The sequence below is a fragment of the Actinia tenebrosa genome, unplaced genomic scaffold (genome assembly GCF_029948245.1).
Source record: "Actinia tenebrosa isolate PJP-AT-01 unplaced genomic scaffold, QUT_ActTen_1.0 PGA_scaffold11__36_contigs__length_13525064, whole genome shotgun sequence".
NCBI classification, from domain to species: Eukaryota; Metazoa; Cnidaria; class Anthozoa; order Actiniaria; family Actiniidae; genus Actinia; species Actinia tenebrosa.
This window is the reverse complement of record NW_028292571.1, coordinates 3010884-3126324: the sequence shown is the minus strand read 5'-3', so window position 1 is coordinate 3126324 and position 115441 is coordinate 3010884. Positions and strand designations below refer to the sequence as shown.

At 38.4% G+C, this 115441-nt stretch overlaps 5 protein-coding genes and 1 long non-coding RNA gene across 7 annotated transcripts; 2 read left to right on the top strand and 4 right to left on the bottom strand.

Annotated features, from left to right (window-relative positions):
- The first annotated feature begins 778 nt into the window (after window positions 1-778).
- Window positions 779-52333, top strand: LOC116301179 (uncharacterized). The gene is made up of 68 exons (XM_031710198.2): window positions 779-1010; window positions 6727-6752; window positions 7648-7686; window positions 8996-9049; window positions 9148-9234; window positions 9675-9737; window positions 10798-10842; window positions 11004-11057; window positions 11159-11212; window positions 11940-11993; window positions 12573-12626; window positions 12710-12763; window positions 14316-14360; window positions 14528-14626; window positions 15029-15226; window positions 16204-16257; window positions 17017-17061; window positions 17145-17198; window positions 25651-25704; window positions 26203-26256; window positions 26913-26966; window positions 27212-27265; window positions 27656-27700; window positions 28140-28193; window positions 28269-28313; window positions 28644-28697; window positions 29423-29476; window positions 29941-29994; window positions 30232-30285; window positions 30848-30901; window positions 31522-31566; window positions 31675-31719; window positions 32341-32394; window positions 32907-32960; window positions 33568-33621; window positions 33739-33792; window positions 34021-34074; window positions 34196-34249; window positions 34336-34389; window positions 35153-35260; window positions 35659-35712; window positions 35791-35844; window positions 36467-36520; window positions 37057-37110; window positions 37905-37958; window positions 38041-38094; window positions 38630-38683; window positions 39271-39324; window positions 40439-40492; window positions 40668-40721; window positions 41480-41587; window positions 42251-42304; window positions 43633-43686; window positions 44255-44308; window positions 45956-46009; window positions 46094-46147; window positions 46896-46931; window positions 47381-47398; window positions 47916-47933; window positions 48142-48177; window positions 48715-48744; window positions 48889-48948; window positions 49331-49372; window positions 49955-50084; window positions 50284-50387; window positions 50856-50912; window positions 51011-51214; window positions 51620-52333. The coding sequence occupies exons 1-68, from the start codon at window positions 947-949 to the stop codon at window positions 51764-51766; spliced, it is 4149 nt and encodes a 1382-aa protein (XP_031566058.2). The 5' UTR covers window positions 779-946; the 3' UTR covers window positions 51767-52333.
- On the bottom strand, window positions 17395-19763 carry LOC148912354 (uncharacterized). Its single transcript, XM_089027525.1, has 2 exons — window positions 18901-19763; window positions 17395-18722 (listed from the first exon to the last, which is right to left on the bottom strand). The coding sequence occupies exons 1-2, from the start codon at window positions 19560-19562 to the stop codon at window positions 18716-18718; spliced, it is 669 nt and encodes a 222-aa protein (XP_088883651.1). The 5' UTR covers window positions 19563-19763; the 3' UTR covers window positions 17395-18715.
- Window positions 19772-22447, bottom strand: LOC148912353 (uncharacterized; the record flags this gene model as incomplete). Its single annotated transcript, XM_089027540.1, has 3 exons — window positions 22293-22447; window positions 20929-21948; window positions 19772-20854 (listed from the first exon to the last, which is right to left on the bottom strand). Coding segments are annotated over exons 1-3 (2172 nt in total), but the record flags the coding sequence as incomplete, so codon positions are not given.
- A 1797-nt stretch (window positions 52334-54130) lies between the features above and the next one.
- Window positions 54131-82040, top strand: LOC116301186 (uncharacterized). Of its 2 annotated transcripts, XR_004197703.2 has the most exons (5): window positions 54131-54533; window positions 55078-55160; window positions 55634-55785; window positions 57185-57416; window positions 81954-82040. XR_004197703.2 is itself a non-coding variant. In XM_031710208.2 (4 exons), exons 1-4 carry the CDS (start codon window positions 54238-54240, stop codon window positions 57218-57220), a joined length of 567 nt encoding a protein of 188 aa, XP_031566068.2. In that variant the 5' UTR covers window positions 54131-54237; the 3' UTR covers window positions 57221-57813. The 2 variants fall into 2 exon arrangements, 1 of the variants encoding a protein (XP_031566068.2); XM_031710208.2 differs by lacking the exon at window positions 81954-82040 and having other exon boundaries at window positions 57185-57813.
- On the bottom strand, window positions 57326-59467 carry LOC116301188 (uncharacterized). Its single transcript, XR_004197704.2, has 3 exons — window positions 59369-59467; window positions 59100-59270; window positions 57326-58813 (listed from the first exon to the last, which is right to left on the bottom strand). It is a non-coding gene; the product is annotated as an uncharacterized LOC116301188 (long non-coding RNA).
- A 2658-nt stretch (window positions 82041-84698) lies between the features above and the next one.
- LOC116301185 (uncharacterized) lies at window positions 84699-93225 on the bottom strand. Its single transcript, XM_089027784.1, has 10 exons — window positions 92740-93225; window positions 89084-89306; window positions 88744-88961; window positions 88520-88657; window positions 88256-88437; window positions 88079-88190; window positions 87582-87623; window positions 86578-86751; window positions 86309-86479; window positions 84699-86018 (listed from the first exon to the last, which is right to left on the bottom strand). The coding sequence occupies exons 1-10, from the start codon at window positions 93194-93196 to the stop codon at window positions 85954-85956; spliced, it is 1782 nt and encodes a 593-aa protein (XP_088883910.1). The 5' UTR covers window positions 93197-93225; the 3' UTR covers window positions 84699-85953.
- Between the last annotated feature and the right edge of the window lie 22216 nt (window positions 93226-115441).

The window sequence follows — 115441 nt, the reverse complement described above, 5'->3', positions numbered from 1 at the left end:
GCGTGGTTTCCAACTTTAGCCTCAACAGGATTGAATCTCGGGCTGCACGCAGGCCGTGATTTTCTTCAAGATGTATTGGGCTCAATCGTAGCGTGACAGTAGAAATGTGCCCTTTTGACCTCATCTCTTACTCCAGAGTGTAATTTTATCCAATGAAGCCAATGGACAACGCTGTCCTTTGTTAGATTTCACCAACAGATGACGTGTCTTCGATGACCTCCTTGTCATTCTATCTACTAGACAAACTCGTCAATAATCAACAGTGAATGGGCATTCACAATAGACCTATCACCATAAACGACTAGGTCAGTTAGCGTTTCGTAGACTTTCAAGACTTTCCTTTTAACTCATACTTATTAAAAATATAATTGATGATTTGAATATTTTAACATTAAAAAATTCTACAATTGATATATAAAAGTTCAAAATAGAGAGAGAGATTGAATAGATTTTAGGTTGGGACTGAGGCTCATTGTGTTATTATTGTAAGAGCTAATATCGCATTGCAACCGAATTACAGCCAATATTCCATTGAAAAAGAAGGAATTTTCAGTGCAACGATTCGGCCATTGTGCGTGCGACCATTTTCACAAAACATACTATGGACCAAAGTCCTTGAAGAACATGAGATCAAAAGCTGGACTAGAGTATAATGCAGTCCTTTTCCTGACACATAGCTCTTGTCTAGCCTATCGTCTGAATGCACTACATTCACTTTCACGCAATACAATGGTGACCATATCATATTGCACTTCTTGAATAACATCTCCTACCCTAAAGACTATTAAGAGCTGTCTGGCCGCGCCTCGGAGCTACCACCGTACACTGCAAACGAAGTAAAGTTGGATCTTGCTTCGAGAGGCGGTCGGCAATTTGGTCCAGTATCTTGGTGAGTAGTGCGTAAGCATTTCCACCAGTTTGGACCTCTGACGAGGCAATCCCTAGCATGATGGCTTTCCGTACAAGCATTTTTCTTTTAGGATTTCTATTCGTGGCTGTCGTTGCACAAGGTAAGGACTCGCACTTCTTCACCTTCGCATTCCATTTGTATTCCATTGAAAATCGACCTCAAACTTTACATATGTATTAGCAGAAAGCACCACAAATCACTGTACCACACACACGACTTAAAAACGAGCGTGACTTTTAATGTTTAAAGCATAGAGACGCGAAAATAGCAAGCAAAATAGCGGTAGAACCGCATCAGAGAATCTCAAGAGGTCAGCGAAGAATCTACCCATAACGCGATTCTTTCCTCCTCACTTGCTTCTACTAATTACAACGGCAGCATGAACTTGGTTCTTGCTTCCACCCTATTTGACTTGAATGGATTGTGTTAAATGCAGCTATTGCAGTCACATTCAAAATTCGGTGGTGCCGACTCGTGCAAAGGCTTCATTGATGATAGGATCAGCTTTCATCTTTTCAGGTCGAATTGTTTCGGGTTTCTTCTCCAATACCTTCACATGTTCTCGTCGTCTAGAGCTTTCTCCACTAAATACATTAACTATTGAGACCCAGAAGTTTTCTTTACCCTCTGCACAACTTACAATGGCTACAGAGATGGCAACTGCATGTAAACTTCTTTTAATATTTGTGGTACAAAGCCCTAAACATTTGCATTTACCCAAATTCCTCCAAAGAATTCCAAATTCGTAAACTTTGATAAAAATATATGATTATTGGGTAGAATCTGCTATTTATTCCCCATTTTGTTTACAATTGCTTCCAATCTAGAGAGAAAAATGCTACAAAGGTCTATTACTTAAGCACTAACAACGGTCTTTTGTTCGGGTCAACTGATTATCAATCATTAACTCGCATCAGGACGGATATTTCTATCCAAAGAATTACCATTCACGCGATCAAATACCGGCAAATCTACTGAATTATGAATCATAGGTGAAAATAATTGATAAAAATATGGAGCCAAAATTAAAACCTTTGCGCTACATAAAATATTTTAAAAGAACACGCGATATGGAAAAGTTTCTCGAAGCTTACTAGACGACTTCAAAAAAATCTCTTTGTATGCAGTTTTGAGATATTTTTTATTTTACAATTTTTTGGGATGAATCTAGAGAAAAAGTTGAAATACTTTATATACAAAAGAGGATTGTATCAGCCTAGTTGTGAAGCTTTACACGGGGTGTACAGCCAGTCTTATTCAGTCTGGACGTAATGTGATACCACTGAAAATCCTTGTGAGAAATTATCAGTTAAAAAACTAGTCAAATCACCCAATAATTCAATTTAATTAAAATCATTGAGCTCCAAAAATATCTGTTTTTTGATTCGTATGTATTATCTTATATGAGATGCTGTTTTTGCAAATAGAAATTTTGGATATAGACGCGAGTATTGGATTTCAAGATGGCCGACTGAAATACTGTGATAGAGTTCATTGATAATACTTATAATGGCGCGGCTAGTACTAAAAATTATTTTTTGAACACAAATTTTAAAAAAATGAAAAATAAAAAAGGTCAAACATTTCTGTAATTTCTGTGCATGTTGTGCAAAAGTAACACCATTGATTCATTTGTCTTATATATGTTTATTCCAAAAAAATATTTTTCTGAAAGTTGTTGCTTCCAATACTATTTTAAAGGAAACATTTCGTATCGAAAACTCTTCGTTACTCGAAACGTCACATACTTTTACCGTCTTGTTGCGCATGCGTTGAGCAATATAGGGCACCGAGCATGACCAACATCACGCTATTTTACGATGTAGACATCATTTTCTACATTGATTGAGAAATAGGTCTTTGACGCTCCATTATATCGATTCGTCTTGGCTGTTGAAGTATCGAGCTATTTTTAACTTTTATTCCAAAAATACCGAACCGTGTCCCCACTTTCTTCGATCCACCTTGCTGCCGCGCTAGCTCTAACGTGGATGGGTGACAAAAACATACAAAGAAAAGATCGGATCCCCGTCCCAGACCGCACGTGTTTGTATCATTGACTTTTCACAACTAAAGTGACATTTACGGCGCATGCGTGAGAGTCTGGGAACATGGCTATTGAAGTTTGTTCAGTTACTGAAGCTAAAGTGGCTTCCAGTCTTTTCTTCGCTGGAAAAAAAGAATTGAAAAACGATTGGATCATGACTCGAAAAAGGTAAGGAGTGTTCCATACGACTAGAAATTATTCGTTAATGGGCATTGCTTGCTGCTTAAAAGCTTTTTACTGTAAACGACTGTTTTAAACATCTAGGCTGTGCAAAGTTGTAATTGTAGCTGTTTACTTAACTCATCTCAGTCAATTCTAATGCTCAATCCTTATTCACTTTCTAAATATAACCAAGAAAAAATGAACTAAGAGAAGGAATCTCTGGTATTTATGCTTGTAATCATCATAGGCCTCTTTTTGATGCTAATTTTAGAATCGGATCTGCCATCGTTTGTTTTTCTGCGCGCGCTCTAAATTCTAGAAATAGCATCAAAGAGTGCTCATGATGGGGATTCCATCTCTTAGTTCATTTTCTCTTGATATAACTCTTTCATGCATGTGACTTCAATCATTGTTTACTGACTTAATTTACTACGATAACGTTTGGAATATAGTCTTGATTACCTCCAGTATTATCCTAGCTTTTCTTTCTGCATGTTTAAGCAGTTAACGCCTGTATTAGTTGAATTATATTGAATTATTTGGTTGTGTATCACGTTATCTGGGCCGTCATCTGTCGGTATTCAGTAAAAAATTACAGCCTGGTCGAAAATGAAGTTTTTTTTTGTCTTGTGCAATGAAGTTAAGTTTATTTTATTTCAGTTCTCACAGTTTTTTTTCGAGAGTTGTCAAACAAGTGTGAGAATTCAATGCTAACTACGTCCTTTTGTATCTTATTCTAATATTCGTCAATAATTAATTCAAAGTTCAGTATTAATTTTTATGTGTCCATGGCATTGAGTATTTGGTGTTTTTGTGCAAATCTATAGGCCTTGTTGTGTGTATTTGATAAAATATTTACCTGAAACATAGAGGACTTTTTGTGTCCATGGCAACATGTTGTTTGTGTCCATAACATGTTCTTGTTTGTGTCCATGACAACATGTTCTTGTTTGTGTCTATGGCAACATGTTCTTGTTTGTGTCCATGACAACCTATCTTGGTTTGTGTCCATGGCAACATTTTGTTTGTATCTATGACAACATGTTCTTGTTTGTGTCCATGACAACATGTTCTTGTTTGTGTCCATGATAACATGTTCTTTCTTGTATCTATGGCAACATGTTCTAGTTTGTGTCCATGACAACATGTTTTTGCTTGTATCTATGGCAACATGTTCTTGTTTGTGTCCATGGCAACATGTTCTTGCTTGTGTCCATGGAAATGCCTTGTTTGTATCTATGGTAACGAATTTTTGCTATCTTTCAAAATCTTTCATAGTTCTTGTTTACCTTGATATTATTTTAGGTGTTTGTATTGTATTACTAGTTATTTATTTTGCTCTTTCGATTTTTCCTTTATTTCGTGTTAATTGTCCAAGAAAATATTAATTTTTAATGTTCTTCAAACCAAGATAAAGTAGCCATTTTCCCAGGCTTCCCACATTGTTTTGAAAATTAAAAATGACTTAGTACAAGAATTCACGTGACAGAAACTGATTGGCAGTTGACTGACAGATGACATGGTCCAAATATCGTGTGTGTGTGTCAAAACAAGGTAGCCTAAGTTTCATCAAGTGAGTGTTAAGGCATATATTTGTACCTAGCTTGGGCATATCCGAGGTTTTCCCATTTCAGAGCAGTTGTCATTCTCTTGAGAATAAGATTCTTTGATTGAGTTTCATCCAAATTCATGTCTCTTCTCATGTGCAACCATTAAACGAAGAAATGATACTCTAGGGAATGGCACGTGGTCTGAAATTGGAAAACATTACACCCAAGCTAAAAGGACTTATTGTTCAAAATTGGTGAAGATAAATACACTGCAACCTCGTTTTGATGCAAAGGCTTGTTTACCTTGTTTAATTTAAGCGGGATAATAAATTGTTACGTCATTGTATGAGTACGTTGTCAGGTGGTTTCTCTCGTGAGTGATATCAAGCCGTGTTGGTTTCTTGTGCTAAAAAAGCAAACTTGGCAGCCATGTCTATTTCTTGTTTCTTTTTTATGAGTTGGAATGATCGTAAGCTAACCATTTTCAGTCTTGTCGATTGATTTTGAAGTTCATAATCAAATTCAAATCGCTTTTGTCTTTTGCTTCATAGTTCCTTGTCGCCAGGTCAAACCAGCAGAATGTAAGAACATGGTTCAGAGCGAGTGCACCGTTAGTGCCGACTGCCCTGGTCGAGCCATCTGTTGTTATGATGGCTGTAGGTCTAAATGCGTCCCTATTACACGTGAGTGATCAGTTCCCACCTCCTGCCGATCAAATGGAGCTAAGAAGTCCTGGGTACCAAAATGGAAATCAAATAGGCTAGATAATTGGGACCATCTTCAGCAACTGGAAATGGCGGGAAATGATACATGTCTATACTCGATGCGTAAAATAAATTTCTTTCAGCAATATAGAGTGCGGGAGGTCGTGGTTCGAGTCCCTGCTGGACCAACACTCATAATCTTAAAATAACGAAGGAGAAGGTGCGGCCTTTGTTATTACATCTGCAAATGGTTAGAACTTCACGTGGCTCAAATGGCCACTCAAATGGCGGTCCCGTCCCTAGTCAACTAGAATGTAGTTATTGTTAACTGTATGTAGTTATTGTTTTTATACTTTTTTTAACTGTTCTCGAATACCTGTTTTTCCTCTTGTCACGATGAATGCTCATTCATGCGTGACTCACATGGCGTGACCTATTGTTATGTCACGCATTGGGTTTATTGGTTATACAACTTGAATGTAACGACAAAACCGACGGGTATCAATATGCATACCAGGCATTATAAATAAATTTGACGCCGACAGGCTTGAAGTTGTGTATTGTATTGAAAAAAAAAAAGTTTATTAATTAGTTGATTTTTCAAATTACGTTTGTTCCCTTTTTACTGTGAACAAAGGCTTTCCTATTTCTAACTCGTGGGGACAGGGGTTACTTAATGTCCATTCACTCGAGTGTTACTGGCAAAGAAAGAAATATTCTCAAGGGAATGGCACCTGTCTTAAAATAGGGAAACGCTGGTCATACATTTTGGTATTTGATAGACATTACAAACGAAGCAAACATACCATATATATATATATATATATGCATCCACATTTAGAATTTGCTGGAATGATATATCTAAATATATCTGTAGAACCACTCGTCGAAGCTTGTTAGATAGTGTATACTCATTACTGCGGTTTTCTATATTCCGTAAACTCAGACATTTTAACGGCTTTTGGTGAAATTGTTTTTTCACTGCCGCCAGTCAACAACATAAAAGGTACCGACTGAATATTTTTGATTAACGGACGGTAGCGAAAAATACAAATTTCATCAAGCAGCTCGCAACAATCAAGCTTACGCTTTGCATCACACAGTTCAACCTCACCCCCCAACCCCCCATCCCATCCCAATCCCGTATCACTTCTTGACTATATATACACACACACACACACACACACATATATATATACATACCAACTTAGCACTTAAGAGTAGCCCTGAAAGGGTCTTTTACCTAACAGCAATGGACCTTATGTAACCTATCTTTGCACAAAACCTTTTATAGTATGCCTCTTCATATATGTATGATTTAATGGATCGTTCTGTTCTTTTTTTATCTTTCAGTCCTACCCCCAACATACGCACCCTTAGTAAGTATTGTTTATTATCATTGTTACGATTTAGTGTTTTTGTTATAACTTGTTATAAACCCATCTTGGATTTAAGGCCAACATCGTCAAAATACAAAATGGAATTTTTGACATTTTTGTGTATTCTCCTGTTAGCATCGCATCCAAATTGATTTTGAGAGTAATCTGTTGTTATTATTGCTGTTTGTTTGTTTGTTTGTCGTCGTTGCTGTCGCGTCTGTTGTTTCCTTTATTACTGTTGTTGTTTTTTATTCGAAACCTTTTTTATCACAAATTGTACGTTAATCCCTCGCGCGCTGATTGTCTATTTTTTATGATCAGTAAGAGGACAGACAAATACGCTGACGTCAACGAGCTCGCACTCTTTCCGTTGGTTGTTTTGATCACTAAAAACGTCGAAAAAACCGGCGTGTTAAAGAATTTTTTGTGGTAAAAAAAAAAAAAAAAAATCGAGGTCCCTCTTCTATGGTCTGTAAATCTTATCGAACATGGAATGGCGTCGGCATATAATCCTCCCTGCGCTCGTGGTTCCACTTGAGTTTGGATAGAAAAGGTGTTTTGTTTTCCCATTTTGCAAAGACGTGATGCTCTAGCCTCTCTTGGCTTATAGAAACTTACCTCTAGTTTGAGCTGGGGCGTTACGAGGTCTTGGTCATAGGGGAAGCGTGACCCACCTGCTCATGTATTACAAAAGTGTGTGTGTTGTATTTCTAGCGTAGTGGAGTCAAAATGTACCATTTTCTCGTGTACGAGTTTCCCGCCATAATAATATCTATATTGAACCTAGATAAGCACTCACCAGGCATAGAACCATTGCTGGTGCCCTGATTAACTGTATAATGTTTTGTTTTTACTGCTCTACTTGATTTCTAACTTTTCGTTTTTCACCTTACAGAGAGGGCGAAAAGGAGCAGTTGGCCCACCTGGAGAAGTGGTAAGAGACGAGCTTAAAAAATCAATGGTTTTAAATATAATTCATTAAAAAATAACAGGAAAAGTATAACAAAAAATGAATGGAAAAATTAATAAAATGTTTAGCTCATTTATCAAAATTTATTATATAGTTAGGATACATGGTCCGGTAGGGTTTTTGCGTAAGCAGGGATACAGATAAAATATAGCGCGGGATCCGGGAAACGAGAAAAAAAGCTTACGCCATTCGGATCAAGATCAGTTTTGGCGGTTGGGAAAAAATATACCTCTTTACCCTGGGCGTCATGTTTTCCCCGAGTTCAGATCACATGTCATTCTCCAGAGTATGATTTCTTTGTGAAACGGTTGTGCATAAGAAGACACATGAATATGGATACAAGTCAAACAAAGGAATCATATTCTCAAGAGAATGACACGTGGTCTGAAAAGGTGAAAAATTCTCTTCGCTGCGTTAAAATGTTCATATGTAATTAATGGACGGAAGCCAAAGTCAATTCGTGTAAGGGGATGTTTACATGATACCGGAATGAGTTCGTTCCGGAACGATAATTGAATGTCATACCGCGTTTTACATGAGAAAAATCATGTTGGTACCATTTAACAAAAGATTTCTCATTAGCATCCATTGTTAACGGTAGCACAATGGCCGCCATTTTTTTCTCTTTTAACTCTCTTGCAAATGCTTGCAACGCATCAATATCGTACCCAGAGCGTGCGTTTCTTCTGGCCTGTGGCGAAGAACGATTGCTCTGGCATAATCCATTTTTGGGACCAGGATTTCTTGCACTTCCGATATGAGAGCGCATGCGTTTAAAGACTTGTCAAAAATAAAAATAAAAATGTTCCTGATTCCTAATTCTTATTTTGTTCGTAAGTAAACACAAAACTCTGTTTGAAAGCATGATTTTCATTGATTATATTTTACTTCTGGAAAATTGCGCATGCGCCAAAAAAATGGATTGTGCCAGAGCTCTCTTTCTTCCCCACAGGCCAGAAGAAACACAGGCTCTGGGTACGAGATTGAGAGTGTTTTCATTCTGGAATGAGTGTTCGTACCACGTTCACATGGTACCGGTATGGAATATCACCCCCGGAACGAGCGTTTCGTTCCGGAACGAAAAGCGGAATGAACTCTCATTTAGGAATGACTCGTTCCGATATCAAATTTTGCTCATGTATCATGTAAACAAATACGAAGAAATAAAAGAAATAAACGCGTTCCTGAAAGACACACATTTCGGTATCATGTAAACGACCCCTAAGTTGCCTGAGAACCGTTCTTAACAGCTGACTGCATCATTCTGTCTTAGGGAGATCCAGGACCGGACGGAGATAGTGGTCCCGGTGGACCACCGGGGTATCCGGTAAGTTCAAAAAATCCCCCTTCGTGCTCTTATTAAATCAACAGTAATCACTTTCAAACCCAGCTTAACCAATTATTATTATTATGTAACTTTCTTAGGGTGTTTTAGGACCTCCTGGAGAAACAGGTGATCCAGGACAACAAGGACTACAAGGCCCACAAGGTTTACCCGGTGGGGCATCACCGGTAAGTCAGTATGACACTAAAGAACACGAATTCAGTATTATGTGGAGTGAGGATCGTAAATATTTCCCCGTTTACATTACTGATGTAATGTCTAGGTAGTGTTTGATTTTGAGAACGAATATTAGACATATGAATAAACGTTGAATAAGTGGTGATAGAGAAAGAACTCAGAAAAAAATCTGAGGTTTCAGATGGGAATTGAACCCACCACCTTCAGTAATTTAGTCGAATGCTCTATAATTACTGAGTCACTTCGAGTCAACTCGAATGATGAGTTACGGTCGTTTTTTGTTGTTGTTGTTGTTTTGTTTGTTTGTTTGTTTTGTTTTGTTTTTGTTGTTTTTTGTTTGTTTGTTTGTTTTTTGTTTTGTTTTTTCCCCAGGTATGAACTGCAATCCAGTGTTTTAAATTTGTTTTGAATTTGGTATTTGTTTTTACAGGGTGGCCAAAAAGGACCAGATCCAAATGACTCTGGTAACATCAAAGGAGAGCCTGGAGCTCCTGTAAGTTTATTGAAAGGGTGTTTGTTAGTTGGCGGAGTTGTATTTACGGCGTTTGGTAGTTTTTTTTCAATGTGTGTTTTTAGCGATTGAATGCATGTATTTATATTAGGACGATTGGTAGTCGTTTTTCAATGTGTGTTTTTAGCGATTGAATACATGTATTTATATTAGGACGATTGGTAGTCGTTTTTCAATGTGTGTTTTTAGCGATTGAATGCATGTATTTATATTAGGACGATTGGTAGTCGTTTTTCAATGTGTGTTTTTAGCGATTGAATGCATGTATTTATATTAGGACGATTGGTAGTCGTTTTTCAATGTGTGTTTTTAGCGATTGAATGCATGTATTTATATTAGGGCGTTTGGTAGTTGTTTTTTGTGTGTTTTTAGTGAGTGAATGCATGTATTTATATTAGGGCGTTTGATAGTTGTTTTTCAATGTGTGTTTTTAGCCAGTGAATGCATGTATTTATATTAGGGCGTTTGATAGTTGTTTTTCAATGTGTGTTTTTAGCCAGTGAATGCATGTATTTATATTAGGGCGTTTGATAGTTGTTTTTCAATGGGTGTTTTTAGCGAGTGAATGCATATATTTATATTAGGGCGTTTGATAGTTGTTTTTAAATGTGTGGTTTAGCACGTGATGGCGCTGATGAACATTTCAACTTTTGGCTTAACATACTTTGACACACATACCACACAAAACCATATTAGAACATTACATCACAGAACCTGTTTGACACAACACAATCCAGACACATACATACACACCGCAAAACCCGTAGGAGAACAATACTTTACACTACTCCATCACCACTATACTAGACGACCGACAGCTTTGATACAACACAAACCATGGTAAAAATAAACGCCTCAAAACCATTCCAGATAAATACATCTCTCTAATACTTCACATCCTAACACATTGGTTCAGCACATATGAGCACACATACCCATTACAATATCATACAAAACCAGAACGACACACTAGATTTTATGTACCAATTAGTGTACCTGCCATGTACTATTTCTGGCGTTAACTTTTATTTCTTTTAATTAGGGACCAGCTGGCCCACCTGGTCTTCCTGGAAAACGTGGCAACGACGTGAGTTTATTTTTCTTAAAAAGTAGCTTACATAATACCAATACGTGAACATTAGAAGGTATCCAGCGCTTGCAAAAGTCTGCTGCTCAACCATACGGAGAGGAAGAAAAAATAACCTATGCTTACAGGCGGACAACTCAATTTGTATGTGTTTTCCATAGGGTAAACGAGGAGAACCTGGTCCAGCCGGGCTTCAAGGAAACGTGGGACCAACGGTAAGCATCATTCGTGCTTCAATCATTTTAGATATGTTCTTTTTTTTTTCCAGTGGATTTCTTAACAACCTAATGTATGTCGTGTTTTCCGTTCATTTCAGGGAAGACCCGGGTTAGCGGGACCACCAGGTGCACCCGGTCTTAATGGAAACGATGTAAGTACATAGAACGTTAAGGTACTTATTATTGCTTGCTGTACAAGGGCGGATGCAAAGTGGGGCTGTATCCCCCCACCCCCTCCCCCTCCCTTTCAGAACGTTGGTTATGCTTTTTGAAGAGGAATAAAAAGCCTGTAGTGCCATTCGCAAAATTTGGTCAAGCCCCCTTAAATTGTTTTGAATCAGTTGTTCCACCCCTGTTGTAGCCGTTCTATGACACGTGCTTTACTTAATGCAGTGGCTTTTTAGCAATTAAGACATACGATGCAGTTGTTGCGCTGAACTTCGCTAGAAACATAATCTTTGAGACATGCTATATTATGCTTGCATGTTTTCCCACACATCACAGAATGTTACAACCGCCCAGTGCAATCACGTTTGATGCGTTTCCGCTTGTATAATCTTTTTGCAGCATTCTGCTTTGATTATACACCTATTTCAAAAAAGTTGTCATCGTCAAAGGCGATAGACAATAGCTAGGCGATAGGCGTAAAGCGATAGCAGATAGGTAATTCCAACAAGATCCAAGAATAGCTTGAACGACTTGTGTTTCTGCGTCTTATTCTCGTCAAGAACATGGGCCTCTTGACATTGACACTGATTCAATGTCCTTTGTAGTCGACGAAACCCTTTTTTGTATACACGTGCCATGGCTTTTGATATATAATCTATTTTATTATGAGCGCACCAGAAAATAACTGGTTTACTTTGTTACTGTTGTCAGGGAAGAGCAGGAGAAGCTGGCCCGAAGGGAGATGTTGGAAGAGATGGCCCTCCAGTAAGTTCAAACTTCGTCTGTAAAAAGTAACAGTGCCGATAGGACATAGCGTATTGGCCTTCCATCCCCACCCATCCAATAAATACGCCACTTGAAAATGCAACTTTTTAAAAACGCTTCCCAAAGTAGAAGTTTTTAAAAACGCCCTTTTCATTTTGTCGTGTTGACGTTTGAAAACGGAACTTTTCAAAAACGCTGGCGTAGCAATCTCTTTTCTTAGCTAAAAGTCCGTTTGAACCTCCAACGGCCCGCGCACAAGAAAAAGTGAATGTATTGTTTTGAAATTACGAATTACTTGCTTTTTATTTGACTTTGGGAAAATTTGTGAAGATATTTTAGGCGAGAAAGATTCTACAAGATTATGTGGGTTTAAAGCCAAGAAAAGCTTAAAATGTGCATTTCACATTGAATGAATATAAAACAAAACGATTCTGTTTAATTTGATTTTCACATTCCTTCGTGCTTTTGTAATGCCATGGCGACCAAACTCATCAGAGGATTTCACAAAACTTTAATACAAATAATAAAGTTCTTTTCCAATGAAAAAAAAAAAAGACTAATTAAATTGTTCCTTTGCAGGGAGCGGCTGGATTGCCTGGTATGCCAGGAGAAGTTGGTTTCAAAGGAGAACGCGTACGTTGAGATCTGTTTTCTTATTTTACTGAATTTCCCTGGTTTATGTCGTCTTGAAAATGTTAACCTTTATTTTCTTGTAGGGTCCAGGCGGAGTTAAAGGAAGAAAGGGAGACGAGGGAACTCGTGGAGAGAGAGTAAGTAATTCACAATAATGATAATAATAATGATAATAATAATAATAATAATAATAATAATAATAATAATAATGATAATGATAATAATGATAATAATAATAATGATAATAATGATAATAATGATAATAATGATAATAATGATAATAATGATAATAATGATAATAATGATAATAATGATAATAATGATAATAATGATAATAATGATAATAATGATAATAATAATAATAATAATAATAATAATGAGATGGAGCCTGAGATGAAGAATATCTTTGGAGCAAGATACAAAGATGTATTACTTAGAATGCAGAAAGCGGTGTTAAGCTGCACAGTGAACATTGCAAGAACATTTAAATTAATCACATCTTAAGGACATTTCAAACATTCTAAGTATTTAAACTGCATCTTAAGAACATTAATAATTGGTTTTAAGTGATTGTATATATTATTAGTCCTGTCATGCTGGTAGGTTACGAAATTACGCCCTATCTAGCTTACCTAATTAGCATTCAAACGTGTTTACTGATGATAATAATATAGATATAAATAACAATAATAAAATAGTAATAGTAATAATGATATTAATAATGATTTTAACATAATTATGATAATATTGAAAATAAGAACGTCAAGGGAAAATAGTAATAATAATAATAATAATAATAATAATGGACACTAATGTAACTAATTCCATTGTTTTCTTTTGTTTTACTGGCTTTGACTGTTATTAAAGTGCTACTACGACGAAAATCGCTCAAACTTGGATTCAGCTGAAACTTCCTAAGAATACTCTTTAAAGGTCCAATAATCACTGTATAAAGTGTTTTCTCGATATTCAGGACGAAAGTATGACATTTTTACGATTATTTTTTGGAGTCTGTGACGTCATACACTCAACATCAAACATTGCTACATATATTTCTTTGTATATAAATCCTTAATTGATTTTATTCCTATGAAGCCCAAATGGTGGCTAATGTGCTTATTTCACATTACTTGTGACTATAATTTATATTTTGGGGTGTTTGGGTATTTCTTTCTCCCTTTATATACTGATATTTTGATCATAAACTACGAAGAAATGTATGGAGCGATGTTCGAAGTTGAGTGTATGACGTCACAGACTCCAAAAAATAATCGTAAAAATATCACACTTTCGTCCTGAATATCGAGAAAACACTTCATACAGTGATTATTGGACCTTTAAAGAGTATTCTTAGGAAGTTTCAGCTGAATCCAAGTTTGAGCGATTTTCGTCGTAGTAGCACTTTAACTAATTATATAAACAACTTTTTTTTACGCTTGTCAAATAAAATCACTTTAAAATGAAATAAATTGTTAAAAGCAAGTTTAGTTAAAAAGCATATATATAAATGAAAAGAGTAGCTGAGACACGAAAATACATTTGTGATAAACACAAGGGTTAAGAGCGTTCGCTTGCATAATGCTCCACAAGGGAGGAGGGGCCCGGGATGGCTACCCTTTAACCGCCACTCAAGTGTGTAGTGAAAGACGTTGAATAATTCTTTTGAATTTTCCTTCATTTACTGCATAGGGAACTGTTGGAACTCCTGGAGCACCTGGTTTTGACGGACTTAACGTAAGTACACAACCTTTCTGACTAACAACTTTTCGCCCATCTATTTGCAATAAACACTGCTCTAAATTGAAGAATAATGAAGAAGAAGAGCTGGAGTTTACTGGTTTTTGTTTTAAAAAAAATAACTTTGTGGAAGTAAATGAAGTTTTGTTTCTTTTTTGTTGCAGGGAGATCCAGGACAACAGGGATTAAAGGGCAAACCTGGTGTACCTGGCCTTGATGGTCCACGAGGACCTGTCGGAAGCCCTGGAGAAACAGGACTGCCGGTAAGTCAGAATATAAACATGATGCCCTGTTCTTGTCTACCACTCTTTTCATTGCTATATCGAGACAACAGTCGCCACTTAGAAATCGTGCAATAATTAAGCCAGTTTATACTTTGAGGATCGTTTTCGGTGCGCATGCGATTTTATCCCGAATTTCTCACCTTTTTATTTGTTTAAACCTTCTTATGTTGTTAATTAAACAAAAGAAGGTGAGAAATTCGGAATAAAATCGCATGCGCACTGAAAACGAGTCTTAAAGTATGAACTGGCTTATACGCTGCCGTCAATCAGAGTATGTATATGTACCGAACAATTAATTTGATTGACGTTAGTATATTGCCTGTTTTGTCTGTCTGTCCGTTTGTTTTGCGCGTCTGACTAAATTATCTCATTTACACCTAGGGTGCCGTTGGCCCCAACGGTGCACCAGGTCTTCCTGGAACACCAGGAGTAAAAGGAAATCAAGGTGCAACCGGATCCCGGGGTCTTCCTGGAGAAACTGGACAACCGGGTGTTGTTGGCCCAACAGGACCTAAGGGCCAAAGAGGCGCGAATGGACGAGATGGTGAATCTGGTCTGCCTGGTGATAAAGGAAGCAGGGTAAGGTGAAAGTCGTGTAAGAACATGATGTTCACGTGGATTCAATGGTCGCGAAAGAGTTCTACGTCTAAGACTTTTGGGGACTTTATCTTTCAGTTTTAGGCCCTTGCTTAACGAGGAAACATGTTAACTGCTCGAATGTTTCCCCAATGTTTCCCAGTTTAGCCACATGCGAAATATTGCTGGGCACAAATTTTGCTTTCAAATTGCAATCATTTTTGTTCTTTACCCCAGAAAGATTTCATGTCTTCAAGACGCATGGAAACAATATTTCACGATGTTTTTTCGTTTACTCACGAAAGTCAACATTCTAAAAGTCGTTACTAGCAACGCTCGCTCTATCTTGTCAAAACAAGATGACGGACGAGGAGTTGAAAGTGCGCATACGGTAACCGATATTGAGTAAACCTGACTTTTTTGCCACCTTTGGCAACATTTAATGAAAAATGTTTCTGGAAACATGTTTTATCGTTAGCCAGGGCCTTAGACGGTTTATGTTGCTTAGCTTTTGATCCACTCTTTATCCCTCTTTTGAGCGCTCCTTACAGCGTGGCTATTCATAATAGCAATGCTAGTTTTCCATCATCTCTACCGTTCTCAAATATCTGGTTTATCTAGAGGATGTCATGCTGGAAGCACTTTTCCTTTAATCATCGTCGTCGTTTTTTCTGACAGCTAATGCTGCTTTTGCAATGCTTATAGCACGTTGGAATGCAGCTCAATTTGGAAAACATAAGAACAGGTTTCAAATCCTCATCGTATTGAAATTCTTTCGTTTTGCCCTCCAGATTGACTCTGCATTGACGTCTCATGCAATTGGTCTATTTGTTTTGTTGCAAGCTTCTTTAATTGTGTTTGTGCGCGGAGATATCCTTAATAACCTTGTATATACAAGAAAGATAGTCCCACAGTGACATCCAAGTTAATGTAACTCACGTAGAATGCTACATTCTAAACATTGCATTTTTTTTAAACAGGGACCCCCTGGAATCATCGGTAAACCTGGATTACGAGGACCACTAGGTGCTCCGGTAAGTCTTTCCTATGCAACCACCTATGGACCTTGTTTGAAATCAGCCAATAAAATGGAGACAGATGTTTAAATACCAAAGGAAGATCTCTTTCAGCACGAAATATTTAAAATTTGGATTTCCTTAACTTATACTACCCTCCCTTTTTCGTTTTCAATTCGTATTTCATGACCTTTTATTAGAGGAATTCCATATCTCTCTCTTGGGAATTGTAACTACGAAATTTCAAAACCTGTATAAAAGCAGATAATATCCCCACGACGTGGAATTACCTCGGATGTCTCAGATGACCACTTTAAATTGCGGTACCGTCTTTCCAGACTTCTTCATTGCTAACCAATACCGGAGGGAGGTAAAAGAACATCTGAGGATGTAAAGAAACCCTGGCAGTGACCATCCTCAGTGCCTACGCCTCGTGCTAACCATTTCTTATGATTGTAAATTGCATAAAAAAGCAATATGACATTCACAGTACCGTCTCTCCACACTTCATCATTACTAACCAATACCGGAGGGACGTAAAAGAACCACTGAGGACGTAATGAAACCCTGGCAGTGACCATTCTCACTGCCTACACCTCGTGCTAACCATCTCTTATGATTGTAAATTGCATTAGAAAATGCAATATGACATTCACAGCTCAATGTAAATCGCTTTCGATTATATCTATATAGAAAAACGAATTATTAAACATTATCATTACCTACATTCGTATTTTACTAGTAGAAGGGATTTTAAAATCTTGCTTTATGTAACAGGGTGTTCCTGGTAATCCTGGTGCAGCTGGTCCTAATGGAGACAGGGTAAGTCTGATATAAAGAGTTCTATTTCAAATGATTACAATAGATTATCAACTATTATTAATGCTATTGGTTTGTCTTGACAGGGACAACCTGGAAAACCTGGTGCCCCAGGACACAAGGGAGAGAAAGGCTCACAGGTAAGAGAGACCAGACCTATTTTAGTTTACAATTTTTCAACAAAACAATCGCACATCAATGTTGTCGGACCCTAAAGGAAACAATGAACTGATTAGTCGAAGTTAGCTAGCACATGACACAGATTGTGGTCTCACAGTTTGAATTCTTATAAAAACTTTCTTTTTTTCACGAGGGTAACACTTAATAGCCAGTGGCTAACAAACCTGTGGCCCTTATTCCGTGATCGAATTGGAATTTAGGAGTTGATTTTTGAGGAGGAGGGAGGAAAACCGGAGAACCCGGAGAACCCTTGAAGCACAGGAGAGAACCAACAAACAACTCTACACACATACAACACCGAACTTGATTCTGATTAGACAAGATAAGTACGATTAAGAGTGCATGTCAGCAAAAATCAAACAAATTCGATATTTCGCGGCCGCGGTTGAAAAATCGATTTTGCTCAAATTTTGTCCAGATGTACTTTATTATATCACAAAATGCACTGCATAGTTTTTTAAGGAAAATATATTTTTATTTTTGAGAAAATGCCGTTTTAAAAAGTCCTCCCGAAATCGCCATTTTAGTGGCCAAAATTTGCGTTGAGTTTACCGAGCGAGTTCAGTACAAAAATCGATTCTGATCAACTTAAAACCCCTAAGACCGTGTTCTATGCTATCTAAATATCCGGTTACGTGACTTACAGGAAATTTGAGTTACTTTTTGTGACATAAATAATCTTAGTTTTAAGACTCGTGATTCTAGGTGATTGACGATATCCCCAAAACAAAATCGATTTTCACCATGCGATAAAGCTCCAAACCCAACGAGTTTCCGAGGGTTAGTTCTTTAAGAAACGAGCTTTCAATTGATGTAAACATTTCTTTGGGCAAACAAATATTCGTTACGCGACGGGTCATTCAAATCTTCAATTTTTGACCTTTCGAAGTCATACGCCATAACTTCCCATCACTCACAAAATCAAAAAATCTCGCCTGGCTAATCTCTTATTCTTACTATTTTACCCTTACAGGCCAAAAAATACACTTGTTATAGCATTTCTTACCTTTTTAAGGCGAAAATCTGGTCTATTAACCTCGGTATTCGTTATAATGGTATCACAAGTCTTGACCATTATCTGTCAGTTGATAACTTCCGTTTACTATCCAATATGTCAACCGTCCAGCGCTTACTAAACGGCGTTTAAAACCCTTGTCGAACAGTCAAGATTGTTTTCCTTTTTATCTGAAGTTCTACGATATCATAATATATCAATATGATTTCAAAATTTATGGTACAGCTGAATTTCCGTATCGAATTTAGAGTACGTAAACAAATGGCCTGGGATTATATGCTAATCAGGTAGACTACGACTTTCTAGGGTAGGGACGGTATGTCCCATTTGCCTTTCTCTGACATCCCAGCGCTTACTAAAAGTTATTTAAAGCCTCTGATTAACTGTTAGATCAGTCGATGTTGTTAATATGCTTTTCGAAGAACGAGTTGGGTGTTCGGCTTATATCGTCAAAGTCATAGTTCATGATCTGCAAAATAATATAATTTGAATTAGTTACAGGAACTGTGTACACAGGAAGCCCAATTGGCGGCGGGGAAGGAATTGGGGAGGGGAGGGGGGGAGGTTAAGCTATGAAATGATGATGATTATTATTATTATTATTATTATCATAAACAAACAATAAGACAGGTTGAATAAATAATTACCTTTTACAGCTGCAATTGCCAATTAACTCCATAAGCAAATCAACATATTGCTGTTTTCTTGTTCCCTTGATTGAAGAGGTATCCTGCTCATAAAAAGTGCATATTTCTTGCAGCATTGCTATGGAGAACTTTGAAAGCTTCGAGCTTGTAGCTAGTTCGCATAGATTGTGAGCTTCAAACATGATGGGATGACCGAGTCCGATTTCCTTAATTATGTTGTGTGCAAGCTCTTCAAACTCTTCCTCGTCGAGCCTTGCCTCCTCATCTTCCTCCATCTCGTCTTCTAAGTCCACGTCATCCACTTTAACCTCCCTTCTTTTCTTAGCAAGACGTGAGAAAAAACTTTTTATCTGCTTTGGTGTGAGGTACTCATTTGAATTAAACATAAAAGAACCATCAAGGTTTCTTGCCTTTCTCATAGAATTAGATACGGTATTAGCATCCACTTTGTGCCCTGTCTGCTCTCCAAGATCGAACATCTTGGTAAGATAGTCCTTTTGAGCTTTGTTCAAGCGTTTCCTTTGGACAGTGGATGACTTCAATGCCCAGCCTTTTGATAGAGCATCGCCATATGCCAATGTGCGGGAAGTACTTGGTTCTTCAAGTGGCTGGTTCTCCAATGACGCATTTCCTTGGTCAAGTTTTACGGCGTATGACAGCATCGCCTTGTCTAGAAGTGTTTCGCGTTCCAGTACATATTTATGCTTACCGACGTCAAGATGGCGTTGAAGAGATGAAAAAAGCTGGAACGATTTAATGCAGCCGTCGTCGGGACATGGAAACAGCTTTGTCGTTTGCTCTTCATCTTCTGAGCTGGAGCTTTCAGCATCCGTATGCGTAGGCTGGGTCTCGATACTTTTAGATTTCGCCGCTGGTCTCTTTCTTGCAGTACCTCTGTAAAAGTGGCTTTAGGGGGAGTAGCTTCTTTAATGACGTTTAGTTTTGGCAAAAGAATACTTTTTGGCAGGCTAAATGCACTCCATTTCAAGGTCTTACCCTCGCCAATGCCATACTCTCTCCATACTTTCATGCCATTCTTATTGTAGGAGATGTTGTTGATGAAGCTAACTCCATCCCATTTCAAAGGCACTAAATTTGGGACTGAAGGCGGGTCGCATAGCATAGCTCTTACTCCATTGACACCACTCAATGATTCGATGGCTATTTTCATCTGTTCTGCAGTTTCGACATCTTTTCCAGAGTTTAAGTATGCCTTGATGTGGTTCTTTATGGTGGCAGCTTTTCGGTCACATGACCCTTTACCGCCCTGAGGGTCTGAAAAATCGACCCTTAATTTAACTTTGTGTTTTTTGACTATTTCTTTCATGGACAGTAAGTTGAATGCGCTGTGGTAACAGCCGGCATTGTCCTGCCTTAGAAATACTTCCTCGAGCTCAGGCCTTTCAGTTTTCAGTTGCCCCACAACATCATCAATGATAGCCATTACTGAATAGCTGTCCTGGGTACAGCTTTTGAAAACATGTACGAATGTCAACATTTCCAACTGACCTTCTCTTTTTGTTGTAGCTACTGCAATGTGCCAAGAAATACCTTTCTTTCCATACCAATCAGATTGGCTTTCACGGCACTTCCTCGGGAGAAACTTCATAGCCCAGTCTAATACTACAAGCACTGAGGTTGGACCCAGACTCTGCAGAACGTTCAACCGGGCTTCATCTTGATTGATAGCACGCAGCAGGTGGGCTTTCCAGGCTTGGATATTTTTCTTTGATTGGGTGATGACATACATCATCTCTTTCTTCTCTTCATTGTCAATGGCCAGATCCTCCAAAGCCGAATGAACTTCATCAAACACAGATGGAATCAGCTCACACCGGTCACATTTTAGGTCGTGCTGATGGTCACATTTAGTGGTGAAATCCAAATCACTTTCATGATTGAGAGCGTGCGCTCTACAGTGGTCGGGGACTCGTGAGCTTTTTGACACATGAACCTGCAAATATCAAAGATTTGATGTTGTCGTTTTAACGTCAACCAAAATCCTGGACCCGCCTATGATTTACATACCTTGTAATCACTTTTCAAATAGCGCTTTGCAATTTTCAATTTATTGATTTGATTCTTTGCCCAGGAATGACCTTTTCCGTACTCATCTCCAAGCTTTTGGACTACTTCCTCCATTTCATCAAAGGCTTGAGCACCATCGGCAGAAAAATAGTCAAGCCCTTGTAGTGACTTCCTTACGGAAGCACTACATACACCCAACACTCTACATAAACTGCTACGGCTCATTGGTTCAAAACAGGTTTCTTGACAATAGGTAGTGTATTGCTGCACCACCTGTTCAGGTATTAATGTCCTTACAACATTTGGGACTGTGATCTTTGTATTGCTAGATAACTTCAATGTCTTTTCTCCAAACGGCAAATCTTGGATCACTTGACCACTTGTGATAAAAGTCAAAAAGTGGTCAAGTTTCTCAGTTGACACATAAATACGCGGGCTCTTTGTAATGGTAACGGGAGTACCTCTTCCATGAAGCAATGCGTGGTGGCGGGCCACATTAAACCTGTATCTGGAGAGACCGGGAATCCAGTTTTTCAACGCTGAATAGGGCATCTTATCTGCCATTATCGACAAGATCTGCCTTCTTGTGCTCCAATGACTTGCGTTATTGAAACATTCAACAAGAGCATCCATCAGTGATTTATCAACGTTCTCATCCTTTTGCCCAGATGACTGTAATACACTGAACAACATTTCTGAGCTTTCAGGCGCAATTTCTTCTAAAGCTGCAAAGACAACCTGCTTTGCTTTACGCGAATAGCGTCGCTTAGTTCTTTGCGAAGCTTCATCCCATGGTGTAGTCAGCTGGTTTCTAATAGGACTTATGTCCCTTGCGGCTAAAAATGAATTTAGCAGTTCTCTTGACATTGGTTCTGAGTTGTCTTTGTCCTCCGTTTCTGTTAATAGCGAGCGTTCTGAGGGTTCATAGGCTGTGCATGGTGTTTCAGGTATAGTAGTATTTGGTGGGCTCTGAAAAGCTGGACTTTGTGCGCTGGCTTTAAAGGTTACCTCATCGTCTTCCTGTAAATTAAATGTTCTAAATGTTAAAGTTTGTGTGAGTAGGAGGGGATTGATGTTTTAAAATTTGTGTAGCTTTTCTTGTCGTTTGGGTGGGCTTCCTGTGCCATGCCATCAGATTCATAAGATGAATAAGAAAAATTCTAAATAGCTAAGGCGTAAGTACCTGCATATGAAATATATCTTAAGCGTGTAGTCTTGGTACTGATAAACTAATGTGAAGAATGACGACTGACCCGTAAAATACCGCACTTGTAAATAATTACTTCAAGCACCTTCAAATGGCCTCACTTCTTTACCTGGCAGTATGTACGTGTAAATGATAATCGCATGACAAATTGTCTTACCAAGGTCAACTCTTTTATCTGTTCACCCATAGCTATGACATCCGACTTTGAGGAATCTTTACTTTCCATTGTTTTAATGAGATATCGGCATTTCTTGCAAATACCTGAAGTAATATCGATGTATATATTAACGTAAAGAGACAGTACTGAGTAACTTATAAACAGTCACTAGTTATATATGTTCTTTGAAAAAAACTTACCTGATCCAGGAGCGACAAACACGCCAGTATTGCGTAATATAATAGATGATTCTTGCTTGCCTAAACCTCGATCACCTTTAGGCCAGGTTCCTTTACCCTTTCCATGGTCTGAAATCTCCTGCGGAACTCTACATCTTGTACCTCCTCCTCTGGTCCAGCTTATCCCAAGCGTCGCGCGATGATAAGGGCAGATGGTCATCGATTTGATGCTCTCCTTCGACTTATCATACAATGCTACTCTAGACAATATCAGATCTACCTCATTTTCAGGACCTGAAAAACTCAGGGTGGACAAGTGCCTTGCGGTATCTTTTGTACAGGACATCAATGGTACAATTTGGGTTTGGCGCTTTCGATCTTTGGCATCAAAACCACAAGAAGTACCGACGATAGACCTAAACGAACAACACGCAGCTTCCATTTTCTTTACAACATCTGCACTAAACCATCGCTAATTAATAACTGCGGTTTTCGATAGTCAATGAACACAAGCTGGAATTTGTTTTTTTTTTCTCTGCTGCCTTCAATCAAAAAAAGTCAGGCGGTACCTTTTATGTTCTTCACTGACGGCAGTAAAAAGCAATTTCACAAGCTGTTGAAATGTTTGAGTTCGTAGATTATCTAAAACTGATTTCATCTTTGTTTATCTTTCGATCGCGATATGTAATACCCAACTCAATTGTAAATGCATGTCACATCATTAATCGATCTTTTTGTCGTTGTTTGTTTACTGTTTGTATATTATTTCATTTCTTTTTCCTCGTGTTTGTTGTCTACATCAAACTGACACAAAACATGACTAAAGCCTAACTAGGAAACTATATGGTTTATTTAGGCTCCAGGCATTTCCTCTCATTACAAACTATATTTAGCTTTGTTTATTTGACCAAATAAGTATTTTCTTTTCAATGATCTAAATACATAATTTAATGTAATGTAACATAAGAGGAAATGTGAATAAAGACGTATTGTATCGTATTGTATTGTAAAAGCACTTGATTCCCAGCGAATCGGGCTCCCTGTGTAGTACAGAAACGCAAATTATATTATTTTACAGTTCCTGATGATGACGATATCCAGCAAACGATATATATCATTGGGGTATATTAACAACATCGACTGATCTAACAGTTAATCAGAGGCTTTAAATAACTTTTAGTAAGCGCTGGGATGTCAGAGAAAGGCAAATGGGACATACCGTCCCTACCCTAGAAAGTCGTAGTCTACCTGATTAGCATATAATCCCAGGCCATTTGTTTACGTACTCTAAATTCGATACGGAAATTCAGCTGTACCATAAATTTTGAAATCATATTGATATATTATGATATCGTAGAACTTCAGATAAAAAGGAAAACAATCTTGACTGTTCGACAAGGGTTTTAAACGCCGTTTAGTAAGCGCTGGACGGTTGACATATTGGATAGTAAACGGAAGTTATCAACTGACAGATAATGGTCAAGACTTGTGATACCATTATAACGAATACCGAGGTTAATAGACCAGATTTTCGCCTTAAAAAGGTAAGAAATGCTATAACAAGTGTATTTTTTGGCCTGTAAGGGTAAAATAGTAAGAATAAGAGATTAGCCAGGCGAGATTTTTTGATTTTGTGAGTGATGGGAAGTTATGGCGTATGACTTCGAAAGGTCAAAAATTGAAGATTTGAATGACCCGTCGCGTAACGAATATTTGTTTGCCCAAAGAAATGTTTACATCAATTGAAAGCTTGTTTCTTAAAGAACTAACCCTCGGAAACTTGTTGGGTTTGGAGCTTTATCGCATGGTGAAAATCGATTTTGTTTTGGGGATATCGTCAATCACCTAGAATCACGAGTCTTAAAACTAAGATTATTTATGTCACAAAAAGTAACTCAAATTTCCTGTAAGTCACGTAACCGGATATTTAGATAGCATAGAACACGGTCTTAGGGGTTTTAAGTTGATCAGAATCGATTTTTGTACTGAACTCGCTCGGTAAACTCAACGCAAATTTTGGCCACTAAAATGGCGATTTCGGGAGGACTTTTTAAAACGGCATTTTCTCAAAAATAAAAATATATTTTCCTTAAAAAACTATGCAGTGCATTTTGTGATATAATAAAGTACATCTGGACAAAATTTGAGCAAAATCGATTTTTCAACCGTGGCCGCTTCTTGTTCGATTTTTACTGACATGCCCTCTTAAATCCCAAATTGTACTCTGTAGAGTCCCAATTAAGTTTCTCAATTTTGTTAAGTGTATTATAAACAAAACAATCGCATGATCTTCTGGTACAATTCGTAAACTTTCAAAACAACACTCGTGCCTATAATTCCCAAATTTTACTCGATATCGTGCAATGCTGCAAACAAAAAACGAATTTTTGGTCCAAATCAATAATTACTTCTACAGACATTTTTCTATATTCATTTTCTTTGTAGCAGGACTTTCTATTCATATATCTAATTGTTGAAGGTAGAGAATAAATCCTGGCAATAAGATTTTAGAGATATTTTGTGTGACTTGACCCGGAAATACGCCGCAGCTTAAGAGCCCTATACCAATTTATCTTGTTGGGTCCGTTGTGAAGGGAAGAGAAAATCCCCGAATCCACACAGAGAGAGATCCAACATACGGCCTTTACTCACATGTCACGTCGGGTTCTGAAAGTGAAAATGTGACCCAAGAAGTGCGGAGCAAATACAGTACACCTACACCAATCTTGATTCTTTACTTTTTTTTTTTTTTTTTTTTTTTTCGTCAGATCATTCTTTTTTTTAATACAATTTTTTTAATCAAACATTTTTTTACAATACAGCACAATATTAATATTAATAAACTTACAAAAGAAAGAAAAAAACCCCGATTAAACAAGAAGAACAGAAAAACACAACTAGGAATATTGGGGCAGCAGATATTTACTATTAATTCAGTCGGATTGAATTATGTGCAGGAGTTTTTCCCATTTATTATATGAAAGTATAATTTGTTTTTATTTTTAGCTGTTCTTAACTCAATTGTCGATAATGAACAATTGGTAAAAACAACAAGTGGTGTACAGTGTATCAAATTATAATGTCAACCAGCTAACCAATCAGAGGAAGCGTTCGATAATTTTTATCTTGTATATATATATTTATCACAATTAATGTTGAATTTGATTTCTTCCCTTCAGGGTATAGCCGGATCAGCTGGACCTTTAGGCGCTCCCGGACCCAATGGCAAGCGAGTAAGTTTACTAGGTTTTTTATTTCTATGACTTTATGTTCTTTTGTAACTCGCTTTTTATGAAAAACAATTGATTCAACAACTGATAGGAATTGCCCAATTCAAAATAAGTCTTTTCTCTTTTTTTCTTGCTTGATGGCGCAGCGTTTAGGAGGTATTACGGAGTGACATGAGGTGAAGTGTGAATATGCGTTATGTAGTATGGGAGGGGGGAGGGGGACGGAGGAGAGGAGGGAAGTAGGCGGGTAGGGAGAGGAGTGAGACGGACGGAGAGTGTGGCTTGGACGGTGCTTTTGTATTGCGTAACGTTGTACTTTAGTCTTCGCTGTGCAGTGTCTTTCCTTTTTCGTCTTCCTTCTTCTTATTTTTTCCTTCTTTCCCTTCTTCCTTCTTTCTTCTTTCCTTCTTTCCTTCTTTCCTTCTTTCCTTCTTTCCTTCTTTCCTTCTTTTTTTTTTTGATGATCTAAAGTTAAACATATTTTGGTCTGTCTTGTTTTAGGGCAAAACTGGATTGCCTGGACAACCTGGTTCTCAGGGACCCATCGGACCACGAGTAAGCAACTAACCATTGTCATCTAATTAACTTATGTTGAAAAGTGTTGATGATATTCACTATCAGCGTAGAAGATCGATACTTCGAAACTAAAAGGCAAATTTTTCCAAAAAACTGAAAGGCAAATTTTTCCAAAGAAGTTTGTAAGGCGCCTTACCCGCCACATTGTGAACCTGCTCTCGAGCAGTTCATATATAATAATTTAAGTGATCAAATGGATCAGATTAATTCAGTACAAAACTCCCCAATTACTTCAATTCCACGGAACCGCCAACATTTATAAATCTGTTTAGTGCGCCCGCTTCTGGTAAAGAATATAATTGAAGGGTAAGTGTCATTGTGTCCATGCCAACCAAGGCACGGATCACCCTGGCAACTGTCACAATTCCTAGAATAGTATTTTGATATTTCCCGGTGCACCAAGTAAGGGGGTTGGGATAAAGAGAGCTGTAAGACTAACTAACGTACTACTAGCACTAGTGATCTAGCAAACCAAGCAAGCCTTACAAACAACAAATTCCTTGAGCAACGACGAGGGAAAAGAAAATACAAGAATGCACATGATGTGATTTAAAACCGCTGACAATCACTCTCTCCCTGTTAACTTTGATTGATTGATAATCAAATCAATTGATTCAAGTTGTTATTCTTTTTAGGGGCACTCTGGACCACGTGGTCTTCCCGGAGCCGACGGAGCGCCCGGACGAAAGGTATGGTAACTAACTCGCGTGCTTCCATCCTAAACTTTGATTGGATGTTAAAGTGTCATCCAACAGGCTAAAAGAATGATGATAAAGACATTGTATTTTATGCGACTGCTGGAGACTAGATTCCCGACCAAAACCAAGACAGAAGCGCTCTAACGCTGGAAATGCGCCAAATTTGAAGAAAATGATGATGATTCTATCCAATGCTTGGCAATGAAGTAATTGTTTTTTTTTTGTTTGTGTTATAGGGGGCAGTTGGAGCCAATGGAAACCCCGGATATCCTGGCGCCAAGGGAGACAAGGTACACGACTTTCGTCATATCTACTTAACACATATGAATCTTGACAGCTTTGAGCAGAGTGGAGAATATCAAGAAAAATGTCATTCCTCAGGGATACTTAAGCCAACGTCACCGTACGAGAGTATACATGGGGGGAGGGTCTTCGTAACATTGAACAGCAAAAAAATAAATGCGTATTTCTCTCAGGGTGCCTTACATGGGTCTTTAGGTCCCTTTTCATAACCCGACCCTTTTGTGCCCTTCACGTTCTTTTCTTTTCATTATTGTTAGTATTTTTTAGTATTTAATTATTAGTTAGGGCTGTATTTACTTTTTGTAACCTTCACAAGCTCACCAGCCTATTCAAGTAACATCGCCTTTTAAAAGTAGCTTCTTGTTATTCGTTTGTAGGGTTCTAGTGGTAAGAACGGAGAACCTGGTCGCCCAGGAGGAAGAGTAAGTTTCTATTTGAAATAAATCATTATAATTCTAGAAAACCAAAGTTTTTAATTGTCTGGCCTTCACCAACGAGCCAAATCCCTCCTTTAAGCTCAGATGATGGGGGTTTCAGCATTTGTTTGTTGCGCACGAGGCCATTGGTTTATTCCTAGGCCACTACATAGGCCTGCTCGGACTTGAACAGGATGCATTGTGGTCTAGCTTGGGTACAAACAACACTGTGTATGGCATGATGAACAAAAGATATTCACTATCTTAGAAAAGTCTTGTAAATTGACCATAAAGTGAGTGAGAAGAAGCAGTTTGTAGACTTCTGCAAATCGTTAGACCTTCAGGTTTTGTTTGATACGGGCGTTAAACTCTTTGCATTGCTCTGAGTTTGTTATACTGGGAAATCATGAATATGTCATTAATGTTGTTCATTTGTTTTGTGTAGGGACCACCTGGTCAGCCTGGACAAGTCGGCCGTGAAGGAAAGATGGGAGCACCGGTAAAGATTTCATTTGTCTTAACTTAGTAAATTGCACTTTGCTTAAGTTGACTTTTTATTATTATTTTGTTTCAGGGAGATGATGGTGTTGATGGTAAACCGGGAGTTATTGGAGAACAGGTAAGACAGGGATTGGAATCAAATAGATTGGAATAAATGGATGGATGGATGGACGGACGGACGGACGGACGGATGGATGGATGAATGGATGGATGGATGAATTGATGGATGGATGAATGAATGGACGGATGGATGGATGGATGGATGAATGAATGAATGAATAAGGTGGCAAGTGAATGAATGAAGTAATGAATGACTCATGAATTAGAGAATAAATCAATAGCTATATTACCACTGAAACAAACATAAATCGCATATAATATGCTGTATATCAGTGATTAATATATTATTGTTAATTATATTTATTGATTTTCTTTATTAATTACTCAGGGTATCGCCGGTACCCCAGGACCCCCAGGTGTGTCTGGAGCCAAGGGAGCCACTGTAAGTACATCATATTAGCATACCTCTTAGCCTCTACCTTAAAGGACCATTAAATCAAATGCTGAAATACTTGAAAAAGCAAAAGTGGCATTTCACTTCCCTATCAAAGATATTTTGATGCAGGCAAAAAAACAGCCAGTCAGAAATTTGATAATTGTCAAACTTTAAGAGTAGGTAGGCTTGTTCTACTTCTTGAAACTTCCTGAATTTGAAATCTATTTTTCAAATCAAAGATCTGTAAAACCCAAGGGCACTTGAAAAGCCCTCGAAAAATGGTCTGCGGCAATTTAAATGTCAGTTAATAACAAGACTAGGCTGTATCACTTCAAAATTTTGGAATATACCTTTTTAGCTTCGTACGCAGGTTGCCCATTCCAGATCGCATGACATTCCCTTGAGAATTGTTCTTTTATGACAAGCATGTTAAAAATTTACACATGAAAGAATCAACTCTCAAGAGTGGCATCACATGGTCTGAAATGTGCACAACAAAAAACAACAACACGGTAAAAAGGTCTATTGCTCATGCTTTTGAAGGTTTGAAGAATCTGGTATCATTTTGTATAGAACTGTAACTGTACTGTTACCTAGAAAGTCATCACATAGCGTTCTTTTTAGGTCAGCTTATCCTATATTCTTATTGTTTTTCAACTCCAAGGAGAGGGACCCCCACCCCTCTGAAAAGTCATACGAAAATCTCACTATTTTAAATTGTTTTTCTATAGGGCGAGCCTGGTAAAGATGGAGACCGAGGCCCTACTGGACCAGAGGGATCAAAGGTGTGTTGCATAGGGAGGGGAGGGAGGGGAGTAAAGTCCCCTTCTTTAATAATTCATTTTTTCATTTAATGGATATTGGTTGAAAATGTGAGAGAAAATAAAATTCACTCTAAGATAGCACTGTTTTCATTGCCACGCATTGATTGAGTCGCGAGAGGGAAATCAGTCAATAGGCTCGCCGTCAATCACATGCATTGCTCGGTACCTTTGTATTCTCTGATTGACAGCAGTGTATTGCCCGATTTCCCGGTTGCAGCTGTTGTCTCGATCAGCACGTAGCAATGAAAACAGTGGTAAGTCGATTGTGTTGATGACTTAGTGATGGAGTTCTGGTCGATATGAGGGGATATCGAGCCATAAAGTGCTTTTCCCCATACTATCCAATACCTCTTGCGTCACGACAACTAATATCCAATCACTTGTCATATTTTATTCTCATTTTAAGAATGTTCATTGCTTTGTAGGGAGAGGCTGGTCAACCTGGTAGCCGTGGTCTTCCTGGCATTGCTGGAAAAGATGTAAGGAATTTTGACGTCTTTTTTTCCCGGTTTATATTTGTTTGGTTGTTTGTTTAATCAAATGGTTAATTATCGATTTTTTTATTCTGCATATTGTTGAGTAATTTATTCGTTTGCTATTACAATATCAATTTATTTCCATTAGTAAATACAGAGTAAAAAAATGTTACTGTTGGTATATATATTTTTTGGAAATGCAAGATGTAAGTCAAATAAACTGTGATAATTTATTTGAAGGGATCTCCTGGAGAACGAGGAGAGCGTGGACCAGCAGGACCTCAGGGACCACAGGTAACCCATTATGAAGTTTTTGCAACATAACTAATACAGTGGCGTATCCAGAATGATTTCAAGGGGGATGGCTGGTACTAGAAACGCATTACATAGCATCCTTTTTAGGTTTTGTATCATCCTTTATTCTTGTTATTTTCAACCCCAAAGGAGGGTGGCTAGCCAACCAATCCACCTCCCTAGATCCGCCCTTGTAATAGGTTCAACGTCCCTTGGTTACCGTTGCTATGTCCCACAACCTCAACGCAATAACTAGAATATCTTAGAATTTAAGATAATTTATCTGTTCGCGTAAAATAAATCATAATTTTTTTCAATTATTTCATAAGCTGCAAAAACAAAGCAAAATTGCCTTGTAATCCTCGTAGTACTCTTTAAAACAGATGCTGTGTAGTTGTTTGTGGGACAAGATTTTAATTCCACTGAGAAAACTTCTGTAATCGTGTTTGGTTCGCTGTTGTCTGAGTCGCCACGAATTATTGATATGACGAACGTCTCGACCATATAGGCAACATTATGTTTTTTTATCATGTATCACAGTTTACTTTGTTTTATTCTCAAGGGCTCAGCTGGATCAGCAGGATCACCCGGACAATCGGGTAAACCCGGAGAAGCAGTAAGTATTAAGTACCACACTATATAATATAATGCATGCTGTTAAAGTATACTTGGATCACTAAGCTGTTCGATTTCAGTAACTATTTCCATGATATAAATAAGTTAACATTTTTTGACTTTTTGCGGAAGGAAGTAGAGAAAATGATCCTATGACAAACAATCGATTTGTGTTCGGCCGTGAATCGATTCCAGGTCGTATTGATGTAAGTGAGTGCTATTAGCAGTGATAGTAGATGATCGAACGAATGAACGAATGTACTTTATTTCAAGAGGGTAACACACTACAGTTACAATTAAAAAAAAAAATCATACTGTTAACCCAGTGGCCCTCAAATTATGATGATGATGATGTCACATTTTGATTACTGCAGCGTTGTGTGGGGAAATTGTGGCAAAACCCTGGCCCGCCAAATTACAAAAGCTACAAAATTGTGCGGCCCGGATTTTAACGTTTTCCAGCTATGACACTTATGCAGATGATCTCTTTGAATTACAATCGATTGATGTTCGGCCGAGAATCGATACCAGGTCGTATCGATGTAAATGAGCGCTAGTATCGGTGACATTACCAAGTATACTATTCCACCGCATAATTTCTTTCTATTTTTTTCCTTCCAGGGACCTCGTGGCGAGAGAGGTACTGATGGAAAACCTGGTGCCAGGGTAAGAAAAAAAAATTTTATCGAGAAGAAACGTTAAATCACGTAAACTTTCTCAGTGAATAAACTCTAGCTAGTAATACTAATCCTACCATAATGTTCGTCTTTTTAGGGATCCCCTGGAGCAGTCGGTGAAATGGGAGCTTCTGGTTTAGCGGTGAGTTGCGCTGATCTTTTACACCTAAAATATACAATAATTGATATAAAAGACACTTGTACGTAATTTCGTATTAGTGGTAAAAAATATTCTATAATATTGTGTTTGTTAATGGTGATTCACATGAAAACAATATAAGCCATTGCATTGTTACGGCCAACGGTGCACTGTATGTGCTAGAAGTACCGCACATTTTGTAGTAGTCATTAGACATTAGGTAAGGGATCGAAGGTACAATTTTTATTGGAGGGAAAGGGCTTGAGGATTCGCATTAAACTTTTGAAAATGGTCGTAGCCCTCCCTCTTTTACTCAGTAAGAAATTCGTGGCCTTCCTATTAAGTTAACAAGGAAACAGCCTTCTTCGAAATAAAAGGTTTTTTAATAACTCTCCCCTCTGAAGTCCCAACCCGCCCCTCCCCTCCCCTCTCAAATATGAAATGTTCCTTCCCGAAAGATTATTCAAGTCCCAATTTTATTGATTCCCATATTCACGAAAACAGATAAAGAACAGCATTATGTCTGACTTGTAAACGTGGCCTAAAGGCAGAACAGTAGGATCAATATTCAAACAAATCCTTTCTTCAAATTCTTTCTTAAATATTTTCTTTTTTTACTAACAGGGATTACCCGGAATCGATGGCGAGCGTGGAGCGGCTGGAGCAGATGGTGCACCCGTACGTTTTTATATACTATTATTCCACTCTTATTCTTGATCACCAAAGTCATTTTCTTAGCACAACTGAGGAGGATTCTAAGTACAGGCGCACTCGCACATTCTTCGCCTGCAGAGTGTGGCTTAAGATCGGGGCGGATTTTTTGTATGAGTCGTTCGTTTCTCCTTGTATGGCTGACGTAGTACATGATGTTCATGCAAGGATACTTACCTATTACATGCCTTGTAAACGTAGTCCATTTTGTACAGAACGGATAGAAAAGAAAGAGATGACTATTTCGAGATTGACATCATAATAAGTAGTATTCTAAACGTGTCCAGGGTCGTCCTCAGGATTTTTGTCTCATTTTCTTTTGGACACGCAAGAATTACGTACACTACATTTACACCATGTGCAAGGGCGAGTTCCTTAATACCTGGCCAAAATTCCCCCTGCTAAAACAAGATTGTTTCTTCTTATTTTTAATCCCCCAATATTTTATAATGAGTCTAATGTATCTTTTTACTATTTAGGGTGAACGCGGACCAGAAGGTCCTGCCGGACCACCAGGAATTCCCGGTCTTCAGGTAAGTAAAAACAAAATTAGAGTTCCTTCAGATCTGGTGGAAAATTTCCCCTCAGGACGGGCGCGTTCATTGTCAATTATAAAATAACTGATATAAATCTCGCAATCTGATTGGTTGGGAGTACGTGCTTCATGATAACACACATCGCGCGTGCGCACCTTCTTATGTGTTATCAATCCAAAATAACAGTGATTTGTATTTTATAAGAATTAAAATATTGCTTTCTGTGCTGTGCGTGTTCCATGAGAACATATAGCACGAGTTCGCACCTTATTTATTACCAATCCAAAAGAACTTTTATCATGCTTTGCATTTTACAAAACAATCAAAATGTTGTTCTGTGCTGTGTGCTGCTATGAAGTACTAGGGAACTGAAAGAACACTCGAGAAGTATTGAAAAGGACACCGCTATGCATTGTGCTTCTCCTAACACTTCTCTCGTGTTCTGCCAACTCCCGCGTGCTCTGTTAATGCACACAGCACGCGCGCGCGTTTTCTATTTGTTCGTCATCGTACCTTTAACTCAAAGATCCTGTTCAGAGTTTCTTGTATTGAGAGAGTGATTAACAATAAACATTTAAGCGTTTTATTTTTCATTCTGTAATAGGGAGCTACTGGAGCAGTAGGACATCGAGGACCAGCAGGAGCGAAAGGATCTAGGGTAATTACAACAAACGACGAGATACTACATTGAAGCATTTCCCCCCCCGATGTTTGTCAACATTGAAGATTTTCAGTTTATTTTGCATTGATTTGTTTTTACTGATGTTACTGACAGGGTGAACGTGGAAGAGTAGGGCCTCCAGGTATCGATGGAAAAGATGGAGAACCAGTGAGTTGCACTTTGTTTCACGAAAATTGTTATTCAAGTCTTGCCTTGGTTTCCTTTCTTTCTTTCCCCCTACTTTCATTCCTTTCTTGTGTTCTTGGTGCCTTCCTAAGGCTGCCTTCATTTGCCTGCCTAATTTTTTCCCTTCTTTCTCTGTCTCCAACTTATTCTTCTTCTCTCCTATCTAACATGCTACGTTAAATGTTAAATGTTTGTTCCTTTGCATTTTAGGGTCCTGATGGCCAACCTGGCTCCTTGGGACCACAGGGACCAGCGGGAGAAAAGGTTTGTTGTAACTCAACTGGCTTTGTATTCAAATTCTAGTCGTATTTTATAATTATTTCTCGTTAGTTGCTTAAAGTTCTGTAATACGCTAACAAACGTCCTGGGTTTTTTTGTCGTTAAGGGAGAAGCTGGAACACCAGGAACCAATGGTGTGCCTGGAACCAACGGAGATCAGGTACGACGTGAACGTACAGTGTTTTGTTGTGCTTTCTACTAGACGAGAATGATGCTAATGTTAGGAATTCAATTGTGGATCGATAGGGACCACGTGGAATGCCCGGTAACCCTGGTACACCCGGACAGCCTGGACCAATGGTAAGTGTTTCTTCGTTGGATATATGTCGTTTGGTATCTTATGATGAGTCATTTGAATTTACTAATCATTTTAATTTCTGCATGTTCCGGCCATTACCATCACATTAATTAACACTTACTAATAGCCTGATTGTCATCCATCAACAGCATCATCATTATCATCATCATCATCATCATCAGTGTATTATCAGTACCATATTTGACAGAATTATTACCATCAAATTAATCATTCATTTGTTAATAGTTTGATTGTCATTCATCATCATTATCATCATTATCATTGTAACATCAGTATATCAGTAACATCACATTGGCAAAGTAATTAGCATCATCTATTAGTCATCACTTATTATTGATAGCATGATTGTCATCCATCAACACCATCATCATTATCATCATTATCATTGTAACATCAGTATATCAGTAACATCACATTGTCAAAGTAATTAGCATCATCTATTAGTCATCACTTATTGATAGCATGATTGTCATCCGTCAACACCATCATCATTATCATCATCATAGTGTATCATCATCAGTGCATCAATAACATCACATTGACAAAGCTATTACCATCGTCTATTAGTTACACAGTACACTTATCGATAGAATGATTATCACCACCATTATCGTCTGCATAAGAAGCAGTAGTCCGAACGCCATCAGCATAAAGATTATCATCATCCTCTATGCACGCATTCTCAAATGTTACCCTTATCAAGAAGTTTGGTCTGTTGTTTTTGATACCTTGTCTTATCATTAGGGATCCGCTGGACCGATCGGTCCTCCTGGGCCCAGAGGACCTACTGGTGTCAAAGGAGGTAAAGGTGCAAGAGGTGGCATTGGGAAACCAGGTGTCACTGGAACATTAGTAAGTATTCTTTACTATCGATAGGCGTCACCCCCGGTAATAGACCTTTACCACGACGTTCTTGCTAGGAACCGCACAAACTGGGTCGAATTAGCATTCCAGTGCATCGGGTCTATTTCGTCCTCTAAATCCACCCCAGAATGCACTGCAATGCCAACTTCCCGACCCTGTTTTTTCCTCAAACTCGGAATGGCTGATATTTTTTGCAGAATTCTCCTCGAAGATTTAAACTCTTAATCATAGATAAATAATGCAAAATAGTATAAAATACTAAAAAATTCGTGGTCCTCAGCGGCCTAACTTTCAATGAAACCTGGCATAGAAATTAAAATCATGAACCATTAATATATCTTTGATAATTTTGAGATATTAATGAATAGTTTTTCTTGGTATAACAGGGCCAACGCGGATTGTCTGGATCCAAGGGTACAGATGGATCACCGGGAAGACAGGTAACCCATAAACACGTTATGGAGTGAATCTGCTGAAGTTAATCATTGTTGATTGGTTGATATTTTCTATTTTTGCAGGGCTTACCCGGCCAACCTGGAAATCCAGGCTCGCCAGGAACACCAGGACAACCTGTAAATAATTAATTGTTCGTTTTTGTCTGATTATATTTGACTGTCTGTCTATTTGTTTGTCTGTCTTTCTATCTGCCTGCCTTTTTGTCCATCTACCCTACCTTGTTCTCATTGGTTTCTTTTGTCTTATTCTCATTATATAAACACTCCTTTCTACCACCTCTTTCTCTTTTACTCCGACGGACTAGCGTCCGAAATATCAGTACGTTTTTTCATCTTTTCACGGTGTATAATTTACCTTTTTATCATTACTGTTTCATTAGAGACACCGACGCAGCTCACACTAGTTTTTAGCTAGTTATCTCTTCTTTTTGACCATCTGTTTAGTTTTCGATCCATCTGGATTTCGGTCTTGTCTCTATATGTCTGTCTTTTTGACCATTTGTCTGTCTGTCTGTCTGTTTGTCAATCTACCTGTCTGTCTGTCTATTTACCTGCCTGTCTGTCTGTCTGTTTGTCCATCTGTCTGGTCTTTGATCTGCCTGTACCAATGTTGGTCAGGTCTGTGCATTTTTCTTCTTGTCTGTTTGTCTGTCTGTCTATCCACCCCCAATCTGAATAATTGTAATCACTTTTTCAATAATATTATTCATGTTCTAATGTTGTTTTATTTACTTTATAGGGTCCATCTGGCCCTGCAGGTGCTCCAGGACTTGATGGTATCAACGGAGCCAAGGTAAGTGCATTCATCAAGTCTTTCAGTATCTTCTGTAAGAATGTCCCATAAAAGATGAAAATACACGACACGACGAGCATGCTTTCGAATCGACGAAGAAGGATGTCACTGGGACATCTACTGTTCTATACCAGCAACATGGCCGTATTTGCGTAGCGTAAGAGTCAACTTACATTATGTTTGTACGACCTCAAAAACTACCAAAAATGTTTTGTTTCTTTAGCTTTCGTTAATAGAGCTTTTGCACCATGATCACGTGACGGCAGCCATGTTAGATGGCAGGAACCATACGATCGTTTTAAATGAGAAAGAATTCAATTCCCGAGAGCAAAGGGATTTTATTGTTCTGCCATCTAACCACAGGTAGCCCAAGCTGAATTATAACCTGCACCTGATGTTGTAAAACCAGTGTTTAAAACTTTAGGGCTACAAAAGCTCAGACTATTGTAAATTTGATGGACTCAGAGAACACGACAGGGGTATACGAGATTTTAGATTTTTTTCTTGTTAACGATTTATTACGTGTTCCTTTATAGGGCTCAACTGGTGAACCAGGACGACCAGGACGTGATGGAGAACCAGGACAGCCTGTAAGAAAATAACAATTATACATACATTCTTCCTTGTACCCGCCTACGCGCAGATGTTCTTAGTGTCTGTCACGCAACATTTCCCTCCCCAAGCAGGGAGAGAAACGTTGCGTGACAGACACTAAGGACGTCTGCTTAGGACGCTATGTTCAGTGAGGATAGAAAATAATGGTGAAATATTAATGCAACTATACTGTAACCTGGGCCACTTACACCAGTTAGACAAAATTAGACAAAAGAACCAATTAAAATGTAGAATGAAAACAATACGTTCCAAATTTGGGTAGTGGAGCCAATCAGAAACCTAGACTGCACGAGAATTGTACTTTGAAACTGACAGCCATCGTCATTTTCGCGTGGGAATAAAAGGATATGTTGAAACGCTTTTGTTTTCTGCTGCTTTCTGATTGGCTCCATTACTCAAAGTTGGAATTGTTTTAATTCTACGATTTGATTGGTTCTCGCTGCTAAGTGGCCCCGGTTATAGTAGCTGCACTGTAATAACACATGCATTGTTCTGTGAATATAGAAAATAGTTATAAAATTTGTAAAATCAATAGAACTGTGAGCGAGAAAATACGGCAAATTCGTTATCGTAGCCGTAACTACGTGTTGCCCGTGATTGGATGATTCACAATAGGAAACATGTTGTTACATGCTGTACTGCGTGTACGCTTTATACATGATCCCCTTGTTCAAGAGAATTGGGCAACCCTCCCATTAAGATATTCCTGATCGAGGCATAATTGCAATTTCATGTTTTATTAACCTAAGTAATTCATGAATTGTTTTAGGGAACTCCAGGCCAAGATGGAGAGCCAGGATTGCCTGGCCCCGAGGGACCAGTGGTAAGTTCATCACTTTTGATCGAGTCTTCTTGTTTACCTTGGTTACACCTTGCAGTAACGAATGTTTGTGCCTTATAACTAGGGACAAGTAGGACTGTCTGGTCTGTCTGGAATTAAGGGAGAGAAGGGACCAGCTGTAAGTACTAATAATCATCAATAATGATTTAATAATTATAATAGATTGCTTCTTTAGGCTTCAGGTAATGCTGGCTTATAGGCATCCTCAAGAGGACGTAGCCGCCATGTTGGCGGACATACTTAACACAAAATCGTGGCTATCTCATGATAACACATTAAACCTTAATTGACTACTTCGAGGAATTAAACGACGGGCGATCTTGGATCGCAAGGCATTATGGGGCGACCAGGTGGCAAATAAAGCTTTGTTGCAGTAATGACGTCGATCTCAAGAAAATACAACAAAAGATAAATCAAGACGGCACATCCCTTCCCTTTACCCATATAAGAAAGACAAACTTACAATACCCTGTATATTTTCCGTCATCTTTGTTTTGTTTTGCCCCCTCCCCCGTCTTCCCCCCGGCAACATAGACACCGTATCGTCGAAGTAGTCCATTAAACGACATCAAGTCGAAGCGTCTTGTGTTTTTGAAGATTCTTCTTCAAAAACGCAAGACACTTCGTTGATTTTATTACCATGCGTCATTTAGGGCACCCCTGGCCGAACCGGAAACCGAGGACCTGCCGGCGCCCCAGGCATCAAGGTAAACCATAATAAAGACAATAAGGGACAGAGCATTAGATAACTTAAACGGGACTTGTGTAAATCCCCAAAAGTATGTAGAGCAAGCACCGAAAAAAATATCGTGCACCATGAATTCCTTCATCCTCCCCCTCAATTATCTAATGGCCCATCCCCAAGCTATTATTGTATATAACATTGTCTTTAATCTTTATCAGACATTTCAATCCAATTAAGATATTCCTGTAATTTGAAGTAGGTTTTAATTAATCATTTGCGTTTTTTTACGTTGTTTAGATATCACACGCTAGTCCTTCGACAAAAATCCACTATTTTATTAACTTACTTTAACCAAAGAAAAATAAGAATATAGTTTGATTTTTAATTATTTCCGTAATTTGTAATAGATTTTAATTAATTATTTGCGTCTATACTTTTACCTTGTTTAAGTTTCACACGCTAGTCTTAATTCGACAAAAAAAATTCCATTATCTTATTCACTCGATCGAAGAGCCGCTACTACAGACAAAAATAAGAAGATAGAATGAAATAGGACTAATAGTATTATTTGTGTTTCTTTGTAAGTTTTATTCATGTTTTTCTCTTTAGGGTGAACGAGGACCAGCTGGTAAAGATGGGCGCAATGGAGAACCTGGTCCTGTTGTAAGTACTCAAACTTCTACTTCTACTTCTTCTTCAAGATACAGCACTCCAGCTGAGTTGACCTTCAGAACGAACTCGAGGTCAACCAATCAGGATTGAGTATTCGGCATTGTATTTTGATTAGTATTTTCCTTGATTCTGCCAAGAGAACCCATGAAATATGAATTCTTCATCCTTTAAATCAATCGTAAATGCTAGTCGAACTCATGGCGGGATTCCCTTTCAATCGTCAAGAGAAATCTGCATTGTACTAAATTGTCTCTGATAGGAAAATGCTAACCGAAAATAGTTGACCCTTAATTCCTTTCGGGGAATGCGGCAGCCCACTCAGCTGGTCAAAAAAAAGTCTGTGAAAGTTGTTACCTGTTGTATGTCAAGCCCGAAATGCACTATGGGCGATGTGAATGCAATCAGCGAAAGGTCACAACGATATGATAATTTTCAAAACTTTGTCTGCACGTTTTTCCGGAATAGCTGACATTATATACAAAAAATAACTGTTCTAAGTCTCGCGTTCTGATTGGTTGGGAGCGCGTGCTTTGTGAGACACACAGCACGCGCGCGCACTTTCAGTTTCGTCATTCATGTAATTTGTATTTTATAAAAGAAATAAAAAACTTGCTTGCTGTGCCGTGTGAAGCTATATAGCACTTGGGGATTGGCAGATTACACGTTCGTCGTGCTTCTCCTAACGCTTCTCTCGTGTTCTTCCCGGCAACCCCGGCGTGCTTCATAACTGTACACAGCACGCGCGCGCATTTTCTATTTCTTCAATAAATACTAGTAAGCAACATGCAACAAAACCTTCACCAAACGTTTTTTGAAATAGCTGTATACGTCGGGGTATGTGGTTTCCATTATCAAAAAAGATATAGAATTACCTACTCGACTGTTGTAAGCATTATGGACGGAAGCCAAGATTGGCAAGGGAAAATCCACCAACACCCTAGTGCTCTATCACCGTTTGAATGATGATGTATTTAAGGAAAGCAGCAGCAACCATGCAAAATGTTGAGTCTCATTTGAGTCGCAATTTCGTCCCAATTATTGCTAGTATTACCATTATTTATTCTTTCCTTTACAAATTGAAATTTAATTATTTGAAATGTTTTAGGGACCAAGAGGACAACTTGGACGTGCCGGTGAACCTGGCAGCCCCGGCGAAAATGTAAGACATTAAGAATTTACTTTATTTAGAAAAAATTAATAAATAATGAAATAAAAGATTTAAAAAATAATTTATTTTACGAAAAAAAAAAAAAAAAAAACATTGAAGGAAGATGATCAGAAAAATTACCGAAAAAGGTAAAGAACTGAATTGCCATGATTTGTTTTTCTTTTAGGGCCAAAACGGTACTAAAGGTACTCCCGGAACAGCTGCTTCTAATGGGCTTAAGGTAAGCCACTTTTCATCATTTGAATGAAGTGAGTGTTGTATGATTAGCAGATCTAGACAGAAAGACAGTGGCAGATCCAATGGTGATTCAATAGGTTCCATGGAACCCCTCTTTGTGAGATTTTGTGAAGGCGATCATGTTTTTCTTTATGCGCAGGAAAATGACAATGGAACCCCCCTCCCACCCCACCCCCCATTGTGAAGCCGATCACACAAGCGTTTTCTGCTTGGCCGCCATTTTGGAACTCCCCTTTTTTAAAATCCTGGATACGCCTGTTAGAGCAACTTACTCATTAGTCCTTGTTGACAGAATTATATTTTACATTGTTCGATTATGAAACCTTTAAAGCTGTCGAAGCCCAGAAGCAACCTCTAGATTGATCAAACTCACGGCATGGTTAACTCACAGATCGAATTGGAATTTAGATTGTTAGTTTTTAATTGAACCCGGAGAAAAACCCTCAAATCCAGGAAAAACATCAACAAACTCCATTCTTATGTGATGCTAAGTCTGGGAATCGAACCGAGCAGTTGAAATAAAATTAAACCCATTCTGCTATTGTAGTAGAGTGTTCGGCGGTACGTCCCAATGCTTTGAATGACAATCGCAAAGTGAAAACTACGGAAAGCATTGCGCCTGAAATAGATAAGATATTTGTCTTGATTGGAGCTGAGTGGTACTAATATCTAGTTAGAAATGACTTCAATTAGCAAATTATGTTTTGTTTTCGAATGATAATCTTTGTATTTGGTTGGTAGGGAGAACAAGGTGCGCCTGGAGAGCCAGGTCTAGCAGGAGCGCCTGGAGTTGTTGGTCCTTCTGGACCCGAAGGACCTGTTGGACCTACTGGTTTGATGGGACCAAAGGTAAACGATTATTTAGCCTGATGTTTAATAGAGAGCAAAAGATGTTGCAAAAAGATCTGCGAGAAACTGAATGAAAGCACTTGTTTCGACTGAAAAATATTGGATCGGGTTTATGACTATACTATGACTTCTCTTTCATTCAGATGACGTCAAAATACTTTATGTTGTTCATGACGTCACATTCCTTGGATTCATGACGTCAAAATAATATCATGTTATGACGTCACTTTCATCATCATATGACACCAAAATAGTTTGTTGTTCATGGCGTCACATTCATTGGATTCAGATGACGTCAAAATAATATCATGTTATGACGTCACTTTCATCATCATATGACATCAAAATAGTTTGTTGTTCATGACGTCACATTCATTGGACTCAGATGACTTCAAAATAAAATAATGCCATGACGTCACTTTCATTATCATATGACGTCAAAATATGGTAGGAATTGAAGCGCGCCCATGGTGTCAGTTTTGAATGCATCAAAGACAGCAAATCTATGTAAAGAAATAAAAGAATATTTTACCTTCTTTTTTCATTTATATTTTATTATTATTTATTTTTACCTTCTTCATTAGCAAAGAATTCTAATGAGTTTGTTTGTTTTAGTTTTCTTGTCATTTATTCATGAATTGATTGGCTTTAATGGGTCTTTAGGGAGAACGTGGATTGGACGGCAAGGATGGTGCGCCAGGACGAAGAGGGCCACAGGTATCGTATTTCGTAGAACTAAATAATCCCTACCTTTTTTTTGGTGAAAACTTTATTTGAATGAGATGGTTAAATTAAAAACATGATTGTATCCTTTCGTAATTGGAGAGCAATCTTTTCTTAGTCTTGTACGAAATCACGAAATCGTTTGGTAACCGGATGCATTAATTTTATGATGTCATTATTGATATACGGCGAAACACTAAACACTTAGTTACATACTGCAGTTTTAAGTTCTCTGTTGCTCAGCTGGTTAGCCTCGACTTTGAGTAGAATATTCATGTGTTTCAGTGAAGGTCTGTGGACTTTTAATTTCAAAGCGTTCGTATTGTGGAATAGACTATTTCACAGATCCCGCGGCTCAACCTCAGCCTCGTCAGCGTGTAATATATTCTTTAGAAATTGCCTACAACCTGTGAAATTTTTAAGTGATTCAATTGTTTGTTGATGTGTAAATTCCTTTCATTACTGCGGGCTGTAGTCAAATCCTAAAGTTAAACTCATCGTTAATGATGAGCTTGGCGTTAGGTGCTTATTCGGTGGGATGGGCGGAGCCAGGCACAAATTAGCGGTAACCATGGTAACCCTGTCACCACCCACTGAACACCTGTCACATTGACCGCGATCAGTCAATGGAATACTTACCTCTACTTACCTGTACCAGTGGTAGGGATGGCGGGCGGGAAAATTAAACTCGTGTTGTAGCGTAATAGCGTCGTATAGCGAGTGCTAGCGATAGCGATGGCGAGTAAAGGTTCGCGTGGTTGGCATTAAGCTAGCGTGATCACGTGTGTAGCGTCTTATCGTATTTCTTAATGATAGCTATGATCCATATCTCAGACAGGTCACAGAGATCGACTAGAATAGATTGCGACATGCTATAAACAACTTGCTAGCTGAGTCGATCAACGATAGCGTGAGGTAATAAATGCGTTGACAGCGGAAGATAGCGGTATGCGTCAGGACAACGTTACTGCGAGATGTCATTGACCTCGAGTCTAACTTTGCCTAGATTACGTTTAACCACATAATAATTACATCCTGACGAGGCTGAGGTTGAGTAACGGGATCCGTGAAATGGCCTATTGTGCTTTTTTTTTTTTTTTTACTTTGTACCGTTGGTATTGAAATGAGATTATTTATAAAAATAGCAACACAGGGAACTAAAAAATTGTCTATTCATGATGAATGAGGTGGGTTTTCTTTAGGTCAAAACCCTGAAGGAAAATTAGGCAACAGAGTTTCATGACTGACTCAATTTATTCTTGTGCTTGTAGAGAAAAGACTGCATTGTTCCTTTATTTGTTTGCTTATTTGTTTTTCAACAGGGTTTACCAGGTAGTACTGGTGCTAAGGGAGAACGTGGATTTCAAGGAGAAAAGGTAACAGCTTGATTATGCTTATGGTATATTAATAACCATTATTATGAACCATTATTATGAACCATTATTATGAACCATTATTGTCAACCATTATTATGAACCATTATTATCAACCATTATTATAAACCATTATTATGAATCATTATTATGAACCATTATTGTCACCCATTATTATGAACCATTATTATTGAACATTATTATAAACCATTATTATGAACCATTATTATGAACCATTATTATTGAGCTTACAAGATAAAAGAAAAATATCTACAAAAAATATATATATAGAATATAATGGGAAAATTGATGTATATAGTATGTGCCTTGTACAATTATATAAAACTACAAGATATATGTATATATATAATATAAAACTAATGATGACTAAAGCGATAGAATATATTGATTAGCAATTAAATGCACCTTTGAACAAGTGTGTTTTTAGTAGAGATTTAAACTTATCAACAGACTCTGCATTTTTAATATGCTGCGGAAGTTTGTTCCACAGTTTAGGAGCAGCGATTGTAAAAGCTTTATACTAATGATTATCCTCTTGGTTCTTGTACAGGGTGACAAGGGCTTTACTGGTAGAGAGGGCGACCCTGGAGCCCCAGGTTCAATGGTAAATACTTTAATGCATATGAACTCTCTGTGTCAGGCAATACGATACGCGTTCACTCCTCCAACTCATAGATCCATTATCTATTTTCCACGGATATGACACGAGGATGTCATGAAAACGCGCTGATCGAAGGTGTGGAATAGTTAGCAGTCTTTACACCGACGAACAACCAACGTCCCAAACGTCGGTACAGTTTAACTTTTTTTTACACGGTGTTGACCTTTCCTTCTAACTTATTCACTAGTTATATTCAAAACACCAAAACAGTTCCAACTAGTAACCACTAGTCATTCTTATTCACTTGTTATATTCAAAACACCAAAACAGTTCCAACTAGTAACCACTAGTCATTCTTATTCACTTGTTGTATTCAAAACACCAAAACAGTTCCAACTAGTAACCACTAGTCATTCTTATTCACTTGTTATATTCAAAACACCAAAACAGTTCCAACTAGTAACCACTAGTCATTCTTATTCACTTGTTGTATTCAACACACCAACACAGTCCCAACTAGTAACCACTAGTCATTCTTATTCACATATTGTATTCAACACACCAACACAGTCCCAACTAGTGAACACTAGTCATTCTTATTCACTTGTTGTATTCAACACGCCAACGCAGTCCCAACTAGTAACCACTAGTCATTCTTATTCACTTGTTGTATTCAACACACCAAAACAGTTCCAACTAGTAACCACTAGTCATTCTTATTCACTTGTTGTATTCAACACACCAAAACAGTTCCAACTAGTAACCACTAGTCATTCTTATTCACTTGTTGTATTCAACACACCAACACAGTCCCAACTAGTGAACACTAGTCATTCTTATTCACTTGTTGTATTCAACACAGTCCCAACTAGTAACCACTAGTCATTCTTATTCACTTGTTGTATTCAACACAACAACACAGTTCCAACTAGTAACCACTAGTTATTCTTATTCACTTGTTGTATTCAACACACCAACACAGTCCCAACTAGTAACCACTAGTTATTCTTATTCACTTGTTGTATTCAACACGCCAACACAGTCCCAACTAGTAACCACTAGTCATTCTTATTCACTTGTTGTATTCAACACACCAACACAGTCCCAACTAGTGAACACTAGTCATTCTTATTCACTTGTTGTATTCGACACAACAGCACAATCCCAACTAGTAACCACTGGTCATTCTTATTCACTTGTTGTGTTGTAATGGAGACGACTAGTCGGGGAAGCTGGTACCCAGTAGTCCTTACCAGTTATAATGTGTCATCTGAAGTAAATGAGAGCGATCAATCGTTATAATATGTTACCTCCAATCATGGATTACTTCCAGCTGATCTGAAATAGTGACGTAGAAATGACATCACTGCAAAACTGTGGTGTCATGAAGCCTGCGAAAATTGACCAGTAAGAAATAAAAACATGCCCGTCATTGCAATAAAAATATATAACTTATTAGTTATTGTGTCACTGTTATCATCCTCTTATAATTAGCAACTTTTTTTTTTTATTTGGTTGCCTGGAAATCCATAATTTCAAGAGACAAGTGACACCTCAGTTTTGCAACTTTTCTGGATTTTGATTGGCTAACATTTTGTTATACATCAGCTGTTGTCTTCAACTTATATAATTACCTCTCCTGTATTTTAGGGTCCCAAAGGACCTCCAGGAATCTCAGGAACAGATGGCTCTCCTGGACCACGAGTAAGTAAAACTACAACCGTTTTTCTGTCAATTGTTGATTAGTGATTTTAATGATTAAATAACGAAATTCTTTTTCCATGTCAGGGTGGTCCTGGTTCACGAGGACCGCCAGGTGCTCCAGGACCTAACGGTCTGCCTGTAAGTATCACCTTCAATGTATTATTTTAAACAGCAGCTTTTAAAATACGATCTTGAGGGCTTAACTCCTAAGGGAGAAGGTAATGGAAGGGCCCCATTTTTTCCATATTGCACACTAGTATCTTCAATTTTTCTGTTTTGTATACTAGTCTCTTTTATATTTTACAATCTTAGCCCGCTCTGCCAATTTTTAAGGTTAGGTTACGCGTTCCCTGCAGTAAAAAGTAGGGTGGAGTAACAAGCCTTGCAAATCTTCCCATATTCTTAGAAATGTTGCAACTGCTCCAGAAAACTACTTGGTATTTTATAGAAGGAAGTGTGGTTGGGTCTTTCTCGGTGTTGCAATATGTATTCACGGTATTCCTGTAATGCCGTTCTTCGTATTGCAGGATATTGCTTAGCCCCAAACGCATTGCAACCTACGCAGTGTAACCTACAGCGCAATTTGAAAAAATATTGTGAGACAAGTTGAAGCATTCGTTCCTAAAAGTATAGAATTGGTTTCTACTTTTGGCAACGATTACGTCTCCATTGCACCCTGCAAACACTGTTTCAACGCTGTTGCGAGACAAATTGCAGAGGAAATTGCTCTGTGTAATTGCGCCTTTATCCTTCCCCCTGTTGGAAAACCAGAAGCTGCTTTTGTGCACAGAACTGGTCAAATTTGCGCACCTTTGGCTTACTGAACACTGATAAACAAAGATGCTTTATATCTTTAGCCACTCACATCGATGTCTTTGCATTTTAGGGTGAACCTGGACCAATTGGACCACTGGGAGAGCGCGTAAGTACGACAGTTTAGTTTAATAGAAGTTGTGAACTTAACAAAAGGGTGGGAAAAAACCTTTATTGTAGTATGGGTTATCTCATAAAATAAATAAATCACTTTTATTTAAGTGTCTAGTCGTTCTAGCGCTTTCGCACCAATTGGGGACACTTTTCGCTCACACGCACTACCACTACATACAATATTCTATGCACACAGCGCTCAACTCATGTCCGTTATTTTTCGGACAAAATACTTAAAATCTCATTCAATTTGCGATTCATGCAAAAAAAAATCCTTGAAAATATAATAGGTATAACAAGGTGAAATTGTAAAGCCATTCTCCAGAAAGAATGCACTAAACATGCTCCCTTCCTCCCCCCTTCCCCCCCCCCCCCCCCCTTAAAACAAGAAATATGGTTGACTTTTCTTTATTCTAATATCTTCTTATCTCTCTTTCACCACAGGGTTTACGTGGACGACCGGTGAGTAGAATATTTGTTACTTAAATAGGACTCTGTTGCAAATTGTAACAAAATTGCACTGTTATATGCGGCAATGCAGAATAACTTCTAGCTAGAGCTGAATCATGTAATCATGGCGGCTCAAGAATGTTTCGGAAAATAGAGGATTTTAGAAAGAAAAACTAAAAGGATTACAGTTTCTTCGTCAAGTGTGTTTAACGAGATATTTATTTATTTATTTATTCATGGGCAATATTTAAGCAGAGATGCCCAGTTTAGCATAGCTGGTTTAAAAATATTTTAAAATATATATAGAAAAATATATAAACATTTACATATATTACAAGCATAATATAGGGATATTTATGAATTTATAATGGCGAGGATGTCTGAGCCACGGGGCTTAAAACTAGAGACACCACGCACAGGTCAACTAGTAATTCGTCAAATGATAAACCATTTAGCGAGTTAGCTTTATTTCTACTCACTTTTTTCTCTCTTATTTTTACTCACTTTTTCTCATTTTCTTCCTCTTTAGGGACGAGATGGCCGAGATGTAAGTTATTATACATTATTAGTACTTTATTAATTATTAGTACTTTTGTTTAGAATGACACCTTTTAATGCAACTCCCAAATAGGGTCGCAAAAACTCCCCTTCCCGGGAGCTTTCACATTGTGAACAATAGACCTGGCCTCATCTTTGATTTTGAGTAAATTATCCTAACTTTATTGTTTATGAGATTTTTTCTTTGTCTTTAACAGGGAGCTCCAGGTCCACCAGGACCCCCTGGACCAAGAGTGAGTATAATAATAATATATAATAATATATATAACTTGTATTTAAAAATGGGGTGGTTTAGTGGTGAGAATGGTCGCTTCTAACCACTGCTCCCCGGTTCTATTCCGATACGCCTTGTGGCCCTCTTGATGTCTCTAAATGACATAGGACGTGGTTATCTGAGACGCTACGTAGGTATACACTTATTTCAATAAAGTTAGTCGCCTGAAAAGCTACAAAGCTGAGACCAACAAGGATTATGGGTAGTTACATTTTACATGTTTCAACGGCTTTAATAACTGTTGATGGATTTTAGATCCTTTTTTTTTACCAATTACAGTCTCACCTCTCCTGAGCATAAAGCTGCAAATTGTATCAAAAGCTTTACTTGTTTGATATTAAAAGTTTCCCTTGATCCTCAGTGATCTCAGCTTTCTAGGTTTTTTGGTGACTAACTTTATTGAAATAAGTGTATACCACTGACCAATTCTTTTAGAGCAACGACAACACGTTCTGTTTGTTGGGATATTGAAGATATTTGTATTATTTGATTGTAGGGTTATCCTGGACAATCACCAATTGCAGGGGTAAGTCATCGATCAATTATTAATTAACAGATATTAGAGTTGCACTCTACTCATATAATGTATGTCTTATCATTGCTGACAAAATATTATCGCTGTGTTGTTATAATTATTCATTCATTCGCTTATTCATTTTAATTATTTCAGTATCTCAGCGTCGGAGCTGTTGAAAAAGGACCCGCTTACCGACTTTACACAGGAGAACAGGTAGGTACCTAACTATACTGAAACATATCATTACTCCTAGGTAATGAGAGTTATATATATACTCATCTTGGTAACGCCCCTGTGAAAATATTAAAAAACAATATTTAGCCCTTCGTTCGCTTGTCGTAGAAAGTACCTTGGTGCCTAAGTGACCAAATCTTCATATTGATTTATTATTATTATTATCATTATTATTATTATTATTATGGTTATCGTTAGTATTATTCCTTCTTATTTTTATTTTTCACTTTCATGTTATCTTAATTTTTAATCATTATTTTCGTAGCTCTAGGTATTTTATGATCAAAGTTATTTTATATCTTTTTGTAAAAGTCGTATTGCTTTAATAAAGTTGTCATTATTTTTATCGTTCCTTACACAGTCAAAAAGGAAAGCCAAACCCGAAGGCATGGAGGCTCCTAGTGTGAGTATCTTATCTTTATGTGCCATAGTAGCGATCAAAGTTCTGCTAATCTCATCTCAATCTCAATTAAATCTCATGCGAATTTCATAATTCATTCACTGTATTAATATTTGTTGTGACTGGTCGAACAAATGTTAGTCATTCAATCTATATTCAAAGTAGTTAACACAAATTTGAATGATTGTACTTCGGAATTACCTTGCAGTTTTGTTAAAATGGTTCGTCTTTGATGAGTGAGTTAATCATATCCCGCCCCACCCCACCCCACCTATTTCCCCTTTTGCTCAAAATTTTTCTCCTCTTAAGATCCATTTGCTTAAGAAACTTGTTACTGATGCCTGTATTATCTCATGTACTCTTTTGCTGGCTGGAACTCGTTTACTTTGTTCAGTCTTGTTATTAGCTAGCCGAGGTTGAGGGAAAACTTTTAGTTTTAGGAGACGAAATGGAAGCATTCTTGGAAATATGTCCTCTAAAAAAAACCCAAAAATGCACTACAATGCTAACTTCCTCAACCTCGGAGTGGCTAATTATTCTAGCCTATGTTCTTATATGTATATAATTGCTCTCTTTCACATGCAGGGCTTTTTTTACGAACTTGAAAAACTGAACGACATGTTTGATAACCTTAATAAACCAACTGGTAAGAGCAATGAGTTCCCTGGTGTCACATGTAAAGATATCAAGCTCGATCATCCAACATTCAAAAATGGTGAGTATATGGCTCTAACAAGATCCCTGTATATCACTTCCTTCCTTCCTTCCTTCCTTCCTTCCTTCCTTCCTTCCTTCCTTCCTTCCTTCCTTCCTTCCTTCCTTCCTTCCTTCCTTCCTTCCTTCCTCGTTCCCTCTTTTCTTTCTTCATTTCTTTTGTATCCTAAGCTAGATTTTTATCCATTGCTTTGTCTCAGGCTGGTACTGGATCGACCCCAATGGTGGATCAAAGAACGACGCAATCCAAGTCTACTGTAATTTCACATCAAATTCCTCGTGTATTTCTCCCAGTAAATCCAAGGTGCGTATTTACAAAGCGGTACGGTTCGTATATTTGGTCAGGGGTTGCTTACCAAATACCCAAAAAACCCGGAAATTTCGGTTGAAAAACAAATGGTGTGTATCATTCCGATCGGAAAGTTCCGGAAAACTCGGTCTTCCGATTGAGGTAATCCACTTTTCCCGCTCTTTTCGGTTCTTTCGGCGGTAGACGCTTATACATGTACCATTTTTCGAAATCAAAGTTTCCCGCTCTTTTCTTACCATTAGCGAATGAATTTCCTACCGAATGGATTGGTTTAAATAGTAAACACCCCTGTTCTGAGTTTGGTTTAGGGACGCGCTATAAATGCTCATATTTCCAATAAAAACCACGAGATTCTTTTGTCCTTATTCACAAAAAGGACCAATTGTATACCATAAATATATTATCTTCCGACAGAGGACAAAACAGACTACCTATTTATATAATTTTCTTTTATCAATTTAGCCTATTAAGATGGAATTCAAGAATAAATGGATGAGTGAGCTGTTAAAACTAGAAGAGGTAACGCGACACCGCTATACTTGATTCCGTCCTTTACTCCTTGACACCTCTCCCACGGGGAATAATAGGCCAGCTACTAAACTTTTTCCCTCATACAGATCGAATACAGTGCCCATAAGAGTCAAATAAATTACCTACGTGCCCACAGCAAGAAAGCTGAACAGAACGTCACCTATCACTGTCTTAACTCCAAGGCATGGACTCTTCAGAAGTCCATTAAATTACGTGGCGACAATGATATGGAATTCCATTCACGAAGTCCTTCCAAGTTCAGACCGACTCTCGTTAAGGATGGCTGTTCGGTAAGTGAAGCTTGCCCAGGCCTGACTTTTAAGGTTCATGTCACTACTTCACATCACATGAGCCGAACCTAATGACACCAAAGAAGACCGCCTCGTTATCCATTATTTCAATTAGGTTCGGCTCATGTGAAGTTCGACGTTTGATCTGAGCCTTAGAGGAACAACAGAGACATTGGTGGGTCAAGAGGTCGACAAAATTGGCTTTAGATGCAAAAAGGATAGAAGCAGAATGATAAAAGCGTCTAAGACCACTAATTGTGCATCCTGTTTTAGATTGGGTACGAACTTTTTCTTTTGTTTCATTTTCCATTTTCCTTCTTATGATGATCACTCATGAATCCCATTGGTATCGTAAACATTAACTATCACGCTATTCACCTGCTTTTTTCTCCGGTATCTCTTCAGAGCAAAGACAACAAATGGCATGAAACTGTCCTCATCATAGACACAGCACAAAAACACAGGCTTCCCATCGTAGATGTGTCAGTATTTGACATCGAAAAACCCAACCAGCAAGCCAAAATAGAAATTGGACCAGTATGCTTTGCGTAACGAACGTTCGATGTCGATATCACGCTGAAAAAAACAACCTCTGTTCTTGTACAATATCAAAATAAAATGTATCGCCTCCATAGCAAGATGAAAGCGGAAAGTACTTTTATATAGTTTTGTATGTAATTCTTTTCTTTGGATTATGTTAGTTCTTTATTAAAATACAGATCATGTGAGTAGTCAAGAAATATGGTGCATAATTTGAAGCTGTGATTCTACAATAAATTCAGTGACTTAGAATTAAGAGGCAATGTAAATCGTTGCTCTGTGCTATACTCTTTTGATTTTTTAAGATGTGTGCGTATGTATACCTTCTTTTTTTATAATTCACAAATTTCTGGACTCATGGTTCATACCTCAATACCCCAGTGCTCTGTCTCGTATGTTTGGGTCTGTACCAGATTGGAAATAAAAACCACGACAAATAGGTTTTAAAAATTATTAAGAGCTTAAATTTTTATTAATGATTCACTGAGTATTGAGTTTATCAGAACATTTATCGTGTATGACAATTGTGCAAAGTCGTTTCGAATGATTAATTATTAAAACAACTTGTATCCATTAAAATACATCTTTTTTTTTTTCATTTTACAATGAAAGCATTTGTGACTATTTTCAAACCTATTTCCAAACCCATACGGTACTGCTTTCATCGGTTTAGCGTTAATTGTCCAAGAACATATGTAATATACTACATATACGAGAGATTGCCCGGGGGGATAGTTCTCTTTTGGGGGGGGGGACTTCAATTGGGGGTCTTAAGAATTTTTTTGTAATTTAAAGATTTCACCTGCCCCCCTCTGCCACATATTATGAACGCAGCCTTTACAAAACGACTTTCTTTCTTGAGGATTTCGCCAGTTATACTTTTCACATCGCTTGTTGATGGTTCGTTAAAGTGCCTATATCACCTAACTCGATATTTTCAGTATTGGTTCTACATAAAGTAAATATTTGAATGCTGAAATATCTTTATGTGATTTGAGTGATGTGTATCTTGCAGATATTATCAAGGTTTATACTTCCAATATGTTAATGATGTGATATCATTATAGGAATTTGAGTTTTGTCATCATTTATAAATAAAACACTGATTATTATGAGAAAACAAATTTGCAATAACCTTTCTACAAACCCTGAGTAAGACGTTGATGTTGTATGCAGTATATTTTACTGCCCTAGAAAAGTTTTGTATATTTAATCATGCCTATAATGACATCGTATTCATTAACATATTGGAAGTATAAACCTTGATATCCTCAAGATGCGCCACTCAAATCATATGAAAATTCTTTTACCATTCAACTAATTCACTTATGTAGAATCAATACTGAAAATATCGAGTTAGTTGGATGACTAATGAGGTGTTTAAAAAAACTTGATGTATAGGATAATAAAAAAACGGAATAAACATTTTTTTATTATTTAGGCACATCTCTCTTACAGTAGTTATATTACATCCTACATTCAATTCTTGAGGTGAAGCTTACCCGTGCTTTGAAGAACTCGGTGAGCGATTTCCCTTCACGCGCAATCCCAAGAAAAGATTGCTTTGAGGAGAAGTCATATTTTTATGTGGTAAGTTGTCAATACGAAGAGCTTGTTTAAGTGATTGCTTAAATGTTTTTAAAGTTACTATAACAAATCGAAGTGGCTTTTCTCTCATGATCGGCTGCAATCTTTATATCGAACATACTGAACATAGGCGTCGGCAGCCATAAAAGCGCCTCGTCCGCGAACAGGAGCGCATTTAGTGGTTTCACTACGAATCGAAGTTTGGATCACTTTTTTGACGACATTTTAAGTTCGATAGAGTACAGACCTTAGAAAAGTCACTTTGTTTCTTTCCAAAACATTAAAATTATCATCGATATTGGGTTCTCGCTATTTTTTTTTAGACTCTTTGCCGGATGCTGTGAAAGCGATGGCACGGGAGTTGATGAATGCGAATGAACGATAGAAAGGAAAGACTGAATGGATGGATGAGAGCCGTGCACATACATAACTTACTAGAGTACAAACACTAGAAGTGTGCAACAATTTGCACTATTTATTAGTAAATAGTGCTAATTTATAAACAATAGAAAACAATAGAGTGACCAGAGTAAATTCGTGAAACTTTAGTAATACTAAATAACACAATTGTATGCAAATTCCATTGTTTTATAGTGTTTCACGGATTTACTGTGGTCACTCTAGGATTAGCATAATTTAGCAGTATTTAGTGGTATTTATGTTGCACAATTATAGTGTTTGTACTCTGTAATTCAAAAATCATAATTTATAAAAACACCCAATAAAACAAACAAACAAAAAGGTTATATGAGCTCGCCATTCCTTTGCGGCCAGCAGTATCTCCCTGAAACTAACATCAATGGCGGATAAAACCAGACGCGGATTTAATTTGATCGAACGATTCTCACAAACAAAATATCTCTAATTCTCTAATTGATGAAACCTGAAAAGCACAAATGGATACTAATGAAGAATGGAGTGTTCCGAACAGTGACGACGAAAGGGACGAAGAGCTACTTGGTTTAACACAAAATGGCTGCCACGATGTGCCTGTGAAAATCCTGAAATACTACGAGGACATTGAAAAGAATAAAGTATTAGAACTGAACGTGAAAGAGTTTAGAAAGCCTTTTAAGCAAGATATTGTTGATGGTGATAAAGATAGTTGTCAGAAGGAACTTCAGGAGGAGAGAAAAGACGACGAAGAGAGTTCAACTTGTGCAGACGAAGAGAAGGAAACACATCTAGAAAAGTAAGACAGTTTATTTTGCAACTTCATGATATTGTACAATACATTATTTTTGCATTAGTTTACTATTTACACGTGAAATATTAGAGGAAGTAAGGTTTAGAATTTGAATTGTTGTGCAGTTAAAATGCATGCAGGGATTGGTATATTAATTGTGAAAAAGGACAAGCATGACTGTTGAGAGAAGAGCAGTGTACTACCAAGACTGCATGTTGCTTCCGATTCCAAAAGTTTTGGACCATATCATCTTTGATTGCAATAAAATTATCGGGAGAAGGGGGAGGGAGAGGGTCACCCCTTTCCTCACTCACTAAGCTACTGGTACTAATTAAGGGACCAATAGTTTATTGTATGTTATGTCATAGGGAAAACAAATTTTACTTATTCCCCCCCCCCCCCCCCCCCAACACACACACACCCCAAATTGTCTTTAATTAGTGCTAAATATCACTATCATACAATAGAAGGAATTACAGAAGCTAAAGAGACTTTTGGAGTAGTTTTATCAAGTTTTTTTACAGCTTTTTTTAAATAACTTTTTTAATAGATCAAATGAACCTTCAGAGTTTGATTATCTGGAAGAACCAGATGGATGTCAAGGACAGCTTACAAGAAGAACTCCCAAAACTGGTAAGATTGAGAATTTGAATTCCACATTTGTGAGTTAGCTGTGCCCTGACATTGATAGGCCCAGAGGCTGTTTAAGGGTTCAATCTGTAAGTTAGCCATGCCCTGACTGATCAACCCAGATGCTGTTTCAGGGTATCATTAAAACTGGAGGCTTTTTTCCTGCAAAATCACTGCTTCTTACCCCGGTGTTCCTGGTTTTCACCATTATGCGTTTTAGGGAATCATGGGTGGCATACCAATGAGAGCACTTGCCTTAAACTAATGCGACCTGGATTTGAGTCCCGCCGGGCTTGATGTTGAATGTGAGTAGAGTTGATTGTTGGTTTTCTCCTGTGCATGTTTTAGGGTCTTTCTCCTGGTTCTCCAGTTTTCCTTCTCCACAAATATCAACTATATATCAATTTTAACAAAATATATTGATTTTAACAAAGATGTACTGTAGTGTTAAAACCATCACTTTAATTGCATTTTAGGAAGACTACCGAAGAAAAGAGTTGGGACCCTAAAGAATGTTATCTCCAACTTAAAACGTTACAAACAACTTGATAGTTCTACTAGTGAAGACCCAAAGCTAACTACTGCAGAAAACAAATCTGATTTTGAAAGCAAAAACGATGTTAGTGAGGTAAAGGAGCTTCTTCAAAGAAATGTTCAAAATAAAATAAAATTACTGCACTGTGCCTGGGGGAAGGGGGGGAGGGTACTATCTCCCCAACTTGAGTAGGGGTGTGCTGCCAGGACCTCAAAACCCTGACCCTATCTCAGACCTAAAATTTTGATTTTACATACCCTACCCCAGACTAAAACTAAGAATTGTACACCCTATCCCAGACTAAGCCCGATTAGTCAATAGATTGCAATAAATATTTGCTAACGTTTTTATTGTTTTTGTGCCGTCAGAAAGTGTAGTCTATTTGCCAGACAAAAACGACCAAATCGTTAACCCTATCCCAGACTAAAACGACCAAATCGTAACCCTATCCCAGTCAAAAAGGGCACCCTATCCAAGACAAAATGCCAAAAAATGATACCCTACCCCAGACCCAAAAGCCGAAAAACCATAACCGTATAGCAAATAGTACCCCCCCCCCCCCCCCCGGGCACTGTGGAGTTATAAAGCATTTGGGGATTGGCAGAACACAAGAGAAAAACAAAGTTTAGCAGTTCTTAACACTAATCTTGAGTGTTCTTCAAATCCCTAGTAGCTTTTGTCATAACTGCAGCACAGCAAACAAGTTTTTTATTTACATTTTATAAAATATGAATTAGAATAATAACTAGTATTTTAGATATGGTTCGCTGTTTACTTTTATGAATTAGGTGACCAGTGGCGGATCCAGGGGGGTTCGAAGGGTTCAACGGAACCCCCCTTGAAGGGTTTGATCTTTTAGGTAATAGAAATATGTCTTATATAAATTTTGCTTAAAATTATTCACAAGGATAATGTTGAAAACGAAATGGTAAATATTTGCTGTTATAATGTTTAATTTACCTTTAAGTTCCATTACTAGATAGTAAATTAGGTGATTAGAGCCAATTTTTTTGTCAGACATCAACTAAACAAAAGAGAATTATACACAATTTAAGAAACGGAACCCCCCTTTGAAAAATCCTGGATCCGCCACTGGTGACCCAACCAATCAGGGAATGGGGTTCATAATAGGGGATATAGCTTGTGGTAATCCACTCGCTTCTCCTCTCTGAGGTCACTGGTTTGATTTCTGGACTCTGCATCAAATGTGAGTAGAGTTTGATAGGCATCTCGCTTGATGTAAGAGTTTATCTCCAATTTTCCTTCCTTCACAAAACCTATGAAATGTTAGATTCCAATTTCATCTGTAACTTAGCCATGCCCTGGCATTAATAAGCCAAGAGGTTGTTTCAGGGTTCAATCTGTGAGTTAGCCATGTTCTGACTTAGATTAGCCCAGGGGTTGGTCAGTTCAGGGTTCAGTCTGTGAGTTAGCTGTTTCCTGACATAGATCAGCCCAGAGGCTGTTTCATACAATAATTTTTTTTCAACAGCCAAAGGATGATCCAGATGACTCCAAAAACACATAATGGAATACATGCAATTTTGTAAATATTAAGAAAACCTTATGTTTCAAACAAGAAGAAGAATAGATGTTTCTTGAGGCAAGTCTGCTAAGCATTGGAATCAGTCGCTAGCTGTTAATTGAAAGTTTACTCATTTTGTACAAGGCTTTGTCGACTACTACAGTGTATATACAAATGGGTTTGTAGGCTGTGTTTGTAGGTGAGTGAAATCCAAAAGTCATGAATGGTGTTTGATAGGGCATTTGCATGACTCCCTTGTGGGAATACAAATTTAGATAAGAAAGAAAATTTGTGAAGTATTATTGTAGTGGGAGTCAAATGACGCCATCATGCGAATGTCGTATTATCCTAAATATATTAATTGCTGCACATGATGAACTATAGTTTTGCTATGCATGGCAACTCCAACCTTGACTTGGTATTTTTATTTGTGAACACTGAACACAACAATAGCAAGATTTCTTCAAAATCATTTTCAGGTTCAAAACAAAAAACCTGAGATCGAAAGTTATTCCCAGAAAATGACTTAAATATCCTCTGATGTATTCATTTTAGATCATACACATTCAAAAGATATGAAAGGTGTTCAATATTTACCTATATGTATAAAAATTTATGAACATTCCAAAAGTTGTATCACTAGATACATCTGATCAACATACCTTTTACGGTATGTACTATTTCTATGTTCTATGTATTTTGAACTGGAAACCATCCTGCTACATGTACAGGACTGTGAAATTCATATATGTGTACCATTTGTCACTCGTGATTTTAAAGTGCCTATGACATTCTATTTTTTATTTTTTTATATCAAAATATAAGTCATTCTAAGAGAGATTCCGAAAGAATCTTTTGATTTGACACTTCTTTCATTTTTCAGAGCAGTTAAGTTGAAAAATGGTTGATTTTTTATGTTTAACTGCTTGGAAAAAATAGAAAGAAGGATCAGAATTTTAACATGTACAATCTTAGAATGACATATCTTGATCATGGGCTGTAGGAGAATATTTGGTTTGTGATGGGTAAAATGCTTGTTAGTAGACCAAATAAATCACTAATGAGTTACTTGGATCTATCTATCCATATTCTATTGATTGTTACCAAGAGAAGGTGAACTAGTTCATGTTCTCTTGTTGTTACATAAGTCTTCGACAGCCCAAGGATAGCCTTATCAAGTGAGTTGCAAAACCTGTTTGGGTTTCCCTCCACCACGGAGGGGTAAATCCAATTAGATTTTTTATCATATAGAAAGAAAGAAATTCAATGTATTTTGCAATACTATTTTTCTTACAATATTCTTTGCAAAGCATGTTGTTTGCCAGTGCATGTCTTTTTCTAATCTTGTTACTGTATTTTCTTGTGAATGTTCGTTCTTACTTGAGATGGTTTTTATATCCTGTTCTACTGATGTTACTGTATTTTCCTGTGAATGTTTATCCTGACTTGTATAAAGTAGATAAGGTTTTTTAAAAGAGATTGTTTGTATATTCTGTTCTGCTGTCATGCTGCTGTATTTTCCTGTGAATCTTTATCCTGACTTGTATAAAGTAGATGAAGTTTTGACGACCCAGCGACCAATACCACCACCACCTCCTGTAAATACAAACATTAGTACAGATCGCCATTCACTAGGGGAGAGGTAGTGGGGACATGTAGAGCAGGATAGGAGGTGGTGCCTTCGTGTGCACTGCCATTCAAAAAGGGAATTTTCAAATTATCATGCGGAACACGTTGATCGATATGCTTTCATACCATGAATGGCTTCACATCGATGATTGGGTAACAGGACTTTATCACAGGCAATCATTTCATCTCCCTTACTCAGTCATAGGTTTAGTCATTTGTATAAAAATAATGTCATAATTAATATAGAACTGACCTCCACCTGTGCCATAAGCGCATTGTCTAGGCGTCCCTCCTTCTACACGAATCTTTCCAGCAACAGTACCAGACAATTCCTTAGTAAAAATAACCACACTACCCCCCGCACCACTACCCCCTGGGGCAGCACGATGAGCAACATTACTTGAAGCGCATTCACCACGTGACCCTGTGGAATGAAGTGAACCAGAACTTCGAACCATGTGAGATAATGATTACACGTTATAACTGATTCACGTAATAACTATATACAACATTATAACTTACCCTGTGCTTCTATCGATCCATTCAACGTCAGCTGGTCCAAAAAGAGCAGTACCAGGCCACCACCGTTACCTCCTTTCCCACCAATAAACCCATGTTCATTACCACCGCCCCCTCCCCCTCCCCCACCGTAGCTAAGATGAGTGTTGAAATCCACGTTACCATACTGAAATCCACCTTGACAAAAAAAAGTAGTTTAGAATAAATACTTATGTTAAAGTACACCCTTTGACAATACGTTAAGTACATTAACATATTGGAAGTATGAACCTTCATAACTTAAAAACGCATCACTCAAATCAAAAAATATTTTACCATTCAACTATTTACTTCGTGTAGAATCAGTGTATCATACCCTGCTCAAAGGAGACTGCCAACAGGTTAAGGTTACCAAAGACAGTACACTAAAACTTTGTTGATTCGAATGATTTATTTTGCTCTCAAACTACTCACGTCTCCCCGAATAGACCTATCCCGAATTCGCTTGACTTGCCACGAAACAATGGTTTCAAGTCGAGGTTGAACTTGATGAACAAAAGAATAAAGTCCAGTCTCGAGTTCAAACCATTGTTTCGTGGTCATCCAAGCGAATGTGGCGTTAGCTGTCAATCAATTCCTCATCGATGACTAATTACAAAATCGCTAGGGAAAGGTGGCTCACGGTCATCAGTACTGAAAGTTCATGTGCACTTTGGCCACTCTTTCCCTCCTCCTCTCTCCCTCTTTCCTTTTTCTTCCGCGCACATCAAAATTTCTTTGATTTAAGTAAAGAAGTAGGTAACGGAAAGCTTTTTCTTGCAACCAATACCAATTTGTTGCGCGCGTACGCGTAGTGGTATCACGGGTAACGCAGCAATGTTGTGCAAAACGGTGCACGATTTTATATCCATGTTACCACACTTCAATTCTATCACCAAAAATAGAAATAGAAATAGTGATGGTTGATGTCAAGGTACTTTACCTCCACCTCCTCCACCACCATAGTCTGCGCTTGGAGAATTGCCTGTAAAAAAATATTTGAAATTAAAAAAAAAAACACTGAGGTGACGTCGAATCTAGGAACGAATGTCAAGTCATTTACCACTTGAAAAGTAACTACCAAATATGATTGATTAGCTGAAGTTCATCTTGTCGATCGTAGACCCGGAAATGGTGCATATATGCGAAAACTTTTAAAAACGTGATTAAAAGTATGGTCGGCAATGTTGCTGGCAATGACATGATGTTCTCAGCTAAAGAAATTCTCAATTACTTCTGGGCAAAATTCTGCTTACTGGTGGGGAAAAAAATCTTAAAACGGGCTAAATTCAAAAAATAACCACGCAGAGCGAAAGAAGTGCTATTTCTCAATGATCAGGTAAAATTTCGAGGCTTTATTTCACGTTTCAATGACTTTATTGAAATTTTTGATGAATTCCATACATTTCCTTATAACAGGACACCACAGAAACCAAGCTTGGGCTACCTGTGATCGAGGTTGAGGAAAAACTGGTCCAGTTTTTCCCTTAACTTCGGAATGTACTCGGAATGGCTAATACGTCTGATTGTGAGAGGTAAGAGGATTTATTTGATCCTTGATTTCTTACCTCCTATTCCTCCCCTCAAAGAATTTCCTGCATTTCCTCCAGTGGAACCACCAATTCCTCCATTTCGACCAGGGCAGTAAGAAGATCCGCCACCTACATAGGCTTGAATCTAAAACCCAGAATCTACCAGTAAAAATTGATATCGGTTTAAACAAACTGACGATGGCCACTCACCAATGTTGATGCAATCCCACCAGCACCACCAACATAATTATGACAACCGGTTCCTCCACCCCCTCCTCCGCCTCCTGAAAAATGACCAGCTCCTCCTCCACCGCCTGCTCCATCGTCAGGGTTAGTGGTCGAGTCTCCCCCTCCTCCTCCAGCATTTAACCCCCCTGGTCCTGTTGTCATGACTGAAAACAATGGTCATGAGTTAAAACTTCGTCCAATCTGGCATTTGCTGACTATCGATAAGCGAAAAGCATAGATACAAACCTTCCCCTGAACCTCCTCCATGGTTTCCTGTTTGACCAGCATCTCCACCTTTACCGTACGTGGATGATAAACATACGAATGTTTCCCCTCCGAATCCACCGCCACCAGAACTGCTTTCTCCGGTACCGCCATGGAAACCTTAACATAAAGTAATTAAACAAATCAAGCTGCTCTCTTATTACGTGATTGATGACGGGATTATTGATAGAGGCTGCTAACCATACCTTTCCCATTGACTTGTATCTTGGATGTGCTGTCTATTGTTAACTTGGTTGCTCTCAGAGCTAGGATACCACCCACTGCTCCAGACCGAGCACGACAAGTCACTTGACAGGCCTGGGTCAGAGAGATGTGGTCAAAATATGGCAGTCGTTGAGCGATTAGTTCACATGGAGAACCGGAGAGTGTGATGTTGATCGGGGTTAGCAGCGTTACGGTGCATCTAAAAATGAGAAAAAGTAAAGTAGACGACAGCAAGAGAATATATTCTCTTGACGAAAGCTATTTCTAAAACATTCTGATAGATAAGCTCGTGTTAGCTTATATTAGATATTTTTTTCTTACCCTGTGTTCTCTTTGACCTTGACGATTTGGTATTTACCATAATCACCCAGGCTATCAGTTCTTGCTCGACTAACGAACAAAAGAAGTTCTGCTGTGTTCGTAATATCATCGGGGTTACAACCCGAGAGATTGAGGCTAGTAGGGCCTAGGATTGTAGCCTGCCACACGGTCATAAGCAGCAGTAAGGGGGACTCGCAATCGATGCCAAAGATTTAGGGGTTTAACCCGCGGAATTGCGAAGATGGGTACAGCAGATTTACGGGTATTTTACCAAGACCTAAAGTTATTTTGGTATCGCAAACGGAGGTTAAAATATTCCTTAGATATACATGGCCACCATCAACGACATTCAAAACAAGACTGTGCGCAAGCTCGGAAATCAGGTGATGGATAACTCAGACGCTGACTTTGTCTTCGCTACATTTATGGAGGGAAAGACAGACAAAACCATGAATTACAAAATGGCTGAAAAGATAATCAACAGAATGCCAGCCGGCGATTACCGTTTGGAGTTGACATTCGTAAAGTACTTAGACGGCGAATGGATAATAGAAAAGGGTCGTAATCCTATCAGAGCGTCTGGTAAGCAGAACCTGTTCGTTTTAAACAAGCACACGCGACCGGGAGCATTGGAGGGAATAGACATGTTGTTCTATGAGGTCGCTTACCCGGTTACCGTGGTCATCTATGGCGCATATGAAATCAAGAAGCCGGATGTTAAAAAGTTAAGACCAATGCGCCATCCTGGTAACTGCGTTGGGAAGCTGGTTAGGGAGTTCTTCGAGGATTCCTCTCGGGGTGGTAAACTTACGCCAAAGAGAAGAGAAGCCATCAGGAAATGGGAGCATTCTACTCGTAAGACTGGAGGAACCATCGAAAACATCAAAAAGTTAGAAACCGCGTTAGAAAGGCGCATACATGTGAAAGGCATAACCGACGGTTTTATTTACCCAGGAACGAAGAAGTATGGAGGCAGAGGTGCTCCTATCGTAATTTACCAACACAACGCACACGCATGGAGGGAGTTAAGGTTCCCAAGGAAGATGGAGACGGGGGTCTATAAGGAGTCGCCATTAACAGGATTAGTTTATGAGAATTCTATTTGGTTAATGGACGCGGAGGGGTGTCAGTTCATGACTCAAGATGGTACTTTATACCGACCAGAAGTGGAACATCAACGCATTAAAAGTGCATGTGAGACTTTAGGGGAAGACTTTTCAGACGAAGTGCTCAGCTCCCGCAGCTTGGACTTCTTAGCTGCCAAAAAGAGAAATGGCTGGAAACCTACCCCAAAGGAGTTCAAAGATATCTCCAAAGCCTGTGTAGAACACGGTCACGGTGGTCTTTGGAATATGGAGTACAACGAAGACGAGTACGTGTCGTTGGATATGAAACACTGTTACCCCGCCAGTTTCAAAGGCCTTGGGGATTGTAAGGAGTATTATGACCGTTACGGACATCCAGACTCCCAATTCTTTCGCGTTGCGTTAGACGGCCACTACGACGCCCCAGCAACAGGATTCGTCAGACTGACCACCTGGGAGTTAGCAAAAGACTTACATCCCATAATTTACGCGTGGTACGGGAAGCATCTACAAGAGAAAGAATGGATACCAGTGCCATTGTTAAAGTTCTTTGAAGAGCGTAAACTCCTGAAATACACAGCGCATGAAGCCATACTTTGCCATAGCGCCTACACGAAGTGGCTCCCAGAGCACAACCCAACCGCCCGAATTGTCATAGGCAAATTTACCCAGGGCGCAAAAGAAGGAGAAAAACACATGCAACGGCGCCTAATAACAGACGTCGGTGAGTTAAACTTCCTCATCAAACGCGCGCATGACCAAGGAACGATGGTATCCGTAGAGAAATGGGACTACTTCATAGAAGGCCAAAAAGAACAGAAATGGAATGCGCTGTGTTATTACCAAGACCACAGACCGCAGTATTACCATCTGCGTGCCAGTATGTTAGCCTATGCGCACATTAACCTACTTGCGATGCTGCTACGGTTTGACAAAGAGGACATCCCACGCGTAGCCACGGATTCCTTGTATGTAAAGCCAGAAGTGTTAGAGAAGATGCAGGAGTTCTACACTGCCGACGAACTCGCAGAAAGTGGTCAATGGCGCGTCAAAGATGAGGAGATAAAAGCATGGAGAGGCCGTGTAGAATATCACGGAGAACATCTTTACGGTAGCGTGGAACCAACCGGGGAGCCTCTACCGTCGGTTGCGGACCCAATCTCTTACCAACGCTTCTCTTACCTTTACGGAACGGGAGGCAGTGGTAAAACTACCAGGGTTTTGGAACTCTTTCCAAAGATAAAGGTGTTAACGCCAACGCACCGTCTGGAAAGAGAATTAACGGAGATGGGTTACGACGCGCAGACCTACCACAGCTTCTTCCGCTGGAATGGTCAAAAGTGGGTACCAGAAGCCATCCACGACATACCCCCGGTGATACTTTGGGATGAGATTTGCACCGTTCCTTCAGAAATCCTGCAGGAATTTGTAGAATTCCTCCGTGGAAAGTGTCAAGTGATATTCGCCGGAGATCCTTGCCAGCCTCCTCCAATAACCGGAGAGATGCCCCATAAATGGTTAAAAGAAATGGTAGACCACTCCGAAGAAATTAACACCGACTACCGCAGTAAGGATCAAATAAGAAACCTGAAAGCAGAACTTCGGGGCCTTAGTGACGCGGAACAAAACAAGATACTACGCAAGAGGGTACGAGCGAAGAAATACGAGGACTTCCTTCACACATGGCATCCAAAGGATTTGGTGCTAAGCAGCAAACGCGCATCACAGTCTCGCATACAGAAAGACTTGCTAAATATACACCGAGAGCGCTTCCCTACACATCCCGTACCTGTTTCTTACAAACCCCACGATACCCGAATGCAAAAAAGAGATGTCTGGGTACCTGGTACCGACATCCAACTACAAAATGCTGTAACACATGATAAAGCCTGGGTACCCATAGAAAAGGTGGAAAGAATTACCTCCCACCCAGATTGGCGCTTAGGTTACTGCATGACAGTCCACAGCGCGCAGGGGCTTACCATAAAAGAAACCTTATGGATCATAGACCAGCGGCTGTGTTGGAGCAACCTTATCTACACCGCCGTAAGCCGTGTGGAGTATGTCAAACAGTTAAAAAGAGCCTGGGGTCCGCAACTGCGCTACGATAAGACGCCAGAGGACGTAGCAAAGGAGAACATTGCTAAGAAACTCCTTCGCTACAAGCGGCACGACGAAGAAAAGAGCAAAGATCCCCGCTATGCGGAGGTCAAATTCGACCTATGCGTGGACGACGTCTATAAAAAAGGGGCACGGTGTGCCAAATGCAACATACCTCTACTTTGGAGGTTTGACCCAAATGACGATCAGCAGTTCTCCGTGGATCGCATAAATAATAAACGCGGGCATTGCAGAGGCAACGTAAGGCTGACATGCCTAGAGTGTAATCGGGCGCGTGGAGCAGCGCTACTCTGAGTCTTTGGGAACTATGAGCAGCTCTTCCATGACAAATCCACGACTTGGGCCATTTAGGTAATACAACACGGGTTGCCCTTCCTTGGTGACGGACTTCGAAATCTCATACGTTTCCAAAGACCAGTTAGGATCCGTGGCTCTCTTACTGCCACCTTCGAGTTCCCCCGGCTGATAGAGGTATCTGACCACTATGTCGCGGGGGAGCTTTTTTTCCTTCAGTCCGACCGCCCTCGAACTTCTGACGTAGGACTTGTGTTCCACGTGTTTCTTCTTCATAGCATCCCTGGGTTTCATTCCCGTAGCCCTGGCCGCCTCGTTGTTCAAAGCCGCGACGACCTGGGGGAGCCTCTGGGTCCATTCCCTGTTGCGTTTGGAGGGATCTTCCAGCTCTTTCCAATACTGGTACCCAAAGAGACGCTCAGCCAGGGTCTTATTGAATCTTTCGACAATGCTCTGACCCCTGTGGTACTCTGCTTCGGCTCTCCTAATTTTAGTGCTGTGGTCTTTCAGGGTCTTAGTAACCACGCCCATGAACTCTGTCCCCGCATCCACTTGCAGCAGCTTGGGCCATTTCAAAACGCGCTTATAAATCCTACCTAGGGCTTCTGCGACTTCCCCAGAATCCTTGCTGGTTATGGGTTCGGCGTCCTTATATCTGCTTGCGATATCGACTACGGTCAAAGCGTACCTATAGGTCTTCTTTCTCACCTTGTCGTGCGGTAAGAAAAGCAAATCTGCCTGATGAACTTCATTAGGGGTATTTACGGTAAAGCTGGGCCTGGGAATGTACTTCGGCACGGGAAGATAAACCTGCCAGAGGGTTTGTTTTCTTAGCCAGTTCTTAGCCGTTTCTTCTGATACCCTGGCCGCGGTCGCGAGTTTCTTGATGGCCGACGCTCCTTTCCAATAGCCTTCAGGCCCATAGTAAATCCTCTTGAGTTTGTCCTCTACGCGGCCCATTATATGAATTCCAGGACGAGATTGATCTTACGTCCGTTAAAATCCACCGTCTTTCCGTCCACTTTGATGGTGATGTTTATGCTTTCTACCAAATTAGACAAGTCATAGCTTAAAGAAATGGGAGTGTATTCTTCTGAGTCAAATGGATTACCTTTGGGCAGAAACTTGGACATAAGAGAAGACTTTTCTCCATTGTTGTAACTATGGACTAAATCGCAATAGACTTCGTAAGAGGATGCGACTTTCCATTTCACAGGTATGGCTGTGTTGGTAATCGTCTTGCCTGAGGCACATAATAAAGATCCCAATGGGTCAGACTTTCCAAAAGTCATTGAATAATTTGACATATTATGTTTGAGGGTCATTTCGTGCGGCAATCCTGTAGTGAGAGTATAACCGTGTTTTGCTAATTCCTTGGCCAGTGTGATTGGTGTGTAATGTCCATCGGGCAGCAATACGGCTTGATAGTTAGATCCTCCTTTATGCTCAGTGACTATGCCCCTAATCAGGTTATACCAAGAATTGTACAAAGAGCAACTAACCAACCGAACCCTTTCCGCGCGGATGGGGGGATTCAAGTAAGTGGTAAAGTCATTCTTGTCGCTTTCCAAAAAGACGATCATATATTTCAGGAAACACAGTTTCCTTCGTTAGAGCAGATACGCCAAAGCTACGCCTCCTGCCAGCCCTGCGATTCCTACGAAGACCAGCTCATTGTCTTTTTGTTTCTTAGAAGGCTGATAGTAATTCTTAAACTGAGGCTTTCTTAACCCCGTTAATGCCGCGAGGTGCGCCTGCGCATAAAGTTTAAAGGCGTAGTCTGTATTTTCGAAGTTCTTATCCGCCTGCATTTTGTCTTGGTAGTTCTTATCCAACCAATCCCTGTAAGCTTGTCTTTTTTCATTCCAAGCCGCCACGTCTCGCTGATATTTCTCCAGCGCTAAGTCATGTCTCTTCCTTTCGGCGGCCAAATCTCCGCTTTTGTCACCTCTGACTAATCTATCCAAATACTGACCACCATAATTAGCTCCAGTGAATGCTAAAGCTGCAACAATTCCGCCTACGACCACGCTAGCCATTATATATTAGAAAATCACACCGTAGGTAGGTACTTTTCCTTCCGTAAGTAATCCTTTACCATGATAGCCCCGCCAACGGCAGCCGTCATCTTAGCAAAATTAGCGAAGCTCTTGCTTGGGTCTTCAGTAAAGTCTTCTTTGAGCACTTTCTTACCTACCCAACCAATACCCGCAACGATGGAAGTAATAATAGCTGCTTCTTCAACAGTTTTCAACAACGCGGTCGACATTATATTACAAAGCGAGAAGGAAAATCTAGGTCGCCACGGGTGATAAATCTACTCCATTTCAGGGATCTTACTTTTTCTAACAGCCGGTTCCACAGGTGCGTGATATGTTGCGGCCTCCCACTTTACTTTTGGCTTCGTAGCCCGCCATTGTAAGTAGAGGCTGCCTGCTGCTATAGCGACTCCTAACGCGCCAATGACGTATCCCGGATTAATAAAGGATTCCTCTTCTTTTTCCTCCACCTTTTCTTCTTTTTTGGCTTTGTTCTTCCTGTTCATCTCCGCGAGCTTCTTACCGGCAGCGACTCTGCCTGGAGATTTAACCTTGGTAATCTTTTGCTCCTCTTGGGGCTGCTCTACCTTCGACTCTGGTTCACTCATTTATATCTAAGGACTTGAAGGACTTGATAAGTACTTGACTAAGTACTTAAGGACGACTTGGAAATAACCTGGGCGCGACCTGACCAAGTACTTAAGGACGACTTGACTAAGTACTTGAGGCGACTTGATCAGGTACCTCAGCAAGTGCCGCCTGGAAGACCTTTTCGACTTCTCTGTCCTTCTTGAAGTCCTTCCAAGACACCAGTACCTCCTTCAAGTCGACATGCTGAGCTACGTGAAGTGCCGCAGAGGCGACTGCCATTAACTTACCGCACTTCAAAGACAACCACCCGCAGGTTATCTTAAGTTCTTGGGATATGACATAGTCATCTCTTATGTCCTTCTGTAGTAGCTCCACGTCGTCTATGGGCAGCGCAAGTCCGAGAAGCTTGGTGGCCAGCTTAATGGCTGAGTCTGCTACGGCGTCCGTGGTCTTACTTGCAAGGGCGGCCTCGTACCTCTTATGGAACTTCTTAACTTCCTCTTCTGACAACTTATTAACTTGCTCATGGGTAAGTTCCTTGCCTATCATTTCTTTACACTTCCCAGAAGACACAAGAATGTTAAGTTGTTCCTTGAGGTTACTTTCATCTAACTGTGTGGGGACTTCATCTATCAACTGCTCAATGTCCATATACATTAGGAATCATAGATTCCAACCGTGTAGGGAAACCTCAAAGAGAAGATCATCTTGGAATGTTGGTGCGTTTTTAAATGCCGCATGTATTCATGCAACTGTTCCTTGGATATCTCACCGCCGTAGTCGCTTAAGATGGTTTCCAGGTCAGACTTACTGGGCGTATAAAATACGACAAGTGAACCTATGTTTTCCCTGAAGGGCTTAGAGACGCTGGTAAGCTGCTGGGAAAGCAACCAAACGCTGATATTGTCGTGTCTGCCGCTGAAGGCGAGTTTAACGAGCTCGGAAGTGCACCTTTTTACGTCGTCCCCACAGGCAATGTCATCCAATATGAGGAGCGTCTGCGTATCTTTAGGGAATTGCTTATGCCAGAACTTCAAATGGCTGGATAACTCGTTAGGGTCTAAGATATCTACGAAGAAGTCGTCGTCTTTCACTCCTATGCCCGTCCAGGTGCGGTTATTCACGTAGGTGGGGCATAATAGCACGATGTAGTCGAAGCGGTATCTAAAGGGTCCTAATAGCTGCTCCACGACGAACTGGGTCTTTCCGCAGCCGGTGGGTCCTACTATCAGAGCATTGCAGGGAATATGGTTCGGATCCATTATATATACGATGGACCCAGTGGACGCAGTAAGAAGGATTGCCACCGACGCAAAAGATAAAAGAGACACCATAGAAATGCAAAGGGAGGAGATCGATCGGCTGCGGGAGCGCGTGCAGGAATTGTATGATGAAATGTGCGGTCTGAAGCGCGCGGAAAGGTTTGGTGCGCTTTTGACGATGGCCGGTTGGGCAAAAGAAAGCGTGCAGGACTTTATTAAGTATCCCTTATAAGGGTTAATAAATTCTTATTATATAATGAAGTGTAAGGATTGCGACAGGGAGTTCAGTAGCAAACAGGCTTTGCAGTATCACCAAAAAAAGAAGGTATGTTTTAAAGAGGTGGATAACGTCACCACCTGTGGCACTTGCAGCCGGCAGTTTAGCAGTAAACAGGCGCTGCGATATCACGTGGAAGGAAGGGTGTGTTTGAAGTCTAAGGAAAGACGCTGTGCTGATTGCAATCGGCTCTTTAGCACGCCCCAAATGTTGCAATACCACCAAGAAAATAGGGTGTGTTTAAAGGATGTGTGTGCGCGCTGTGGGGAGCTCTTAACCGACGCATGGCATCAACATAGATGTCGTGGTAATTATGATTTGGACGTCGTATGCGAGGAGCATGGTGATATCGCTGCGAGATGTTGCCCAGCGGAAACCATAAGGAAGTTAACTCTTCGTAAGAAAGAAATAGACCAACGCTTTACGGAGTTCGACCGCGCCGAAGGTACGCGCTGGGAGAACGCAGAGTATTGGAGTGCGCCCTGTGACGCGTGTGGCGGCTTAAGGAAAGGAGATGATCATATCTGGCAGTGTTTGTGCCCGCAGCATCGTCCCCGCGGTTTTAAGGAGTACTTGGATCGCTTTGATGATTGGCATGCCCAAAACGTGGAGGTAAGAAAAAGGCGTCCTTAGCTTGCGCAAAGAGTCTCAAAATGCACTCTTATATTTATTAATATTCTTTAATTCTTTATTAAGAAGAAAAGAAGATACATTAATAAATATAAGGACCCCTTTTAAAAGGTATATGCTAGCCTACGCAGCCGCATTCTTTGGAGGATTCCTAATCGCCCTTTCAATATATGGACTGTATTACTTGCGAACTACCTGCCGACTGCATTACCCCTCGTAAGCCGCGTAAAAAATACACCTGCCTTCATTGCGACAGGGTATTCTCCGAAGGATCCTTTGTGGGGCATTGGTGCTCCGCGGATCCTAAAGCGCAGCGGACTTTAGCAGACGCGCTTAACTACAAAGAGGAGATGGAGTGACTCTTCTTTCAATGTCAAACTTCCATCGGCCATTTACCTTACCATAGCTGCGTAAGTGGGTGAATTCCTCACCCTGAATTACGTACCGCACACAATCCGGCGCCCAAAGGGAATATTCCTCGCCTTCTAAGTCTTTGAGGACTAACCGTAAACGGTCGATGTCTTCGAAGACGACGTAATTTTTTATTTCGTATGCTTTACCGTGGACAAGATCACGCCAGTGAGTCAAGCTGAGCTTCATTATACCTATGGAATATCTTTAGGTGCGTTTTCAAAGTGGCGTAGGACTTAAACCGCTTTACACAGCCCTTACAGGGAATACGAATGCCATCCGCGTAATCCATCAGGGCACGGCAGATAATGTCGTAATCGTTGCTAACCATCGTTAGGTAACCATTTACGTCAAGCTGTGAGATTTTCTTAGATTGCTTCGCGGATAAGACGCCGTTTCCTTTTGGGGTTTTCAACTCAATACACAACCCGCGGTATTTCTTATGCGCATTTAGGATTAAAAGGTCGGGTTGACCGGCTTGGTAGCCTTTTCGCCAGCAGGTTATTCGCTTGCTGTCTGAATCTTGAAGTTCGCCAAGACCCGGCGCTATGATGAAATCGGGGTAAAACCTACGTGTGTAGTCGACGACCTTCGCGTGTAGGTCGGCTTCATTTTCGATCTTGAATACTAACTTGTTTGGGCCGCCAAACCGCCTTTCTATTGCATATTTACCCGTTTTCCTTAGCGCGGGTAGGACTTCCTCAAAGACCCAATCACGAAACTCCACAGCTTTGAGTAGTTTGGAGCTAAATATCAGTTCGTACAAACCAGGTTCGGATATAAACACGGCATTTGGTTGCGTAGTAAAGGAGCGGTGATTCGCAGCCCCTTGTAGATCAACCCATTTTTTCTGGTATTTCTCAGATACGTGTGCTCTAATTGCATCTCTAGGGCGCTCATAACCCAACGCCAAGGCCACCTCCTTTGCTTTGAAGTACAAAGTTTCGCCTTGCACTATGCATTGCAGTTTGGTTTCGTTGTTTTCGAATACGCGAAGCATTATATACCAACGATATTTTTTTATCAATAGGCGACGCTCTTTAGCTGATTCATTTCTACGCTCAGTTGCGCGTCAGACACGACGAAGACGTAGCAGTTTATCCTATCGCCGTCACTCGCACCGGCGTTCTTGGTGCGCTTGATCTCCAATGTTATGCCATCCTGCGTATTTACTAGACGTAAACCCTGGCCATGTAGGTCTTCGTCGTTAATGGTGCGCATGTCGATCCACAGCGCGTACTTATCATTAAAGAATTCCTCAGGACTTACCTGGTCGCCAAACTTGCGCTTTGCCTCCCTGTAGACGTCTTCAGGTTTTATTCCCTGCGAGTAAACCTTGTTTGGAACGCCGTTAACGCTTACCCCCACGTTAGTAATGTTGGGGTTGTGAAAGGCTTCGGAGTCGCGCTTACCAGCCTCGTAGGGTTTGGCAAACACCAACATCAACCCCGTGAGACTTCTTCGGGGGAGGTTAATGCTTTGGTTAATAACCTCATCCGTCTTATCCAGGAAGCTAAACGTCTTATACATCACTACGTGGTCGTAAAGGAATGCCTTTCCGGCGCTATATTCCATACCGGCGCTACGGGCCAGCTCTTCGCTGTATACCGTTTCATACTGCAGCTCTAAGTTGGTAATAGAGTATGGGGTTGTCGTGGTAAGTGCAGTGCTTAGCCCACCAATGATGTTATTAGCATCTGCTAAAGTTACTTCAAACTGTAGCTCGGATAACTGTCTTGGGTAATACACACCGTGATTCGTGATTACTTCAAAGTCCAGCGGTATGACACTTGCTACCATAGGCGGTCTTTATTCGCTTTGCGTCTGCCACTGCGGTTTCTCCGCTGCCGTCAGTAGGTTGCGTTTTCGTAGGTGTGCGGACCTTACGTAGAATGACACTACCAATTCCTTGTTCTATCCTTTGCGCGCGGTCAAAGGCTGTCAACCATAAATCTTTGTACGTGGTATACAGATCGTACCTATTTAAGTCCAGCAAGGATTCCCCTGCGAACTTTACGCGCATCTTAGAAACGATGTTGCGACCCACGTTGTTAACGATAATCCTTTCATCTGTGGGGCTTGACTGTACCGCTAGGTCAAACCTTAAAGCCAAGGTACCAGGTACTAAGACTAGGTTATCCGTTAGACGGGGCACGCCTACGTACAGGGTTTCCCCTGGCTTTGCGCTAGAAGGTGTGAATGTAACCCGGTGAAAGGTGCGTTCTGCTTTCAGCCCGCCAACCTGCTTAGGTAATACGTTGGGATTTAACTTTGAGCTTATCATATATAATGGAAGTAGAAGGAACAGACCCCGACTTCGATCCCACCACTGAGGAAGGTCAGGCTGACATTAACGACGGCGACGAAGAACCGCTGCTTCCCACCCAACAAGTCGACGATTCCCTAAGGGATAGGATTGCAAAGGCCTTAAGACATCCCAAAGCACGCGAGTACACGTTTCCGCGTGAGCACATAGAGCTTCAAAACATGGGCGAGCCGGAAGCAGCCGCGCGGGAAACCGTAGAGTGGGCAATGCAAGAGCTAACGCAGCGTTATTCCCGTTTCGATGCTGACGACGTAAGGCTCACAGAACGCGGAAACAAAGTCCTCATAAGCGTTCAAGACCTAAGATTTCCTGACAAAGACCGCTGGACGAAACCACAACCCCTCTTTGATGAGAATGGTGACGTTAGGGGTGACGTCTCAAGATTAAAAGGCTTCCAGCGTGCCACTAGAAGCATGTTAGAAAGGTTGGAAACCCTGAATGAAAAGGTCGCGCTAGAAAAGCGCGTCGAGGGACTACAAGAAACGTTGGAAGAAAGGGAAGCAGATTATATGCGACAAAACCGACTACTCCTCGATGCTCAAAAGAGAGAACTTAACGATAAAAACCAAAGAATAATAGAAATGAGAGAACAAACAGACAAAGCCCTACGCGATAGGGACCAAGCCCAAAAGGCCTTCGAACTTGCCCTGCAAGACCTAGACATAAGCAAGGAAGAAGCTAAGAACTTACGTACCACCATAGCTGGCTCTTTAGAGGAACGGCGGCAGTTGGTTGCCGAAATTAACACTAAGGAAGAACAAATCCGGCAAAGAGATCAGGCTATCGAAGACCTGGAGGGGCAAATAGAGCGGCAGCAGGAAATAATTGCTGACCAGACTCGCCCCGAAGAGGAAAGGGAGGCTGCCCAAAAGGAAGTAGAAACCCTTCAGGAGAGAGTTGCGGAATTACAGGCGCAAAAGGACAACCTGGAAAGAGAATTGGGACTTACCACCAAGGAAAAAATAAAAAGAGCTCTGGTGAAGTATGGTATTCCGCTGGCATTTGCGGTTGCTATTTCGAGCGTAGTAGGAGTTATCCTATCCCCGCTTAAGGCTACAGGCGCGGGCGTAAAGAAATTAGGCAATGGGCTGACGGACTTGGGAAAAAAGATGGCAGCCGGCATTCCTGGGCTGCTGGGTTCGGTTGTTTCCTTGGCACTTAGGGCCGGCGGAGAACTGCTAAAGTTTGTGGGGAATAACATTTGGATATTAGTCGTCGCTATCGGCGTGGTATTCCTGAAGAAGATTCGGGGATGATCTTATCCTTGTATGTTATGTCGGGCTTATCGTCGTCGGGTGTCCGAGGTGTTCTCGACTGGGGATAAGTAAAGATAGTATTCGCACCGCCTTGATAATGCGGAACTAGTGGTATGGCTGTTATAGTAGAAATGGTTTTATGATTCCAAGTTTCATTGGGGTTGTTAGGTAATTTATTTATGAAAACCGTGCGGGTGCTAAGCCTACTATCTGGGAAAAGTTGTAGCTTAGCGTACTCACAATTAACCACCATTTGAAACGTCAACACGTAAAACGCCTCGGAACTATATCGATATGGTTGCGCCGAGAAATGAGAAGGCTCTCGATTATTAACCGATATCCTAAAGGGCGCCAAAGGCTCATTATTCTCATCTATTAATCTAAGTCCTATATTAGATTGATACGCTGGGGAAAAGTTAATACTACAAATGATCAGTGCAAGACCTCCAACTTCAACCCACATTCCAATATCACGCCAGCCGCGATGCTCAAGAGTCTTATCTGTTAAGTAATAAACATGGTGGGTTTCCCTCTGATGTGGATTCATATATTTAAAGACTAAGCACTGTCAAAGTGCTAATGGTTAAATGGTTATAAGCCGTATCTCTTTGATTTTCTATGCTATTCACGCAAACGCTCCCTGAGTCGTCTACTCTTATTTGTAGCTTTACCTTCCCGTGACAGTTAGTGACCATATGAAAAGTCCAAGTCGTAAGATTCTCAGGGCTATTCGGTGGCGGCTCTACGGAGAAATGCGCAGGCTCCCTGTTGTTCGTCTTCGCGCGCATAGGCTGCAGTATGCCATTCTCATCCAGGAACCTAAAGCCCACGTTGGCATGGCCGGTCGTGCCAATGCAAATACTGCAAAGGATTAACTTCTTTCCTGAGTAGTTCAAATTCACGGACATGCCCGTGACATCAACCCAAGATGCCAGGGTGTATTTTTTCTCGCCTGTGTAAGTCGTATAGACACAATCCACTCCAGCTACGTAGGGGTTGTTCATCGCCATATATAATAGCTCAAACCAATGCTTGCAGCTGCTAAGCCGGCTTTTAGTAAGTCATGGTCATATTCCTCACGTATCGCAGGCAGGACCTTCTTTGATGGTTTCTTAACTACGGGTAGCTTCGTTTCGTGTGACTTTTTTGGCTTCTCTACGAAGTGAGGAATGTTCCTAAGAGTGTCAGAGTTCACGTCGTTCACCCCAAACTTCATATCCTTAGTAGCTCGTTGAAGTTTGTTGTTGTATCCTACTACAGAACCAGTATTTATAGATAAATTACTAGGCATTAACCAACAACCCGGGGCTACTGCATAGTCTAACCTTGCCTTAGAATTTTGTATAGCTAGTTGGTAACGCTGTACGCCCTTGCTAATATCACCCTCCAAGATTGAACTTTCGAATAGAATCAAAGCTTCGGCTCGCGTTTCTTCTGCGGCGCCCGTATTTCCGATTATGCTGGATCGGGTGTTTACCTGAGCTCCAAGGATGGAATACACGTAAGCTTCTATGCTGCGGTTCAAACGGGCAAGGCCGGCTCTAGTTAGTCCTTTACCTTCTGGGGGTATAAAGTTAAGATATTGCTTCGTTTGCTCGTCGTTGGTAATCTTAATAATCAGTGGATTGGCCCCTGCATACTTACCACCCTCGTCTTTGAACAAAGGTCCATCGCGGACTTGCTTGGTATCCTTAACTGGACCCTCCAACCACCACCACTCATTCTTCAAATGATAATGGGTTTCTGGGTGGGAAGCCATGGTCCACTGTAAATTCAACGCGTGGACTTCCTTATCGCTTAGCACATGTCCACCAATCCCCCAATAAGCCCAAATGTGCCCCAAACCATTGTTAGCACCCGCGGTACACCTGAAATCCTTCCCTACAACACCGAACTCCTTACAAAGTCGGTCGTAAGCAGGAACGTTGTATTTATTATCTCTTGGATAAAACGTGGCATCTCCCGGCAGCGCAATAACACCCATTTCATGCAGTATTCTTCTAACCGTGAAGTGGAAGTGAAACATGAATATTGAATTCTTCATCAAGTTTGCGCTTACCCCACAACCGCTGGTGGCACACCAAACCGCAAAGTTTAGTTGCTGCGGCCAATAACGCATGTTAGGACCACTTAACCATTCATGAGATTCCTTAGCGGTGGTATGATTAATGGGTACGTCTTTGAAGATATCTCGCACCTTTAACGGAAAGGAATGGTTGTTAGAGATCCGCATGTTCAATGTCAAATCCAAACTTGGATGTTTATCAAATGAAACTGCAGGTATCGGATAAGTACTGGTACCCAGCAATAATTCCTTTGACCAACCTTGCACGGGCTTATGTTCGATATAACCAGAATTCTTCAGTTGAGAGTCTATCTGATCGACCAGCGTAGGTTTCAAATCCTCATTGCTGTACATTCTGGAGCCGTTAAAGTAAATCCCATCGGGTCTTCTTTCGAACTTACTAGGGTCTGCATGTGGAAACATCTTCCTAAATGCTCTCCAATTCCAGTAATCCCGGTTGTCATGATGTGGCTGGTCCTCAATATCATTCCCAAAAGCGTCGTACATTAGTATATATAATGGATGTTATACCTTCAGCACCTAAGTTGTACCCAGATGTTCCCTATACTACACCTAACGAACTAAACGCCGAAAACTTTCGCCTGAATAAAGCAAATTTAATCCTGGCTTACTTGGAAGGGCAAACAAAACACTACGAAAAAGTCCGAAAAAAGTACGTCAGAGCCCGGAGTACGCTACATAAGATTGCGATAATTTCAGGATCCATATCTGTTGTGTTAACGGGCTCTGGCGTTGCTACTTCGCTTACTGGGCCGGGAATAATCGTTGGAGTTCCTTTGGCCGGCGTTGGGGCAGCCTGTGGTATTATTTCTGCTGTTGCTACGGGTATTATGAAACAGTTGTCAAGCAAAATATCCAAGCATGACACGACAATAGCTCTATCAGGGGCTAAAGTAAATACAATTACCGATCTTGTCTCAAAGGCTTTGCGTGACAGAAAGATAGACGACGTAGAATTCTCGCTTATTCTGGCCGAAGAAGACAAATACGAGAAACTAAAGACGGACATAAGGAATAAAAAAACAGTCGTAAAAGATCTTTCCGAGGAATCTCGCAAAAAGATCTATCAAGAAGCGAAAGAAGAGCTTCAAAGAAAGCTTGCTCAGTAAATATCGTGACGGGATTCTATTTACATATCGAACGTCAGTCTAGAAATTACGCGTAATATAAATTCAGTGAATTATTACGCGTAATATAAATTCAGTGAATTATTACGCGTAATATGAATTATTTGGCGAATTATTACGCGTAATATGAATTATTTGGCGAATTATTACGCGTAATATGAATTATTTGGCGAATTATTACGCGTAATATGTTATTGTCGCCTCGGAATCCATCCTAACAGGGGGTGGTTGGGGTCTATTTTGTAAAATATTTCGTAAATTACGTCAGGATAATAAGGAATATCCTTATTCAGCCGACAAAACATCCACTCGGCTTTTGTCATATCAGAAACCTCAGGAATAGACTTACCGGTAATTTCAGACAAAAGATAGGGAATAGCTTTGTAATATTTCCCTAGCTTTAATTTTTTCAACGTTTTCCGTAGACTTTGTGGGGTTGGCTCTTCTAAATGGTCTATGATTTTCTTCCTTACTTCGTCGCTTAAATATATCGGATGTAAACCTTGGATATGACTCATCCAGTCCCTGAAGTATTTTATTCTCTTATATGGCGTTTTCTTACGACCTCCATTGGCGTAATACTGCTCTCTGGTAGCATTTGGTATGGCATTACGAATATTCTTACCACATTCGTAACACTGCGCTGACGTGTCGTCTTCTATTTGCATTTTCTTACCACAACACCAAAAGGGTTCTGGCTTAGGTACGATAACTTTAGGTCTTAGACAAATTATGCAAAAGTCGTTAACGAACTTCTTACATTCGTGCATCGTATATTTATAAGATATTTTTTACCTCCGTTTGCGATACCAAAATAACTTTAGGTCTTGGTAAAATACCCGTAAATCTGCTGTACCCATCTTCGCAATTCCGCGGGTTAAACCCCTAAATCTTTGGCATCGATCGCGAGTCCCCCTTACTGCTGCTGTCATATTCGACTGACAGAGGTCTAGAACCTGATTGGAGCAACTGACGTTTCCTCCTGAAGATCAAAACAAAATGAGAAAAAGAATTAATGAGAAACTGAACGCGCAAAATTGAACACAAATGGCTATTTAATAAATAGGCACACAGCCCTTATGGTCTACAAGTCAATATATAGTTCAGGAGGCCGAAACGTCATTTAACATTTTGAAATTACGCTGAAATAATTTATTTTTTGAGTTCTTTCGATTTTAAAAAACCTGCACTTTTCGCTATACGAATACGTACAGCTATTTTTTTAAAAAGTTGAACATTGCATACGAAATAGAATATTACAAAAACCAAAATGCATTTTGGGTTTTATGTCATGATATTGTCTAAACCGAGTAAAAAAAATATTATTTATTTACTCAATAGAGTTATCATAATTGTAAATATCTATTTTTTCACTTTTTATTAAAACTTATGATTACCAAAGCGCATTTGATCATTTTGCCATGGAAAATCGCGCTATAGAAATTATTAAATTATTATTATTATTATTTATTTTGTTTTTAGTGCATTCCATCCGAAACAATATACTATAGCTACATATAGAGAGCAAATCAATACTGATATTTTACTTTCCATTTCAAATTAGCGAGACCCACAATGTCCTTTGGTCTTGGAATGCCTATTCAGTATTTAGTATTCAAATAGCTGTATATATATAGATAGTATATATAGTATTTACACATATCGACGACATAAGATATCATAGAAAAAATAATAAAGGAAAACAAATAAAGGCGAAAGCGAAAAAAAATTTTCGTAGTGCATTTTTCAGTAATAGATTTTTTTCACACGTTCGTATTAGGGAGGGCATCATCTTGACCTCGAATAAAAAACACACTGCCATTTTATTATTTAATGCTGGCGTAGAATTTTGTATTTTGTGTTCCTAAGAGAAATTTAATGAATATGACGCTTAGCTAGGTAAATATTTTTTGAAACGTTGATGAAGGTTTATCAGGAGCACCACTGGTCTCCAAGGTGCTATGAAATGCAAAGTTTTGCATCTAAAAATCTCACATTAATCTATATAATAACGAGTTGTCATGAGGATGAAAGTTTGACAATGAAAAAGGAACATCGTGATCATGAAAAGGTTCACGCAAAGCATGGCTGCTGTGAATAAGTGTTGCTAAGAGATTTAGGACAAAAATGTTAGATATATATATATATATATGTCAAGAAAAGTGAAACTTCTTCAGGCATAAACGTTTTAATTTGTAGTTAGACGTTTCGCCGGTTAGGACTTTCGCAATAACTTGCATGAGCGTCGATTAACAATTGGAATTATTTGTATGACTCGATATGTAAATCGAGTGAATAAATCATTCATATTTACTGAAAGACCTGCTTGATGACGACATAACGGTAGGGAATTGGTAAAACCGTTTGCCTAGCAATAATTGTGTCAAATAGCTAGTTTTCAATATGTACATTTAGTATTCGAGCAAAAAGAGTTGTTATAACAGTAGAGCTATAGTTTTTATTACATAATGCAGTAATTAATTTAATGATCGATATGTGAAAAATTAATCCAAAGTTCAAATACTTTGCTCAATTTTTGTACACAACGTTAACGAATTATTTGTTTTGCGAAGGACTTCCCCCTATTCAATTATATACACCTATTTCAAAAATCGTTGTCGCACCAAAAGCCTCAAGCAACAAGCCAAGACCGCAGGTACTTTTAGCTGTAATGAGTTTATTCATGGTGCATTTTCATTTATTGACTTCGCAAATTGCTCCAAGCAAGGCTGCTTGAGATGATAATTAGTGGAGAGCTATAGTCACTTGCTTGAACCAAGATTCATAAATTATGATTAAAAGTACCGACGTTCTCTGGAGCCTTGGTTTGTTCCTTGAGGCTCTTGGTGCGCTCAGCATCATTAAGGCATGGCTCTCAGATGAAAAACTGATTAGCTATATCATAGCCAGTTTTCTACGAATCTTCCCCAAACTTGGCAAGTTAATGTCTTTTGTGAAAAGAAGGAACCTTAGAGCCTTGGTTACCATGGAAACTAAGTCACGTGACCACAAGGCCGCCATCTTGGATTTTTAAACAAGCCCGTTTGTAAACGTACCGAAATATCTTTAAAAGCATGAAAATGCAGATTATTATTCATATTTACGATGCCTATAAGGATCTAATTGGATATCTTTGAAATTATTTTAAGTTTAATTTTTAGATTATTTTCTATTTTTTCCAAAAAATTAAAAATATTCTAAAAATTAAACTTAATATAATTTCCAAGTTATCCAATTAGATCCATATAGGTATTGCAAATATCAAAAGGAATATGGATTTTCAGGACTTTTGAAGTAGTTTCAATACGATTACAAACGACTTTTTAAAAAAATCCAAGATGGCGGCCTTGTGGTCACGTGACCTGGTTTCCATGGTAACAGATATGCGGTAATTGCTTGCCTTGAAGAATTACTACTACGAGCCATCGTAGACTGTCAAAGATATGAATAAATAACTGATTTTCCATCACTTCCTCAAAAGAGCCATGCCTTAATGGTGCTGAGCAACAACGATTTTCGAAATAGGTGTGATCTTTCTATGGTGATTCTATGCATGGTCACGAGTCACAATTCGTTTAAGCTACCTACTACTTTAGCAAAAACGTCAGTAGCAAGAGAACTAATCCCAAACAATTACTAACCCATTCTTTTGTCTTTTGATCGTTTGTTTTTGTTTCCTTGCCTACCTTGTTCTCATTGGTTTTTTGTGTCTTATTCTCATTATATAAACACTCCTTTCTACCACCTCTTTCTCTTTTACTCCAACGAAGGACTAGCGTCCGAGACGGCAGTTTTTTCATCTTTTCACGGTGTATAATTATAATTTACCCTTTTATCATTACTGTTTCATTAGAAACACCGACGCAGCTCACACTAATTTTTAGAGTTATCTCTACCAAACAAATACTGATTACTTTATTGAACATTTAGCGCTGTTTAAATTAAAAATTAATATGACAAAAAAGAAGTCCGAATTGAAATTTGAATATTATCATCTTGACACGAAATCTCGCACGAATAAAAATGATTCATGACTCCAATTTCCAAGACCTAGTGGAAGTAATATTTAGTATATACAAACCCTTAAAACATTTTATTCTAACAGCTAAAAGTATTCAGCAATTGTTTTTCTTTGATCACACATATAGTGCACCTGCTTCTTGAACATATGGACCAACAGTCCGCGAAAGCACGTCTTTTTAGCAATAAGTAATGTAATCGAGTACTGTAATTTACTTCGCTAATATGTTTTATAGCAAGCTGAAAATTATCATGTTTTACCTTTTCGAAGATCCTCACAAGTTTTTCCAGTGTAATATTTGCTGCATTGACAATGAAAGGTTCCGTTGTTGGAGTACGGAATACACTTGGCACCGTTACGGCAAGGATTGTCGTGGACACAAATGTCGTACTGCCGTACCAACATATCCATGTAAAAGACGCTGTCACTCGAAATAAAATCACTTGGAAGCCAAAGTTTTGTCTTGTTGTTCAGTTCGCAGGTACTGGTTGTAGTAAAGTGGTTGATACTGTAGCAGGCAGGACGTTCAGTACAGAGAACTGTACAACGTTCAAACGTAACATCATAAACTGTGTTCAGGACATGGTTAACAAGACGATATCCGTGTACTGCATTAACGGTTTGACATTCTTGGCTGGAAATTAGTTTGGCAGTTGTTCCAAGCAGAAAAGCTATACATACGGAAGTTGTACCAGGATTACTAAGTTGGGTCTTCATGTTGCTGTGCCTGCTATCCCTGCACCGAGCCTTCCACCTGTTCATTATTAATTATAATTTATAGTTGAATATATATATATAGTAAAGATTGGATTAAAGATGAGACATGTTCACTGTAACTCCGAGTTTCGTGCTTACGCACTCATCAGACAGACTTTAATGAAACATATTCCTATTACTGTGATATTTATATACAAGAGGTGTAATGATTATTTACAAAAGAAGTATTGTTCGGAAAGGAGTTAATTAGCTAGGCCTGGATTTCTATTGTTCATCAGATAGAACTTGTTTTCATGTCGGCATTTGGAGATCAATTCGGATCGCTTGTTTAAAAGAGTGTCGCTGTTTGCTTTAATGATAAGTAGCTTTTCTGTTAAGCACAGGTCGCACCTCTTAGAAATGTTGCTGTATGGTCTGGCTGAAGTGATGATTGTCCATTCTATGTTGTAGTCTTTGTTGTTATCTTTAAGGTCCCAGATGTATTTAGAAAGTTCGGTGCTGTTAGCGTATTTTCTATTTCGCAGAGATAGTTTGTGCTGAGTGTATCGTTGTTTGAATGTTCCTTCTGTCAGGCCAATGTAGTTTTTCCCAGTAGTATCCTCGTTTGTTGCATGGAAAACATGAAAACCACCATTACCAAACACAACAAGAAAATCTTCAACACCGATACCGATCCCGCCACCACCTCTGAGAAAACATGCAACTGCCGTAAAAAAGATCAATGCCCTCTAAACAACAACTGCCTCTCCTCCAGCATCATCTACAACGCTCATGTCACAACAAACGAGGACACTACTGGGAAAAACTACATTGGCCTGACAGAAGGAACATTCAAACAACGATACACTCAGCACAAACTATCTCTGCGAAATAGAAAATACGCTAACAGCACCGAACTTTCTATATACATCTGGGACCTTAAAGATAACAACAAAGACTACAACATAGAATGGACAATCATCACTTCAGCCAGACCATACAGCAACATTTCTAAGAGGTGCGACCTGTGCTTAACAGAAAAGCTACTTATCATCAAAGCAAACAGCGACACTCTTTTAAACAAGCGATCCGAATTGATCTCCAAATGCCGACATGAAAACAAGTTCTATCTGATGAACAATAGAAATCCAGGCCTAGCTAATTAACTCCTTTCCGAACAATACTTCTTTTGTAAATAATCATTACACCTCTTGTATATAAATATCACAGTAATAGGAATATGTTTCATTAAAGTCTGTCTGATGAGTGCGTAAGCACGAAACTCGGAGTTACAGTTAACATGTCTCGTCTTTAATCCAATCTTTACTATATATCTATTGCTCTGCATCCCTACGCATCGAGCACTGTTTCAACAGTATAGACCACATTACATACTTTGTTAGTTGAATATATATATTTTTAAACAAGCCATGTTAGGTAGATGCCAAAATCGGCTCGCGCGTGATGCCAGAGCGTTGTTTTAATGAAATTTTAAGACTAAAAGCTCTATTGTGCACTGGTCAGTTGCAAAAACTGGTAAACTTTGCCAAATCGTTTATGATATTCGCGATAAACTTCATAATGCTTTTGTCAGATCATTTTGCCCTGGGCCTAGAAGTTTAATATTTATGCAAAATATTGTTTCATACTATTCAAAAAATTTGCATGTTGTTTACGAACTGTTAAATTTGTCCCTGGCTAACTGAAATTGAGTAAGGGTAGTTTTAAATGCCAGTTATTTTCTAAACTTTTTTCCACAGGGTTTCAGAGGTTTGGGATAACAACCCCCTTGACCACGTGACTAATCGGTATTACAAAAAGTGATAAAAACCCCTAAAAGTAAACTAACTAACCTGAGTATCAGTCCTCCAACTCTGTCAATAATGGACTACTTCGACGATAAGGCGGCCATCTAGCTTGGGGACAAAGCAAAACAACGATGACTTATGGGGTCTGCCGATTATTTATATTCGCATAAATTGCAATGCGTTCAAAAATCATAACTCGGGAACCAAATGGTGAATTTTTTAAAAACCGGAATATTTAAACTTTGTATCGTAATCTTCTTTTTGGCAAAATTAATAAAATTTGTTTTGAATAGTTCCCTCTTACAGAATTTTTCCTTTTTTTGTCAAAAAGAAGATTACGATACAAAGTTTAAATATTCCAGTTTTTAGGGAATTTCACCATTTGGTTCCTGAGTTATGATTTTTTAAATAAACATTTTTGATGGCATACCAAGGCTTCTGATGTTGTCATAGCAACGTCTGACGTAATTTTTTCATGTCCATTGTGACTGTTTGGTTTATGATCTTTGGCTTTACGGGTTTACTTGCTGTCATATTCATCAGAAAAAATCTGTTAACATTTTGTCGCTACGATTTCAAGCTCACGCCCCCTCATGTGAGCCCATACAAATTATGTCTCAAAAACACGGTTTTTGGATCTTTTCTCAAAATAATGACTATCTGGGCAAAAAACAGAAGTGGATTCAGTTAATTCAACTATTCACGGACTGTATGATATGGTTTAGATTGAATTCTATTGAAAAAAACTACCGTACTTTTTGAGTTGAATGTACGCTATTGGTTGTATTTTACAAGAGAATTACATTTCACATACCCTACCCCAGACTAAAACTAAGAATTGTACACCCTATCCCAGACTAAAAGACGGAAAATACGGTTTTACAATCGATTGCAATCAATACTTACTAACATTTTTATCGTTTTTGTGTCGGCAGAAAGCGAATAGGCCATACAAAAACGACCAAATCGTTTACCCTATCCCAGACTAAAATGATACCCTATACAATTTTTTTTTTTAATTTTATTTAGATCTTATTAACCGAGCGGGAGGTCTGTACGGGATAATCTTCAAGATCGTCAAGATTATCCCGTACAGACCGACCAAGCTCGGTTGATAAGAGTTTTATTATATGACCACTTTTCATTGAAAAAGACAATATGTTTTCGCCGTAAGATTAATATGCGATCGGACCGGTTAATACCGGAGAATCTAGACCAGTCCGCGATGCGATCTATCCAATCAGATTGCTCGATTAGCTAGTGTCCAGGCTCTAAGATTCACGGTCATATAATAAATTAAAATATAAGTTATTCTAAGACAGATTTCAAAAGAATCTTTTGAATTGACACTTCTTTCATTTTTCAGAGCAGTTAGTTGAAAAATGGTTGATCTTTTATGTTTAACTGCTTGGAAAAAATAGAAAGAAGTGTCAGAATTTTAACATGTACAATCTTAGAATGACTTATATCTTGATCATGGGCTGTAGGAGAATATTTGGTTTGTGATGGGTAAAATGCTCGTCCAAATAAATCACTGATGATTTACTTGGATCTGTCTATCCATATTCTATTGATTGTTACATAAGTCTCCGACAGCCCAAGGATAGCCTTATCAAGTGAGTTGCAAAACCTGTTTGGGTTTCCCTCCAACATGGAGTGGTAAACTCCAATTAGATTTTTTATCATATAGAAAGAAAGAAATTCAATGTATTTTGCAATACTATTTTTCTTACAATATTCTTTGCAAAGCATGTTGTTTGCCAGTGCATGTGCTGTTCTACTCTTGTTACTGTATTTTCTTATGAATGTTCGTTCTGACTTGAGATGGTTTTTATATCCTGTTCTACTGATGTTACTGTATTTTCCTGTGAATGTTTATCCTGACTTGTATAAAGTAGATAAGGTTTTTTAAAAGAGATGGTTTGTATATTCTGTTCTGCTGTCATGCTACTGTATTTTCCTGTGAATCTTTATCCTGACTTGTATAAAGTAGATGAAGTTTTGACGACCCAGCGACCAATACCACCACCACCTCCTGTAAATATAAACATTAGTACAGATTGCCATTCACTAGGGGAGAGGTAGTGGGGACATGTAGAGCAGGATAGGAGGTAGTACCTTCGTGTGCACTGCCATTTAAAAAGGGAGTATCCAAAGCATCATGCGAAACACGTTGATCGAAATGCTTTACATACCATGAATGGCTTCCCATCGATGATTGGCGGGTAACAGGACCGTATCACAGGCAATCATTTCATCTCTCACACTCAGTCATAGGTTTAGTCATTTGTATAAAAATAATGTCATAATTAATATAGAACTGACCTCCACCTGTGCCGTGAGCGCATTGTCTAGGCGTCCCTCCTTCTACACGAATCTTTCCAGCAACAGTACCAGACAATTCCTTAGTAAAAATAACCACACTACCCCCCGCACCACTACCCCCTGGGGCAGCACGATGAGCAACATTACTTGAAGCGCATTCACCACGTGACCCTGTGGAATGAAGTGAACGAGAACTTCGAACCATGTGAGATAATAATTACACGTTATAACTGATTCACGTAATAACTATATATAACATTATAACTTACCCTGTGCTTCTATCAATCCATTCAACGTCAGCTGGTCCAAAAGGAGCAGTACCAGGCCACCACCGTTACCTCCTTTCCCACCATTAAACCCATGTTGACTACCACCGCCCCCTCCCCCTCCCCCACCGTAGCTAAGATGAGTGTTGAAATCCACGTTACCATACTGAAATCCACCTTGACAAAAAAAAGTAGTTTAGAATAAATACTTATGTTAAAGTACACCCTTTGACAATACGTTAAGTACATTAACATATTGGAAGTATGAACCTTCATAACTTAAAAACGCATCACTCAAATCAAAAAGTATTTTACCATTCAACTATTTACTTCGTGTAGAATCAGTGTACCATACCATGCTCAAAGGAGACTGTCAACAGGTTGTGTACCAAACACAGTACACTAAAACTTTGTTGATTCAAATGATTTATTTTGCTCTCAAACTACTCACGTCTCCCCTTCGCATTCTCTTACAGAGGTTGCGAATAGACCTATCCCGAATTCGCTTGACTTGCCACGAAATGAATAAAAGAATCAAGTTCAATATTGAATTCAAACCATTGTTTTGTGGTCATCCAAGCGAATGTGGCGGTAGCTGTCAATCAATTCCTCATCGATGACTAATTACGAAATCGCTAGGGAAGGGTGGCTCACGGTCATCAGTAATGAAAGTTCATGTGCACTTTGGCCACTCTTTCCCTGCTCCCTTCTCTCTCCCTCTTTCGTTTTTCTTCCGCGCACATCAAAATTTCTTTAATTTAAGTAAAGAAGTAGGTAACGAAAAGCTTTTTTCTTGCAACCAATAGAATTTGTTGCGCGCGTACGCGTAGTGGTATCACGGGCAACGCAGGAATGTTGTGCAAAGCGGTGCACGATTTTATATCCATGTTACCGCAATTCAATCCCATCCCCCCCCCCCCCCCCCCCCCCCAAAAAAAAACACCATCCACAAACCAATTGATAAATACACAATAGAAATAGTGATGGTTGATGTCAAGGTACTTTACCTCCACCTCCTCCACCACCATAGATTGCGCTTGGAGAATTGCCTGTAAAAAAAGGTTGAAATTTTAAAAAAACACTGAGGTGACGTCGAATCTAGGAACGAATGTCAAGTCATTTACCACTTGAAAAGTAACTACCAAATATGATTGATAATTAACTGTATGGTCGGCAGTGCTGCTTGCAATGACATGATGTTCTCAGCTAAAGAAATTCCTTCTGTAAAGAAATTACTTCTGGCCAAAATTCTGCCAAGTGTTACTAACCATGTGTCTTATCCTTTTAGCCGTATCGAGGTCGAGGAAATTCTGGGTCAAGTTGGCATTGCAGTGCATTGTGGAGCTGTTTTAGGGGACCATTATTCAGTCTTCTAAAACATTCCCACAATGCACTGCAATATCAACTCGACCCAGCACTTCCCTTAACCTCGGAATGGACTCGGAATGGCTAATACGTCTGAGTGTGAGAGGTAAGAGGATTTATTTGATCCTTGATTTCTTACCTCCTATTCCTCCCCTCAGAGAATTGCCTGCATTCCCTCCAGTGGAACCACCATTTCCTCCATTTCGACCAGGGCAGTTAGAAGATCCGCCACCTCCTGCATAGGCTTGAATCTAAAACCCAGAATCTTCCAGTAAAAATTGATATCGGTTTAAACAAACTGACGATGGCCACTCACCATTGTTGATGCAATCCCACCAGCACCACCAACAGATCTACCACAACCTGTTCCTCCGCCCCCTCCACCGCCTCCTGAAAAGTGACCAGCCCCTCCTCCACCGCCTGCTCCATCGTCAGGGTTAGTGGTCGAGTCTCCCCCTCCTCCTCCAGCATTTAACCCCCCTGGTCCTGTTGTTGTGACTGAAAAAAATGGTCATGAGTTAAAACTTCGTACAGTTTGGCATTTCCCGACTATTGATAAGCGAATAGCATAGATACAAACCTTCCCCTGAACCTCCTCCATGGTCTCCTGTTTGACCAGCATCTCCACCTTTACCGTACGTGGATGATAAACATACGAATGTTTCCCCTCCGAATCCACCGCCACCAGAACTGCTTCCTCCGGTACCGCCATGGAAACCTTAACATAAAGTAATTAAACAAATCAAGCTGCTCTCTTATTACGTGATTGATGACGGGATTATTGATAGAGGCTGCTAACCATACCTTTCTCATTGACTTGTATCTTGGATGTGCTGTCTATTGTTAACTTGGTTGCTCTCAGAGCTAGGATACCACCCACTGCTCCAGACCGAGCACGACAAGTCACTTGACAGGCCTGGGTCAGAGAGATGTGGTCAAAATATGGCAGTCGTTGAGCGATTAGTTTACATGGAGAACCGGAGAGTGTGATGTTGATCGGGGTTAGCAGCGTTACGGTGCATCTAAAAATGAGAAAAAGTAAAGTAGACGACAGCAAGAGAATATATTCTCTTGACGAAAGCTATTTCTAAAACATTCTGATAGATAAGCTCGTGTTAGCTTATATTAGATATTTTTTTCTTACCCTGTGTTCTCTTTGACCTTGACGATTTGGTATTTACCATAATCACCCAGGCTATCAGTTCTTGCTCGACTAACGAACAAAAGAAGTTCTGCTGTGTTCGTAATATCATCGGGGTTACAACCCGCGAGATTAAGGCTAGTAGGGCCTAGGATTGAAGCCTGCCACACGGTCATATTCGACTGACAGAGGTCTAGAACCTGATTGGAGCAACTGGCGTTTCCTCCTGAAGATCAAAACAAAATGAGAAAAAGAATTAATGAGAAACTAAACACGCAAAGTTGAACACAAATGGCTATTTAATAATTAGGCCCACAGCCCTCATGGTCTACAAGTCAATACAGTGGAACCCCGTTAATCCGGCCACCGAAGGGACATTCCAAAGTGGCCGTTTTAACGGGGTGGCCGTATTAAGCGGGCTGTCAAAAATATGTTAAAAACGTGTTTTATTAATCAGTACGAAACTACTAAACAAATTAAGTGCAACAATGCATATTGTATTTTTAAATAAAGTTTCTAAAACCTCTGACTTTGCTCTGTACAGACGAATGAAGCTTCCTTTGAAGCCATACTGACTCGAGTCTGGATATCACCCCAAACAGGCTATCGGCATGGCTTGTTTTAATACTGTACCGCTATAAAATAGATGCGGACATACTTTAGCGCATCGCGCTGTACATGTTTCTCTATTTGAAGTTGTTATATTGATTGTGATTCTACAAAAAACATTACTGTAGAATGTTAACCGAATGAATAAAACAATCACAGATTTTGCAGCAATATCTTATTTGCAGTATTCACATTAAAATCTAAACTGTAACCTATTTGCCCTGGCCGTAATACGGGGTTAAAAAGAATGGAAGTTTGTCAATCGGGCCACAAAAAAGTGGCCGTTGGCCGTATTAACGGGTGGCCGGGTATTAAGCGGGTACATTTTACAGTAAATGTATGGGCATTTCGTCGGGACCCAAAAGAGCCGACCGCAATAACGGGGTGGCCGTATTTTAAAAGCGGGTGGCCGTAAGGCGGGGTTCCACTGTAGTCCAGGAGGCCGAAACGTCATTTAACTGTAACAAAGCTTTCGCCTGGACGCCCCACAATACATCGTGATCTGATGGCTGCCGTATCGTCAAAATAGTCCATTAGTTGTAAATCTATACTAAATGATAAATGGATACAAACAGTTTTTAAATTACGTTGAAATAATTTATCTGTGAGTTGTTTCGATTTTAAAAAACCTGCACTTTTCGCTATACTAGTACGTACAGCTATTTCAAACAAAAAGTTGAACATTGCATACGGAATATTACAAAAACCAAAATGCATTTTGGGTTTTATGTAATGATATTGTCTAAACCGAGTAAAAAAATTATTATTTATTTACTCAATAGAGTTATCATAATCGTAAATATCTATTTTTTCACTTTTTATTAAAACTTATGATTACCAAAGCGCATTTGATCATTTTGCCATGGAAAATCGCGCTATAGAAATTATTAAATTATTATTATTATTATTTATTTTGTTTTTAGTGCATTCCATCCGAAACAATATACTATAGCTACATATAGAGAGCAAATCAATACTGATATTTTACTTTCCATTTCAAATTAGCGAGACCCACAATGTCCTTTGGTCTTGGAATGCCTATTCAGTATTTAGTATTCAAATAGCTGTATATATATAGATAGTATATATAGTATTTACACATATCGACGACATAAGATATCATAGAAAAAATAATAAAGGAAAACAAATAAAGGCGAAAGCAAAAAAAATTTTTCGTAGTGCATTTTTCAGTAATAGATTTTTTTCACACGTTCGTATTAGGGAGGGCATCATATTGACCTCGAATAAAAAACACACTGCCATTTTATTATTTAATGCTGGCGTAGAATTTTGTATTTTGTGTTCCTAAGAGAAATTTAATGAATATGACGCTTAGCTAGGTAAATATTTTTTGAAACGTTGATGAAGGTTTATCAGGAGCACCACTGGTCTCCAAGGTGCTATGAAATACAAAGTTTTGCATCTAAAAATCTCACATTAGTTTATATAATAACGAGTTGTCATGAGGATGAAAGTTTGACAATGAAAAAGGAACATCGTGAAAAGGTTCACGCAAAGCATGGCTGCTGTGAATAAGTGTTGCTAAGAGATTTGGGACAAAAATGTTAGATATATATATATATATATGTCAAGAAAAGTGAAACTTCTTCAGGCAATAAACGTTTTAATTTGTAGTTAAACGTTTCGCCGGTTAGGACTTTCACAATAACTTGCATGAGCGTCGATTAACAATTGGAATTATTTGTATGACTCGATATGTAAATCGAGTGAATAAATCATTCATATTTACTGAAAGACCTGCTTGATGACGACATAACGGTAGGGAATTGGTAAAACCGTTTGCCTAGCAATAATTGTGTCAAATAGCTAGTTTTCAATATGTACATTTAGTATTCGAGCAAAAAGAGTTGTTATAACAGTAGAGCTATAGTTTTTATTACATAATGCAGTAATTAATTTAATGATCGATATGTGAAAAATTAATCCAAAGTTCAAATACTTTGCTCAATTTTTGTACACAACGTTAACGAATTATTTGTTTTGCGAAGGACTTCCCCCTATTCAATTATATACACCTATTTCAAAAATCGTTGTCGCACCAAAAGCCTCAAGCAACAAGCCAAGACCGCAGGTACTTTTAGCTGTAATGAGTTTATTCATGGTGCATTTTCATTTATTGACTTCGCAAATTGCTCCAAGCAAGGCTGCTTGAGATGATAATTAGTGGAGAGCTATAGTCACTTGCTTGAACCAAGATTGATAAATTTTGATTAAGAGTACCGACGTTCTCTGGAGCCTTGGCTTGGTCCTTGAGGCTCATGGTGCGACAACAATTTTCGAAATAGGTGTGATCTTTCTATGGTGATTCTATGCATGGTCACGAGTCACGATTCGTTTAAGCTACCTACTACTTTAGCAAAAACTTCAATAACAAGAGAACTAATCCCAAACAATTACTAACCCATTCTTTTGTCTTTTGATCGTTTGTTTTTGTTTCCTTGCCTACCTTGTTCTCATTGGTTTTTTGTGTCTTATTCTCATTATATAAACACTCCTTTCTACCACCTCTTTCTCTTTTACTCCAACGAAGGACTAGCGTCCGAAACGGCAGATTTTTCATCTTTTCACGGTGTATAATTATAATTTACCCCTTTATCATTACTGTTTCATTAGAAACACCGACGCAGCTCACACTAATTTTTACCAAACAAATACTGACTTCTTTATTGAACATTTAGCGCTGTTTAAATTAAAAATTAATATGACAAAAAAGAAGTCCGAATTGAAATTTGAATATTATCATCTTGACACGAAATCTCGCACGAATAAAAATGATTCATGACTCCAATTTCCAAGACCTAGTGGAAGTAATATTTAGTATATACAAACCCTTAAAACATTTTATTCTAACAGCTGAAAGTATTCAGCAATTGTTTTTCTTTGATCACACATATAGTGCACCTGCTTCTTGAACATATGGACCAACAGTCCGCGAAAGCACGTCTTTTTAGCAATAAGTAATGTAATCGAGTACTGTAATTTACTTCGCTAATATGTTTTATAGCAAGCTGAAAATTATCATGTTTTACCTTTTCGAAGATCCTCACAAGTTTTTCCAGTGTAATATTTGCTGCATTGACAATGAAAGGTTCCGTTGTTGGGGTACGGAATACACTTGGCACCGTTACGGCAAGGATTGTCGTGGACACAAATGTCGTACTGCCGTACCAACATATCCATGTAAAAGACGCTGTCACTTGGAATAAAATCACTTAGAAACCAAAGTTTTGTCTTGTTGTTCAATTCGCAGGTACTGGCTGTAGTAAAGTGGTTGATACTGTAGCAGGCAGGACGTTCAGTACAGAGAACTGTACAACGTTCAAACGTAACATCATAAACTGTGTTCAGGACATGGTTAACAAGACGATATCCGTGTACTGCATTAACGGTTTGACATTCTTGGCTGGAAATTAGTTTGGCAGTTGTTCCAAGCAGAAAAGCTATACATACGGAAGTTGTACCAGGATTACTAAGTTGGGTCTTCATGTTGCTGTGCCTGCTATCCCTGCACCGAGCCTTCCACCTGTTCATTATTAATTATAATTTATAGTTGAATATATATATATATTTTTAAACAAGCCATGTTAGGTAGATGCCAAAATCGGCTCGCGCGTGATGCCAGAGCGTTGTTTTAATGAAATTTTAAGACTAAAAGCTCTATTGTGCACTGGTCAGTTGCAAAAACTGGTAAACTTTGCCAAATCGTTTATGATATTCGCGATGAACTTCATAATGCTTTTGTCAGATCATTTTGCCCTGGGCCTAGAAGTTTAATATTTATGCAAAATATGGTTTCATACTATTCGAAAAATTTGCATGTTGTTTACGAACTGTTAAATTTGTCCCTGACTAACTGAAATTGAGTAAGGGTAGTTTTAAATGCCAGTTATTTTCTAAACTTTTTCCCACAGGGTTTCAGAGGTTTGGGTTAACAACCTCGACCACGTGACTAATCGGTAGTACAAAAAGTGATAAAAACCCCTAAAAGTAAACTAACTAACCTGAGTATCAGTCCTCCAACTCTGTCAATAATGGACTACTTCGACGATAAGGCGGCCATCTAGCTTGGGGACAAAGCAAAACAACGATGACTTATGGGGTCTGCCGATTATTTATATTCGCATAAATTGCAATGCGTTCAAAAATCATAACTCGGGAACCAAATGGTGAATTTTTTAAAAACCGGAATATTTAAACTTTGTATCGTAATCTTCTTTTTGGCAAAATTAATAAAATTTGTTTTGAATAGTTCCCTCTTACAGAATTTTTCCTTTTTTTGTCAAAAAGAAGATTACGATACAAAGTTTAAATATTCCGGTTTAAAAAAAAATTCACCATTTGGTTCCTGAGTTATGATTTTTTAAATAAACATTTTTGATGGCATATCAAGGGTTGTGATGTTGTCATAGCAACGTCTTATATCATTTTTTCATGTCCATTCTCGACTTTCACATCCCCATAATGCCTTACGTCTTTGGGGGGTAACCAATCAAAAAACTGTCCCAAATTAAAAGCTTTCTTAATTGAATGTATACTATACCTGCTTTTATCTATACAATACTGATTATCAGTTTATTCCAAGTTATTTTTGCGTGTACGGATCATGAAGAGTTTTGGTCTTACAGAAAATGTATGGACTTACGAAAAAATGTTTAAAATTTTCCTTAAACGTCTTCAAGCTTCTATCTATTTCAGTTTTTTACTTCTTCATTTTATCTTTGGATACCAAAAAAGGTATTTTCGACATTGTCTGATCAGCCTTCAGCAAAATAAGTGGGGTTTTACCCTCTGGTTAACCCCAAAGACGTAAAGGATTATGGGGATGTGAAAGTCGAGAATTGTGACTGTTTGGTTTATGGTCTTTGGCTATATAGATTTACTTGCTGTCATATTATTGCCATATTAAATTTTTTTAAGTTCATAATGTGAAGGCACAAAAAACTATCCAGCTAGCCTCCTTAATGAAGGATAATTTTAATTTTTTGCGCTATATAAGTAATAAAATAATAATAATAATAATAATAATAATAATAATAATAATAATAATAATAATTATGGCAAGTTTTATTTGTCTGTATATATCGTGTTTACATTGACCAGCGGACTAAGTCTAGGCTGGTTAAGTTCATCATTTTTTTTCAATCCTTTCTTCAGCTTATGCATATTCATAGAACTTCTTGACTATATTAACGTTCTGGCTTAAAATCCATTTCTGATCCATTATTATTATTATGATCATCATATGACTTTCGTGTGTTTGTACGAGGGTGCTACGACAAAATTAGCATGATCAACTTATTAAAGAAAGTATCCGCGCTGACGAAGCGACGCCGGCGCTGCTTGGCACGGATAGTGCAGCGGTAAATACTCCGAGCGTACAGCTGATTCAAACCAGAAAGACCGTTGGTTGGAAGGTAAGTGAGCCCTAATAGACCTATCCCGAATTCGCTTGACTGATCACGAAACTGGTTTCAAGTCGAGGTTGAACTTGATGAATAAAAGAATCAAGTTCAGTCTTGACTTCAAACCATTGTTTCGTGACCAGTCGAGTGAATTCGGGATAGGTCTATTAGTATCTTTTTTAGAAACAAACATCTTGATATATCAGTGAACTCTCTATTTACTGTATTTAGTATCTACGATTAAGTGAAACAAACATACCGATATATAACCCAACTGTGATTGGCGTGCAGCCTTAATTCATCTTTTCAATGTTGTCGACGCCATTACAGTAACGAAGCTTATTTGCACCCTGGAAGCCCCATAATGCCTTGCGATCAAAGATGGGCACCCGTCGTCGAAGTAGTGCATTGCTAAAACTATGCTCAAAATTATTTCCTAAAGGATTGTTGGGTGGTTAGCTCACGGGCGCCAGAGCCTCCTCCACGTTTAATTGGGATAGAACTAACGCATCATGAATGTTTTCGACCAATCTCGTATCTATACTAGAGCCAACGTTCCTTTTGGTCAGCGCCGAGAAACGAGTACTTATACCAAGAGAAACGGGCTCTAGGTACGAGAATGGTTTTCAAAAGTCGAGTAAAGCCGCTATGGAATAGCCTGCGAAAACTGACACTTTCCGAGTGGAGACTGGGGCGAGTCAGATAAAAATCGCAATTTCTCTACTCAAAAAAGAGAAAAAAGTGGAAATTGTTTTTGAACAAGTTTCTTATTTAGTTTCCGAAAGAAAAATGCCTAAACTTTATTAGTTTCATGCTTTTAGTTGCATGCGCAGAAAAATGCGCAGTGCAAAATAAGGGAATTACCTTAAATATCTCAAACTGGGCATGAACGGGACACATTGGGAGTAAAGAAAATCTACACATTTTTAAAAGCATTAAAATACTTGAAATTATCTATAAGACAAACTTGGCTTTGTTCTTTCAATACAAATGCAATATTTTAAACTGACCAATGCTATACTCTTAACCAAAACACCCAAATGGGTGCATCTTATGGAAAATGTGTTACTACTTCTAGATCTTGAATTGAAAAAAATTATGGATAATGAATTTATAGCATAGCTAGCCATCATGAAATATGGTGTATTGCAGTACAAACATTGAAAGTGTCTATGCAACAGACAGCTCCTTCCATCCTTTTTGTTTTACTAAAATCATCACTCTGAAATATAAATTCCTGTTCTATATTTTCCTCCCCAAAGAATGATCTTTATTTTAGAGAAAAACTTCCATAATATTAAATTGTTATTTGCTTGACCTCTTTCGAACTATTAATATTCTAATTATTTTTCTCTTAGTTTCAAGGGCTATTGCGTTTAATCAATGGAACTCCTTCTCTGGAACTGTTCCATGCATTCTTACCGCGGTAAAAAGGTGGAATTTTAACTTTGGACTATAAGTGGACACACTGTTGTATTTTCGATTCTTTTCTTTACATTTTAACACAAAGTATGATCTCGACTTGCTATTCTTCCCGCACTCTCTCTCTCTCTCGATCTCGATCTACACGTGCGAATATGCAAATTAAGTTCATAGTCCTTTACGTCATGATCTCGCACAAACATCATTGGTCGGATTGAAGAACTATGTACAAACTTCTGCTATCATATTGAATGATGTTTTCACAGCTATTACACATCAATACTGTGTCAGTGCTGTTGTGAATACGATTTAGTTTTCAAGGTCTTTTATTTGACAGTTTATTGCGTCAAGTTCGTAACAGGATTTTTATAGTATTTTAGTACATAGTGTCTTCAATCGGATATTCCCTTAAAACAACAATTTCATAATTTGGCAAGGGCAATCCGTAGGGCTTGGTGTGTCCATAACATAGTCTAACACCGGTGTTGCTTGATTAAAAGTACAGCAAAGAGAGATGACAAATGACATTTTGACCAAGACAACACCTTATGCCTTCTTTCAGTAAACTGCACTGGTCTTTTACTCAAGCACCTCCTATGTTTTTATTAACCTTACATTCAAATGGAGTGTCCCCAAGGTTTGAAGTTCATCCTACTAATAAATCACTTGTTGAGGGGCGCTTTTTTTTAACGGGAGGGTAGGTTTAAAAGCAATTCTTTCTTACCTTGTGTATGGTCCCGGGGGGGGGGGGGGGGGGGGGGGGAAGGGTACTCCCCTATACTCGCTATACGGGTACGTGCCGCCAAACAGGTTATGGTTTTCAGCGATTCTACTCTGGAACAGGGTATATAAAATCGCGGTCGCTCTGGAACGGGGTATATGAAATCACGCTCTCTCCTTTCTGGAACAGGGTTTTCAGCGATTTTGCTCTGGAACAGGGTATGAATTTCAGCAATTTTTACTCTGGAACAGGGTCAGGGTTCGGAGGGCTCAGCGGCACATTCCTACCCTAAACGGGCAAGAGTACCCCCCCCCCCCACCCCCCGGGTTTATGGTTACCTATTTTACTTTGATCCTGGCCTGTAGGTGGCTGTATTCTTGCTTCAATTTTTTATCGAAGAACCTAGACCTTACCTGGGAGTGAACCTGTACCTTCAACTTACCTCCTTTCCTGTAGCCAGTGAATCTGTGCTAGCTGTAGACTGACAAGGTGTTTGTTGAGGGGAAAGGTTTGAAAGTTACTTAAAGCATAATGCTTGTACTGTCTATTATATTGTATTGTCTATTATATACGACGTTTGTATTGTCTATTATATACGACAATAATAATTAGAAGAACAATCTAAATTTAATAGAAAATTTCACTTTCTTTTTTTTTTTCCCTCTCTCTCTCTTTTCTTCTTCAAAAACATTCAAATGTCATATAAATAGTAGGGGAGGAGGTCGGTAACAAAAATAAATTAATTAATTAAAAAAAAAATAATAATAATAATGAAAAAAATTACCAACGTATATAAGAAATATAAGGAAAAGAGACAGAAAATTTTATGTATAGCTTTATGTGTATATTTGTATATTGTATTTATTATTTTTAAAAAATAATAATAATAATAATACTTGTACATGTAATGAGTGGCATATTAATGACCTAATAAAATTTTGCCTGAATAACAAATGTCTTGTTTATTGCCTACAAAAAAGCAATGTAATAATGAGAAGAAAAATGGAACGGGATAAGGTGAGTAAGAAAAATTTGCCAAGCCAAGCATCGTGAGGCATGGGTAAGTTAAAGTGCCTAATGACCATGAGGTGCCAGGGATGTGATACAGACGCCTAGGGTTCTGGGAAGGAAAAAGAAAATAAATGAGATCGTTAAAATTGGTAATTTTTTAGCCGGGAAAAACACGCAATAGACCTTTTTCGTGGTGTGACAATGTTTTCCCAATTCAGCGTGACAAACCTCTAGGGGAATGAAGAGCTATTTTGAAACTCGTCAGGATATCATCGTTATTCCTTTCGTATGAATTTTTCACGTGTGTGTGATTCAAAAGGTGCCAAAACTTCGGTCGATTGTTTACAAGTATTATGAACCACACTCACCGGGCCTATCCGGGCCGATCCAAACGCGTGTAAATGACGTCACCGTGTTTGATTGACGGCAGTCTATTGCAAAGTGCACGTCGCGATTTTTGTCTGGGGTGGCCGCGTAGCAATGCAAGCGCCGGTAAAGGATTTCCTCGGGAACCAGGGTATTCACCTCTCACATTGTCCACAGACATCAAGGTGTTCACTGGTTTTCACTGGACCAAAAAGTGAATGCCCCGGTAATGTCCGAAGGGGTGAGGGAGGGGGGGTGCCGGGCTTTAAATTGAGTCATGCATAATAAACAAGCCTAAGAATACAAGGGAACCTTGGTTATTTAGCTTTATTTTTCGTTCCCTAATAACCAAGCGAACAATACTCTAGGGAACCTTGGCTATTTAGCTTCATTTTTTGTTGGCCAAAAACCAAGCTAAGATTACAAGCAAAGCTTGGTTATTTAAATTCATTTTTACTTCACTAATAACCAAGTTAAGAATGGGAACTCAGTATGGTTAATTAGCTTCATTTTTCGTTTCCCCAAAACAAAGACAAGAATACCAAAAAAAATTGGTTATTTAGTTTCATTTTTGTCCTTCAAAAAACTAAAGTAAGAAAAAAGCACAACTTGGTTATTTTAGCTTCATTTTATATTTTGAAATAACCAAGGTATATACCAAAAAAAATTGGTTATTTAGTTTCATTTTTGTCCTTCAAAAAACTAAAGTAAGAAAAAAGCACAACTTGGTTATTTTAGCTTCATTTTATATTTTGAAATAACCAAGGTAAGACAAAAGCACACCTTCGTTAATTTAACTTTTGGCTTCGAAATAGCCAATTTTGACCATTTTCGAGCAAAGAGAATGGACTATAGCCCATGGTTTTGACCGATTTTGGACTATTTTCACACTTCTTGAAAGTATATGCTTTATTTATAAAGCATGAAAAATAGGTCATTTTTGTTGCATTTTCGAGCAACAAGCATGGACTTTAGCCAATGGTTTTGACCAATTTTTGACCATTTTCACACCTTTTGAAAGTATATCCATCATTTATGAAGCATGAAAATTAGGACAATTTTGTCCATTTTCGAGCAAAAAGCAGGGACTATAGCCCATGGTTTTGACTGATTTGGGACCATTTTCACACTTTTTGAAAGTATATGCATTATTTATGAAGCATGAAAAAGAGGTCATTTATGAGCATTTTCGAGCAAAAAGCATGGACTATAGACCATGGTTTTGACCGATTTTGGAACATTTTCACACCTTTTGAAACTATGTGCATTATTTATGAAGGATGAAAAATAGGTCATTTATGGGCATTTTCGAGCAAAACGTATGGGCTATAGCCCATGGTTATGATCGATTTTGGACCATTTTCACACCTTTTTAAACTATATGCATTATTTATAATTGTTGAAAAATAGTTCATTTTTGAGCAAAAAGCATGGACTATAGCCCATGGTTTTGATCGATTTTGGACCATTTTCACACCTTTTGAATCTATATGCATTATTTATGATTATTGAAAAATAGGTCATTTTTGAGCAAAAAGCATGTACTATAGCCCATACTTTTGACCGATTTTGGACCATTTTCAAACTTTTTGAAACTATATGCATTATTTATGAAGGATGAAAAATAGGTCATTTATGTGCATTTTCGAGCAAAAAGCATGGACTATAGACCATGGTTTTGACCGATTTTGGACCATTTTCACACCTTTTGAAACTATATGCATTATTTATAAAGGATGAAAAAGAGGTCATTTATGGGCATTTTCGAGCAAAACGTATGGGCTATAGCCCATGGTTATGATCGATTTTGGACCATTTTCACACCTTTTGAAACTATATGCATTATTTATGATTGTTGAAAAATAGGTCATTTTTGAGCAAAAAGCATGGACTATAGACCATACTTTTGACCGATTTTGGACCATTTTCACACCTTTTGAAACTATATGCATTTTTTATGAATGATGAAAAATAGGTCATTTTTGAACAAAAAGCATGGACTATAGCCCATTATTCTACCGATTTCGGACTATTTTTACACGTTTTCAAACTATAATGCATTATTTTGAAGGATGAAAAATAGGTCATTTTTGAGCAAAATGCATGGACTATAGCCCATGGTTTTGACCGATTTTTGACCATTTTCACACTTTTTGAAACTATATGCATTATTTATGAAGCATGAAAATTAGGCCATTTATGGGCATTTTCGAGCAAAAAGCATGGACTATAGACCATGGTTTTGATCGATTTGTGACCATTTTCACACCTTTTGAAACTATATGCATTATTCATGAAGCATGAAAAATAGGTCATTTTTGAGCAAAAAGCATGGACTATAGACCATACTTTTGACCGATTTTGGACCATTTTCACACCTTTTGAAACTATATGCATTATTTATGAAGCATGAAAAATAGGTCATTTTTGAACAAAAAGCATGGACTATAGCCCATTATTCTACCGATTTCGGACAATTTTTACACGTTTTCAAACTATAATGCATTATTTTTGAAGGATGAAAAATAGGTCATTTTTGAGCAAAATGCATGGACTATAGCCCATGGTTTTGACCGATTTTGGACCATTTTCACACTTTTTGAAACTATATGCATTATTTATGAAGCATGAAAACTAGGTCATTTATGGGCATTTTCGAGCAAAAAGCATGGACTATAGACCATGGTTTTGATCGATTTTGGACCATTTTCACACCTTTTGAAACTATATGCATTATTTATGAAGCATGAAAAATAGGTCATTTTAGAGCAAAAAGCATGGACTATAGACCATACTTTTGACCGATTTTGGACCATTTTCACACCTTTTGAAACTATATGCATTATTTATGAAGCATGAAAAATAGGTCATTTTTGAACAAAAAGCATGGACTATAGCCCATTATTCTACCGATTTCGGACTATTTTTACACGTTTTCAAACTATAATGCATTATTTTTGAAGCATGAAAATTAGGTCATTTTTGAGCAAAATGCATGGACTATAGCCCATGGTTTTGACCGATTTTGGACCATTTTCACACTTTTTGAAACTATATGCATTATTTATGAAGCATGAAAATTAGGTCATTTATGAGCATTTTCGAGCAAAAAGCATGGACTATAGACCATGGTTTTGATCGATTTTGGACCATTTTCACACCTTTTGAAACTATATGCATTATTTATGAAGCATGAAAAATAGGTCATTTTTGAGCGAAAAGCATGGACTATAGACCATACTTTTGACCGATTTTGGACCATTTTCACACCTTTTGAAACTATATGCACTATTTATGAAGCATGAAAAATAGGTCATTTTTGAACAAAAAGCATGGACTATAGCCCATTATTCTACCGATTTCGCACTATTTTTACACGTTTTCAAACTATAATGCATTATTTTTGAAGGATGAAAAATAGGTCATTTTTGAGCAAAATGCATGGACTACATCCCATGGTTTTGACCGACTTTGGACCATTTTCACACTTTTTGAAACTATATGCATTATTTATGAAGCATGAAAATTAGGTCATTTATGGGCATTTTCGAGCAAAAAGCATGGACTATAGACCATGGTTTTGACCGATTTTGGACCATTTTCACACCTTTTGAAACTATATGCATTATTTATGAAGCATGAAAAATAGGTCATTTTTGAACAAAAAGCATGGACTATAGCCCATTATTCTACCGATTTCGGACTATTTTTACACGTTTTTAAACTATATGCATTATTTATGATTGTTGAAAAATAGGTCATTTTTGAGCAAAAAGCATGGACTATAGACCATACTTTTGACCGATTTTGGACCATTTTCACACCTTTTGAAACTATATGCATTATTTAGGAAGCATGAAAAATAGGTCATTTTTGAACAAAAAGCATGGACTATAGCCCATTATTCTACCGAGTCCGGACTATTTTTACACGTTTTCAAACTATAATGCATTATTTTTGAAGAATGAAAAATAGGTCATTTTTGAGCAAAATGCATGGACTATAGCCCATGGTTTTGACCGATTTTGGACCATTTTCACACTTTTTGAAACTATATGCATTATTTAGGAAGCATGAAAATTAGGTCATTTATGGTCATTTTCGAGCAAAAAGCATGGACTATAGACCATGGTTTTGACCAATTTTGGACCATTTTCACACCTTTTGAAACTATATGCACTATTTATGAAGCATGAAAAATAGGTCATTTTTGAACAAAAAGCATGGACTATAGCCCATTATTCTACCGATTTCGGACTATTTTTACACGTTTTCAAACTATATGCATTAATTATGATTGTTGAAAAATAGGTCATTTTTGAGCAAAAAGCATGGACTATAGACCATACTTTTGACCGACTTTGGACCATTTTCACACTTTTTGAAACTATATGCATTATTTATGAAGCATGAAAATTAGGTCATTTATGGGCATTTTCGAGCAAAACGTAGGGGCTATAGCCCATGGTTATGATCGATTTTGGACCATTTTCACACCTTTTTAATCTATATGCATTATTTATGATTATTGAAAAATAGGTCATTTTTGAGCAAAAAGCATGTACTATAGCCCATACTTTTGACCGATTTTGGACCATTTTCAAACTTTTTGAAACTATATGCATTATTTATGAAGGATGAAAAATAGGTCATTTATGTGCATTTTCGAGCAAAAAGCATGGACTATAGACCATGGTTTTGACCGATTTTGGACCATTTTCACACCTTTTGAAACTATATGCATTATTTATAAAGGATGAAAAAGAGGTCATTTATGGGCATTTTCGAGCAAAACGTATGGGCTATAGCCCATGGTTATGATCGATTTTGGACCATTTTCACACCTTTTGAAACTATATGCATTATTTATGATTGTTGAAAAATAGGTCATTTTTGAGCAAAAAGCATGGACTATAGACCATACTTTTGACCGATTTTGGACCATTTTCACACCTTTTGAAACTATATGCATTTTTTATGAATGATGAAAAATAGGTCATTTTTGAACAAAAAGCATGGACTATAGCCCATTATTCTACCGATTTCGGACTATTTTTACACGTTTTCAAACTATAATGCATTATTTTTGAAGGATGAAAAATAGGTCATTTTTGAGCAAAATGCATGGACTATAGCCCATGGTTTTGACCGATTTTGGACCATTTTCACACTTTTGAAACTATATGCATTATTTATGAAGCATGAAAATTAGGTCATTTATGGGCATTTTCGAGCAAAAAGCATGGACTATAGACCATGGTTTTGATCGATTTCTGACCATTTTCACACCTTTTGAAACTATATGCATTATTCATGAAGCATGAAAAATAGGTCATTTTTGAGCAAAAAGCATGGACTATAGACCATACTTTTGACCGATTTTGGACCATTTTCACACCTTTTGAAACTATATGCATTATTTATGAAGCATGAAAAATAGGTCATTTTTGAACAAAAAGCATGGACTATAGCCCATTATTCTACCGATTTCGGACAATTTTTACACGTTTTCAAACTATAATGCATTATTTTTGAAGGATGAAAAATAGGTCATTTTTGAGCAAAATGCATGGACTATAGCCCATGGTTTTGACCGATTTTGGACCATTTTCACACTTTTTGAAACTATATGCATTATTTATGAAGCATGAAAACTAGGTCATTTATGGGCATTTTCGAGCAAAAAGCATGGACTATAGACCATGGTTTTGATCGATTTCTGACCATTTTCACACCTTTTGAAACTATATGCATTATTTATGAAGCATGAAAAATAGGTCATTTTAGAGCAAAAAGCATGGACTATAGACCATACTTTTGACCGATTTGGACCATTTTCACACCTTTTTAAACTATATGCATTATTTATGAAGCATGAAAAATAGGTCATTTTTGAACAAAAAGCATGGACTATAGCCCATTATTCTACCGATTTCGGACTATTTTTACACGTTTTCAAACTATATGCATTATTTTTGAAGGATGAAAAATAGGTCATTTCATTTTTGAGCAAAAGCATGGACTATAGCCCATGGTTTTGACCGATTTTGACCATTTTCACACTTTTGAAACTATATGCATTATTATGAAGCATGAAAAATAGGTCATTTATGGGCATTTTGAGCAAAAAGCATGGGACTATAGCCCATGGTTTTGACCGATTTTGGACCATTTTCAACCTTTTGAAACTATATGCTTATTTTGAAGCAGGTCATTTTTGAGCCATGGAGACTGAATTTTGGACCATTTTCACACCTTTGGTTATGAAGCATGAAAAATAGTCATTTTTGAGACAAAAGCATGGACTATAGCCCATGGTTTTGACCGATTTCGGACCATTTTTCACACTTTTAAACTATATGCATTATTTTGAAGCATGAAAAAGAGGTCATTTTTGAAGCGAAAATGCATGGACTATAGCCCATGGTTTTGACCGATTTTGGACCATTTTCACACCTTTTGAAACTATATGCATTATTTATGATGATTGAAAAGATATGGGCATTTTCGAGCAAAAAGCATGGACTATAGCCCATGGTTTTGACCGATTTTGGACCATTTTCACCCCTTTTGAATCTATATGCATTATTTATGAAGGATGAAAAATAGGTCATTTTTGAGCAAAAAGCATGGACTATAGCACATACTTTTGACCGATTTTGGACCATTTTCACACCTTTTGAAACTATATGCATTATTTATGAAGCATGAAAAATAGGTCATTTTTAGCCATTTTCGAGCAAAAAGCATGGACTATAGACCATGATTTTGACCGATTTTGGACCATTTTCACACCTTTTGAAACTATATGCATTATTTTTGAAGAATGAAAAATAGGTCATTTTTGAGCAAAAAGCATGGACTATAGCCCATGGTTTTGACCGATTTTGGACCATTTTCACACTTTTTGAAACTATATGCATTATTTATGAAGAATGAAAAATAGGTCATTTATGGGCATTTTCGAGCAAAAAGCATGGACTATAGCCCATGGTTTTGACCGATTTTGGACCATTTTCACACTTTTTGAAACTATATGCATTATTTATGAAGCATGAAAAATAGGTCATTTATGGGCATTTTCGAGCAAAAAGCATGGACTATAGACCATGATTTTGACCGATTTTGGACCATTTTCACACCTTTTGAAACTATATGCATTATTTATGAAGATGAAAAAGAGGTCATTTTTGAGCAAAAAGCATGGACTATAGACCATGGTTTTGACCGATTTTGGACCATTTTCACCCTTTTTGAATCTATATGCATTATTTATGATTATTGAAAAATAGGTCATTTTTGAGCAAAAAGCATGGACTATAGCACATACTTTTGACCGATTTTGGACCATTTTCACACCTTTTGAAACTATATGCATTATTTATGAAGCATGAAAAATAGGTCATTTTTGAGCGAAAAGCATGGACTATAGCCCATGGTTTTGACCGATTTTCGACCATTTTAACACCTTTTGAAACTATGTGCATTATTTATGAAGCATGAAAAATAGGTCATTTTTAGCCATTTTCGAGCAAAAAGAATGGACTATAGACCATTATTCTACCGATTTCGGACTATTTTTACACGTTTTCAAACTATATGCATTATTTTTGAAGGATGAAAAATAGGTCATTTTTGAGCAAAAAGCATGGACTATAGCCCATGGTTTTGACCGATTTATGACCATTTTCAATCTTTTTGAAACTATATGCATTATTTATGAAGCATCAAAAATAGGTCATTTATGGGCATTTCGAGCAAAACGTATGGGCTATAGCCCATGGTTATGATCGATTTCTGACCATTTTCACACCTTTTGAAACTATATGCATTATTTATGATTGTTGAAAAATAGGTCATGTTTGAGCAAAAAGCATGGACTATAGCCCATACTTTTGACCGATTTTGGACCATTTTCACACCTTTAGAAACTATATGCATTTTTTATGAATGATGATAAATAGGTCATTTTTGAACAAAAAGCATGGACTATAGCCCATTATTCTACCGATTTCGGACTATTTTTACACGTTTTCAAACTATAATACATTATTTTTGAAGAATGAAAAATAGGTCATTTTTGAGCAAAATGCATGAACTATAGCCCATGGTTTTGACCGATTTTGGACCATTTTCACACCTTTTGAAACTATATGCATTATTTATGAAGCATGAAAAATAGGTCATTTATGGTCATTTTTGAGCAAAAAGCATGGACTATAGAACATGGTTTTGACCGATTTTGGACCATTTTCACACCTTTTGAAACTATATGCATTATTTATGAAGCATGAAAAATAGGTCATTTTTAGCCATTTTCGAGCAAAAAGCATGGACTATAGACCATGATTTTGACCGATTTTGGACCATTTTCACACCTTTGGAAACTATATGCATTATTTTTGAAGGATGAAAAAGAGGTCATTTTTGAGCAAAAAGCATGGACTATAGCCCATGGTTTTGACCGATTTTGGACCATTTTCACACCTTTTGAATCTATATGCATTATTTATGATTATTGAAAAATAGGTCATTTTTGAGCAAAAAGCATGTACTATAGCACATACTTTTGACCGATTTTGGACCATTTTCACACCTTTTGAAACTGTATGCATTATTTATGAAGCATGAAAAATAGGTCATTTTTGAGCGAAAAGCATGGACTATAGCCCATGGTTTTGACCGGTTTTCGACCATTTTCACACCTTTTGAAACTATGTGCATTATTTATGAAGCATGAAAAATAGGTCATTTTTAGCCATTTTCGAGCAAAAAGAATGGACTATAGCCCATTATTCTACCGATTTCGGACTATTTTTACACGTTTTCAAACTATATGCATTATTTTTGAAGGATGAAAAATAGGTCATTTTTGAGCAAAAAGCATGGACTATAGCCCATGGTTTTGACCGATTTTGGACCATTTTCACACTTTTTGAAACTAAATGCACTATTTATGAAGCATCAAAAATAGGTCATTTATGGGCATTTCGAGCAAAACGTATGGGCTATAGCCCATGGTTATGATCGATTTCTGACCATTTTCACACCTTTTGAAACTATATGCATTATTTATGATTGTTGAAAAATAGGTCATGTTTGAGCAAAAAGCATGGACTATAGCCCATTATTCTACCGATTTCGGACTGTTTTTACACGTTTTCAAACTATAATGCATTATTTTTGAAGAATGAAAAATAGGTCATTTTTGAGCAAAATGCATGGACTATAGCCCATGGTTTTGACCGATTTTGGACCATTTTCACACCTTTTGAAACTATATGCATTATTTATGAAGCATGAAAAATAGGTCATTTATGGTCATTTTTGAGCAAAAAGCATGGACTATAGAACATGGTTTTGACCGATTTTGGACCATTTTCACACCTTTTGAAACTATATGCATTATTTATGAAGCATGAAAAAGAGGTCATTTTTGCCCATTTTCGAGCAGAAAGCATGGACTATAGCCCATGGTTTTGACCGATTTGGGACCATTTTCACACCTTTTGAAACTATGTGCATTATTTATGAAGGATGAAAAATAGGTCATTTATGGGCATTTTCGAGCAAAACGTAGGGGCTATAGCCCATGGTTATGATCGATTTTGGACCATTTTCACACCTTTTGAAACTATATGCATTATTTATGATTGTTGAAAAATAGTTCATTTTTGAGCAAAAAGCATGGACTATAGACCATACTTTTGACCGATTTTGGACCATTTTCACACCTTTTGAAACTATATGCATTATTTATGAAGATGAAAAAGAGGTCATTTTTGAGCAAAAAGCATGGACTATAGCCCATGGTTTTGACCGATTTTTGACCATTTTCACACCTTTTGAAACTATATGCATTATTTATGAAGCATGAAAAATAGGTCATTTATGGTCATTTTTGAGCAAAAAGCATGGACTATAGAACATGGTTTTGACCGATTTTGGACCATTTTCACACCTTTTGAAACTATATGCATTATTTATGAAGCATGAAAAAGAGGTCATTTTTGCCCATTTTCGAGCAGAAAGCATGGACTATAGCCCATGGTTTTGACCGATTTGGGACCATTTTCACACCTTTTGAAACTATGTGCATTATTTATGAAGGATGAAAAATAGGTCATTTATGGGCATTTTCGAGCAAAACGTAGGGGCTATAGCCCATGGTTATGATCGATTTTGGACCATTTTCACACCTTTTGAAACTATATGCATTATTTATGATTGTTGAAAAATAGGTCATTTTTGAGCAAAAAGCATGGACTATAGCCCATGGTTTTGACCGATTTTGGACCATTTTCACACCTTTTGAAACTATATGCATTTTTTATGAATGATGAAAAATAGGTCATTTTTGCCCATTTTCGAGCAGAAAGCATGGACTATAGCCCATTATCCTACCGATTTTGGACTATTTTTACACCTTTTGAAAGTATATACATTATTTATGAAGGATGAAAAATAGCTCATCTTAGAGCAAAAAGCATGGACTATAGCCCATGGTTTGACCGATTTTGGACCATTTTCACACCTTTTGAAACTATATGCATTATTTATGATTGTTGAAAAATAGTTCATTTTTGAGCAAAAAGCATGGACTATAGCCCATGGTTTTGACCGATTTTGGACCATTTTCACACCTTTTGAAACTATATGCATTTTTTATGAATGATGAAAAATAGGGCATTTTTGGCCATTTTCGAGCAAAAAGCATGGACTATAGCCCATTATCCTACCGATTTTGGACTATTTTTACACCTTCTGAAACTATATACATTATTTATGAAGCATGAAAAATAGCTCATCTTAGAGCAAAAAGCATGGACTATAGCCCATGGTTTGACCGATTTTGGACCATTTTCACACCTTTTGAAACTATATGCATTATTTATAAAGGATATATAAAAGAGGTCATTTTGAGCAAAATGCATGGACTATAGCCCATGGTTTTGACCGATTTGGGACCATTTTCACACCTTTTGAAACTATGTGCATTATTTATGAAGGATGAAAAATAGGTCATTTATGGGCATTTTCGAGCAAAACGTAGGGGCTATAGCCCATGGTTATGATCGATTTTGGACCATTTTCACACCTTTTGAAACTATATGCATTATTTATGATTGTTGAAAAATAGGTCATTTTTGAGCAAAAAGCATGGACTATAGCCCATGGTTTTGACCGATTTTGGACCATTTTCACACCTTTTGAAACTATATGCATTTTTTATGAATGATGAAAAATAGGTCATTTTTGCCCATTTTCCAGCAGAAAGCATGGACTATAGCCCATTATCCTACCGATTTTGGACTATTTTTACACCTTTTAAAAGTATATACATTATTTATGAAGGATGAAAAATAGCTCATCTTAGAGCAAAAAGCATGGACTATAGCCCATGGTTTGTCCGATTTTGGACCATTTTCACACCTTTTGAAACTATATGCATTATTTATGATTGTTGAAAAATAGTTCATTTTTGAGCAAAAAGCATGGACTATAGCCCATGGTTTTGACCGATTTTGGACCATTTTCACACCTTTTGAAACTATATGCATTTTTTATGAATGATGAAAAATAGGGCATTTTTGGCCATTTTCGAGCAAAAAGCATGGACTATAGCCCATTATCCTACCGATTTTGGACTATTTTTACACCGTCTGAAACTATATACATTATTTATGAAGCATGAAAAATAGCTCATCTTAGAGCAAAAAGCATGGACTATAGCCCATGGTTTGACCGATTTTGGACCATTTTCACACCTTTTGAAACTATATGCATTATTTATAAAGGATATATAAAAGAGGTCATTTTGAGCAAAATGCATGGACTATAGCCCATGGTTTAGACCGATTTTGGCCCATTTTCACACCTTTTGAAACTATATGCAATATTTATGAAGGATGAAAAAGAGGTCATTTTTGAGCAAAAAGCATGGACTATAGCACATACTTTTGGCCGATTTTCGACCATTTTCACACTTTTTGAAACTATATGCATTATTTATGAATGATAAAAAATAGGTCATTTTTAAGTAAAAAGCATGGACTATTGACCATACTTTTGACCGATTTTGGACCATTTTCACACCATTTGAATCTATATGCATTATTTATGATTGTTGAAAAATATGTCATTTTTGAGCAAAAAGCATGGACTATAGACCATACTTTTGACCGATTTTGGACCATTTTCACACTTTTTGAAACTATATGCATTATTTATGAAGGATGAAAAATAGGTCATTTATGTGCATTTTCGAGCAAAAAGCATGGACTATAGACCATGGTTTTGACCGATTTGGGACCATTTTCACACCTTTTGAAACTATATGCATTATTTATGAAGGATGAAAAAGAGGTCATTTATGGGCATTTTCGAGCAAAACGTATGGGCTATAGCCCATGGTTATGATCGATTTTGGACCATTTTCACACCTTTTGAAACTATATGCATTATTTATGATGGTTGAAAAATAGTTCATTTTTGAGCAAAAAGCATGGACTATAGCACATACTTTTGACCGATTTTTGACCATTTTCACACCTTTTGAAACTATATGCATTATTTATGAAGCATGAAAAATAGGTCATTTATGGGCATTTTCGAGCAAAAAGCATAGACTATAGACCATGGTTTTGACCGATTTTGGACCATTTTCACTTTTTTGGAAACTATATGCATTATTTATGAAGCATGAAAAATAGGTCATTTATGGGCATTTTCGAGCAAAAAGCATGGACTATAGACCATGATTTTGACCGATTTTGGACCATTTTCACACCTTTTGAAACTATATGCATTATTTATGAAGCATGAAAATTAGGTCATTTATGGGCATTTTCGAGCAAAAAGCATGGACTATAGACCATGGTTTTGACCGATTTTGGACCATTTTCACACCTTTTGAAACTATATGCATTATTTATGAAGCATGAAAAATAGGTCATTTTTGAGCGAAAAGCATGGACTATAGCCCATGGTTTTGACCGATTTTCGACCATTTTCACACCTTTTGAAACTATGTGCATTATTTATGAAGCATGAAAAATAGGTCATTTTTAGCCATTTTCGAGCAAAAAGAATGGACTATAGCCCATTATTCTACTGATTTCGGACTATTTTTACACGTTTTCAAACTATATGCATTATTTTTGAAGGATGAAAAATAGTTCATTGTTGAGCAAAAAGCATGGACTATAGCCCATGGTTTTGACCGATTTTGGACCATTTTCACACTTTTTGAAACTATATGCATTATTTATGAAGCATCAAAAATAGGTCATTTATGGGCATTTCGAGCAAAACGTATGGGCTATAGCCCATGGTTATGATCGATTTCTGACCATTTTCACACCTTTTGAATCTATATGCATTATTTATGATTGTTGAAAAATAGGTCATGTTTGAGCAAAAAGCATGGACTATAGCCCATACTTTTGACCGATTTTGGACCATTTTCACACCTTTTGAAACTATATGCATTTTTTATGAATGATGATAAATAGGTCATTTTTGAACAAAAAGCATGGACTATAGCCCATTATTCTACCGATTTCGGACTATTTTTACACGTTTTCAAACTATAATGCATTATTTATGAAGCATGAAAAATAGGTCATTTGTGGTCATTTTTGAGCAAAAAGCATGGACTATAGAACATGGTTTTGACCGATTTTGGACCATTTTCACACCTTTTGAAACTATATGCATTATTTATGAAGCATGAAAAATAGGTCATTTTCGAGCAAAAAGCATGGACTATAGCCCATGGTTTTGACCGATTTTGGACCATTTTCACACCTTTTTAAACTATATGCATTATTTATGAAGCATGAAAAATAGGTCATTTTTGCTCATTTTCGAGCAGAAAGCATGGACTATAGCCCATGGTTTTGACCGATTTTGGAACATTTTCACACCTTTTGAAACTATATGCATTATTTATGATTGTTGAAAAATAGGTCATTTTTGATCAAAAAGCATGGACTATAGACCATGGTTTTGACCGATTTTGGACCATTTTCACACCTTTTGAAACTATATGCATTATTTTCGAAGGATGAAAAATAGGTCATTTTTGAGCAAAAAGCATGGACTATAGCCCATGGTTTGGGCCGATTTTGGACCATTTTCACACCTTTTGAATCTATATGAATTATTTATGAAGAACGAAAAATGGTTCAATTTTGGGCATTTTCAAGCAAAAATATGGGTTGTAGCCCATAATTTCGAACGATTTTGGACTATTTTCACACTTTTTGAAACTATATGCATTATTTATGAAGAATGAAAAATAGGGCATTTTTGTCCATTTTCGAGGAAAAAGCATGGACTATAGCCCATGGTTTAGACCGATTTTCGACCGTTTTCACACCTTTTGAAACTATATGAAATATTTATGAATGATGAAAGATAGGTCAATTTTTGCCTTTTTCGAGCAAAAAGCATGGACTATAGCCCATTATTCTACCGATTTTTCACCATTTTCACACCTCTTGAAACTATATGCATTATTTATGAAGGATGAAAAATAGGTTATTTTTGTCCTTTTTCTAGCGAAAAGCATGGACTATAGCTCATGCTTTTGACCAATCTTGGTCCATTTTCACACGTTTTGAAAGTATATGCATTATTTGTGAAGAATAAAAAAATAGGTCAATTTTGGCCATTTTCGAGCAAAAACCATGGACTATAGCCCATGGTTTTAACCGATTTTTGACCATTTTCACACTTTTTGAAAGTATATGCATTTTTTATGAAGAATGAAAAATAGATCATTTTTGGCCATTTTAGAGCAAAAACCATGGACTATAGCTCATGCTTTTGATCAATCATGGTCCATTTTCACAACTATTGGAAGTATATGCATTATTTATGATTGATGAAAAATAAGTCATTTTTGAGCAAAAAGCATGGACTATAGCCCGTGGTTTGGGACTATTTTGGACCATTTTCACACCTTTTGATATTATATACATTATTTCTGAAGGATGAAAATTAGCTGAATTCTGGCCGTTTTCTTGCAAAAAGCATGGACTATAGCCCATGGTTTTGGTCGATTTTGGATCATTTTCACACTTTTTGAAAGTATATGCATTATTTATGAAGAATGAAAAATGGTTCAATTTTGGGCATTTTCAAGCAAAAAAAATGGGCTATAGCCCATGGTTTAGACCGATTTATGACCGTTTTCACACCTTTTGAAACTATATGCATTTTTTATGAATGATGAAACATAGGTAATATTTGAACAAAAAGCATGGACTATAGCCCATTATTCTACCGATTTTGGACCATTTTCACACCTTTTGAAACTATATGCATTATTTATGAAGAATGAAAAATAGGGCATTTTTGTCCATTTTCGAGGAAAAAGCATGGACTATAGCCCATGGTTTAGACCGATTTTCGACCGTTTTCACACCTTGTGAAACTATATGAAATATTTATGAATGATGAAAGATAGGTCAATTTTTGCCTTTTTCGAGCAAAAAGCATAGCAGCAGTTAGGCGGACTCGCGGAGCGCCGACAAAGCCAAAAATCGAAAGTCGAAAAACATCAGGGGGGGGTGGGTTTTTAGAGGTCGGTAACCCGCCCTACAGGGGGTCTTGCGCGATCGGCCGACACGCGAAATGTGCCTAACTGCTGCTCTGTTGGGGTCGCAAACAGAGGGAAAGATATCCTTTAGATATACATGGCATCCGTCAACGACATTCAAAACGAAACTGTGCGCAGGCTGGGAAATCAGGTGATGGATAGCTCAGATGCGGATTTTGTCTTCGCGACGTTTATGGAGGGAAAGACAGACAAGACGATGAATCACGAGATGGCTGAAAAGATAATCGACAGAATGCCGGACGGTGACTACCGCTTGGAGTTGACGTTCGTGAAGTATTTGGACGGCGAGTGGGTGATAGAAAAGGGCCGTAATCCCATCAGGGCGTCTGGTAAGCAGAGTTTGTTCGTCTTGAATAAGCAAACGAGACCAGGGGCATTAGAGGGAATTGACATGCTCTTCTATGAGGTCGCTTACCCGGTTACCGTTGTCATTTACGGCGCGTACGAGATTAAGGAGCCGGATGTCAGAAAGTTGCGACCAATGCGACATCCGGGCAATTGCGTCGGGAAATTGGTCAGAGAGTTCTTTGAAGACGCTGCTCGTGGCGGCAAGCTTACGCCAAAAAGAAGTGAAGTCATCAGGAAATGGGAAAGAGATACTAATAAAACCGGAGGTACCATCAAAAACATCAAGAAGTTAGAGACGGCTTTAGAACGCCGCATACACGTGAAGGACATCACTGACGGTTGCATTTACGAAGGGACGAAAAAATATGGAGGTAGAGGTGCCCCTATTGTCATCTACCAACACAATGGACACGCTTGGCGAGAACTTAGGTTTCCCAAAAAGAAGGAAACTAAGGTTTATAAGATGTCGCCGTTGGCAGAATTGGTCCACGAGAATTCCGTTTGGTTGATGGACGCGGAAGGAAGTCAGTTTATGACGCAGGATGGTACTCTTTACAGGCCTCTAGTAGAACACCAACGCATTCAAAGTGCTTGTGCGACGTTAGGGGAAGACTTTTCAGACGAGGTCTTAAGCATCCGTAGTTTGGACTTCCTAGCTGCGAAGAAAAGAAATGGATGGAAGTCCACGCCTAAGGAATTTGGAGACATAGCCAAAGCCTGCGTAGAGCACGGCCATGGAGGTCTGTGGAACATGGAGTATGACGAAAACGAATACGTATCCTTAGACATGAAACATTGTTACCCTGCCAGTTTTAAAGGCCTCGGGGATTGCA

Excerpts from the sequence above, each read along its gene's own strand:
- LOC116301179 (XM_031710198.2), top strand. The coding sequence starts at position 947 with ATGATGGCTTTCCGTACAAGCATTTTTCTTTTAGGATTTCTATTCGTG. Across the intron at positions 37,959-38,040 it reads CTGGCCCCGAGGGACCAGTG|GGACAAGTAGGACTGTCTGG; the intron begins GTAAGTTCATCA and ends CCTTATAACTAG. Across the intron at positions 40,722-41,479 it reads CTGCTTCTAATGGGCTTAAG|GGAGAACAAGGTGCGCCTGG; the intron begins GTAAGCCACTTT and ends TTTGGTTGGTAG.
- LOC116301186 (XM_031710208.2), top strand. The coding sequence starts at position 54,238 with ATGGATACTAATGAAGAATGGAGTGTTCCGAACAGTGACGACGAAAGG. Across the intron at positions 54,534-55,077 it reads AAGGAAACACATCTAGAAAA|ATCAAATGAACCTTCAGAGT; the intron begins GTAAGACAGTTT and ends CTTTTTTAATAG. Across the intron at positions 55,786-57,184 it reads GCAAAAACGATGTTAGTGAG|CCAAAGGATGATCCAGATGA; the intron begins GTAAAGGAGCTT and ends TTTTTTCAACAG.
- LOC148912354 (XM_089027525.1), bottom strand. The coding sequence starts at position 19,562 with ATGCTGTCATACGCCGTAAAACTTGACCAAGGAAATGCGTCATTGGAG.
- LOC116301185 (XM_089027784.1), bottom strand. The coding sequence starts at position 93,196 with ATGAAGACCCAACTTAGTAATCCTGGTACAACTTCCGTATGTATAGCT. Across the intron at positions 88,438-88,519 it reads TGGAGGAGGTTCAGGGGAAG|TCACAACAACAGGACCAGGG; the intron begins GTTTGTATCTAT and ends CATTTTTTTCAG. Across the intron at positions 87,624-88,078 it reads TCTGAGGGGAGGAATAGGAG|GCAATTCTCCAAGCGCAATC; the intron begins GTAAGAAATCAA and ends CTTTTTTTACAG.